This window comes from Ammospiza caudacuta, chromosome 2, assembly GCF_027887145.1.
Source record: "Ammospiza caudacuta isolate bAmmCau1 chromosome 2, bAmmCau1.pri, whole genome shotgun sequence".
NCBI classification, from domain to species: Eukaryota; Metazoa; Chordata; class Aves; order Passeriformes; family Passerellidae; genus Ammospiza; species Ammospiza caudacuta.
This window is the reverse complement of record NC_080594.1, coordinates 11,088,044-11,232,222: the sequence shown is the minus strand read 5'-3', so window position 1 is coordinate 11,232,222 and position 144,179 is coordinate 11,088,044. Positions and strand designations below refer to the sequence as shown.

At 41.0% G+C, this 144,179-nt stretch overlaps 1 protein-coding gene and 1 long non-coding RNA gene across 4 annotated transcripts; one reads left to right on the top strand and one right to left on the bottom strand.

Annotated features, from left to right (window-relative positions):
• Positions 1-53,308: 53,308 nt before the first annotated feature.
• NRIP1 (nuclear receptor interacting protein 1) lies at positions 53,309-121,754 on the top strand. Of its 3 annotated transcripts, XM_058825114.1 has the most exons (4): positions 53,525-53,686; positions 60,092-60,176; positions 103,578-103,625; positions 117,831-121,754. In XM_058825114.1, the coding sequence occupies exon 4, from the start codon at positions 118,191-118,193 to the stop codon at positions 121,677-121,679; it is 3,489 nt and encodes a 1,162-aa protein (XP_058681097.1). In that variant the 5' UTR covers positions 53,525-53,686; positions 60,092-60,176; positions 103,578-103,625; positions 117,831-118,190; the 3' UTR covers positions 121,680-121,754. The 3 variants fall into 3 exon arrangements, with proteins under 3 accessions (XP_058681096.1, XP_058681097.1, XP_058681098.1); XM_058825113.1 differs by lacking the exons at positions 53,525-53,686; positions 103,578-103,625 and adding an exon at positions 53,309-53,411; XM_058825115.1 differs by lacking the exon at positions 103,578-103,625.
• Positions 99,482-105,479, bottom strand: LOC131572143 (uncharacterized). Its single transcript, XR_009276000.1, has 2 exons — positions 105,326-105,479; positions 99,482-99,746 (listed from the first exon to the last, which is right to left on the bottom strand). It is a non-coding gene; the product is annotated as an uncharacterized LOC131572143 (long non-coding RNA).
• Positions 121,755-144,179: the final 22,425 nt, after the last annotated feature.

The following is a 144,179-nucleotide window of genomic DNA, read 5'->3' as shown; positions in this document are numbered from 1 at the left end:
AGGAGTGAGAGGGGGGTGTGCCCTCACCTTACACAGACAATTGCTTGTGGTGTCATCTGCAGTCAAAGCTGAGTTTTCATTTGGCTGCTGTTTGAGTGTTGTCTTAAGCTGCTCATGAATGTGGTGTCTCTGAGGTGTTTTTTTCATTACTTTTTATATATACTCTATTTTTTCGAGACTATACCAAAAGCACTCATAAAGCATCTCCAGTGCATATGTTCTTCCTTCTGTATCTGTCACCTCATGGCCTTTACTGTGTCTGCCACAATAGTCTTTCACTTTTTCACATGGTTTTCTAGCCCAAGTCTGTGGGATATGGTACTGCTGAAATCACCTTTCTTGATAATCCTGTGACATCTGTTTGTAAAACCCAGAACATATTCTCTGATGATTCAAGTATTAAATTCTTTGAGAAAAAAGTTGTCCTGTGTCTTCAAGAGCCTGTTTGACTCAGTTTATTGCTACATGCCAGATCTTTGCTTTCTTTTTTTCCCCAGTCAATAACTAAAGCCCTTATCTCCATCACTTTTTTTCCATCTCTGTTGCTTTTCACATTTGTACTGTATCTATTAAGCTACCACCACTACCTCACAATTGCAAGTCACAAGTAATTAATGCATTGAAAGATGTTCCAAGTGCCCTCCAGACCCCAGTCCAAAAAGGACTTCTATTGGAGAGTAGCACAGATTTCCCCAGTGGATTTAATGGCCCAGAGATTTTGGCAATTGCGAGCAGTGGTGCCACTACTGTCCTGGAAAAAACAATCCCCAGCAGAGCTGGATGCATGGCTGTGCTCTTCCCTACATTATTTGTCTAGCTTCTATATGTTTAAGCATTCAAAATTTCCTTGCCTGCTTGATCTGGGAGTAGGTTTTAAAATGGGAAAATCCTTGTCTGAGTCAGGTTTGATTAAAGGATCTGTGTCCATCTGGGAAATCACAGCAGCATCAGTGGAATGGGCCACAAAACAGAGCAAATCTTAAAGGAAGGCAAGAAGAGCCAGGTAGAGAATGCAAAAGGTGGTGGTGGCATCCATATCCTGGTGGTAAACTTAAATGATGGGGCCTCACTAAGTGAGGTCACCATCTCACACACTGTCCCCCCCTTGCCCAGGAACAAACACGTGGCTGAATTCTGATGCAATATTTGTCAGTCAGTGGGTGTTTCTTGTGTTTACTCCTACAAGTATGGAGGCTAAATCACTTGTGTCAGTATGATATGAGTAAAATGAAGGTCACTCTCAGAATACTTTAGCATGCCTTGGAGGTACTGCTGATAAGGAAAAAGGCAAAAGGACAAAAAAAAAAGAAAATTAACTTTTAATTTCCCACCAAAACTATGGCTGTCAGAAATAGGAAGATGTGTGAAATCTCTTGTAATATACAGTACAGGATTGTATATTTAACATCTTATCTGATTCAGCCTATCACAGAGACAGAACATGTAATTGTGTGTGTGTTTCTGTATAAGCATAAATATAAATGGAGCTGTACACACGGCTCAGAAAAATTTTGGTGACACACTTCCATATCTAGTTTCAGTTAAAAAACCTTTCTGTCCTAAATTAGGTGAATACATAAACAAATCAGATATATTAATTTTCTGTTGAGAATGCTTTGGTGATTGCTTACAAAGAAAAGTTATTTACATGCTGATATAAGGAATTACTTAGCATAATGAGTGGTAATTTTCTCAGCCTCAAAGGTATTGGGCCCCCTCACATGTTATGCCCAGCTCTGTTATATGGTTGTGCTTCTCTGTGGCATCCCCAGGTGCATGCTTGGGCTTTGTGTGATGGAGTTTATGGAGCTGGCACAGAGTCCCACAGCCTCCCCTACAGATACCTGGTGATCATGTGATGTGCTTGTAAGGTGTAGGGGGATAGAATGTAAGAAAATAAATATAGTGTAGAGAGTAACCTTACCCCTAAGGAGTTGCAGCTGGGCCAATTATCAAAGATGAGGAACAGGGCTGACTTTAACAGGCCACAGCTGTGAGCAATGAGAAGCAGAGTGCTGTAAAAGAGTGGGGTGGCTGGGTGAGGAGAGAACTGGGGTCAGTGGCTGCTTTGTGAAGGAGAAGGAGTCAGTGCTCTGAGGAGCTGCCCACAAGGAATACCAAGAAGGTATGGAACTTTTGTGATAAGGAGACAACAGTAGGGAACGGGCCTGCAATAAGATGATAACAGTAAGGGATAGCTTCCTTCTCACCTTTTCAGAGTATGTTGTCTTCATGTAATCACAGAATACGCTGAGCTGGAAGGGACCCATCAGGATTGTTGAGTCCAACTCTGGGCCCTGCACGGGCAATCCCCAGGAATCCCACCCTGTTCCTGAGAGCATTGTCTAAATGTTCTTAAACTTGTTCAGGCCTGGGGAGCCTGTTCCAGTGCCCAACCTGTGGAGGGATAGAATGTAAGAGAATAGTGAAGAAGACAATTTCACCCCTGAGGAGTTGCAGTTGTACTAATCACCAAAGATTAGGAACAGGCCTGCCCTTAATAGGCTGCAGCTGTATCCAATAAGAAGATGAGTGCTACAAAAGAGTGGCTTAGCTGGGTGAGGAGAGAGATGGAGTTTGTTGGTTGTGCTGTGAGGAGCGAATAGTGAGAAATCACCAAGAAGGTATGAGAGCTTTGTTTGTTCTCAGTTTTTTGATCTTAAATCATGAGCTGTTCAAAAATACTTTTCTTTTTCTGCTTAAATAGTTTTATGTCTGTTTACATTTTAATTGACGTGGTGTGTAGGCATCTGCAAGTACTTTTTGTGTGGAGGCCATTTTTAAAAATTCTATATTAGAGGTGCCTTAAAAATGCATTTTTATTGGGTTTTGAGGAAAGCATTTGCTGAGAATCTTGCCATTAAACAATTAAGGCTGCAAGGCTTTTGCCTGTAACTGGTCTAGGTTTGTCAGCAACAAATAGCATGACTGCTTGGCAATGCCATGAAGATCTTGCATTGAGCTACAACCAGGTCCCTGTGCATGTGACAGGAGCCAGAGCTTGCCCATGCTCCAAAATGCCATGGCCTGGCCTTCCCAAAGCTCATCATGTGCTCCCACACAGAGGTCTGGGCTGCCCACACCTCCACCTTTACAGAGTGGGAGCACTTTGAAGGAGAAAATACCTGCTTTGTCCTGAAATCCCATCTCTGATGCACCAGAGAGAAGGCAGCGCTTTATGTAAACAACAGCCTTGAGTTTACTTCTTTCAGAAGGGCCATACAGGCATGTAGGTTGGGATGGATATAGAGAGGTCTGTCAGCCAAGCTCCAGCTCAAAGCAGGGTCACCTGTGACACCCGACCATGCTACTCAAGCCCTTGTCCGGGCAGCTCTTGAAAGCCTCCAGCAACAGAGCCTACACAGCCTGCCTGCCCTCATGGACAACAAATTGCTCTTTACATCCATTCTGATATAAAGACTGGGTATATAAAGCTCTTGTTTCAGCTTTCAGCTGTAGTGTCCCATCGTGCCAGACACTGATGGGAGAGTACAGCTCCATCTCCTCCGTAACTCCCCTGTCCATACAGCTGGACACTGCCAGGCTGTGCTCCTCTGCCTCCTCTCAGTTCCTCCAGATATTCATAGGCTAAAAAAGACCTCTTTTGCTTTTCCTGCTGTAGTGCCTCTTCTGTGAGGGTTTCTCACAGCTTTGTGACCACGGATGTTGGAAGGAGAGGAGGTGGGAAGGGTGGCACTGACAGGACCTCTGAAATGGTAGTACAGAGAACTGGGTGTCCTGGCTTGGCAGCAGAAAGAGGCCTGGGCTGGCTCTCAAGCTTTAAGCCAGAAGTCATCACTCAAAGTAAACAGGAGCTGTGTGCATGCAGCAGAGGAACACAAGTGTGGGATGTTCAGCATCCTCTGCATCCTTGTGCTCCAGCAGCACAGGAAGGTGCTTCCAGCCTGTGTCTGGGAAAGGCAGAGTGAGTCTCAGCACTGCTTGTTCAAGCCTTCAACTCCACCAGAGCACTCTTGAGGCAGGACAGTAAGTGCTCAGTACAACCACTTTAGTTCCAGTATGAATACAAAATTTTCTCAATGAGTAATCATTGGCAAGTGCAGTTAATAGAAAATCACAAAAATCATATGGCCTGGCTTCAGCACAGGAGTACCTGGGTTTTTCAATTTTGGCAAATATTGCAGGTTCCCAGCACTTTTTGATTCAGTTTCACTTTGATTTCTGTCATCATATTTGTTCACTGAAGAAAAAGCTCTTTCCCTTCCCTCTCCATTCTCTTTGTTTCTCTATTGAGTACTGGATATGCTGTTACCCTCTCACCTAAGCCATTGCAATATCATTAACTGCTGGCAAACTGTGGAACACAACAAATCTGTGATTTTCAAGATGCTTTATTTATTCTTTTGGTTTTTCGAAGTGTGTAGGGGTTTTCAATGAGTTTATTGGGGGAGGAAGTTTCTACAGGAAGTTTCTTAAAAGGGTTCAGGAGAAATCTACTCACATTGGAAAAAAAACACATTAAAATGAATTAACCTTTAGTGTCTTCTGGCCTTCAACTCTAGAAGAGTTTGTTTTACACTTTTATCTTTCAGCTGTGGACAGATGAGACCAGACAGCCAATTAGCAATGGTGCATGTCTGTTGACTACACATCATAGGACAAAGCTACAGCTTGTTTAAAATTATATCATTCCACTGCCTGCCCTGAGTTTTCCTCTGCTCTGGACAGGGATCCTGCCTGGTTAGTGTGGGCATAATTACACCTAGGTCTCCCTTAGAAAAACAAGGCAACCTCAGGAACAGAAACCTCACTGTCTGCAGGCAACAATTGTGTAAGAATTTGGACTCTTTGCCAGAGCTGTTCTGAGATAACATTGGGGATCATGGTATGGCTGAATGTTATTTCTTTCACTTTGTGTGAGAGGCATTCCTGCTGAGCCTTCTCTATGTTCTCTGCAAGGCAACTATCTCAAAAGAGCAGCTTATAAATTTGGAAAGAAGGAAAATCTGTGAAGTAACTCCCACTGGATGTTTCAACTGTTCCTATTTATTTGCTTATTTATTAACTCTTTATGCAAAAAGGTGAGGACCGCAGAAGTATTTATTTAATTTTTGCCCATCCCCATTTCAGTGCCAGCATCAGTTAATTTTAGCTATAAATTTTCCCTGCAATCAGTGTTTTTAAACAAAACTATGGAATTAGAGAATAATATTAGCAGATGTTAAAAGGTTTCTGCTTTCCAGCAATTCTCTGTTGATCAGTAAGTCAAAATAACAAATGGGAATTGCTTGAGTGGAAGACTAACTACAATCATGCATTTAATTTACATCTTAATGCATTGTTGTTGTTTTACCTGTTCAAGTAAACTACATCTTAGGATGCACCTGTATAATGAATTTCCATGGGAATAGCCTTATATGAATTATTCCTTGCTATGTTTAGGGGGTCTTCCAGAGATCAGGTTAAGATTAAAACAAATCTTGTCTTGAACAGCAGGAGTGAAGTGACATTTTAACCAAGAATTAGTGGTTTAGGGGTCAGGCCTCTCCTTTTGTTGGTATATCTGTCACCCTCCTGCTTCTGCCTGTAACTGGGGAGGACCATACAAGTTTTGTGGTAGTCTTAGGAGTGGGCCAAATACTGCCTGCAGATCTTTATCCATCAATAAAACACATGCCAACCACAGCATATCACACCTAAAATCTCCTACCTGACTGGTCTCTGCTGAGTTTGTGAAGTTCTAGGAGAAAATAGGTGAATTTGTTTTAAATATATGAGTGGGGATGACCTTTTTGACTAACACAGGCTATGGGTGTAATTGACCTTGGCAGCATGAAAGGGTCATTTCTTGACATGGCTGAAGTGTTCTAGAACAATTTATCCAGCATGCTGGGTACAAACAGTCTTTTCTTCAGTGTTAGGCATGCATGTCTTATCTTTCTACCTATTCTTTTTTAAAAGAATCTTAGCTATTGTGAAGCAGGCAAGGAAAAATGTGTTCTCTATTTATATTGTTTGTTTCCCTCAGCCTCTACTATTCTATCTTGGACAATAACATTTCATGAATACCTTATTTTTGCACTTTTTTTTTTTTTGCTTGGATTTTAAAGGAACCTCTTTTTCTTCTCCAGCAGAACAGGGTCTCGGGGCATTTTTTGTGATGCTGGTATTGATGGACCCTTTCCAGTGGATTGAATGGATTTTAATCAACATCTAATATTGTCTTGTGAATGAAAGGAAAGAAAAAAAACAACTTGATTGTCTTAAAACAGCACTTCTTGAGATAAAGTGCAAACAAATGATAATATCTAGTAAGAACACTTCCTTCTGCTTTCCTTTTCAAGGAAAATTTCACCTTAATACTGGGAAGAGATTTTTTTGGTAGTCCAGAATGAAGAATCTAGCTCAGCTCTGCTTTCTCTCTATGTGGGAGTCTGAAGTTTGATTTGGGATTTGGGGAGTGTTGTGGTGAAGTTTCTTCCAATAGAAGGGACAAAAGGTCATGTCAGGTTTTGGTTTGAGATGAAAATCAGTGTTTTCTTCTCTGTGGATTACCAATGATAGCCTCTAGAACAGATTTAGCTGAATTAGCTGTGTCCCAGTGTAGACAGTGACAAATTCAAGTGTGTTTGAATGCAAGGTTTTCTTTTTCCAAAGGAAATGTTTTGAAGGCACTGCACATAAAAAATATCTCTGGGGAAGAAAAACATGGTTATGAATTTGAAGGGAGAGAATTAAATTCATGTCCTCTCCAAGCTATTCTCCATTGCCCTGGCAATTCTGTTGTCGGTTTGGCTTGGGTGTTTTCCCTTTCATTTTACTGTTTGACAGAGGATTTGGGGTAATTCAGAAGCATATTTTTATTTATTTTACTTCATGTAGCAACCATCAAACATTATAGTACAAGATCTTTTAGATCTCTATTGCTTCCTGTTTTCCTGAGAAATATTTTTGTCCTTGTCATTAATTTAAAATTTTGCATTATTCTGTGTTTCTCTCAGAGAAGTAGAAGATATAAATGTTGTAGACAACATTTTAACCATGACATTTTAGGCCCCAATCTAAGGATGTGTAGTCCTAATTTTAATAATCTGGTGGAAGACATCTAATTTCAGTGTAGAGCATGAATTTTAGAAGAAATATACCTGTACAGTCCTATTAGGATGTCCTTGTTTGAAAATCTGGAAAGTAAAGCATAATGCAATTGAAATCAGTGATGTTATGAATAATGTAGGCCATCCATTATCCTTTGTAAAAAGTTGCACGTGCTTCTCCAGCCTACCTGGATACATCCCTGCTGTGTGACCCCCATGGTAATGAGAACTGTGGAACGCCAAGGAGACCACAGAGGATTGTGTTTTCCTGGAGTGTTCAGCCAAAATCGCACCAGCCTGCCTCTGTGTGCTCACAGGGAGGAGCTTCTCCATGGGCTGTAGCTCTCCTCGCTGCAGGTGGAGGGGCACAGGGCTCGTGCCGGCCTCTGCCTCACTTCCCATGGCTGGGTGTTGGAACCCCACAGCCCCAAAGAGAAATCTGTGTGTTTCTGAGCACAGGGTTTGGCTCACATAGTTGCCACAAGGCTGCATCCCTTTATTGTTTCCCAATAAGAAAGCCTCTTTGGCTGAGGTCATTCTTGATTCTCTACTCTGAGCCCATCTCACTGGTTTCAGTGGGACCACAGGCAGTGTGTACATGTAAATCATCGTGGCACTCATTTCTGAAAATCAGTGTAAATAGAAAATAGATTTAAATGTGTATCTGGTTATTCAGCCTTCTCATTTAAGGGGAGAAGGGACAAAAGACTTTTCTCTTCATAACGGAGTGTTGCATACATCTTTTATGAAAAATCCTTTCCTTAGGATTTTTCCTCATGAGAAGCTGAGAGGCCTCAGGAACAAAATGTAAACAATGATTATCTGCTGCTGTGGAATGCAACAGGTGCATCTGTGATTGGCCCATCTTGGATGTTTGTAATTAATGGCCAATCAGTCAGCTGGCTCAGACAGAGTCCAAACCACAAACCTGTTGTCATTCCTTCTTATTCTATTCTTAGCTAGCCTTCTGATGAAATCCTTTCTTCTATTCTTTTAGCATAGTTTCAATGTAATATATATCATAAAATAATAAATCAGCCTTCTGAAACATGGAGTCAAATCCTTGTCTCTTCCCTCAGCCTGAGACCCCTGTGAACATGGTCACAACTGAGCTTGAAAATCCTGCAGTCAGGCATTGTTGCAAAACTGGTATTGGAAGCTGCAAAATTAATATTATAAATAATATTTTGCTGCAAAATAAACTTGATTATAAAAGTTTGTATGTCTTCTCAGTGACTAGTGGTAGACACTCAAGAAAAAATTTATTTTGGTGAGAACTACTGACTTTCTCACTGAATTTGTTCTAATTTTACTATGGCCTTGTATCTGGTCATGTAAGATCAGATCTTCAGGTTCTTTAGAGAAATTAATCTTTCCAGTAATCAAAGATCCAAGAGGGTAATGTGGGATTAGAGCAAATATGGCATGGCACTTCTTTCTGCAGGATGTTCTTCCCTGACTAGGATACCTTGTCACAATGTTCTCTGCAGCTTGGGATGGTGTCTGAACACTTCAGCCACTTACTAAGAGACATTTTTTTTTGTGTGTTAATATTTTCATTTCTTGGATAAGATTTTTTTTCTCTCCCTTAACAAAGTTTCTGTACCTTGCAAAGAGTCAGAGACTGGATTTTAGCAAAGAGCAGGCACATCAGGCTTCAGCAGGTCAGCCAACCTGAGGTGAGAGCCTCCTTGGAGGGAAAGAGAAAGATCTCAGGAGGGGAAACACAAACTGATCCAAGCTGCATTTGAGTGGCAGGCTACACAGGAGTTTGGAGTATACCAGTATATATAGTATATTGAGGATGCTGGGGTTAGGCTTCAGTGGGGACATAAATGTTCTTGTTTTCTAATTATTTAGGGAGAGGAGGAGAATAAGGATCTTCATGGTGCAAGTAAAACTGAGATAGCTGAAAACCATATGCCCCATGTTCCTCTGGACTGCATCCCTGCTTTTCTCAGCATCGCTTCACAGTTTGTCTTTTAATCCTCTTATTCAGGACTAGTAGAGAATAAGATAAAGGCAGGGAGTTACCAGTAAAGGAAAGAGGGGTGTTGATCTCAGTCTTGGTTACTGAAAGGCTTCTGCTGTTGTGGTGTAATCCTTTGCTGGAATGAGCCAAACTGTTACTTAATTGGGCAAAGCTCCTGTTGACTTGTGCTTGATTGCCAGCCCTGGGATCTGGCTGTGTGCAGCTGTGATGAGAGATGCCTCAGCATTTCAGCTCAGCCTGCCAGTGCTGATCCCCTGGCTGCTGCTTCCAGAACTCCCCAGCTAGTGCTGCTGTGCCCTGTTTGGGGGGCAAGTTTCTCTTTGAGCAGCTGCAAAATGCTGGTAGTGTGCATGCTGAAAGGCAAAGCCATCAGCTGGCAGGAGGGAATGAGGGTTGGGCAAATGGCCAAGCAGAAATCTTGCACCTTTTCTCCTTTCCAGCCCATCTGTAGTGCCCTTACAAAAAAAGAAGTTTTAGGGTTGGTTTCTCTTTCTCTTTTTTTGTTTTGGTTTTTTGTGATTGGGTTGCTTTTGTGATTGCCTTTGGGGATCTATGCAGTGCAAAGGCCAATGGTATTTGGCATTAGTTAAGACCTTCTATAGGTCTGTGTTGATGGTACCAGAAGATATGGACTGCCAGGGGCTTGGTTCTTTGTTTGTTTGAAGGGAGCCAGCAGACCTGTTTTCTGCATCTTGGGAAGTTAGAGACCACCCATGGTGCCTCTTTACAGGTCTGTGGTAAAATACTCTCTCGCCTAAGTAACAGCAGGATTAGAAAAGCCCTGGCCTGAGCACACACATGTGGGGCTGCCTAAAATTTTCTTCTTCAGACAGATTGTGAGGTTTCACCTGATGCTCGTTGTACATGGCTTTCTAATGGATGCACCCGGTTTGAAAATCTGCATGTCAGGCATGTGCAGCCATACCCCACTACTGCAGTGCTGCTACTGTGTGCTCCTACTGTGTGCAGGAGTCACTTCATGTAGGAAATAGCCAGGTCAGTACTGTCTTTGAAAACCAAGTATTTGGCTGTATTCGTCTCATGGGCACTGGCCATGGTTTTTTGCACATAAACTCAAAGATCACCACTCATCCCTTCAAAAAAATAAACAGTCAAACTGTAAAGACTGGAAAAATCAGATTGTGCACAGGGCTGTTATTAAACCACCTCAGATGCCCTATCAATCTCTGAATTAAGAACAAACAAACAGAAGGCCTGCAGGCTGCCTGGTGTTTAACAAAAGAGGGGCAATTAATGAATGGGGTGTGAAGCTGCATTGTGATTTTTATGAAAGATTTTGGGAAAGACATTAAACTAATGGAATCCATAACATTTGGCACAGGGTTTACTGGTTTTAATTTCACTTTACTGCTTTTAATTTCACATTCTTCATAAGTTCTTAACTGTCTCATGGACATCTAATAAATAGAAGAAACTTTTCGTGTAGCATTTTCACAGTATCTTCACTTTGTTTCATAAATACGAAATGGTTAAGCACGGAAATGTTAACTATATATAATTTTGTTTCCATTACAGAATTATTAATGATATGGCAGATGTAGTGTTTGCATATTCTACTTTGTCATTAAAACCTTGCTGTGCATCTCCTTTTAAGCTGAGCAGTAACGTGGCTTGAATGAAGACTTTAGGGTTTAGCAAATGAGGAATACACAGGCTTGGGATTCAGAGGAGCTGATGCTCTGTCAGCTCTTCTGTGTTGATGGTGATGTGCTCCTGTCATGTTCACTCTCTGTGCTTGAGAATTGCCTTTTGAGAAGCAACAGCATCATGCTGGCTGAAATTGCTCTGGGGTCAATATCTTTATCCTTCTTCGGGGAAGGAACGTGGATCCTGCCATCCTCTCTGTGGACCACAAAGTATTTCCATTCCTTTTGTTTTAAACTGTAATTCCTGTTGTTTGTTCGTGTTCTCTCCAGTCCAGAAAGTGGTAATGAATAGGGCATGAAATGAGCTGTATAAAAGACTGGACACTAATTCATGGGGCAGAAGTAGATATAAACAATTGGATTTCTAAGTGCACTTATCTGGTTGGTTTTCTAGGTAGAGGGGGGAATAACCACTAGGGAAATAATGCTGATTTGTTTTGCTATGAACAAAACCCTGATATTGTGGTCTAATTATCTGAATTTCTGAAGTCTGAAGAGTGATTTATGAGAAAAGTAAGGAATACTTCTCCCTTGTTTTGAATTGGTGTCCCCAAATATGCAGATGTTGTGCACACAGAGCCAAGAAAAACACATGTGGGAAGGAGAAACTGGAGAACATAAGAGCATACAATAAAATAGATTGTCCCATGCCCAGAAACCCACATTTCTCCCATATATGATGGATATATAGCTTACACCAATACATAAAGACAGTGTAAAGAGAAAGGGAGGGACAGGTGAATTACAGCAGTGCAGTCCCTGGTACTCTGTAGCTGTGCCTGGGGCTGCAGAGGGATTCTGTTTTACTGCATCCACTTCATGTTCCACTTCCCTGCTGCATTTTCAGGAGTGTTACTTTGTTATTGATGTTTTTGGTTAATTGTGGTTTTAATTGATGGAGGCCATACGTGGGGAAAGGAGCTCCTGGAGCATCTTGGTGTCATGGTCACGGCTCCTTGTCAGTGCCTTTCTGCAGTAAATTTGCCCCTACTCCTCTGACAGTGCAGCTCTAGCACTGAGCTGATTGATTACATGTAGGCTCACACCAGTCTTTCAGAAAGCAAATCAATTTACATTTCTCAGGAAGTGTGCTCTTTTATTTTTTTGCTTAACTTTTACCAGTAGCTGAAATTACTCTGAGCTTTAATGATATTAATCCTATTTTACATATTGTATCTAGTCTTTGATACACAGGACATCCCTAACAACTAATGGATTCAAGGGCTGTCCCTATGTAATTAATTCCTCTCTTTATGTTTTTTAGGCTGGTGGAATAATGGAAAAACATTTAATTAAGGGTATATTTGTGAACCTTCCCTGAGGCTGATTCATGCATAAAACTTAGAAATGACATGCTGCGCAGCTAGTAACTTTTCAACAGGATCCCTTCCTTTCAGCAGAGAGACCTCTTGTTTGGCAGTAGTAATTGTCTTTTTCAGATATTTGGCCAAATCAAATACTGGTGCAGATCAGCATTGTTTCATTGCCTGTAGCAGATTAATGCCCATTCCCACAGCCTAAGGCTGTAACTGACTGTACACATAAAGGCAACAAATTAATAGGAAAGTTACACTTGATTTTATGGCACTGGTTGGTTGTTTGGTTGGTGCTTTTCTAGAATTTAAACCACTTGACAAAATCTTAAAATGTGTCTGTGGCACTGGTTTTTTGTTCTGTGGAGGTTTTTTTATATGAAATTCTATTAAATCTTCTTGATATCTCTGTTGAGAGACTTATTACAGTGACATGCTGGAAGAGAGGTAGAAACAAAACTCTGTCATTTCCAAAACTTAAAATAAAATAATGGTTTTACCTGATTTACTCTGTTGATACACATAGTTTTGCTTAAAAAACAAGCCCAAAAAAACAAACCCAAACAAGAAAAACATACAAACAAATACCAACCCCCCAAAGCAGAGTACAGGGAAAATATTACAGCTCAGTGGGAGGCATAATACAGATTTGCTTCATGTAGTAATGCCTTTGATTTTTTTTCTCTTTCATGTGTGCTGCTATCATTTATAATGCTAGCATTTGTTTGCATGTCTCTAACTATGGTGTTTACTCCCAGGAATTGTTTTGTGATGGCTGATTGCCCCAAATAAAGGATGGTTAGATAACCTCGTGTTTAGCTAAAAGAGCTTGGGTTTTTTTTTTAACAGACAAAATACAATTATTGTTAGAAAACAAAAATCAAATAGTTTTTCACCCAGTAACCTGCAGAGAGAATAAAAAGAAATGTGACTTTCTGTGATAATTTGTAGCCCAATATTCACAATTTTGTTGAGAAATGTGATTCTTTTATTGAACTGCAAACTCAAATTTTAGAAGCATATACTTCTGCTTGTTTTTTCCTACTTACAATAGATTCGGAGACCCAGTAAAACACTCTTAACTTAGAGGCTAAACACCTAATAAAAGCCATGGTTTTCATTTTGCACACCAAAATCTTGACTCAGAATAAAAATTTGGGCAGGTTTAGAGAAACATTTTGGCAAATGACAAGTGACACCTGCCAGAGATGTGACTACTGTCACCATTTTGATGTATATTCCACAATCATTCCCTCTGATATCCTACACGTACAGCAAAGATTGTTCTAAGCCAAATCCCTGATAAGAACATACATAGAGGCAATTGGAGGCATAAAATCCAAGTAGAGATTTTGTTGTTGGACCCTTCTCTAATTTCATCAGGTATGTGTTTTCATTGCAGATTTGATAAATTACTGTGTCACCCCAGTTACTTATGTATTCCAAAGTTGGTATTTTATATAAAAAAGCAGTGTTGATACAGTGCAAAATGCATCTTTCTGTTTGCCTGAGATTCTGTAATTTTTGGGATCTCACAACTGTAGGAAAAAAGAGTAGTGCCATAATGAGCAGAAGTGATGAAACTGATTTCCTGTAGCTTTATGTTAAATGTCTGAATCGTCTTGTGTCCAATAAATTAACACAGAAAATTTCCCTCTGCAGGAAAGGGAGGAGCATTATCTTTTCCCTGCCCTACCATCCATACATGTACAGAACTTGATCAGACAGTATTTTTATAACTGCAAAATGAGGTTCTGTCAAATCCTCATTGAAACCGCCCTGGAAAACTGGAAGTTATTTTGCAAGGTAGACAAATGGATAGGAGCACCTGTGCAGGCAGTTGTATGAAGTGACTTGCTTGGGAAGGTGGACTGATAATAAAACCTGACTTGCTTAATTCCAGCTGCTCTGCCTATGCTGGAGCTGATAACCTGTGCCTCTGTTTGTCATGGAGGGAGGAAGGGAGAGCAGCCCCTTTATCACCACACTTGATTTGCTGCAGCTCAGAAGGGTTGTTCAGCTTCCAGGAGATCCCTGAATGGATTTCATTCTGCACTGGTATCAGCTGGAGGGTGATTGATTTGGTTGTGTTCTTTGTTTTCCCTATTGTGTAAGAGTTGTGGAGATTTAAAAAAAAAAAAAAGGTTTCTTTTACAGCATTAGCTGAAAGGGCAGGGGAGAAAAATAAAAATCAACAGCATGTCTCCTCTCAATTCTTTTCATCCACCCACCAGTAAAATCCAGGGAAGCTGATTTGCTGTGCTTCAATTTTGGCAATGTATTTTTTTTCCAATTTGTTAAGCTTTAATTGTTGTTTATATTTCTTTAGAAATGGGAAACATAGTATTACATTTTGAGACCTCAAAATATGCACACAGTGGAAAATTTTGTGAATTTAAAATTATTCCACAGCTTTAAGGGTGGTCAAAATGCTGCTTTTCAGGGTGGATGTGTTGTTCCTTTGGATCCATATTTTCTGATGTCTGCTAAGGTTCTATAGTTGATCTGGTCAGAGCCTGGTGCTGATAATGCCAAGGTGATGGGTTTCATCCCTGTGTGTTCATTCACTTAAGAGTTGGGTTTGATGATCCTTTTGGATCCCTTTCAGTCAGAATGTTCTGTAATCCTAATTATAAGTAAATGCATAAATATATATAAATATATAAATATTTGCCTGTTCCAGTGTTCAGGCTTGGCCAGCCCCTCTCTGAGGAGTATCTGTTGGGAAGTCTAGAGAGAAATGTGTATTAGGATGGTTTTCCCTTCCTCTCCTTTTCCCCCTTTGTTTTCATTCTTCTTCCTGTAAGGGAACATCTGAGGCTCATAGGACTGGGGATATTTGGATAAATGAGCAAGGCTGACATCACTAAATTTTATATTGACTATCTACATAAACTTAAACTTCCAGAATACTTAACAATCAGCTAAGCTAAACATTGCCCAGAGTAGGTGTTTGAAAGAGCTTTTTGTCCATCATTTATACACTCAAGCAAGGTTTTTTTAAGTGGAGTTGGCACTGCAAAAATCTGCTTAAATTAAAAACAAACAGCAAAACAACACCAGCCTCACAGTTAATAGTTTCATCCCCCACATGTACGTATCTGTACAATGTCTATTTCTTCTCCCTGAATATCACCCTGGCTGTGATACAAGTGATACTAGGAAGGTAAAGTTTCATGTCAAAACCTTGGTACTTGATGACATTGCCCAAGTGGGATCTTCTGAGATGAAAAGCATTTGTGTGTGAGGCCTGATCCATTTTCTCTGGCTGGTTATTCAGCAGTTAGACTTGGGGAAGGAGGAAGCTGTTGATGGACAAAAGAAGAGAGAGATTTCTCCTTGGTCTTTCCTCTGGGACCAGAGCTCTGTGTGTGTCCTGACAGGACTCCTAAAGCTGAAATTTTTTTGGCAATACATGGATGCTGATGAGGCTCTTCAGAGCCATCCTGGATACTCCCACTGCCACCACCCCTCCACTGCTGTGGAGGAGGGAGATGCCCACCCAGCTGAGTTTCTTAATCTCTCTGCCGATTAAGAAATTAATATCCTGCTGGTTTGGTCAGCTGAATTGTCCCCCTGCTTGAATGAATTTCTGCTATAAAACTAAAAGGCTGGCTATGAAATCTTTCAGGATCTAGCTTTTGTTTTTCCTGTTTAGAGCAACCTCTCAGGTAGCTCTTTCTCCTGGTGGTTCTGACTCATGGCACCTCTGGATCCTGCTCCTGTCTCTGCTCCACAGGGCTGGGGAACAGCCAACAAGAACCCTTCAGAGATAGACAGGGACTCTCTGAGAATTCTCATGATGAATAATCTGTGTCTGATGCCTCTGATGGCCTCAGGCAACTCTGGTTGCTTCTGGGTCTTAGAGCTGCTTAAAAATCTTTGCTGGAGCCTCTGGGCCCTGCGTTAGACAGCATTTCATCCCTTACAAAGCTGCCATTTATTCAGATCTGTAGAGCTATGAGAGACTGAGGCAGGCCTGTCCTGCTCTAGGCTAGGGGAATTGGTGCTGTCTGACCAGCAGACACCTTGCATGGATGCAGTTGAGACTTTTACTGGAGCAGCTTTTTGGAAATGGTCCATTGATAGTGGCAGCTGCTTCTGTCTTGTTGTTCCATTGAGTGAAAACTGCTGGTGTGGTAGGACAGCACTCCTGTGTCAGTGAGGAGCTCTTCTGGAGCTGTTTCAGACTCTGTAGATGGCTTGCTGGAAGGAGCTGGCCGAGGAGCAGCTGTCCCAAGCTGACTGTGACAGCTAGAGCAGTCCTGATGGATGCTTTGCGCAGCCTGGTCACCCCCATGGTCTGCCATGGGCAGGGCCAGGAGGACACCACCCCACCACTGGTGATTTGAGAGGTTTAAACAGCAGCAGTTAGCTCTGGAGAATGAGGTACCACCAAGGCTCTCATCTGGTTGGTTTTGTTTACTTCTAATGTTCAAGTACTAGAGATGAGAATCACTAGGAGCTACCCTAAGCATCTCCTGTAATAACTTCCTTACTGGATCTAAGCCTTGCAAATGTTTTCCACTACATTCCTGTCTTGTCTTCAGTCCTGTAAGAGCCTTATGCTTCACCCAGTTAAAACCTTTCTGGGTTTCATGTATGGTAAGAGTTTTTAACCAAAACCATGCTTTAGACTCACAGGCTATAGTATGTGTGTGTCAGCTTCAGCTACATGTGTGCCTTTCCCTTTAGGTTATCCTAGGCAGCAGGGGAAGGTTCCCTGAAATGGGATCTTGATGATAAAAATATTTAAAACAAAAAACCAAGAAAGAAATGCAGAAAATTTGCATGAAGAGTGCAGTACTCGAGCTGTCCTAGTTAATGACCTCTGTGAGAGGCTTATCAAGCAAACACTGAAGAGTCTTTGAACTTGCCCTTAACACAGGCATTGATATTGGGCTCATCAGTGCTGCAGAATTACAGTATACCCCAGGGAATTGTTTATCACTGCAATCCTCACAAACAGGATGACTGGCATGGTTAGAGGCAAACACCAGACATTTTGTCCTGGCAAGGGCTGGGCTTTCAAACACTTGAGATGATGAAAGCTGTATTCTGTCTTCCTTTATGGTTGTTATCCTGCCTGCTATCATTTTTAAGCATCTGGGAAACAGCTTTGCATTTAGATGGACTAACTCAAGATTTCTAAATAAAAGAAAATTACTTTCATGCATTTTATTCTGAATTTTTAAATTTTTTTTCTCTCAGAATTTGTGGTTGCACATGTGAAGTACATTCAAATTGATGTACCTTGTGTCTTGGTTTCTATTACCTTGGGGCCTCTTTGGCTCTAGGCTTTTGTGATTCCTTTACTGAAGTGATCATTTCAATAGACAAAGCACCGAACTTTGAATTGGGTTTGTTAGAATTTAGCAACATCATTGTGTTCTTCTCTGTAACTGTAGGAAAAATACTTGTAAACTGCTCTTATAAATTGCTTTTGTTTTCAAAAATTTCTGAAATTAATTCACTGATCACTGATCCTTCTACACCTGGAGTGCAGCAGTATTGACAAACAACTTTTTGAAGGCAAAACACTGTCACACTTGCTGTTCACACTTAGGTGCATGGAATGTTGTTGCTGTAAATGTTGTGGCTGGGCTGTTACAATATGGACCTGGAAGGACAAAGAGAAGCTCATTACAAGAGGTGACATCAGGAGGAGCAGTAGCCTCCTCTCTGAAAATGGAGAATTTTCTGATCTCCCTCCTCCTGTGTGATTAGTCATTGGCAGAGCAGCTGTTCACCACGTACTGGGCAGCCTTCCAGCAGTGTGACATTATTGACATGCCCCAGTCATCACCCATTTCTGCCTACACTTCTGGCTTACAAGCTTGAAGTGTTCCTTTCATCAGCTTTTGGGTCCACAGGAGGCTGGGGCCTGTGTGAAAGTGAGATGAGGGTACCTCTAGAACAAACAGGACTCCTCGTTTCACGCCTCCTTGCTGCAGTTCTCCTCTTTCACTGGGATTACACTCGAGTTAGCAAAGCCAACAAGGGGCTGTCACAGACATCTTTTATGGAAAATCCTTTCCATAGGATTTTTTCTCCTGAGAAGCTGAGAGGCCTCAGGAACAAAATGTAAACAATGATTATCTGCTGCTGTGGAATGCAACAGGTGCATCTGTGATTGGTCTCATGTGGTTGTTCCTAATTAATGGCCAATCCCAGTCAGCTGGCTCAGACTCTCTGGCCAAGACACAAGCCTTTGTTCTTCATTCTTTCTTTTTCTATTCTTTGCTAGCCTTCTGATGAAATCCTTTCTTCTATTCTTTTAGTATAGTTTTAATATAATATATATCATAAAATAATAAATCAAGCCTTCTGAAACATGGAGTCAGATCGTCGTCTCTTCCCTCATCCTCAGACCCCTGTGAACACCGTCACAGGGCTCCATCAACCTGGGGATCAAGTTGCCATGTAAAAGTTTGGATTCTTTTTAATTCAGCAATTCTGGGTTAAATAATCTTCAGCAACTAAAATAAAACTCTTGTCTTTTTTTCCAAGGAGGTGGGTTTCTAAGTGCTTGGATGCTGCTGAGCAAAGGAGGGATTCCACAGATAATCTTAACATTTTTGTATGGTGTCCTGAAATTTCATCTGTCTTCCCTTCCCCCTCCAAAGGGGACATAATTTCATCTTAGTGGAGAAGGGTTTTTGGAAGGGTTACAAAAATATCTCTTACACTCACTGAAATGTGACTGATTCACTTGGAAATAAAACCTATGCTAGGAAAGCATAAGAAACAGATGAGCTATGGCTGTCCCAGATTTTGGATATGATCTTTGGTCTCTTTGCACTTCAAAAGCATTATGTAATTTTCAGAATTAATCAATGAGTTACGCTTATATGGAGAAAACTAAGACAGAAAGGTTAGTTGCTTGAGAGCAAAACCAAAAAAAGAGGACTAATCCTTTACTTAGTCTCTTACAGAAGAGACATATTTGATAGTGTTGTGACTTTTCCTTCAGACACGAGTGGGGCTGGCTCCCTTTGAGCAGGGCTGGTCAGAGCCAGAATGACCCCCAGGGCCTCGAACCACTATCAAGGGAGGAGCAACTTCATGGCCTTGTGGGGAAAAACGGAGATAAGCATTGTACCCCAACTGCTGGTTGTTCTTTCATTGCTTCCTTGAAAAATAAGGATGAATAAACCAGCAGAAGAGTGGCATATTTAGGGTTTGGGTTAGCTTGTTTTTCAGCATCAGTAGCTGCTCCTGAGAGCTCCAGTATCAACTGGACAATCAGTGCTCAGAGAAAGGAGCTTTATGTTTCCTTCAATATTAAAGGACAAGAGCTACCTGCCTCGCTGGCAAATGTGATTAATTGTCACTTGTCTGGAGGAGAGGAGTTATGGCCTGCTGGCTTTTCAGACTGTCTTGTCTGCCTTGCCTCTCCTACAAGGCTGTGGAAAGGAGTGGAGGGGAGGATACTGGAGAATTTGTCAGCGTGATGCTGATGTACAGTGAAGTGCATGAGCATAAATATATTTCTCCTTTTTGAACTGATTTGCATCCACAAATAAGCAGATTACGATACAGCGTGGGGTAAATATCTTAATTTTTTTTCCACAGAGCAGTCATGAAAATCAGATCAGCTTCCAAAACTGCTCCTTTGCCAAATGCAACATTTCTATATATACATAAGTGTGGTCCAGCACTGACATCCTAATAGCAGTGGAATAAAATCATATTTTAATGCCCATGCTTATTCCTCGTTGCCTCAATAGCTGCTCAGACATGACTCTGCTGATAAGCATTCATAAGGTTTTGTTTAGAAAAATTATTTTCTATGTTGTCCCTGCAAGAGAGTCTGGGAAAAGAGGTTCTTGAAACAGTAGGGCTTCCATTTTGCTCAGTGTCAATTTTTTTTTTCTTTTTTATAATTTCATTTAAAACTCCTGTAAAATTATTGTGTTTAGAAAAAAAAAAAAAAAAAACAAGAAAAAACCTGAAAAATAAGATAGTGAGTTTTTGTTACTTATTTGAAAAATGGAAGGAAGATCCATTGAAATATTCTCATCTTTCTCATAATTTGAAATTCTTATTTTTGCTGCTTATTTAAGCGCAGAAAAGTCACAATTTTTCATAACTAGTAGGTATCTGGATTATGCCCCAAGAGGTCAAAAATATCGTCCTAGCTGTGTTATGGGTTTATGTCCAGATAAGGGTGATGATCATTCTCATGGTTTTATTTGGGGGCTTGTGGAAGACAGGACTGTAGTGAAGCATTGAAAAACCAGAGCTGGGCTTCCCATCGGGTCTTCCCCACTCCAAACTTTTCTCCTGCTCCTCATTTTTACATTATGATTGTTTTCCTTTTCTGTGTGTCCTTCTTAGCCTGCTCTCCTGACAGCCCAGCTGGTACTGTTCATAATTGGCAGGCCATTCAGGGCTCAGACAAAAATAGCTGTAAATTAAAACACGATTGACTGACCACTCTCTCCCCTGCCTTGCACCTTCTGTGGATACTTCTATGTGTGGAAAATGAGTGGGAAATTATCTCACTTTGTTCTAGTAAGATTTTTATGCATGCTTTGCAGGGATGTAAAGGAGCACAGACTGGTACTGTACCGACACAGAACCACTAATTTACATTAAGGCTTGTGTGCTACTTCTTCCTTTGGTTCATACTTTCCACTTTTCATGCATTTCATTAATTTTAATTATTTATAATATTAATAATAAATCAGTCTTCCTTCTACTATATCCCAGGGGAACCCTACGATGAAAGTTGAAAATTAGGTATATTATTACTGTATCTGCTAAGCATTAGGAGCCAGATTATTCTAGATAGTGATATCTGGAGAGTATGCTGATAATTTTAGATAGTCATTCACCTAGACAGTGAATTGGAATTGAAAGAGGGGTGGAGGGTGTCAAGCTATTACAAGCTCTGTAATAGCACCTAATAGCACCTCTGGAAACCTCAATAGTGATTTAATAATGAAAATAAGACTCTAAAAGCATTAAAAAAAAATAAAAATCCAAAGCTTACAATGGTCCGTACCTGTAACAAGACTGATTAATAAAACAGTTTTGAAATGCTAATTCTTAAGATGAAAGGCTAATAATTAGTCTGTGTAATTATTAACCAACTTTCAGGACTGACCTGACAGCTGTTTCCTGTGTTTTGGAAAGGATGATGGGCAGAGGGAGAAGGCTGCCACAGTGATCCACCCGTCCTCACTGACAGACACACACTGGGAGGTGCAAAGCCCACGACTGGTGCTGCAGCTCAGGTAGAAGGCAGGCAGGTAAGCAGGTTCATATAGAGACATGCTCAGGGTTGACTTCATCTAATTCACCTCCTCCACTGGAAAATGAAAACTTCTGAGAAGTTTTTGCCATGGTTTTGGTGTCTGTTTTGTTGTCTGTGTGGGGCTTAGAGCCTGTGCCTTGCTAAAGGGGCAATTCTTGTAGCAGGTTTACAAAGGAGTCCATGCCCAGTGTTCTGGTCTAGCACCTGTAAATGGGGTAACAGCTCTCCTGAGTCTACAGGTTGGTAGAACTTTTGCAGTAATGGCTTTCCTTAGAGCAGGCATCCCGTTTCTTTTAGATCCTTTTAGGTCCAGTTGGCCCAGGAGAAGAAATTTTTAGCAGGAGTTTTCTGTTCCTCCCCCATCCAGTCATTGTACAAACAAGAACTCAGCCTCTATAGGTAAATTACTGTGTTTGGTTCAAATGTCTTTGGATTTCTTCAAGTTCAAGATGTGCAGCCAGACTTGTTTTAATTCTCCTTCCCCTCTCCCATGAACTTTTGCTCAGAAAAGGCTTTCTGGGATGAGTTTTGACTAGCTTCTGACTTTGCATATCCTTTTTTTTCCTATGTGCTTTCTGGCCTATTTGTTATGTTCAGGGGGTAATTGCTATTCTGTACCACATGGAGACCTTGATCTGCCACTGAAGCAAATACAGTTCCTGTGTTGAAGGCAGAAGCTTCCTTTTGAAAGTTGTCACAAAGCTCCTGCTCTTGCAGAAGATAATAAATTTCAAAGCCATCAGGAAAGCTGTCAGAGGGATCAGGCTGAGTATCGCCCTAAGGCACATGGATATCTGTTTAATTTTTTTCCTTTTTTAATTAATTAATACAGACTAAAGCTTCTCAGGACTTGGAACATGAGGAGTACCTTCGAAGTGGATGTGTTGGCAGGGGCTGGAATGCAGGATCAAAGCTGCAGAATGGATTCTTTACTGCATGGCCCAGCCTCAGAGAACTGAGTCTCATCTAATAGTGCAGAAGTCAATGGTGATTTTTTGATTTTATTTTTTTTGTGTAATCTATTGGGAACACCTGTCAGAGCTCTGCTGTGACTGGTTTCATTGAGCAGTGCTTAATGCCTTGCTGACTGACTTACTCTAACATTGAACGCATACGTGCTATGTTTGGGTTATTTTGAACCAAAAGCCCATTTTAGCATGTAGCTAGCTTCACACACTTTCCTTGTTGCAGAAGAGGACAGAATTTGAAAGTGTGTGGATTTTAAAAGAAAAAGAGCGTTTTTATGTGTTGTAATTGTTTTCACATAAAGGAGTGCATGCAAGTGCAGAATATGAGTGTTGTGGAACTGAAACAAAGGGTGGAGGAGGAATTAGTGTTTTGCAGGGTGCTGTTGTGGAGCTGATGACTGACTTGCTTTGCAGCTTTTTTTCCTTTCACAGTTTCTGATCCTGGGGGAACTGACCTAGGCTCTTCATAGAGTAAACTAGAACAGAACCTGAAGAGCTGTCCCAGAGGAATGGGGAGAAGGATGTGTGAAAATGGATGGACAGAGGAATTGGAGGGAAATTACTCCTAGGAGTTCCTCATTGCCACTCTTCTGACTTTTATACCTATTTTAATGGGTTGCTCTTAGTCCTGGTGAGCCTGCTGTGTTGGTGCTTTTGCCTTTGCCTGCATGGTAGGATGCTTGCTGAAACAAGGATGAGAGATGGGAAAAATATGTTCATGTTGTTTGGTGGTGGGTGAATACCTGAAGTGATTCCAGGTGAACCACCTTCCAGACTGCTGCCACACCTGAACCAATTATCTTCACAGAGATATTTTTATTTACTAGGAGGAAGTCCCCAGAAGTTGTGCTGTCTGTGTAGGAAGAAGAGTTTAAATCATTAATGTAACCCCTTTCTCACATTCAGTTTCTGTTGGAGTTGTTGTTGTCTGTATTTTCCAGGTTGTATTGAGAGCAAACTGATAATTGTAGCTCTGGTAAGCTGTTGGTATGATCACTTTTTTTCTAGGTTAAATGATTTATGATGTTTTACCACAGTCTTATAAACAGGAAAAGCCAGCCTAAAGACTGAAGAGAGATACTAATTAGAGAATGATAGAAATACAAATTTAAAGCAGCCACAGTAAGGCAGAGAATTTAAACAAAAGCACGAGCGTCCCTTTTATTACAACCTAAGCCTTAATTACACATCCTAAGTCCTCCATTACATCCTAAGTTTAATTGCAGAAAACAGGGGATGGGAAAACTAAACCTTCACAGCCATATTTGGCAGGAGCTCCTGAATAAGATTTGCCATTAGAGGAGAAAGTAGGAAGTGAGCCCTCCTGAGGAGCACCTGAGAGACATCACGATGCTCCAACTTGGCCAAGAGGAGATGAGGAGAGCCTGGAGCTTCTGCCACCACGGAATGGGACAGAATTAAGTTGGTGAGTGCAGGCTGGATGCCCCCTGAAGTAGTTAAAGGAGAAGGTGATGGTCAAATATGACCTGGTCATCTATTTTATTGTTTTGTTATTTATAAAAAGTGTTTAGCTCTACATTGGTGGTGTGATTTGTCACAGGATGGCTTAACAGACTCCAAATTGTTTATCAGCCACCATGAATGGTGTTTTCTTGAGCAAATGTTCAAGGAGTTGTTATTTTGGGGGATTGGTAGCGTCAGTTGTTGATCTTGTAGAAGGAGCATATTTACTAAATTGTGAAAGTATACGGAATACAGCTTCCTCAACGTCTCAGTACTTAATGAAAGTTGAACCTCTCAGCAAGGTTTCTCTATTATGTGTGTGGACCCTCTCCTGCAGACTTGCTTTGTTTAATTTCTCCCCATCCTCCCCAGAGTGGTCCCTGAGGAGGGATATGCCCTGCTTCAGTGTCTGTACAGGGCTATGGGCAGCCCTGCAAGCTGGCTTCTCTTCCAGGGAATCCTGCACTTCATGTGTTTTCCTAGTTTAGTTTTCTTTGTTTCCAAACACACTGGATTGTCTAGCTGGTCTAAATTGAGTGTGTTCATTAAGTCTGAATAATGAAAGCATCTCTTTTTCCTCTTGGCTTAGTACAGACAATGCAAAAAAGCCATAACCTAGATAATCATGGAGGCTTAAACTCCCCCAATTCATTTGCTTAAAGTTGATTCCTCAAAGTTTCAAGAGTTAAAAAGGGGATTTTTTTATTTGGGTTCTTGTGTGCGTGTGTGGCTTCTGAGACAGAGTTGCCTTTAAATTAAAAATAGGTGGAATTTTTTTTCTAACAAAGAAAAATATACTTATTTATCCACCTTTGGTTTATATTTTTAATTCTTGCTTCAAATAATAGGAGTCCTATAGAATTTCTGAATAAAATAATTAAGTATTTTGCATTAGAGCATTTTCTAATTGCATTCTGTAACCTGAAGTTAAACACCCAGAAAGTTGATAGATGGACAGTCTGTATTAAGTGTCCAGAATATCTTAATATTTCAATGCTTAATGTTATCTACCTATATTATCTCTGTAGGCAGAAAATTTTCATCTGTTTTCCCTTTTCCACAGATGAAATGACACAGAGACAATTAATATATCTCTTCCCACTTGTTTTTAAAAGTGTCAGGGCCCAAGTTCATGCAAAAATAATATGGCAGTGTCAGGAGCTAAACTTCACATTTAGTCTTAGATCACATTCCTCTTCCCTCAGCTGCAGTGACTCCAAAGGGGATTTTGAAAGCTTCATGGCATGAGCAAAAGCTTCTTGTGGATGCTTTCCCTCTGCTATTCCAATGTAATTTTGGTCGGTGTTGTTTCATGGTCTCCTTTAGTAGCATGTGAAGCACGGAATTCCTCAGGGAGAGAGCAGTTAGTGAGAGACTCACAAAAACAGTGTGTGGGGAGAAGGAAGAAGATCTCTCCCTCCATTTTAAATCCTGTGGGTTGTTGTGAGTTCCATTCCCAGCTGATAGAGGCACTAGGTAATTCTCCATGCTACTTCATTCCCAATTCAGTTTGTGGTCTTTTTTTCCTAGCATCTGAGCAGGAAAACAGTTTGTCTCCATTGCTGCTGTTTATTCATGGACATTCAGCGGGTACAGTGGGATATTTTACCCATACTGAACTAGTTAGGACTTGGAGTTGTTGTAGATAAAGAAATTCATAAATTCCTCTGTGCTTATATTATACAGTTTTCGCATCTGTAGTGTAAAATACATCAGCAGCTGTGACACTGCAAAACCTGGGCTGTTTTCTTCTGCCTTTTTTCTGTTTAATGCATAGGTTTACCCTCAGTATGGGATTTCTTTGTCAAAAACACTGGGGTGAGGGGCCACACAACCCTCACCTTGTGCAAGAGCTTTAGAGCAAACTGCTGCTGTGTTCCCCTGGACTGGGGACAAAGCTGTCTGCCTGACACCTTTGAGAAACGAGAGTATGTCTCCACATCTCCACCTCCTTTGCATAATCTGTAATATCTGAATTAAGTTTCATGACATATTAACACTTTGAAGCTGAGTTAATATACTGTGTTGTATATAATACATTATGTATGACTTGGGCATCAATTGTGCTGGAGCATCAGCAGCCACAGACTTGAAAATGTCTCTTTCTGTGACCGAAATCCTAAATAATACTGAAACCAAGGTCTGTTGGCATGATTCTATTTTGTATTCCTTGTCCCATTACAGCATCTCTTGCTTGCAAAACCACTCATGTTCAAGCCATCTAGATTCCTCTTCTCTCCTCCATGTACTTGTCACAGAGTCCCCGTTCCACATCTTTGGTATTACACATATTCCCAAGGTGTGGCATGGTTAATTTTAATTTGTAACATCAGAAGTGCTAGGATTATGTTAGCTTTGCTGAGCCTGGCCACTGTGATGTGAAGAGGAACAATGATGAGCACTAACATTTATAATAACAATGTGCTGCAAAGAGTAAGAAACAGAAAGAAGACAAATCCCACTGTGTTTTTCTCTTCTTGGATATCATGCTCCCAAACTGAGCTAAGATAGAGTTTGTTTTTTGGAAGTTGGCTTGTGAGCTATTTGTCAGACTACCCTGGTCTGACATTGGATACAGTATATACATATATATATATATATAGGCAAACATGCAGTCACAGGTTTATTGCTCTTAATATAACTCATCTTAAGCCTGATTACTTTTGTTTCAAAATTAGACTCTCAGAAGATATTAATTATGGACATATCCCCAGACAACATGGCTGTCCACAGGGGATTCCTGCACTTAACTCTGATTAGTGTTAATAGGAGCTACCCATGTAAACTCCTAGAGGACCAAAAGAGAAATAATGTTCTGCTAGCTGTGTTTTTTTTTTTAGGGTATAGAACAAAGCTAAAATGTTCCAGGAGGGAATTTGTAGAGTGCCTGATAGTGCCAGTCTGAAACCTTTCTTCTCTTTACATAAATACTGTAAATATTCCTATATACAGGAGCATGTAGGGACAGAACAAGGGAAAACGGGTTCAAATTGAAAGAGCAGGTTTAGAATAGATTAGATATTAGGAAAAAAATCTTTACTGTGAAGGTGGTGAGGCCCTGGAACAGATTTCCCAGAGAAGGTCAGGATTCCCCATCCCTGGAAATGTCCAAGGCTAGGTTGGATGGGGCTCTGAGCAACCTGGGATAGCGGAAGGTGTCCCTGCCCATGGATGGGGGCTGGAATGAGATGATCTTTAAGGTCCCTTCCAACTTAGCTCATTCTGTGGTGAATTCTGGAACTGATAAAATCACATAACACTGCTATACAAAATATTGCATATTTTAAAGTTTATATATAATGTAATAGTCCTTTTTTGTTTGGTTGGGGTTTTGTTGTTGTTTTGGTTTTCTAACCTGAATTAGGGACATTAGGGAATGCCTTTTCTTTTTTTCTCTGGAAGCACTGGACTGAGGAATGCTCCTATTATATAAATAATGTCTGCGTGACCTGATGTTGTATGCCCTAATTATCCACTTGTCATAATTGTACCACCTTGAATTTCTTGGGAAAAGAATAATCTCATTGGAATTAGCAACAGGAACAATTTTCAGACGGAGGGGGTGGCTTGTGCTAGATGCTAGATAAAGTTAGAGATTACTGGGTTTGTGTTGTCTGAGACTTCTGGGCTCTAGTGGAAACTAAGCATATAATAATTAAAATAGCTTCTTAGTGATGGAGAATTTACTGCATCTTTTGAAAATTCATCTCAGTAGCTAATTATACTTAAAACATGCTTTTTATCTTCAGATTGAATTTGCAAATATTGGATTCTGTTGTGTGTCTGCCCACTAATTTAGAGTCTTATGAAATATCTTCTTCTTGTCTAGTCCCTTAAAGATTATAATCTTCTCTTTGAAGCAAAATACATTCAGTTCAGTGTCTCACTGGAAGGAGTGGAAGGAGTCTTCTTTTTTTTTTTTTTTCCTCTTTCCCGGAACAAAATCATTCTTGTCACTCTTCTCAGCTCTCTTTCCAAGCTTATATATTTTTATTTATTTATTTAAATTAAAGGTACTGTAGCTTCCCAGAGGCTTTCCTGCTTTGTTCCCAGGGACATGATGGTTTCCTGTGCACGTCTGCAGCTGTCCCTAGCTAAGCAAATGGCACAGACCTCCGTGCCTGCCCTCGTGGGGAGAGGTCCGACACCCCTGGGCTGATGGAAAGGGCAGGCAGGTGCCATCCAGGATCCAGCCTAAAGGGTTTTATTGTCTAACACCGTTCAGAGGCTGCACCCAGGAATAAAGCAGGATCTCTTCCAAAGATTGTGCCTATTCTTAGCAGCAGCTCAATCTTATGATCATGATGGTGGGCCCGTGTGACTGGAGGGCCGAGTTCCAGGGCGGAGGTGAGGAGGAATGCATAATGCCTGCCTCATCTTGGGGGGGCTCCTCCAGGAGGAGAGAGCCACAGCTTGCTGGGTATACAGAGGGAAATAATAAGGTGTAACGCAGTTGTAGCTGTGCCAGCTGCTCTGCAGGTCATAGCCAGGCAAAAGCATTCTTACCCAAAATGTAGTGACAGAATAAAAGTAATTGTGCCATCTTCTGTCAGTCCGCTCTCTGCAAAGTGTCCAAGTCAAATTCTGGGATTGGATGAATGATGATGCTGACAAAGAAGTGCCTTGAAGGTGTGTGTATGGGGGGTAAAAAATGCATCCAAATGAGAAAATGGAATGAGTCGCATTCCATGAGACTCTTATGGAATAGCAGGAGCTGACCATCCTCATCCAATCCCTTCTGAGTCCAGCTAGCCCAGCTCATGCAAGGGAGTGCTTTGATATCACTTCACATCCTTTATTCCTTACCCACCTGACTTGCTAGACTAGTTGGAAATTTCCTTTTCGTTTTTATCATACTGTTAATGAAAATGAAAGAAAACTGGGTCAGGTGTGTGTGAGGGTGTCTTCCCCCATCAAATGGAAGAGAAACAAAAAAGGAAGAGAAAAAAGCTCACCAGACAGGCATGGAAGGAAATTCATGTTGAAAAGATGGTAGTAATGAAAAAAGGAAAAGTGTGGATAATTTATTTCTAACAAGATGTAACAAATATTATACTTCCAACTATTTGTTTTATTCTAGTTGCAGATGAAGAATTGTTCAGTACACCTTTACTTTCTTAATCTTCTGCTGCTGCTCCATATTTTTATGACAACACAGATATAATGGAGCATTACCAGGATCTTTCAGTACTTTTCTGTCACTTGTTTTGTTACAGTAAATGCATACAGGCATCTTGAGCTTTTACTGTTGGTACAGAAATGATAAAAGCATCTTAGGTGGCCTCTTTCTTGAGGTTTCCATTTGATGTTTAGGTAGGCTTCTGTTCCTGATCAAAGATTTATTTTAGTGAAGGACAGGGCACAAATGTCTTCTCTTCACATTTGCTGGGCTGTGTGTGTTAGCATATTTTATGATGAAATACACAGAAGCCCAAGCACTGACACTGCTCCAAAGTAAAACTGGTAGCAAAAAGCTGTGCAACTATAAAACTCATGACACTGTCATAAAGTATGGCTTTTTAGTGTGGATGGGCTGACACTCTTCTACTATTTCATCTTTTTAGCTGATTTATTAAGTAAGGTTGAATGTCGCTGTGGGCTGAATTACTGTAGGAATAATCTCAGAAAGTGATCTCTGCAAAGACAGGCCTCAGAACATTGCCTGATTTCTGTATTTAGCTCTGGTTATTAGAACTGATCACTCAGAACAGAGCACACAGCAAATATCCACAGTATTCAGAAGGTGTATAAAGTCTGAAATTGATTTTTTTTTAAACTCTAACATTTCATGTAATCCTATCAAGGTGGGTGGTGAGTTTTATTTTCTGGGCACAGGAAAGTGGGGAAAAAACCCTCACACCACGCTCTGAAGCCTCATTAACGAAGAACTTTACTCAAGGAGGAGATGTTAATAAGTAATGAAACAAAGGCTCTTTTATGGAGATTAAATGTCTGTGTGTCGAAGTACAAAGTTCGTGTTGCAAAGTGCAGCTGTTGCCCTGCTCACAGCCCCAGAGCCCGGGCTCAAAGTCTGCCAGCTCTCCTGCCATGGAGCTGACCGGGGCAAGGTCCAGCCGAGGTGCAGAGGTCAGTGGCTGCAGCCTTGCTGGCCCCGTGGCCCTGCTGTCTGACACACTCAGGATAAGCAATTTAAGATTATAACTACAACCAGCAAAAACTTCCCCTTGCCTTCTCTGTCGTGTCAGATTTCATTAAAGAGGGAACTTTTTGGAAGGAGTCGCTGGAGTGTTTAAAAATAATGTGCTGCATAATGGGGTGACCTCACCAAACCCCTGCGAAGGAGCAGGGCTGGAAAATGATGCGTGTGAGAAGTGGTGCCCGTGTGCGCTCTCCTTCCTCCTGAGATGTATTTAAATGAGGGAAAATGAACAGCTAATTCTATATATCCAGAGAGATGAAACAGCTCTTTTAAAAAAGGAAACAAGAAAGAAAAAAAAGCCAGTCCCTGTGTTCCCTTTGTGCCATGGTTAACAGTGTTCCACACTGCGGGGGTGAAGAAAACTTAATGCGTCTGGATATCCTGCTTTCAAATCCTCCTTTTTCGCCTCCTTCAGAGGCTTTTTCGAAGCTAACCCCAACTTTCTTATTCATAAGGGCTGAAAACCCACCTGTGCAGCTTTTTTGATTAGCTGTGGTCATATCAAAGGCTGCTGTACCCAAGCACAGACCCTGAGTGAGAACGGAGACTGACAGCTGAGAGCAAAGGCTGGTACAAACACCCTTGGAGGAATTTATATTTCAGGCAGTGCTGTAGCTGTATTACAGATAGAGGAAAAGTTTCCTATCTGTTGCCACATCCTTTATCATGGAAAGGATGATAAACCATGGGTGGTAAACCAAGTCATCAGTGCTCAGTGCCCACAGCATGCCGCAGGTCTGAGCAGGCTGCTGTCATCTCACCTCACTGAAAGGAACATGCATGTTCAGAGAGCTTTCTCAGACATCAGAAGTCTGCCCCCGTTGTATCATGGCTGCTATATGTCTGGGTTCAATGAATTTAATTATAGAGAGCCACAATTAAAACCAGCATTCATGGAAGGACTGTAGTAGCCAAAAACGTGAGTTCTGGATCAAAAGGTTTGTGTGCTTAGAAATTATTTTTTCCTTCCTGCAAACATTCATGAGTCCACCAAACACCAGAGGAGCCTTCCTCTGGTGGATTAGTTCTGTGCTTTTCTTATTACTTCAGGTCTGACCTTCCCCCTCTAAGCAATATATTTAAGAAACTAACAAGGACCCTACAGTGAACACTCCAGACCACAGCTGTGAGGACTTGGAAGAGAGCACGAGGTGCTCAGTGCTTAAAAAGAAGTGGGGGGAAGAAAGGTCAGCCGAGGTCCACAGATCCAAAATAATGTGTTATAATGGCTGAGCTCTTCCTGGAAGAATGCTGAGAAATAGAAATAACAGGAACTGCACCTGTGATGTTCCATTCCTGTCCTGGACTGTGGAAACTCGGGAATATTAGGGAATTTTTTTCCTGCTACTCTTTGTTGTCTGCATGCAACCACTGCAGTGAGCAGACCAAGTCATTGAGCCGTTGTTGGAAGTGGTGACTGCGGGAGAGCACATCCAAAATCAGTTCATTTGGTCTGCACTGATGCAAATCCCTGACACAGCAGCAATGGTGAGTAATGTTTTATGTGGCTCCCACTGCTGAAGTTCCACCCGAGTCTCTGGCCTCTCTTTGCTAGGCTGATTATCCCTGGCCTTGGAATCTTTGTTTCCTGTGAAACTCTGACTGTCATTGCCCTCCCCAGCACTTCTGGCAACTGAAAATACACAGAAGGTGGGGAGAAGATGATAAAGTTAACAGCTATAAAATGTGTACATTGCTTGCTGCACTGATAAAAGTCCTTCAGGTGACAGAGCTCTCCCGGGTGGTGGCTACAGATCTGAGCCTTGGCTTGCCTCATCTGAAAAGGTGAACCCTGTCAGGCCATTACTACTGTACAGAGTGGGATTCCTTCATTCTTTTTTTCTTGGCATTGATCACATATTAATGATAAAATATGTTCAGGGGAAGGTAAAATGGGAGGAAGGAGGAGAGTGCCTATAGCCCCATGGTTGGTGAGGTTTCATGGGCCAGGGCAGCAGGCTGAAGTTCAGGTGCATAGTCCAAATCAAGCAAAACAGGAGCTGGGACTGGGTTTGCCAAGTAGCAACTGTGCTGGTTGTTGGCTCCACTGAAGTAGATGGGTGAGTGTTTGCATCTCCCTCTTGCCTTCCCCTCAAACCATTTTCATCATAGTCTTGTGTGCCTCTGTCACCTGGCTTCAGTTAGAAATACAAGAATAAACAGGAAAATTACTTGCAGGCCAATTCTTGTATTCAGTTTTCTGCTTCTTTACTTTTTCTCTCTTCCCCCCCCCCTTTTTTGTTTTATTTTAAAATTTTGCCTGGTTGTACCTTCTTTTGTTTAAAGCTGCCTGTTTTCTTTCTCAGCAGAGAGTTTGAAAATCATCCCACCTGTTGCCTGCCTGGATCAAGAACCAGATCCCAGAGAAGGACTGTGCCATTCTAGTTGGTTGCAGATCTACTAGGATCCTTACATTGAGAGAGATCTAACAGGTAAGTAAAAGTTGGAGTTTATTCAAGGTACTAAGACTCTTAAAAGAGGAAACTGTTATTGAAAAAAAAGTGACCAGAAAATGGGGTATGCATGCAAATATGACTTCCAGGATATTTTGTGATATGGGAATGAATATCTTTCCACTAAGAATCTGTGCCAGTGAAAAGTTTTATTCTTGGTTTACATGAACCCCAGTCCCTGTTTCAAACCCCTCCTAAGGTAATGCAATCAGAAAAGCCCTCACATCTGGCTTCCTCCTTCTCATGCAAATACAGGTGTCTTAAGAAAATGCAGGGGGATTTCCTTTGGCAGGAATCCTGAAAAATGCCAAACCAGAATAGTCCAAAAGCTATTTTGATTTGTTTCTCATTATTGCTTTGGTTTTGGACTCCTCTTCAGAACTTTCTTTTCCAAGTGCTTTCTTCATTTAGTCTTGACCACACTGGCTGGGTAGAGTAAGAGATTTTTCTGCAGCTACTGTTTTACTGCTTTATTCTCCTGGGGTAGTTAAGGCAAACTTTCCACCATCCATTACTTATTTCTAATGTAGGTTGTGTTATATCAGCAAGAAGGTGCTTGTAGAGATACTTAGAGTGCTCTCTAAACCAAATTGACATTGATCATTTGGTGTCATATTCAGTAAAACAGTTTGCACACTAGAACTTTGCCAATTTAAATAAAAAATCAAATTTGAAATAAAATACAAAATACTCTGGGTAAATGTTAAAATTATAAGAGAATTCTGAGTAGCTCACTACTTTATATGTTGGTAATAAGGAAACAAGTGCACATTAGGGAGTTACACACATTATAACAAAATTAGAAGGAAAGAGTGGACTAAAATGAAGTCATCTTTATAGGTCTACATAGATTTGCTGTGTAAGGACTTTCACAAACTTCTTCAAAAGAGTTGTTCAAAAAGTAATGTGTGTTTCCTCATATTCAGGTTTAAGTCTTTCCCTGGCAAGAAGCTCAGGTTTTTGCATTCAGTTGTAGAGCATGGCTGCGCTGTGTAAAATATTGATTGAAAATAAGCTTTTCTAAAAGAGGAAAAAAGAGTAAAATAACCAAATTTGCTTACACCATGTGAATTATGATAGATGTCATCTAACATATGAGAAAGGTTTGAGTATTTATTATGAAAGGACCTTGGTTTTTTTTGGTCCTCCTGTCTGACATGAGATTTTATATAAAAATCCAGATATGTGTTGCTTCTGTGTTAAGTGGAGGGTTCTGCATGATCTCCCTGTTGTGTGTCTGGCTGCTGGTTTGCCACAGTTATGGGTGGAGATCAGTGGTTTATTGTGAAGGTGCTGGTTTTAAATTCAGACTTGAGATTGTGGTAGAAGCTTTTGATTTGCTGAACTCTCAGTTCTTAAAAACAAATCTCAATAAAATATCACCTATGGTGGGAGTGATTTAAATATTTAATGATGTTTTGACTGGAAAATGAATGAATGTAGAAGGACTTCTAGAGTTAACATTGAATTAATTTCTCGTCAGTGTTACTTTTAGCTTATTCTTCCTTTCTCTAAGTGACTGTGACACTCTGGGAGTGATCTTTTGTTCCTGCTCTTGTTCCCCAAGGTGCTCCCTGCCTGACTATCAGCACGGATACGTAGTTTTCATCCGCGGAGAATTCTCTAACTTTCGAGTCATAACTGAAAATTTATGTGCTCGGTTCAACTCGATGAATCGCATGACAAATCCGCAGCAGGGCAGACGCCATCGGGGAGACAGAGAGGCTGCCTGTCTGTCTTGCCAAGTATCTCAGCAATCCTGGGACAGCAGCAGCTCCCTAATGCGACAATGAGCCGTGTTGACTTTTAGATATATGCGGGTGCAAAGTTCCTGCTGAAGATTTTGCTTCCCCAGCCGCGGCTTGACGCAGCCGGGTGCTGCCGTGTCTGCTGGGGAGGGAGGGGAGCACTGCAGGGCATTTCAGTGCCTTATCAGCCCTGCTGCTGGCTGCTGGGCTCCTCCAAAGAGGAGCAAGTGTGCTCCTCACAGACCTCAAAGTGTGTGTGCCTGCATGTGCCGCCCATTTTTGGTAATGCTGCTTTTGCTTGTTTACACTAATTGAACTTATACACATAGGCTGTTTGGATATATTTATTTTTATTTCAAAACTCTGTGCTTTTTTTTTTATGCTGGATATATAGCATCACCATGCATTCATTTTCTGTGCTGACAAAAGCAGACTCGTTTCCTTGTGAGGAGATGAATTGTTTACTTTTCAGACAAAACACGAACATACTCTTTGGAATTGTATAATAAACCAGTTCATGTTATTTGAGAGACTGGTAGGTACACCAACAACAGGTGCTCAAATTTATTGCTACAGCTAAAATGGCATTTGCTGAAATATACATTAAAAACTCAGAGAATGCAAGAAGGACTTGAAAATGCGTCCACTTTTTTATCCACATCCCATTTCAACAGCTCATTTTTAAGTAACAGTGAAATTGTTTGGGCTTATTTGGTTTCAGAAGAAGTGGAGACAAGAAAAAATAATTGGTTTTCTTCAGTTAGGTGTTAAGATGTACTTTTTTCTTTGTCAAGGAAAGAGCCTTAAATTAAAAGTAAGCCAGTTGATTTTCTATGAATTTCATCTGAGCCACAAGCTTTAGGTCAATTGATTTGATTTCTTTTTCAAAATACCAAATCAATTTATGTGAGGGACAGATCTTAAGTTTTTATTTCGGTCTCAAGTTTTCTATTTTTCTGAATGTCTTTTCTGAATGGGCCCCTGTAGTCTGGAATATTGGTGATGCAGGGCTTGCTTACTTTGATTAGGACCAGTAGTCAGTCACTGCTTGTGCACAAAGTGAAATGAAGCCATGCAAGAGAGGGAAAAAAACTTGGAACAACAGCTTATGAAATTGGCCACCCAGCTTCCTTTTAATATAATGGTGATGGCAAACAGACTCTTGAATCTTACAGTGCTTCACATCTCTGTGGAATTCAGGAGGTGCCTCTGGATGCAGTCATTACACCCAGCTTCTCTGAAGTGGTGTTGATGTTCTCACAAAACTGAGCAGATATCAAGCCCTGGAGCACTAACTGCTTGGAAAGGGATAGATGGGTTTAGTTGCATTCCTTCCCTTTGAATGTCATAAATGTAGATTTCACACAAGCAGGATAAAACAGTGTTGCAATTTAAGCAGCTTGTCTCTAATAGTTGGATTTTACTTTTCATAAATTTTTGTTTATGCCCCCCTTTTATTCCCTTTTTTGCCATTGACTTTTTCAGCAAGGAGTTAATGTAAAGATGGTTTTGATAAACAAATCCTGTATATCTTAAGCAGCAGGTCAGTGAATCTTCCTTTGAGCAGGAAATCCATTCCAATACTCAGGATTTTAGCCAGGGCCACAGGGCAAAACTCTTACATTGCACAAAATTAAAAAAAAAAAAAAAAAAAAAAAAAAAAAAAAAAAAAAAAAAAAAAGCCAAGGGACTTTTAATGATCCAGCAGAGATTATAGGACCTTGGCATATGAAAAACCCTGCTGTAGTAAATCAAAGCAGGCTGTCTTGAGTGTAGTAATATTTCTATGCTAATAAATTAGTGTCATAAGTGATTTGTCAATAAGATGTAGAATATGCTATGAGGGAAGTCAGACAATATTTTTCTTTCCCACAGAAAAATAGGGTGAGGTCATAGCAAAATTCTCAACATGATTTTTTTCTAAGAAATATGTGGGTGCTCTGACCCACTGCACAATATTTGCATATTTAAATTCTTAATGTGCCTAAGATATCCCTGAGCAAGGTAGGTGAAGATGGGCTGAGAGAATTGGGGTCTCTGGAGAAGAGAGGAATCTGGGGAGACCTTTTAGTGGCCTTTTAGCACTAAAAGGTGACTTATGAGGAAGATGGGGACAGACTTTTAGCAGGGCTTTTTGTGATTGGACAAGATGTAATGGTTTTAAACTGAAAGAGGGTAAATTGAAACTAGAGATAAAAGAGAAATTCTGTATGATGAGGGTGGTGAAACACTGCTACAGATTGCCCAGAGAGGTGGTAGATGCCCCATTCCTGGAAGCTGATCCAGGTCAGATTGGATGGAGCTCTGAGCAGCCTGGTCTAGCAGAAGATGTCCCTGCTCACTGCAGGGTATTGGGCCAGATAACCTCCAACCCAAACCATTCTACTTTTCATTTTATTAGATTTGTCACATCAGGCCCTGTTGCACACAGCCTTTCTCCAGTGCTTTCTCATGCATCCACAATTACAGATAGAAATCTAGTCTGACCACTTGGTACCCCTCTCTCCAATGATAGTACAAAAAACCCTTAGGAATATCACAGGATTATCAAAACTTGAAGGAACCATACTCTGTATCTTTGTTTTAATTCATTCCTGCTTTTAACTGATTTGGAAGTTGCATCTTAAGAAAAAAAATAGAAATATAATGGATGTAATTCCTCTGGAACTTGCTGGATTTGCTGCAGCAGAGCTGTAAGGTTTCTATGGATCTACCTAAACAAGTGTGATACTGAGAAAAGAATTTTTGTCTTTCTCAACATCCAGAGAGTTTTGGAGGGTAGAAGGCTGGTTTATGCGCCATGTTTTTCAGGTAAAATTTGCTAATTTGTGCTAAGATCTTCTTCTGGAGTAGTAAATCAGGGTCTCTGCAGTTTGGACCCATCAGCCACAGCTCAGGAGCAGGTCCAAGGTGGAGCCCTGGTGCATCCTCTCACACATCACAGTGTATATTTCAGAACCACCTCTGCACTGTGTCCTGTTGTTGCAGTTTCTCCTTGTGGGTTTCTGATTTCAGGTCGTGATTCCTGGGCAGATGCTTATTCCTATCTCTGGCTGCTGACCCTTGGTTTGACTTTCTGGTTCCTGGTTTTTGGCCATGAATGTTTGCCTCGTTTCCAGTTCTGGACACAGGCCCTAACCTTTGGGCTGGATCACCCCTGCTCCAATCTGTAATCCTAGACAGCCACCAGGTCATCTGTAGTAGAGAGTACTATACTTTACTCAATAACAAATGAAATCTAGCAGATAAATTTGGGGGTTTTGTTGCTTTTTTTAAAAATTTATGATAACTGCAGCTATTTACTTGTAAACTTCTACTAGTCTTTTGCTGGTCTTCTACTAGTATTTTGCTAGATTTTGAAATGTGAGCTTCTACTTTCCATGAGTTTTCGTGTTGTGCCTAATGGCCATCCTTTTTTAGGGCGAATATTGCCAGTGGAGGAGGTGAACAGAATTGTTAGCATGTATAAACATTTCAAATTGGTGGCCACAAGTTCAATAAATCACACTAGAAAAGCCAATAGTGTCAGAACTTCCATTTCATTTCTATGGGACATGTTATAAACATTATTGATGTAGTGAATGCATGTTCTGCTTTTTTTGGTGGGAGTTCATAATGTCACTTTAGCACACATGACATAAGAGTGTAAACACACTCAAAATGTGGTCACTCAGACCCATAAGAGTGTCCTGACTGAAACTTGATGAAAATATGAGTTACAAAGTTCACAAAGTATGAAGATAAATTTCCAGAAAGAGGAAGAATTGAAACTTATAATGTGTGTTAATGTTCGGGTGGAAGAAGGGTCAGGTTGCTTTGGCAGGAGAATAAATGGATAAGGAGTGCAAAGCTGAGTGGTAAAATGAACTGAAGTTGATACTTAACCAGTTACAAGTCATATGGTATAGACAATAATGTGAATCTGAGTGAAGAGAAAACTGCTTTTATATATGCTAGACATGTTACATTGTTTATACACAAGATGGTGTAGCATAAGAATTTACAGATAGATAGATCTGGAAAAATTTTATTTTATTTTGCCCATCAAAAATTCAGGGATAAAACATTCCATGCTGATGCAATGGTTTTGCTTTGTAATGTTTTGATGGAATTAGGTAGCTAAAATCAAAGTAATGAGTAATCTATCTGTTCTGTTTCTATGTAAAAATGTGTGACAGTTGCCAATCTAGGAAAAATGGGCTATTTTGCTCCAGCTTAAAAGTAAGCTATAATATATTGTGCTGTTCATGGCTGTTTCATAGAAATATGATCCTTCATTAATTTTAGAGCTTAAATCAAGACAAATCAATATGGAAACACTTGGATTAACTTTTTTATTAAATTATAAAAACTGCCCTGCTAAACCCATCTCCTTCAGCCCTTTGACAAGAGGAACTGTCCTTTACTAAAGCAGTTTTCCTGTAGATGGAACTTTTACCCTGAAGCAGGCTAGCTCAAATAAGGGATAGCAAGATGTTCATGGGATTTAGCTAACAGTGAATTGAGATGTTTTTGCTTAGTAGAAGTGGATGGTGGAAGCAGCAAGTTTAGTGCATTGCTTTGGTGTGTTTCTTCCAAATTGGCCCCGTGCATTAATATGATTTTATATCCTTTTGTTAAAGTATGAGTTGAGAAAATGAAAGAAAACAAGTACCTCCTAAATTTGTTTTTCAGTTAAAATCTGTTATTATAAAAAGCTATAGCAGAGCAGCAGGGCATAGTTTTTATCTAAACTAACTAAGCTTTTCACTTGGTTTAAGGCTCTTTAATGGAACTGCTTGTGAATCCCTATGATATTCACCATGGATAATGATATTTTTTTTTCCTTCCAAATGAATTAAAAATGGAAAGTACTTCCAGTACTTCTTGGTAAGTACCAAGAAGTCACATCCCTTGGTACCACAGAAGTCCTTTCTTTATTAAAGGCAGGTAGTTTCCATTATTCATATTTGGTACCATTCAATTTAAAGTCCCGCCATTACTTTAAAAGTAAGATATTAATGAGAGATGTTACTGGAGTGCTGTCTTTTAATTTGATATTGTTCGATCCTGCTGTTTTAAAATTTCTAAGAATAAAGCTTCCATTACATATTAGATAAGATTTTTATAGGCAAGAGCATCTAATTCTTGTCTGGTTTCCCCTGATAGGCAATTGCCTTTCTTAAATCTTCACCATTTACTTCTAGGGTAATCCTTTTGCTTTGCTTGAAATAATTTCTCTGATTCCTTGATATCCATGTGTTGCAATTAGTTATATATAGATATTTTTCATACCACCCCCATCCACTTAGCTGGTGAGTAGACAAGTAATACATACTTAGCACTTTTAATTTTACCTCATAAATCAATCATTGTAGCTCCAAAATCAGTTACATTTTTTCTTAAACCATCATTCAATACAAAGAGTCCATTATGTGTGTCTGTGAATAGTACATTCATTGTGTGGTTTAAATTCGTAAACAATGTTACACAATTAACTGCATAAAATTGTTCACTTTGAAAATTCTGCAGCTACAATTTCTATAATAGTAGCTAAAAGACAACAGCACGAAGCCAGGCATTGTCACTTTGAGTTGCCACTGGTAAAGCAGAGGCCTCTTAAATGTGCAACTATGACAGAGAGAAAGTGTATTCCTTGTAACAAATTCATTCCTCGAAGTTCTTTCTCAAAAGTTTTTGCCTTGTTTTATGCTGCTGTGCACTAATGGTGCATGATTACTTCAGGCAATGGCTTTACTAATATAAAGAAATATTACTCAAGGATATTTTTAAACTGGATTTTTCAAAAAAGTATCTTTTTCATTGTGTTTTATTCTCTATCGGGTTGTTAAAAAAATATTTTGCTCTTTTACCTTTGGCAAACACTTTTTTCTTGGGATGGCATGAATAGCAGGACCTACAAGAAAAGGGAACACAATCCAAAACCGTAAGAAAGCATATTTATATGTTGATAATTGTTTGTTGCAAGTTTGAAGACTAAACTAAGATACAGATTCCATAGGCTAGACAGCAGTGAATGTATTTCTGTTGTATTACAGCATTTAGATAAGGTAGAGAAAGAGTTGAAATAGGCCTTTCACATCTGGGAAACTCAGGTGGGAAATGTGGTGAAGGAATCTGCCCAGCATTACAGAATTCAGCAGGAGAATCAGAATAAATACAAGACTGTATTTATTCTGTAATCTGTTTTTATGCTCTTATCTATTTAATCTTCCCCTCACACCAATTTTTACAAGTATGTCTCCACAGAGAGCTCCGGCGTAAGGGACGTTTCTGCAGATGAACCCTGAGGTTTTATAGTAACTCTGTACAATTATTACAGGGAGGTACCCGGTCTTAAAATGGTGCAAATCTCCATTGGGAGTGACTCATTCCAGCGCGGGGAAGAGGCTTTGCCTTCTCTTCTTGCCGCCCTGCCACGGCTCCCGGTCGGCAGCAGCCGCTCCTTACATAATGTCACATATGTCACATATGTGCCGCCAGATTGCCCGGTCTGCTGGGGGCAGGGGAGGCTCTGCTGCTCTCTCAGGGAGGAAAATCCTGCAGATCCTGCTTGGGATTTTCCTGTGGGGTCCCGTTTGGGAATTTCCCATCAGGCTGCTGGGGATGAGAGCCTGGGGACCAGGCTCTGCGGCTCCGTGCTGCCAAGCACGGGGATGGGGATGCTGGCAGCATCGCCTGCCTCTCTCCCCACACCTAGCTCCTGGGCACTGCTGGAGCTGCTCTCCTTCTCCACAGAGCTGTTCACCTCCCCCAGGTTGCCCCATGTCTCTCCTGTCCATTTTTCCCTGTCATTCCTCCCCGACTATTGGGATATCTGCACGCAAGGGCTGCATCGTCAAAATCAGTGTCTCACAGCCATTCTTACCCTCTGCTGCATAAAAACAAACCGGGGGGAAGTTATCCCATGGCCTAGAGCTGTGGTATAGAAATACACTCAAGTGAAAGCCCAGGGATGGAATGAAAGGATTTGGTACCCTACTGCTCAAATTAAAACACAGCCAGCAGCTCTTTGGCATGGGGTAGCAGTTACTGCAGGTACCAGTCACTGCACATGTTGTTTGTTTAAATTGAAGACTCCACCACTGCTGAATTGCACCGTGTGTGGAACTCCAAATCTGCTGCAGTTCCAGATTTATAAAACAGCATTATAGGGAATATAGCCCTATTAATTTTACAGTCTAATTTCTGATTAGATTTTACAGCACCTCTGATGAACTGCATAGATTTTACCCATTAAAAATGATGACAATCCAGTTCTGTCATTTTAAGTAGAATTAAAGCCAGTATTGCCAAGTATCATAATATCTTATGAAAAAAAAAAATGAACCAACACACACACACATATATAAAAATTAAAATAACCCAGCACCATGTTATTTCTTTATGGGAAAAGGGCCCTTGCCAAGAGAGGGGGACTGTTACCTGTTAGTGCAGTCCAGAGCCTGTGGGTCTGACAGCTGACATCCACAAAAATTCCCCATTCAGGCTGAGCAGGTTAAGTAATGTTTCCTAGCACAGCTGTCTAATGTGTCTGTTGGTAATTAAAAGAGTCTGCTAGAGCTGGTTAAGGAAAAGCATAAAGTGAAGCCTTTTCTATCAGAAAATAGTTTTGTAAAGAATTAAAATCTGTACAATGCATGTGCCGTGTATTAGAGGAAACTAATTGTTTTTTTAAAGAGGAAAAAGAAATCCAACACTGAAACAGTCTGTTCTTGGCTTATTTTAGACGCAAACTTAAACAAACAGCCCTAAAACCAAAAATTGAAGTGTTGCAACATGAAAATGAAACTTCCCTTTTCTATAAAGCCAGTTTGAAATTTGGGGAAGGGACTTTTTCTGATTTGACACATTGCCAGATTCTGAAACCAGACATAAAATGACATTCTCACTTGGGACCTGGCTCTCCATTTGCATTTGTAGATGCAAGGTATGTTTTTTAGCCCTGATTTGCTACACTAATCCTGTTGACTTCGCTTGAAAAGAATGGCACGTTTCCCACTAACTTTATTAGTGGCAGGATTGGGCCTTGATGCAATACCTCATGTCACAGCAGCAAAACTTGTTGCCAATAGTCTGTCTCAAGGGAGGAGATTTCCAGTAATTGCTCCCTGAGAACTATTCTAAAAATGCAGCTTTTTTTTCTGTCCAGCCATCGGGATAATGATATACTCCATCCCTGAAGAGAGGGGCATTGATGGCACCAGAGGTCCCTGCTGGCTTGCTCACTAAACAGAACTGGCAACTGACTCTGAAGATAAAAGTTCTTGACGTTTTTCCAAGCTGGTGGAATGGAGCTGAGTGACACTTAGAGATAAATAGAGGAGGGAATAGTATGATCTTGAATGACAGAGGAGCTTTCATGAAGGGTTTTCATGGGGGAAACGTGGGATGTGCTGTTCCAGGCTTGAGTCTAGGGGATTTGTTGACAATTGGATAATGTGCATGTTTGCTACCACTTGTATGAAATGTAGAGGGAAACAAGGGGAAAAGCTCCAAATGAATCTTTTATTCCCATTTAAACAGTTAAACCCAAATAGAGTATATATCTCTTCCTTCCCGATAATTGACTCTAGAAATTGCCAATCTCTTTGGAAATCTCTTAGAAGAACATTCTCTCTCCCGACAAGGAAAAGTACTTCATGCAAAACATTTGTCACTTGTCTGTTATCATAATTCATGATCTTATCCTTCATTCTCTTGCTTGTTTAAGCACACAGAAATAGTACTTTTAACCTGAGACTTCAAAGGTAAAAATACTGTGAAGAGGTCTCCATTCTTTTTCTTCTCATCTCTGATCTCAGCCTTTGAACATCAAAGTGGCTCAAAGTTTGGGGTAAGTTCTTAAGGATCCAGTTAATAGAAAGAAATCAATTGATTTCCCATGTTCACATTCACAATAGACCAGAATAAATATTAATATTCAGGAATAGTTTAATTTAATAATTTACAGCAATTAAAACAAGTTGCTGCTTAATCTTTTGCTCGGTACAATGAAGCTCGCTCATTCCATTGTATCGATATGAAAAATCTTCGACTTCTGTCAGTCAGAAGTTGCCAGAAAAAAAATCATAACATAGAAACTACAAAACAATTAAAAATGTAAAATAAATTCCCCAAACAAAGAATGCTGCCATTTTAATTACAGTATCACGCTGTCATGTAAAAGGTTAACACTTAAAAAATGAGTCTTGTATCCTCAATCTATTACCCCTAAGCAATTCTCATTTTCACATTAATTTTTGTAGTCTGCCATCTAAATTAAATGCTTTTCAGCTCTGTCAGTTTATACATATTCTCATTACAGCAGACACTGGAGCCAAAATATTTTAATCTTCAATGCAATCTGTGTAGGCCCATATTCTTAGCTACAACTTTAGGGGTTCTACAACTGCTCTTTTCCTTTTAAATGGTGGCAGAAATGTTTTGTGCATAAATTCTTGCTCTTGTAAGGACTTTCTATAAGCAAGTAAGTTATGCAGTGTGTTGTGAAATCACCTCTGTTGTCAGTGCTAGAGAGTTATAAATCCTCTTACTCCCCACCACTGTGGGTTGTTCTGTGTTCTTGAAGTTCTGTGTTCTTAGGAAAGGTCCTAATGACAATATTCTGATAAGTTTAACTTCTGGTCATTTGAAGGCCAAGTCCTGGCAACAAAACTCTTAAAATTTTCTTTTTCACAGGAAAGATCAAAATAAAATTAAACAGCTTAGACATTAAACACTTATTAAGTATTTCATGGCAACTGTCAGACATTTTATTTTTTTTTTTAGTCTGAAGTCAGTGATAAAGCTTCTGTTACCTTAACCTGGTAGAATCAGCCCCCTGAACAAATATCTCTTATAATAAGCCAAAGTTCATGAAAACACTTGGTAGTATAAGAGCAGTAATAGCTTAAATAGATTTTGTGGTATATTAGTGACCACTGTGAGAGAACAGCAGGTATGAAACCTGCATTAGTCTGTACAATACTTGCTCTGGAAACAGCCCTTGCTACACAAGATGAAATTTGATAATCGGCCTCCTCGGCGGATCAACAAGCTGGGCATTAAAATAATCTAGCCCAGGGAACATAAAAGCATGAGTGAGCAATAAGCAAAGCACATTTAGTTCAACTAATAATAAAAAGCCTTAATCTTTTGACAGCAACACTGAAAGAAGAGCTTGCAGTCATAAAACATACAAGGTTTTTAGCCAATGAACCTACATTGAATTTTCAAGCTGGGTTAGAAGTTCAAGTGGGTGTGGGTTGATGGCAAGAGCCAGCCATGAACAGCTCAGGGTTTTTCTCTGATTTTAACTGAAGAAAATTGATGCTTGTGGAGGCTTTTATGCTTACCAGCTCGTCAATATGGTAATAGCATCATCTGAAATTGCTGGTTTGGTTGACAATATCTGTGTCTTGTCAGCATAGAAATGAAATCCAGAATGATGCCAATGACCAGCACTGCTCACAGGCAGCTTCAGATTGCTGAGTAAAAACAGGGCCAGAGTGGAACCCTACAGAGCACAAAAAAAAAATAAATGCTCTGGGAGAAGGACACAAATTACCCTTGAAAATATAATGTAGGTAAATGTTGGATAAATATGATTTAAGCCAATTTAGAACTGTGCCAAATAGGAAGATGAAGCTCCTCAGGCATTCAAGAAGAACATTAAGATCTAGCAGAATGAGAGTAGCTGGTGTATGAGAGCCTGCCTTTAGGAGACGCTTACATCTCTGCTGTCCTGCTGAAAATTTTAAGTAGTGGAAGCCTCACCCAAAATATAGAATCTGTTTCCATACTCACTGAAGTCAAAAGCAAATCCTTTATGTCTTTTGGTGATGCTGTTTTCTGTTTTAACACAGAAATTTGCGGAGGGATTTTATGTTTCATGATGTGTATCAACTTATAACAAACACAATTATTGCATGGTGTGGCACTTCTTGTTTTCTTCTAGATTTGAGCAACCGAATAATGCTATTGCTACTCTTTTTTCATTTAAGCTCAGAAGGGACAATAAAAAGACAATTAACCTAATTATAGGATGACAGGTTCTGCAAATCATCATTTTTTCATAAATTTTTGAGAATTTAGGAAAAATTCAGTAGGTTACTTTTTATTTTCTGGTACAGATTTTCTTTCTACCAGAAGCATTCTAGCAGGATCAGAAATATCAGTGAAAATGTTCAGTGATATTTCAGCTCTCAGAGAAGAGATAGGGGAAAGAAGGAATGAAAATTCAGAAGAGAACAGTGTGCAACCAGAGAAAAAGTATTCTTCTTTGGAGTGTCTGGGCCATACAATTTATCCCAATTTTTTAATTTTTTTTAAAAAGGGGGGGTTTTTGGATATCAAGGTGGGAACTTGAAAAAAAGCTGATGAGTCACAGAAAACAGAATTACATGTCTTCATGTCATGATTTACACTGTGTTTTGCTCATAAATCCAGGTACAGCTTATTACTGGAATTGCAGTATATCTCTGATACTGGGAAAGAATTTCAGTAGAGAACAGTGAGAGTCATAACAGAGTAAAGTGTTGATATCTTTTCTCTTTCTTTATAGAAAGGACATGAACAAAATCTATTTACCATTGAAGTAATAACTCTGGAAAGAACATGAAAATATTTCGTTCAGAAATCCAAGAATTTATCTGATTTGTTGTGTCATTTATTAACTTTTTTTAAGCATCCATATGAGCATCATTAATCAGACAGCATGAGTGGAAAATTACAAATAACTGGTATATAAAGTGGCTTGAAAGAGGTGAAAAAATATTTATGAACTTAACCTGGCCAATTTAACTGCTCGATAGTTATTTAGTTAAATAATTGGGACTAGTGATCACATTTTCAAGAGTTTAAATCTGCTTTAGACAAGCCACACAGACAATTCTTTTTTTTTATCAAACACGTTTTTTTCCATTTTTTCAAGCAACTGTTTTTGTATGTTTCTGCTAGTGGACAATGGGCCAGGCCATTGAAATATTTAAGAGTTATTAGGGATGTGAAACATAACATATTTTAGGGGCTTCCTGTAGGAAGCAATGTGAGTCCTTATCCCTATATTAAGAAAGTTTACAGCAGTATGATGTGCTAAGAGTTTCAGTATGGTTTACATTAAAGAAGGGATTTTAGGGGATGGAATAATTTTGAATGGAGTTTTTCAGAAAAACATTGATCCATTTGTATGTTGTATAAGATGACAGTATTCTGCCAATTTAAAATAACAAAGCAAAGTAAAAACTGAGCACAGGTTAGACAAAACTCAGAAAGTTATACTTAAAGTTTTTTATTTTTCCAAACCAAATAATCATGAAACAAAATTTTCAAATTATTAACAAAATGTAATTATTTTCTCTAGTCAGGCTTTCATTTTTAAGTGGTTGTTTTGGCCACTGTAATGCAGCAAAATGGATGTTGTTCAAATTAAGAATGTAACCCAGATATTCTCTGTGCTAAGTCATCAAAACCCAGAATGAATTTTCTTCTCCACAGAAAATACTTCCACCTTTTTATTTTTAATCATATATCAAACAAGAAAAAAGAGATGCAATTATTCCAAAATTAGAATTACATATATAGAAACAGGGCATAGTATCTGCAGTTTATATATGGCAGTATCCTCACATTCCCACTCCTTTTAAAGCCAGGGCAGTCTTGGCCAGGCAGATCTCTAAAATACATGCAAAAAGTGGCAGGGGAAGTTCCCCAGCTCTGCAAAGGGATGTAACTTATGTGAACAGAGCTGTTGCTTTGTGGTTTATGGTGACTTGAGTCACTCCTATGCCTCTGACAGTTATGTCAGATGTAAACTGCTGATGTAATGATCAACAGCATCAAAGCTGGATTTGTTATATTCCTAACATTTAGTGGAGCTAATATCTCCTAATAAAACCCAGATATTTGTATGCTAATAAAAATATGCAAAGATATATAGTTGGATCAGTTATAAAAGCACAGCTAATATGATTCTGATAAACTCTTCATGTAAAATACAATCAAGCAGAAACTTATCTAACGTTGCATGGCCCGGTGGTTTGAGTTCTTTAAGTTTTTTGATGCACAATTTAAATGGATTTTCTCATTAGGCATCTGTATGTAAACAGAAAAACTAATTAATCACTTGTGACTAAATTTGTGATGTTAGGTAGGTAAGCAACAATTTTTTTTGAGAAAAATTTCATCCTCAAAACTGGAACCATGTTTTCAAAACAGTCTCCTTTAGGTCCCTAGACAAAAAAGTCAGATTTTCTTCAAAATTTCTTAGTTGTACATAAACTACTATGTGGAGAGGGAAATAGATTTAATAAAAATACATGAGATGCACAGTTTAGCTTAACACAGCAGTTTCCTGTACTTGAGTCAGAGCGCCTAGTATCATTTGTACTGAAGAATATTATTGCAATTTTGATACGTAATTAAAGTGTTCATTTATCTTAAAATGTTTGTCCAGCACCTGTGTTATTTTGAAGGGCAAACACAGGACACTTGAGCTTTGCTTTTTTAGGTGCTTCTTAATGGTCCCCTCCAGAACTTTACTCATTTGCAGTGTGGTATTGGCTGCCAGACCGTGTGTGTATAATCCGTACGCACTGTTCATTTCATTTTAGAACATGCTGTTTCAACAACATGCCTTGTGTCACCATGAGATCCAGACAAAGGGTTACCCAGAGCTCATGTTAGCCAGCCAGAAAAATGGGGCTGTGAAACAAAATTGTTACTGAGAGTGACTTCTGAAAGCAGAGTGTGAGAGAGGGCATGATTCCTCAGTCCTCTCTCAATCTGTTACTGCTGACACGGGGAACTCCTTTGTCAGACAAAAGAGGCAAATACAAATTCTGGAGGGGAAATGAACGTTCTGAACTGTTCCAGATACATGCCCATAACATTCTCAAATGCTATCTTTGCATGGGCATCAACACACAATGGAATGCTCTGCTGGTGCTTTCTCATGCCAGTTTAGGAACAGGGACTCCAGCCTGGTTACTTTCTGGATGTGCTTTCACACTACCAGGAACATGACTCATCAGAACACTGTCCTCAGAAATACAATCTTCATGTTTGTGCAGGTGGGATGAAATTGAAGGAAATTGAAGAGTACAGGATGCTCTCTTCTGGATAAAAAATCCTGGTATTTTATTCTGGTAAAACAATTAATGTCAGGTAGTCATGTCAATTTAGCACCAGCCCTTTTGACTCTTCTATAAAAGGTGTAAAGCAGTGTTTATTTCCTGCCACTAAATGCAAGACCTGAAGTGTTAGTCTGTCGTAGACATCTTTTATGAAAAATCCTTTCCTTAGGATTTTTCCTCCTGAGAAGCTGAGAGGCCTCAGGAACAAAATGTAAACATTGATTATCTGCTGCTGTGGAATGCAACAGGGGGATCTGTGATTGGCCCATGTTGAATGTTTGTAATTAATGGCCAATCACAGCTGGCTTGAACAGAGAGTCTGAGACAGAGCCTTTGTTATCATTCTTTGCTGTTCCATTTTTAGCTAGCCTTCTGATGAAATCCTTTCTTCTATTCTTTTAGTATAGTTTTAATATAATATATATCATAAAATAATAAATCAAGCCTTCTGAAACATGGAGTTAGATCCTCATCTCTTCCCTCATCCTCAGACCCCTGTGAGTCACATTAGTCCTTGTTTAGGGTCAAAAACAGCACACCCCTACCCCAAAAACCCACATGGTGAAGTAAACCTCACCTTAGCTCGTGCCTCAGAACAGATACAGCGTGCTGGGGGCATGGCCAAAACCCACCAGATGCTGCAAGCATATGATTCCTCCATGAAAGTTTATATGGTACAGCTGTCTTTAAATGTTTCTGTAATTGAAAAGACTCTAGCATCTGGTCCTTTGCTTATTACTCTTAGAATAAATAGTCACAGTCTGAAGTCTACTTTTAAATAACGCAGGGAAAAAAAAATTAATTTGTGCTGCTAAGGGTACATTCCTCTCAGATGACCTGCTTGGAAGTGCTTGTAAAAATGGAAGTAGACTCTGTAATAAAAAAAAAAAAAAAAAGAAAAAAGGAAGTGGAAAACAGCTCCAATAGGGAATTATAGATGTAAGCATACAAATACTTTTATAATTTTAAATGCAGGTAGAAGAAAAAGCAGTGGTGTGTAGTTTTTATAACTTTCAGCTGTAGAGTGTATTACTCTTCCTTTTACACTTTATTGTGTAATTCAACTCCACCACCAATAGTTGCAGACTTGCTGCTGGCATGAAAACAGGAGATGCCCCTGCAGGAACCCTTCCCTGGACCAGTTCTTCCTCTGATAACACTTGAAAGGTGCCCACTGATTTCAGGTATTCTCAGACAGTACTCCTGAAGAACAGCACACTTTGCACCTTGCTACTTCACATTTATGGATGAACCCCATTACATGATGATCCTTAATTAAAGCAAGCCTCCTCTGAAAACCTTTATTGAATAAACCGGATTCATAATGATTCCTTTTTTCTTTTTATTTTCTATTTTTTGGTGTATGTGTGTGTGTGCCTCCCTAAATTCTAACAACTAGGTGATTTAATCCTCTGTGAAGGCACCTTTGAAATGGTGGCTAATCTGACATATTATGTGAATTGAACTAGGCTGAGTCAATGACAGAATTTCATTATTTGTCTATGTAAGGCTGACAAACTATTTTAGAGGAAGATTTAGTCTGGAAATGCATTTCTGTAAAGCCAGCTAGCTTCTCGACCACATCCTAAGCCTCTCATATCATGATTGGATGCCATAAAGCAAGGCCTTAATTATTGTGATTGAAAAAGGTAGTTTCAGAGTGGTTAGCTTTTTGAGAGGCTGAGATAACCTTAAATAAAAATCAAAATAAAAGCAACTGTGGTTCTCCCAAGCTCTTCAAAGCACCTTATGCGATTTAAAAATAAGCTAGCATTAGCTTAAAAAGGCTCGGGAATAATAAAATAATATTTGAATTTATTTTTTGATAATAATATGTGTCTTTTAACTATATGATACAGACCAATGTGTTCTGCTTCAGCAAGTTAAAGTTTGCTACTGAAGATGCATCTTTGCTTGTAATGCAGTATTGTAATAATATTAAATGCAGTATTGTAATCATCAAAATTATCAAAGAGAAGTTGTAGGTGCATCAACTATTTATTGAACCATTTTTAAAATGATCACACAGACTAATGTTGTTCTTCAAGAATGTCAGAATCATAGTTATATTTTGGTTTTGATAGAAGTTTTCCTAGGTCAAAAATATACCTGTCTTGTAAAGGTAGGGGTGCATTATGATATACTTTTATAAATGTAAAAATGAAATGATTTGCTGATATCACCAAAGTATGACACCAATAGCTCTCCAGTAAGTGCTTGCAGTTCTGAGAGTGAGTTCTAATGTAAGCTCTATAAATACTTGGAAGCTTTTCCCTTCCAAGACTGATGCAAAGGTAGTTTATGCTTCCCTGTCACAATTGGCCTTCCATTTAACAGCATCTTATAGTGATGAATTCCCTTAGAAAAAACAAAAAAATCAAACAAAGTGTCCTGTTTTGTGATCCTATAGGAAAGTGAAGGTAGAGACACCACCCACAGATGGTAGGTGGGTACAGCCAGGGATGCTCACATTTTATGTTTGTGTTTAGGTTTGGTTGAAGAAAGGACCCACAAATATGCATCAGTACTTTCATACTTCTTGAGAGGTGGATTTTACTGTGTGGTGGATTTTTTCCTTTACTTGCACAGCATATTTATTTGGTAGATTGTTTGAATTCTCATACTTAAGTAAACGTGGACTAGTGGCATCATTCATTGTGATACAACTATTAAGTAGTGGAAATAACCTACTAAATCTTTATGTTTTATTATTTAATACAGTCTCAGTTGATTGTATCTTCCTGAAACTTGTGTCCTCAAGCAACTATGTGTTACCTGACAACAATAATTTTAAGAAATACTCCACACACACACTTTTTTCTGTTGCTTGTCCAAGATTCCTCATTTTGTAGGTCTCTCATCTACGCAATACATTCCCTAAGGTTAATAATGAAAGACGTCTCTACTACAGACACTCTTGATTGAAATAGCAGATAAATTGCTGCAGTAATGAGAAAATTTCCTTTTCCCTAGATAACTCAGCTGCTTAGCATTGAAAAAAATTTGAGATGAAGATTCTTTGTGAAATAAAAAAAAATTAAGGATAATTTCTTTACGATCAAAATTTGCTAATGAGCCTATAATGAAAATGAAGAGCAAACCCATTCTTTTAATGGAAGTAGAATCAGGCTATATTATGAGACATGTTCTCAAAAAGAGGCTTGTATAAACACTGTGACATGCAATGGCTTTAGAAAACGCTGCTGCATGTCTGGAAGAAAGTGGTTAAAAACACATGATGAAGTTAACCTAAATCTTTCATTGGCTTAAAAAAATAGGTCAAGTAATACATTACTAGCTCCACTCTAAGCCTGTACACAATCCGTACATTCCAAAGTGAAAGAGGTTTTGCTTAACATTCCTACATCTACTTTCATTCATGTTATCTCTCAGTTAAAATGTTTAGCTTTTCATAAATGTAACTCCCTTTTGCTTTCTTTAAAGTGGACATTCCTTTAATATTAATCTCTTACTAAAAAGACGCTTGAGCAGATCATTTATTTTACCTGAGCTTTAAAACTAAAAGGTTGGCATGTGTTAATGCAGCAATTACCAGGCAGTTTATATGTGACTTGCAAACAAATTTGTTTCTCTTCCGTCAGTCTTTGACTCGCAGAAGTGAAGTATCATGGAGCGCTCTGCAGAGGTTTGGCAGACAGTGTGCGACACGTCGAGACGTTTGTTAAACACGGGCACACAGGAGGTGCGATGAAGGTCACATGCACTTTGTGGCTTCGTTTATACAGCCAAGTTCAGCCTGTGTCTCTGCGTACTCTCTTTGGTGGCAGCAAAGCTTAAAGAACAACTTGACATTCAGTGCAATTTCTGACAGCAGAGGTTTGGGGACGTCGCCTACCAAAACGTAGGGCTGACTCTTCTTGGGAAGCACTGCCCAGCTCCGTGTTGTTTTATATTTTATTTTTCCCCTCCCAAACTGTATTTATTTGCCACGTGGGCAGAGAGCATGGCTTTGACCAGTCTGCCCCGATGCTGAAAGCGCTTTCCCCGCCTGTCCTCCTTCCCCCGCGGCACAGGGAGCGCCAGGCGCCCTGGCACGGCGGGCAGGGATGCTCCCTACTCCCGGTGCCCTGGGAGGCTGGGGCAGGGATAAGGAGCCGTGCCAGGAGCCGGCAGGGATGCTCCCCGCTCCCGGTGCCCTGGGAGGCTGGGGCAGGGATAAGGAGCCGTGCCAGGAGCCGGCATGGATGCTCCCCGCTCCCGGTGCCCTGGGGGGCTGGGGCAGGGATAAGGAGCCGTGTCGGGAGCCGGCAGGGATGCTCCCCGCTCCCGGTGCCCTGGGAGGCTGGGCAGGGGATGAGGAGCCGTGCCGGGAGCCGGCAGGGATGCTCCCCGCTCCCGGTGCCCTGGGAGGCTGGGGCAGGGATAAGGAGCCGTGTCGGGAGCCGGCAGGGATGCTCCCCGCTGCCGGTGCCCTGGGAGGCTGGGCAGGGGATGAGGAGCCGTGCCGGGAGCCGGCAGGGCCGCGGCCGGGGCAGCGCCGCCCGGGAGCAGCCGCAGGTGCCGGGCCGCTGCCCTCCCGTGCCGGGAGCATCCCGGCTTTTCCTTCAAAACAGCGGTACTAACAATAACAATAACAATAATAATAATAGCACTGGAGTTTCTAGCGCGTGTTATTCGGAGGAAATGCCGAAAACATACGCTCTAAACCGAAAAGTACCAGTAACACTAGCAGCGCCCATCCCCCCATTATTCCAAAGTAGCCAAAGGGGGAAAGAAAAAGGAAAAAAAAGCAACAACAAAAAAAAGCGCGTTATTTTTAAGCCACTGCCGCTTTCATTAAGATACGGGTCCTCCGGTGCTGTCGCTCGTAAGTTTGTTTCCCGGGGGCTCCGCGACTTCAGTGAGATTAATTGGAGAGGGCAGGAGGGGATGGGATGCGCGTACGTGCGGCGCGGCCGCCCTGCCCTGCCCTGCCCTGCCCTGGCCGGGCGGGGCGGGGCGGGGCGGGGGGCGCATCCCTGCTTCCCGCATCCCGCGCTGCCTCCTGCCGGGAGGGCACCAAAGGGTTAAGAAACTTGGCTGGAGAGATGAATGGCGCGGCGCGGGGAGGGGCCGGGCTGCGCCGCGGCGGGCGAGGTGGAAGGCGGAGAGGGAGGATCGCGGCTGCGGGTTAGGCTTTGAAAGTCAGCCTCGCAGGCATTGCAGCAGAGCCCCGAGCCGCGGAGAGCAGCGCAGCGGAGCTCGGCTCGCCCTGTATGTGCGCGGGGATGCGCGGGGCGGGGGGGACGCGCGGGCTCGGCTGTGGCGGGAGGGAGGCGGCGCGTCCTGCCCTGTCCAGCCCTGTCCTGTCCTCCAGCCGCGGGCACCGTCCGTCCGTCCGTCCGTCCGTCCGTCCGCCTCGGCTCCGCCAGCCGCCGCTCCCCCGGAGCTCAGCGCCGGGACCGGCCGCGGCAGCGGGGCGGCGTGCGGCCGGAGCGGCTGCGGGGGGCTCGGGCAGCCCGCCCGGGAGGAGCCGCGGCGGCTGCGGGGTGAGTGCGGCGCTGTTCCGCCGGGGAAATGGCCGAGCGGGGCGGGCCGGGCCGGGGCCGCGCTGCCGGGCGGCGGCACCGGGGAACAATGCCGGGGTGAGCCCGGCGGCCGCCCCGCGGCACCTCCGGCGCGGGCGGAAAGTTTGCCCGGCCGCGGTGGGTTCGGGGGAGCCGCCGGCACGGAAAAGTTACTACTCCGTCCCCCCGGGACCCGCCGGTGTTTCGCCGAGCGCACGGCCGGGCCCCCCTTTGGGTGGGCCGGTGCCGGCGGTCCCCGGGGCCGGGCGCTCCCCGGTGCGCAGCGGCTGCGGCGGCGCGGCCTCGCTGCCGGGGCTGCGGGCAAGGCCACGCCGCCCCCGCCGCCTCCTGCCGGCCCTGGCGCTGCCCGCCCGCCGCCACCTGCGGGCCCGCAGCCAGCCCGGGGCTGCCGCCGCCGGCCCCGCTCGGCCGCGGCTCGGGCTCGGCTCCCTGCGCCCCCCAAAGATGCCTTCTCATCGCTCCGGGCTCCTTAGGGACGTCGCTGTTTCCCTTCTAGACTAAAGGTTACTTTTCCAGACGTGGTGTGTTTTTTTTTTTTTTTTTTTTGGTGTGTCCCCGAAGCCCTCTAAAGGTGAATTTTAAAATTTTTTCTTCCTCCCACTTCCACCCTTAGTTTTTCCCTACAGAACGTGTTGTTTGAGGCTCTTCTTTCGAAGTGTCAGTGGGTGATTAAGTTGGAAGGTAGTGAAACATAAGGAAACGTACTAGAGGCAAAACGGGGGCAGCGTTGTAGCGAGCAGACAGCCTTGTGTCTATGCTGCCCCTTTCTTCTTCGGTCTTGTGTATCCTGCTGATTTACTGGGCTTTTAATTTAAAGAAGGATTCAGATAAAATGCTTGACACATGTTGAAGGTGTTGGAAAAAAAAACCAGTGGGATTCCTGGCTTTGGGATTATGTTGTTGTTAAGCAGGCTGAAGTGGAAGTTGTCCTCTTTTGCCTCATCTCTCTGGAATCTGGAGACTGTATTATTCCTCGTTTTATTTTGAGGGGACCTGCTGCAGTGTCAGACAGCTCACAGGCTGATTAGAATTTAACTGAGTCATGGCACTATAAATGTTCAGAGATACCGTAAAGCTTTATTTAACAAAGAGTGCGAATCCAATCTGCGAGGAGCTGTGGGGAGGAAGCAGTCACTTGTGGAAGGGGGGATGTGTATTCCTGAGCGAGCAGGGAACATTTTCTTTAATACACAAATGCGATTTGCTGCTTCCAGGGCTGACTGAACACATGAGAGAGTGACACATTAAGATGCCAGATGACAAAAGCTCTCTGAGCTGAGGGTATCTTGTGGTTGGGATCAGATTTAATGGCATCTGAGTAATTCTGCTCTATGGGCATGAGTAGCTAACATCTTGGAAGGCAGCAGTTTTCATCAAGAACAGTGCTCAGGCAGCTTTGGGGTTTTTGCTGCTGTGTTCCTAAACTTGTGGTGGAGAAGTTTGACTTGTTGTTCTGTCAGTGGTTCTGAGATAGAGCTGACATGGACTCTAGAGCAAGACAGTGAGTTAGTCATGAGTGAAATGTGTATGTAAGGGTGTTTGTGTTCTGAGTGTGCCGTGGAGGAGGCAGGGAGTAGTGACTGCTTGTTTTGGGCAGGGGTGAAATCTGACCTGCGCTAGACTGGCCTGTGCTTCTGGGTTATCTAATGAGCAGGAGCTATCAATGGCTTTCAGGTTTTTTAGGCCATGCATGCACAGAATACAGCATGCAGTCAAATGCCAAACCATGCTGGACTGAGGTTTTTGGGGTTTTTTCCCTTTTAGTCTTTTGGCAGAAAATTGCAGATGAAAACATGCTCTTCTTTTCTGCTTCCCATGCTTGTTTCTTTTTCTGAAGTGAAAGATGTGGTAACCAAAATTTATTATAGTCATAAAAACTATGTTGATAAAGAAGTAAAAGTAAATAATGTTTTTATATTGTAAACTTAAAAGGGTGATCTAATCACTGGCTGTATCACCTGCAGTGTTTTGGGTAAATTTGTCCTGTAAAAGGCATCAAGAAAAACTTCAAGTGATTCAGTTAATTCAAACATGACTTAACTTTATGATACTCATATTTGCTTGTGGTTTTGCTTATTGCAGGATTTGCTTAAAAGAATTGACGAAGTCTTGCTTGCTTAAAGCTTATTTTGTCTCTTCAGAACAAACTTTATTTTTCAGGCTTTGAGCATTGGCAAGAAGTTTCTATAGTGCCAGCTTTATTATCACTAGCAGTGAGAGCTCTGTTAACTTTACCAGGGACAGTTCAGGCCATGGCTACAATAAAAGATAAACCCTGTTCTGCACCGTGCCAAGCACATGTATAAACTTGCCCAAGGCAAAGCCAGGGAGTTGCATTTCCCCCAGTCAGCTGTCCTGCTCCGGGGCTGTGCTTGACACCTCCTTGCAGAGCTGTCAGAGGAGACATGAAGACCATAAGATCTTTGGATTATTATCTTAGAAGATAATAATCTCTTCAGAGCTTGCCTGTACCTCAAACCCCAAAAGTCTTGTTGGTTGTGGGGTCTTTTCCCTCTGTGTGAATGTGCAGGAAGTGGAGGGGATCCAGAAGAGAGCCTGGGGAAAGTGTGGGGATCCTAGCTGGGTGCCTGGTTTGGGGGCACAACCCCTTTTCCATGGGGGGCTTTGGTGGCCACCCCTCCCTTGCATGGTGCTTGCATCATCTCCCACCTGCTGAGTGATGGGCTGGGTGATGAGCAGGGGGCAGGGTTAATAGGATAGCTATCCTATGGATTAAAAAGCTTAAATATCCTTTTGGGACAGGAAGTGCGAAGTTTGAAGTATAAATCATTGCTGCTCAGGAGGGCAGGCAATGACAAACAAGCAGAAAGGTAGGTAGGGAGTGAAGCCTGAGCAAGAGGAGAAGGTGTGAAAGAATATGCATAAAAGTACAAAAAAGATAGCATAAATTTCACAGTCTGTCTAAACAGCCTTGAACTAAAGACGAAAAGGTTAATAGTAACAGCATTTGTGGTTTGCTCTTTCTTCCTGCCAACAGGCCAAAACGATAAGAGCAGTAACTCTGAGCTGTGCTGGCCTGCCTGCAGCAAACGGGGGAGAACTGGGGGGGAAGTGTTTAACAGGGTTGTGGCATTGCTTTTCCACATTTTGGTGTTAGAGATTCACTAGTTGCATTGGAAAAGACTGAATTAGAGAGCAGCATACAAGGGTTGGCGCCCAGTACTTCTGGGTGAACATCTGGGATCATGTGAAAACTCATGTGCTTCCCAGTGGGAAGATATTCCTTGGGAAAAGTGGGCAGAGAGACTTTTTTTAAAGAGGAATGCCTGCTCTTTAGGGTTTCTGGATTATTTATTTTAAATACTTGGAAATGCTCACAGACCTATTTAGCACTTGAAAGAATTAATTTGGTAATTTATTTGGCTGTCTGTTGCAGGTCACTTGGCTTGATTGTTGAAGAAGGAGAATAGAAACTAAAACTCATGTAAATAAATATTCATGTGTAGAAAGGGGAAGAAGCAGTTGCTAGACATCTTAGCTTGGGTCAAACCCCTCCTGGCATAGTCTTCTCATACTTAAATTTTTATTGGAGCTCATTGCTCTTGTTTAATTGCCTGTCTTGAGTGAAATTTTGTTTTCATACCACTTATTTCCAAATTGCCTTCAGCAGAGGAAAACCAATGTTGCTTGTAGACAAAATCAGATTAAAAGCAGAAGCTACAGATCTTCTGTTTTAGTCACTGGTTTCTAAGACTGAGTTTAATGTAGGAGAGAAATTGGGTGTTGGGAAAGACTTCTGAGGGGATGATCTTCCTCCTCTCAAGAAAGGAAGTTGTGAGGGAGTCCTCGCAGAGAGATCAGGTGCTAGATGTAAAATGTGTTGGATGAAGCTATTATTTGAAAACAAATAAGGGAGTATTTAATTTGCCCCAGAAAATAGTCCATGAAGTTCTGTGTTGAAATGTATCCAAGCAAATAAATCTTGCTTATGGATCTTACATCTTGCTCACAGAGGAACCATATTTTTGTTCTCATTGGTCCTAGAGTTGGTATTGTTGTTATGATTTTTTTTTTCCATAGCAAACTTTTAAGATTCATATCTACCTGCTTTCTGCTTCTTCTCTGTGCCCCATCACTGTGCAAAGAGAGAGGGAAGGTGAACTGCAAAGGCTTTTCAGTGATGTTAAAAGCAGGGCTTGCCTCAGATGTAGAAAGAAATGATGGTTCTTGCCCCAGGAGATGGCCTTGGCGGTGGTGTTTGTGTTATCACGTACCCTGCTTTTGGTAGTCCATGAAACAACACAGATCAACATTCCAAAAACTATAAGGTGTGTAAACTGAGTGGTTCAGATGCAAGGAGTTTGGGAATAAAATATTACTCTAGAAAAGTTTTTCTTTTCTCTTCAGTTTTTAAAACCTACTGAAGAAATACGGATTTTTTTCCCAGAAGTAACAAATTCTGTTATTGTCTTTTCTCTGAACTCTCATAAACCTTTTGTAGTCACTTGGAATAATACAAAAAAGCCTGTTGAATGCTGACCTAAAGGAAATCCCATCTATACATGGAACCTTGATGGCAATACTGTATGGAGTGTGGTTTTGTGTTTGTTCTGTGTTTTTCCCTACCACATAGCAATCTCTCTTCTCCTGGAACTAAGAATGACTAAGTTCAAAGCATTTTGTCTACATCTATAGTATAGAGCAGTAATACTGGATTTTTCTTTTAACTGTTTTAAACTATTTTTCTCAAATTCAGATGGCTTGTTTTTTTAATAGCGCTGCTTTCTTCTGCTTTTTGGGACCTCTTGTCCTGTTTTTCATTGCCTATAAAAGATTCCAGATCCAGCTTGTTTACCCTTTCAGTAAAGTGGAGTTGAGAAGGCTTTGAACTGTTTGTTTATTTGCATCTTTGTCACTGTACCTGTCATTTCTCTGTTAATTTCTACTGTGATGGTAGATCTTTGTTCCTCCCCTTACTAAATACAAATTTTGAGGACTGCACCCCTTCTGGGGTGCAACTTACCTTTTCATTTTGTTATCTATGTGGAAGAATTATTTAAAATAGTGTCTGCATGTAGTATTCCAGGGTATTTACTTATTTTTCAGCTTAATTGGTTCTATTGTTGGGCATCTTTTGTTGGGTTTTGGTGCTGGCAGTAACCCAGCATGCTGCTGTCATTTCATGTCCCTGCAAGCTTTGAATAGGTGTTTGTTTGGATGATGACCCATTGATCAACACCTGTATCTCTTTTTCTAGTTAGCAAGCACATTGCAGTGGCCAGAGTTGGATGTTTTCTCTAATCTGGCTTGGACCCAGGTGGTTTTGTGGAGGGGGAAATGCTCAGATGTGCCCCAGCACACACACTTCCCACTCTTCCCCTCTATCCTACCCACCTGGACCCACCTGCAGGGTCCTCCATGCTAGAGAAATTCTGTGTTTAAAAAGCTTTTGTAAGCATTTTTTTTGGGAACAGAGGCTAAAGGTGTTGAAATAAGGAGAGGAACTCTCCTATTGCCAAGCAGAAGGAGGGAGGGGAAAGTTCAGCTTAGTGGTGGGGAAAGTATCTTCTTTTAAATTTTTTAAAGTGTATTTTATTGTATCTAAAGTTGACTCAATGCATAATAAGCTTGCTGCTTTGGTGATATCCAAAAAAAGACCTTTAATAGTGAGGCTTGTCACAACAACAAGGCTGAAATAGTAGAAATAGGAATGTTCTGGGCTAGCTCTAAGTTTACAACCTTTAACAAAATTTCACTTAAGAATAATGGACAAGTGCTGAGAAGAGCTTTTAAGGTTGGGATTGTAATGAATAACATTCTCTAACTAAACCAAAATAGTGTTATATACTATTCTTAAATCTCTCAAAAGCAAATATTACAATTTCTGCTCATTTATTTTCTTTTTGAACAAATTTTGTTGCATTTATCTCACCTGTTATACTATACTCTAGTCTTTTCCTTATGTATATGTAAATTAAAAGAGGCTCTTTAAAAACTGATTTTCATGTTCATAGGTGCAAGTTTGAAGTGTTAAGCAGTAACCACTACATAGGAAGGAGGGCTTTCATGTCACAGCTGTTTTTTGAATGAAAGGAAGGAAAAGAGGATTCTGGCTTAGAGTTGAATGTGGATTTTGTTCTTGCAGAATAATGTCCCTTAGTACAAGTCTAGACACCATGAGTTGTTTCTACTAGTTTTACTCATGGTTCTGTCTGGAAGGTTTTGATTTCTGAGATTTGGAACTACGTTTTTCTTCTGATGTGAAAATGTTATTTGCTGTTTGTACTAAACAAAATACAGCTTTGCTCTCTGTTACACCAACAGTAAGAAAGTAGATCAAGGCATATTAGGTAGGAAAGAATGATTTGCAGAATTTCATAGGGCAATTTCTGCTGTTCTTTTCAGATCAAGCATGAAATTTTTGAGGAAGACAATTACTGCATCCTTGGACTCCTGAAGGAAGAGCTTTCCTAATGGAACCACATTCAAGGTAAATAATTTGTTTGGGTTGTTTACCTTGTCTCTTTGGTTTGGAGTTTGTTCTTTGTCTTGCCGAAGCTGTCAGACAGCTGTGTGCCTTGTATAAGCCTTTTAGGATTATAATATGTTTTGAAGTGATAAATGTTCAAGTTAATCCCTCTCTTTTACTGTAAGACTTGGGTTTCTTTTTAATATGTGTGCTGATTAAAGAAAAATAAGTATTTTTTGTAACATCTGAACTTTTTGTGTGTAATTTGCTGTTAAGTTCTGGAGATTTAGCCCACCTGTTTGGGAAGTAGCTAGATAGTGAAGAACTTGATTTACATATAATTTCAGAGTGAAAGAGAAGATTAAATAACACTTTCTGTGTTACCATCTCTCTTATTTTTTAAATAAAACAGATCCAAATTGAGCTTGTGTGGCAAGGGACCGTCACAGTAAAATCATTATTAGATATTACATTACAATGGCTTGTAGACATTTAGCATCGCTGTCATTTGGTTCAGATCTGCTCCCTTGGTTCCCATTTCCTAAATCCTATTTCTCTTTGATACCAGGGAATAATTCCCTGAGTATTGTCCAGTGATTGCTTATGTATATGCACTTTGGTTTGTGAGTCATTTTATTCACTTGAGTAGCCCCACTGTCCTCGGTGGGCCTGCATGCGTGCCTAAGAACTTGAGAATGCTGATGAGCATAAAGAATACAATTTGGGCATGTAATGGTTGACAAGCAGTTGTTGTTTTGTTTCTTGTCTCTCTTAGGACTCATTTGCATTGCCTCCAGTGGCAACTTTTGTGAGCATTAGTAGGGAAGGTCTAGAAGCTGGAGGCAGTCATACGAAATCCCAGCCTGCAGAGCTTTCTCATATCCGTTGTAATGACACAGATTGCAGATGCAGGGATGTGTTTTTCTCTTATTTTAAGTAATTCTATGTGTTGCCTGACTTTACTCAAATACAACATTGGTCTGTGTAGTGCTGTTTGAGCATCTCCAACACAATAGAATATAGCCAAGTGAAATAACTAGAAAAATATATGCACTTTTTAAATTGTAGGGATCTGGATTTAACCAGAATGAGTGCTTTGGAAATAACCAGAAATTGAGATTAGAAATCTTTTTTCCCCCCACAATGTTTTTTCTATTTGACTTTTCAAAAAAAAGAAGTTGAATGTTGCTGTAGTGCAACATTCAAATTCTTATAGTTGTCTGAGCAATTGTATTTACAGAAAAGTTAATGGTATTACTTGCTGGTCTTAGAATCAGTAAGACAGGCACTTTGGAATTAAAACATAATTAATTAATTAGCAATTTAAAACTGGAGAATTGTTGTGATCAGCAGCAGATGGTCTCTTATACAGCTTTAGTAGAACTTAGTGGACAGTGGCTTTTGTGGGAACAAGCCCTTTGAAATCTTTCACATCTTCAGAGTAATTGAGAGCTTTGGTTCAAGATTGTTTCCTGTTTGTAAAAGGAATTCCATTTAGTCAGAGTTCCAGAAGCATGAACTCTAAAGAAGGATGTTCAACTTGTCAGTAAGGTGGTCAAGTTAAAGATTTGAGAACATATTTGTCAGTGTACACGTGGCTGGTAATCTCCACAGAGTTTGTATTCTGTTTTCTGTTTCTAACCTATATTATAAAGCAATTATGGGCAGTCATTGTTGTTTTTTTTTTGGAGTGGGGAATAGGTTTGTTTACTAGTTATGAGCATTAATTGTGGAATACTCTGTTGGTGTACCAAGCTTGCTTGCATGCATAAATAGCTTTGTTGTGGAGTCCAGTAGTGTCTTGATCAGAGGTTTGTTATTGTCACTGGGATTAGAGTTCTTGTTTAAGTCAGAGCTCTGGACCCTTAGGGTAGACTTTCTCCAAAAGAGTGCTGCTTTAAAAACATATCTGCGGGCCTTGTTGGTGCTGTGTAACCTTTGTGAATTAAGAGATAGTGGAGCAGAAGGCAGCCATGCTTTAGTTGAGCTTGCATAAGAGGAAAAGTGTGGAGCTAGAATGAATAAATTATGTCTTTGTTTAAGTCTGTGCAAGTCTGAGAAACTTCAAAGGATGCAACTCACCTGGAGATGCATATGAGAATTACATACTAATAGTGTGAGTATCTTGTCAAAGGAACAAGATGGTGACTCAGTGTGAGGAGGGTTGGCAGAGGCAGCCTTTAATTGAGGAGAAATTGGTCACTGTAAACCAATTATGTCTTATTTTTAATGATGGGTTTCAGAGAATAGCAAATGAGTGCAGTATGATCTTGGCTGATAGCATGTGCTTTTCTTGTTGGAATAAAACCCAAAAGCCTGAGGATATGAAGTTGCTTGCAGAAGTTTCACTTTTTTTTTTTCTCTCACCCTCCTCTGAAGAGGAAAAATATCTGTCATGTTCCACTATGCCAGTGGAAGAAACTCCACTTTTTTTGTTGTGAAACTGATCAGTGTTTGAACATATTTTGTCTTTGGGGACCAACACAGGGGTTGGTAACTTGCAAGGTAGAGAAGCATCCCTCACTCTTTCTGCAGCTCGGCATTTAATATTAAAAGCAAACTTTTAGGTTTAACATATTTGAACTTGTACTAGATAGGGTTAATAGGCTAGAACAAAAGGTCAAAGCATAAGGCATTAGGCTTAATTAAGGGAGAGCAAGAGTGGCGGGAGTATGTGACAGTTAAATGGGTTTCCCACAGACTAATGTCTGTTACAGTGCAACCATGCCTCAACTTAAGTGGGTTATTTTGTGCAAAGGGCAGCCTCGATTAGCAGTTTGACATGCCAGACGTTTCTGGCCAATCCCATCTGTTTTGGAGGTTAAAAAGCATACCTTTATGAGCTGATAGATTGATTTGTGTGCCCGTCTGGTAAAGATTAGGAGTCCAAGGCCGATGCTGTAAATGCCAGTTATAGAATATTGTACTTTCTTCGCCGCTCTTTGTTTGAACTATGGTGCAATGGGGCCAGCAGCTCCACAAGTGACCGCACACACGGCAGGGTGAGAGCTGGGAACCAGAAACACTCGGGGAGGAACATTTCCTCCTTGTTCCTCCTTGCTCAGGGCTGATTTGAATGGGAGGCTTTGGGTGTTCCGCAGTGCTTTCCTTGGAAGGGGAATCTGGTTTAGCACATTCCCACGTCGGGCTCGCACCTTTTCCTTGCTGCTGCCCAGAGCTCACCTGTCTCAGCACGAGCACTCCTGCAGTTCCAAGCACAGCTGGCTGCAGGACAGTTTTGGTACATGAAAGGTTCCAGCATTTGTCTGAACTCATTATGCTGCCTGTATCCTTCCTGCTCTGCTGTTGAACTGGGACGATACATGCGTATTCTGTTGTTTTTCCTTTGTAGCTCTTGCTTTCAGGATAGTTTTTCTGATTGTGTCATGAGGTTGCCTTAGAAGCCTAAAATAAAATAGGTAGCACAATAAGTCTTGACTGTGTTTCTCGTCATCTTTATGACTTTGTAAAGTCAAAGCTACATTACTATTAATATAAGACTATTAATAAATCGTTGATGCAATAAAACTGTTTTTGATAATGTTCAAGGTTCATACACAGTTGAAGGTGATTATCCTATTTTAAAATCAAGTAGAGGTCAGACTGTATTGTAAGATAACTGACTGTGGCCCAAATGGTATGTGATGGCTTCAAGTCAAATGACAGTCCTCCTCACTTTAAATATATACATGGCTTAGAAATAAATTGTTAACTTATATTGCATTTTATATAAGATGGTGACTAACTTCAGTTGCATTTTGTGAAAAGCAGGGAGATATACGCATTGACCTGAAAGTCATGCTTAAAGCTCTAATTTTTAAGGCACTGTTTAAGGATTCCCTGTTCTGTCTCTTTTCCATTCAAGCAGTGACACTTGTAGCTAAATATAACTGAGACGTATTAGAGACAAATTAGCATTTGGCACCCTGCATTTAGCATTTCTATGTTAATTTTTAAAAGTAGTCACCTGTCTAAAGTTTCTTGGTTTTCTCCTTGCAAATGTGATTATCTTTCCCTTCTTCATTTAAAGGAAAATGAAATTGGATGATAGTAATGATATGCTATTCATACTGAAAAGATTCCATATATCTGAGTTACATTTTTTCTGTGGCAGCTGTGACCTGTTCCTAAAGAGATTTCCTAATTTGCTAGTAACTTGTCTTCACTTTAGGAAGCTCTGTAAGAGCCATCCTAGTTTTTCTTTTTTTCTTGTGAATGTCTCTTCTTTTTACTTCTGTTTGAAATGCCTAGAAATATTTACAGTGTCCTTTAGGATGAGCAAGGCAACATCATTATCTTGCAGTTTATTTAGTATCATGGAGCTGAAATGGGCATATGCAGCATCATGTTCTCTATGGAATAATATCTATTTAAATGATTTGGATCTAATACATATTTACATGAAAAAACGTCTTGCCCTTCTCTGTGGGGAGAGAAGGTGAACAAGCATAAATTTTATAATACTCATTGCTTCTCTTGCACTAAATCACACTTAAATTGCACAAGGTTGCTGGCTTGAGAGTTGTATAAAAAGTGCTTTGCTAGTAAAGTAGAATGCAGGGAGATTTATCTAATTTAATACTAAGAAAGTGTTGTCAGCTGCAGTGTATCAATATTGGACTGCCTAAATCCAAAAGCTGTACTTTAGATTTTTGTATATGTATATTTGTAATAATTTAATGGTTATAATACACAAAATGTAGTCCTGAAATGATCCATCAGTGCAGTGTGCATGTGTGCTCCATTCTGGCTAATTTGATTGCTATTGATCATATCTGAGCCATTATCTAATATCTTAGGAATGGATGGACTGTGTCTGTACTTTTCTGCTGTTTCAGGGCATGTCATACTTTATGAAGTTTCTTGCAACAGTCATTGTTAAAAAAGTTTTTTGTAATTGCTGTTTGAGCATTATTGGCATTTCCCACTCTTAAGTGTAGCATGGATGAAGCAATGAAGGTGTTCATGTAGCATTCTAAAAGTTGCAAACTTGTCAGCTTCCCGAGTATAAAAGCACTGTACCAAATATTCAGTAGTTCTCAGTGATATGGATGTATTTTTTAAAAGTGTATTTTATCTCGTGCCTTTCATTTAGAATATTATAAAACACATTTGCATAAGGTGTTAATACAGCTGGATTGGCCATTAGGCATTAGAAACAATTCTGAAGTCTCCATTGCTTTCAACTTTGCATAGTCCTCAAAAAAAAAGAAGGAATGGACTCTATATTTGGTGTTTTAGAGGATTTGCTTTTTTGATCTAATTGATGAAAAGTGAGTACTTGATTGATATCCCTGACCCTTTGCAAAGTGGGTTAGAAGGATGCTGCACAATCCTTGTGAACTGGCCGACTATGGATTTCTCCTTATTTTAGATTTCCATACTCTTTGACCTTGTAGTTGTTGACTTTGGTCTGGAACAATTTCAAAGTCATGTAAATGAATGTAATTAAGGTATTGCTTATCATCCCAGAGAGTTCACAATGATGCTTATTGGCTAGAAAGGTTTGTTTACTTAATATGGAAGGTTAATAGAAGGTTAAATTTTACTGTGTAAAATGGCTTCATAATGTTTTTTTTTAGCAGCTGAAGAAAATAGTGTTTGAAAAGGCAAATAATAGTTTTATTTGACCTCCATGTGTTTCCTGGAGCTTGCATTATTGGGAAGATTTATCTTCATTGCATAGTCTTATTACAGTTTTCCTTTCTCCTTGTTTTACAAAGGGAACCTCTCAGAACTATTTGGAGGCCTTTGTGTACAAAGGAGCTACATTAAGGAAGGAAGTGCAAAAATGTTTGACAATAATTGCTATAAGTAGTCCATCCACTTCCACCCTGTCTTTTGTTCCCCCTCCCTGTTTTTGCCAGAATGAGATTCAGGCTTTGTTCTTTGGTGCTCCTTTTGTCTTTATTCCCACTGCTGCAGAAATACAGTGAGAAAGCAGCATGAAACAGCAGGGAAGAACATCAAGATACTGGTTTCTGCCTTCATTTCTCAGGCAATAGGAAGAGCTGGGCCTAGGCCTCTATTTTCTTGCCAATAGCCTTCAACTTTGTTTGACTGTAGTTGTTTTGCTTATCATTTATGGAAAATATTGCTTGCCTGAGTGGGTTGTTGTTTTTTATTTTTTTTTTCTCCCTCCACTCAGGAGTTTTTGTAGTTGGCAAAGAGACGAGTACGTGACAAGTGTCATACTAAACAGAAGAAAAAGACCTCAAAAAACTTTTTCCCACACCTTTTTCGTCTCATGGTGTTTTCCTAGGATTGCAGCTTCCTGATGGAGAAGCAGACATCCCTGCTGGCTTGGGGGGTCCAAGCAAGGGTGTTCTGCCAGTCCTACAGTGGACAAACCTATGTGAAATGTGGGCACAACTGTCTGCTCAGATTTCTGGATCCATTTGGGCAACAAGGACTACTGGCTGTGTTTACCTTATTTTGCAGAGCACTTGGTTTTTGTCATTTCTCTCATCTAACAAGAGAAGCATATGGGCTCCTCACTGTTGAGGTAGCTAACTTTCTTCTGGTTACTTGAATTTTATATGCTAAAGTAATTATGCAAATGAGAATATCCTTCAAATGCTCATTAATTCAATAGGTAGTCTTATTTGATTATTTCTAGATTGTGGAGATACTCAAACTCAAAAGCACCCCTTGCCCTCCTAGTTTTTGCAAAAGCTGAAGGTTTCAGGTTCTATTCTCTTCTTCCAAAGTGTGAAGATAGGACAGTAGCTTGTTTTCTCTTGAATTCATATTAACAACCATAAATTGAAACGATCTAAAGGTGCTTTCAGAAGGTGGGTAGCAAAATCTCTTTGGGTGAGATTTGAGAAAGATAAGCTGAAGTTCAAAACCAGAATATAATGATCCAAAAGGATTGGGGGTGTTGGGGAGGTGGAACACCACAGATAAGTGTGAAATCCTTCAGTTTTGAAATCAGGAGTGGTGCTGTTGAGTGCTCCAAGTCCGTCTCCTATGATCTTGAAATTTCACCAAATTTCAAGATCATGTGTTAAAGTCCTAGAACTCCCAGAATAATGGTTCTCTAGAGGTGCATGGCTATGGGGAAGAAAGACAAAACCAGCAGAAAAATCCCTATAATTGTTACTTTGGATTCTGTTTATGAAAAATAAGAGAAGAATCTATGCATCTTTGCCATTCACTTTAACTTAGCTAACATACTAAAAGCAAAACTGCTCCAATCTGGTAAACAGGGGCCATGTAAGAATGCAGAAATTCTTGAAAAAAAATTTCCTCTTGCCTCTGGAACTCCAGAGGATTGTTTCAGCAATCCGCCCTGGTCCTCTGACTTACCGATGTTTAGATCTCTGCTGACTTAAATTTTATCCTGCTGCAAAATAAATGCAAAAAGACCATTTAATAAACTGTGCTGATAGTATTTTGTAACCTCTTTGCACTCCCTCACATAGGTTTAACTGTTGAGATGAGAAGATAACAAGGTTGTGCAGAATCACATTTGCTGTTTACTGAACTCTGGCTTGTCTGTAGATTACAATATCAAACATGAAAGTTTGAGCGTGTCTGGTGGATACAGCTCTTGAGCACAGCTGTCTGGAGTGCTTGCTCACAAACCTTTTTTTTTAAAAGCTTGTTTGTCATATGCCCAAGGCTATCTGAGCATGCATATGACCCAACTGGTTTTTGATCTGAAATGCATAAAAGGTCACTTTGCTGAACTTTATCTTCTGGACCTCAAGTTTTACCATTAGTGATACTCTACTGTGAATTTCCTACATGGAAAAAAGGATCTGTTCAGTGTGCCCTTCAGGCTTTCCAGGCAATTTCACTTTTGCCTTACCCTGCTCTGCTTTTGTTTTCAGAGTATTCTAACACTTGACAGAGGAAGTGAACAGTATTTGGACACTATTTTTGGGGTAATGCTGAGTATTTTGGGTTGCAGTGCTGTATTCCTCTAGCTCTGATGTCTTGTCCAGGCAAATGTCAGCTGTATTCTGTCTCTGCAAAACTGAACCTGAGCATTAAGGCAGGTCTTAAAATACCCTCTTTCTGCTGATGATCACACCACTTCTGTGTCTTCTACCTTATGACTTTGTTGTTACTTTTTCAGAAAAAATTGTGCATGCTTCACAAGATACCAGGAGCACAAAAACAATCAAATTTCCTCTGTTCTGGCCTTCTGGGGATATCATAGGCCACTGCTGCTCTGCTTCTTAAGTAGATTTGGAGCCTCTCATACCAGTTACTCTTCTGGATAATGGACTGTATGAATTTAACATATAAGCATGCTCACCTCCTTTTCCTGTCCTCTGTAAAGGTCACTGTACAGGAGGGAAAGTTGAGTCATGGGCTATAAACACTTGGAGGTCTGCTATCTGATCTAATTTTTGTTAGCTTATTGCTTGGTGCTGTGGCAGGTGGACTTTGTCAGGTTTATCCGTGGTGGTGCTGCTGACCCTGGTGACCTGCTCCATGCCTGAGCAGAAGGTCCCTTCCCTGCAGGGGGATGGCACAAATCAGGCTGTGTCATCTCCTCACTCACTTCTGGACCTTGCTGAGCAGAGAGAGTTGCTTGGAGGTGCAGCTGTCCCATGGGTAGTTTTTCTTAATTTTTTTTTTTTTTTTAATCTAAAAACTTCCCCATATCCCATGGACATCGTCTTCAGGATTCAGAAAACTTTGGCAGGTTGTCCTGCATTGTAGAAATAGCAGTGGTTGTTGAAATAATTCAGGACAGTAATTTAAGATACTGCAATATTTCTGAATATTGCAGATGTCATGTAGATAGGACAAAGACTATGTGAAAGAAGATGTAAAAAAAAGGTATAGTAGAGCTGGTGATACTGGGAACAGCAAATACTTCTAAGAGTGAGTGAGAGGGAAGTAATGGATGGGAACCAGTTTTACAGTTCCTGAACCCCTTCCATCTGTCTGGGATGAAGCACCTACTGTGATCAGCTTTTTAGGTGTTTTCAATTTAGGGTTTGTGTTTTGTTGGTTGGTTTTCAATCCCAATTTAGATTCTGAAGTTAAGATATCAATCAAATGACCTCAGACATTCTTGTTTGTAAGAATTAGGGCAAAAAGCCACTTTCTGGCATAATTGAACTTGTAGTGATGCAATTTACTTGTAGAAATTTTAGGGGGAAGAATGTATTGATAGAAGTTTGGGAAGGGAATTGTGTTTATTTTGCATGCTTTTGAATCTTTCTGGTAAGTGAGAGCCTTATTCTTTCTGGGTAAAATAGGTCTTGCTTGTATGGATCAAATGTGAAATTTTTTAAGTATCATTTGTGGAAAAATTGTTTGGAAGCTACTTATGATTTTGAGAGTTCAAATAATGCAATGCTCTTCAGTTGTAGTACATAGAAATGAGATGGAGAAACAAACACATGCTTACCTTTCAGCCTGCATAAACAGCCTTGCTAATTAAGATAAGGGCAAATACCCTTCCTAGTTTCCTTTTTGATTTAATCATTAGACTACATTAAAAATGTGTAAACATAATTCGTAAACTCACTTTCCTGAGTTCTGACTCCCTGTACATGTGCTTGTGTGTTTCTATATTTGTTATTTACAACTGAGTCTCTTAAGATAGGTAGAAATAGCTGGTAATTACCAAAGTGAGATCACAGAAGAGAAGAAGAAGGTGTAATATCTGTGCTTTTATTAGCTCTCCTTGGCTACTTCGTGTGTGCTCTTCAGTCTTTGCAGATTGCTCATGTGTAATGTGGAGAACACGTTTTTGTTTGGAAATGCAGAAGTTTATTTGAGGAGTTCAGAGGCCATGCTATGGCTGGGAGACTTGTCTGGATTTGACCTGCGCTGGGTATTTTGATATGCTGTGGTCTGTGGACACAGCTTCCTCTCAGTTTACAAGTGCTGTTTACCACTCCTTGGGACTACACACGTGAATAACAGAAGTCTGAACTAATGTCAGATTAAATTTTAGTCCACAGAAATTGCTCATTGAGCATCTTATGAAAAGTTTCTGGTTAAATCCCTCCTCCCCTACCTTTTAATCACCATTACATTGGTTTGGTTTTTTTTTCCCCAGCTGTTTTTAAGTGGAATGGGAAGAGCTGGCTTAGTCTAAAGCAACTTATTACTCCTGAAATAGTTCACACTGACATCAGTGGTTGTCTGAAATCTGTTTCCTTTCATAAGATTTGTGATGTATACAGACTTTGCAGGTACAAGACCCTTCTAAATAAAAGCATATAAACAGGCTTGGGTTAAAATTGTCACACTTGTGAGCTAACATAGCTAAAGCTGTAGAATTATTTTTGGTTAAAAGACCTGCCAGAAGGTATAGTTATGTATTTATCCTGTGAAGTCTGGTGGGTTTATTTTCTTAGAGAGATACTGTCAAGCCTAAGTCTGGGCTGGTTACTTTATGGAGGAAGGCAGGTATGCTTGTTTATACTCTTTTCCTTGAAAGTTGGGGAACAGCTGTTTTTTCCCTTCTTTTTAAGCCTTGCAGCATTTAATGAGATGGCTTTAAGTCATCATCTACTGTGACAGAAAGTGCAGTAATAGCATGCCTGCTGTAGGAAGTTATGACTCTTGCCCTGTAAGTGCTGTGCCCTGTTCCTTTCTGCAGGCTCCCTATCCTTGTGTATTTTTTTCTGCTTTTAGTGGGAAAGGGTGGGATGCAAACCTGTTGCAGGCTGACTTCCATGTCCTTGCAGCCTTCAGTGGTGGAACAGACTCAACAGGGATATCTGGGCAGAGAGAGGGTGAGAAGTGTCCAGACTCAAGTTTAAAAATTAATCTAGGAAGGACATTCTAAAAATAGGTTGGAGCATGTGAACATATAGCTGTGAGAGAGGGAACGTGAAATATTTTGGTCCTAAAAGAGGCTTTTTAAAGGGATAGCTGTTTGCATCTCTTTCAACATGCCAAATTTCATGTTTCTGGTGCTTAAAAATATGTATTTTGTTTTTAAGGGAAGCCTTTCCTGGTTTGCTTTCAGTGCTTCCTGCTCTCATAAGTTTTGACACTGAGTGTGAGAGAACATCAGGCTTAAATGGGGCACACCTAAATTTAGGGGAAATAGCCCCACTGCCTGCACAAAGTGAACTCTATTTTAGAGGTAAAGGTTGAGCTTGTGACCATTTCACACTGTTTCTAATATGCTAGCTAGCATTTGTTTTAATTGTTCCATTTAATAGCCACATTGCAGTAAATGTGCCTTTTTTCCAAGGGGGAGTCACTCCCTTAAACCCATACCAGGTACTGATTTCAGGGGGAGCTTACATGAAAATTGGTGAAAATGTAGGGTCTTATTGTGGCTTGTGTATTATTCTTTCCTTTTGCTGGGAGGACCTAGGGAACAAGTGATTCCACCCCCAGTTCTAGCTGTGGTTTTTATTTCCTATGCTAATGAGTGTTTTGTAACACAGGAGCACAGAAATGGTGGCTGGAAATAGCACTCAGTTGTGTTTTGGAGCAGAAAGCCACATGCACCCACTAAAACAGGGTAAGAACAGGAGTGTTAAAATTTGACAGGCTAAAATGTGTGGGGTATTAAGTTGGCCAGAGCATCCAGAAGGGAAGTCTGTGACAAGAGAGCCATCCCAGGGTCCCACAGGCTTATGCCAGCATTACTTCAGTTTAGCACTGACAAACACCTGGTTTTAGTTGAATGGAGACAATAGAATACTTAACATTACTTAATATAAATTAACATTATAACTTAATAACTTAGTATTCTATTTAACAATAGAATATTTAACAATATTTAACAATAAAACTGGAAAAGGACACTTGCATAAGACTAGCAGGAAGGGCAACATCTTTGTGGTAGTGCATTGCATGAGATTAGTTTGTGGAGGAAACAGGACAAAACCAAGGTCAGGTATGACAACAGGTAACCCTCTCACCAGACAGGAAAAAAATACTTTTTCTATATTTAGGAAAAAATAGAGCAAATAGCCTTTATTTTGGTTTTTATGTTTATGTCTCTTCTTGCCAGACTTGGAGATTATAAGGTGTTTTAGTCTGAGAGATTAAAGTACCTCTCTTACTTTAGCTTATCATGTGGAGGCAGAAGCTCTGCTACCTGTGTGAGTGAATGGTGCAGCCAGAATTCAGTCCTACCAGTGGCACTGGTCTAGCCCCCAATAAAGAATTTTCATTTTAAATCACTGTCAAATAATAAGAGATTTTGCTGGCATTGCACATGTGAGGGAAAGCTCCGGCATATTCACTTAATTAGATATTGAAATACAAGGGAATAGCAAGAGTGACTCCTTACAGATCAAGACAAAGTTCTCAGATTGATACTAAGCTCAGTTTCAGTCCTGCCACTTCACTGGTACAGGCAGGGCTGTGGTATTGCCCTCATGGGAGCAGTTTTAGAGACATGCAGTTATTTGTCATATTAAAAGCATAAATGTTGGTGCCATCTTCATTTCCTGAGCCCACTGCAGGATGAGAAAATAGTGGTGCTACTGATCAGAGTTGGAGAGCTGGGGAATGTCTGAGGAAAGCTTTGCATGAGAACACAAGTGGAAGTGGAGAGACTGAAAATGATGATTATTTTACACATTTTATTGCTGTCTCTCTCCTCAGTAGGCTCACCTGAGCCTCCTTGCAGGTAATCAAGAACAGCAGCAAGAGTTGGGTTAAGTAAAAGTTAATAAATTAAATGAGTAACATATGTTAGGTGGTTCTCTGAACCAAAAGGTGACTATTGCTTCTCAGGGACTGTGTCAGTGTTTGAAGCTTTCTGAGCCCTCTTGATTTTGTCTTCATTTTCCAGTTTTATTTATTTTTAGCACTTCTCCAAAGTAAAGAAAACACAAATAGAGAATGTTTCTGAATCAGGTTTATGAGATACTGTGCTCCAGTTTTGCTGAAGGAAATTTTATTAAAATACAAGCCCTGACTCATCAGTTTTACATTGTTTCTTTGTAAAACAGAACTCTGCCATGGTTAATACATTACTATTCTAGCTTAGTATTGGATGAAAAGGCAGATATTGCTACAGTAACTTCTGAATGCATCTCATAATCAAAACTAATTCAAACAAACAAAACCAACTCACAAAACGAAAAAAGAATTTACAAAGACCACTCATTTCCACCTTTAATCTGTGCAGCTGATTAGCTGTCTGCATTAGGAATTTCTGTAGGCAACCCCTGGTGTTCAAGAGCTTTGCTGTGAAGACTGCAGGGGACCTATCACAAAGTATTGATGTCCTTCTGTGAGTGAAGGAGTAGAAAAAGCACAATTGGATATTTCCAAATCAGAAAAACATTTTGAAAAGTCTTAATAGTTTATGAACATTTTGGTGACTAAAAATATGTGTATAAAGTCACGGAATGTCTTGATTTGGAAGGGATCCATAGAGTTTGCTGAGTGTGAGTCCCTGCTCATCACAGGACTACCTAAACCACATGATGGGAGTGTCATCCAGAGGCTCCTTGAACTCTGGCAGCCTTGGTGCTGTGACCCCTTCCTTCCCTGGGGAGCCTGTTCCAGTGATTGTCCTCTCAGTGAACAGCCTCTTCCTAGTGTCCAAATGGGCATGGATGGGAAAGATCTCTCCGGTCCATAATGGCTGGGAGGGTCACCAGACTTTCTCCCAGTAACACAAGCAGACTGTGGTGCTTCCTCTTGGCATACATGGAGAAATGCTATGCATTTCTTCCTACAAGTACTTTGAGTTAATTTTAATTGTCATGATATTTGAACATTTTATGCCCTACCTGCATCTTTTCCGTAAAGTAGAAAAACCACCCCAGCTTCTTAAGTAAATATGTTTTAGTTGTATGTTTTGCATTTGGGTTGTGTTGTTGTTGTTGATTTGATTTTGATTATTTATTTTAAATGGCACTGGCTAAGTTTTTAGAAAATTATCCTTGACATAGCTTTGTACTTGGCCCCAGACTGTTATTTGTAAAATTTTGGACAAAGTGCTAGTTATTTTTACTGGCTAAAGAGCTTGTATGTGGGGAAAGAAAGCCTTTTTATGTTTTCATTGGACTAAATAAGCTGTCAGTGGTCCATGGTACTGCACCTGCTGTAACTGTTGAATAGTTCCATTGACTGATAAGTTCCTTTTCTCAAATATTGTTCCTGCTTTGAGGAGTTATTTTGACACCTGTATTTTTAAACTTTTGAATAAAATAATACAAATACTGTTGAACTTTCTATAGACTTTAGGTTTTCCAGCTGTGTTTGGGTCTATATGAGGTTATCAGGTCATGTGCTAAATATTAGCTCAGAGTCTGCTGCCTGAGTATTGTATTACAGTACTGTAAAGAAGTTTTATAACAATACAAATGGGCACTTAACCCATATTGCCTTTGCAGAGAACTTCAAAAACTACAGTCAGACTCTAATCACATACAGTTATCTATAATAAAATTATTATTTCTGGCACTTGGACATCTAAAAAGCATTAACATTCAGCAGTTCTTAAATGCAAAAGAAAATATTGATTACAGTTTGGAAACCTGCTATGAGTTATGGAGCACAGCTATATATTTTCATCTTTTGCTCTTTAAAAATTAATTTGTTCCTTTTATGCCCATTGTATAAAAGACTGTGTGTTCAAAGTGTGTGGGTAAGTAAGATGAGCCCATAGTTGTTTTCTCTTTCAGCTGTATGAATTGTGAGGGCTCATGGAGTTCCTTCTTGTCATGAACTCATTATGTACCTGAAAATGGTCTTCATCTGCTGCAAGACATTTTCAGAAATAATTGGAAGAATATGTGGAGGGACATATTTGTTTTCTGTTTCAGCTATGTTAATTGTAAGGGTTCATGTAGTTGTTTCTTCTTGTCATGAATTCATTATGTACCTGAAAATGGTCTTCATCTACTGTAAGACATTTTCAGAAACAATTGGAAGAATATGTGGAAGGACATACCCTTCACATGGTAGCAGTTATTCCAGGATCTGACCTCCTTGGCATTGGATTTTCTGGGTAACTGAGAGTCACCTGGTCCTGTGCTCTGGTCAAGCAAAAGGTGACTTGCTTTTCCAGGTAATCTTTCCTTTCCAGCTGGACATGGCACATGCTTTACCTTCAGAGTGTGTAGAGACAAAAGAAGCAGCCAACAGAGATAAAGCAGTAAAGGCAGGTGCTGCAATAGTTTACCAGCCTCTGGAGCATTTCACCTGTCTTTTTATCTGAGTGTTTTGTAACTTGCTGCTTTTATGAGGTAGGCACAGCCAGCAGGCCCCCATGAGGACACAGAGGAATGCTCTCAGAGGTGGCTGTCCCAGGGGCTGTCTGTGACTCTGTGAGGCCATGAATTGCTGTTCCTTGGTCAGTGCTCCCCTGCTCGGGCCAGGGAGGAGCAGCAAGAACACGCTGGGGCAGTTCTTCAACAGCTGCCTGCCTTCCTTTTGGCTTCTGGGTACAATTCAAGGTTTTGGCCTCGGTTACCTTATGCCTAATGTGACTTGAGCTCCGGCTTCTCCTTTTTTTTTTTTTTTTTTTTTTTTTTTGATCCAACATAGCAATTAATGTCAACTGGGATACTTGACCTAGATCATGCTGGTTTTTAATGTCAAGCAGCCATTGGCAGGAAGTTCTTCGAGAAGCACTGCTGCCTGTGGAATGTGCTCCCAACCTGGGCTGCTGGGGTCGGCTCGCTGGGCGGGCTCCGTGCCAGGCCTATCTTGTTTCTTTGCCTATGGAGATGAGGAATGGCCCAGTGCTTCTCCTATCTCCTTTGCCCCTGAAGGAAAGCAGGTTAATGTGGGTTTATAATCACTGCACCAAGGTTTTTCCACTTGGAGCCATGTGGGAAGATAAGTGAAATATATGTAAAAGGAAAAATAGCATACATGCCTTAGTATGGAAGGTTTTTTTCCCTGAGAGAATTTAATTGAATGTTTTGCTTGAAATGAAAGCAAAAGACGTTTCCTCACACAGACTAGTTTAAAAGTATGGCAAGTTAAATTTAGATAAGTGGTATTTTCTTTCAGCTTTGTGAAAGACTCTACAGCCAGGCGTGGAAAGTTTCCTTCCTGCTGGGAGAGATTTGTCAAACCACTAAAGCCATCACCGAGTGCTCTAAGCTTAAAGCAGCATCTCCAGGTTTCACAGCTGAGCAGGCTGTAATAGGGCCCACTTTGCCCCAGGGGAAGGTGTTTGGTGAGTTTTTCTTAGCTGTGCCATTTGTTGATCAGTTGTTGACGCAAAATGTTCAGCATCAAAAGCAGTTTTGAGGAGGAGGGATTTTGTCTGGAGTGCTACATGGCAGCTGCATGCCAAAGCTGGAGCTTTGGAAGAGCTGTTGGAATATAAATACAGTCACAACTTTGGCCTGGAAAAGCTCTGTTCTACAACTGCTGGGAGATGTCTGAGGGTTTGTTGGCAAATGCCCAACAGCCAACAGAGATGACTCTGGTTATGGAAGGATACGAGGAAGGAAGAGGGGAGATAAATTTCATCTCAAGCAACTAAGACTTGTTAGTTCAGTGTGGAACCAATTTCTAGCAGTACATCAATATCACCTCTCTTTTTGCTGAGGTGAGACACTGCCTGGTCTTGCAGGATGAGGGAGTTCAGCTTGCCATATCTGCTTTGCACAGGATAGAAAAAAAATTACCTACCTCCCTTTCCTGAACACATTTTAACCCTTTTCCTGTCAGTCTGGATTCTGGAGAGCTTTGGGAATATGGTTTAGGAGGAGAAAGAAGAGGAATTGGATGTTAGAAGTAAGTAAAAAACAGTTACTTGTTTCTGGGAAAGGTGAGGAAATAAAACAGAAATAGAATTAGGGAACTTGAGAATATTCATTGCTTTACTTCTTGTCTGTCTGGTAAAAATGAGGACTCTTACTTCTGCTTGTAGATAATAGGAGTGATAAACCTGAGGAGGTGGCTTGTTTTGAAGTCAAATGAAGATTCACAGGTTTCAGCAGATACTGGGTAGTATTTTTAAGTGTAGGACAAAAGGAAAAAGGTTTAGGAAGTTGAAAACTTAAGGAAATAAGGTAGAAGAAAATATATAGGTCACACCTAAAGAAGAGATCTTTTGGTAAGTCTTTTTTGAAGACTGGCAACAAAAAGAGTGTCTGTGCTGATGAGAAGAATTGCTATCCAGAGTCAGGCAATTCTTGTGACATCTGAGAGGAAAAGTACTGAAGGAATAAGTGCAAGCTGACAAATAATGTTGAAATAAACACACTAATAGGAGTCATGTAACTGAAAGCAGTTATGTGGAGGACTGGTGTTACCTGCGATCAGGCACCCCCTTTATTGAGTGGGAAATGCTGGGAACTTACACAAACAGTGCTTTGTTACTCATTTTTGAACTGGGTGGATTAAGCTGATGTTAGACAGTGTGGGCTTTGTCTCACCTGTGTTATTAAGGTCTAACTCTTGGAGGGAAAACCCTGAATGTACCCAGCAAAGAGAAACAGGAGTCCTGGAGAACTCCTGTCAGGTGGGGACCAGGAGCTGGCACTTGTAGGATGTGATTCATTTTACCTCCTTTTGACATGTCCTGTAGGAGGAGTTCAGTCCAAGAGCTGAGTTCTTCCCATGGGCTGTACAGGGAGGCCAACATGACCTGTTCAGATACAGACACCTACCCTGTAAACATCTTCATTTGGTCAAGTGAATCCTGGCTTGGCATCCACATCTAAGGATGGGGAGAGAAGGTTGCTCTGTTATTATGGCTTGTGGTTAGGTGTCAGATGCTCTCCATCCTACCTGAGTAAAGACTCAACACCTCTCCACAATGGAAGCTGGCATTTCAGGGCCTCCAGAGGTCTGCCCAGGTAGGGCCAGCAGTTCATGGTGAGGCATTGCAAGGGCATGGCCCTTGTGCCACCTCTGCAGGGGCAGCAGGAGCCAGCCCGTGGTGACTCCTTGCTCCTGTGGTGTTGGTGCCCATGGACACCAGGGTGGATCCCAGCTCTGGAGGCACAGTCCTGGTGAGATGGGCGTGAACCTGGGCAGTTCCTCCAGCTCTGGAGCAGGGGGAACTTCCAAGAGCTGGGAGCAGTGGCTGATGAGGTGTCTCCGTGGCAGTGAGTGATTTGCAGGTGAGCGTGTGCGGGGGTGACAGGTGAGCTCCACGGGGACACTGCCACTGAGAGCGGGGTCTGTGCTGGTGACAGCCCTGGTGCTGCCTGTAAATCACCCCAGGCATGCCTGGTGGGCCATGGGCAGCTCATGATTTATTGAACCTGGCTCCTGGGTGGAATCAGTGTTGTCCTGTGTTGTTCAAAAGAGTCACATAAAGCAGGAGAATTCAGGTTTTGTTGTTACTAAGTCAGTAGTTTTGGACTATAAGTAGTATGTTACCATTGTGTTGTTTCTATTATATCCATACAAATGTGTTTTTATTGCTTCATGGTTTTGTGATTTTTCTTTATGCTGCAGAACTCCCAAATAAATATATGCATGTATCTGTATTTAATTTGAAAACTCTGAGTTTTTTTCTTCTTGAATTTCTAATGGTTTATTTGGAATACTAGCATTTTATATGGTGGCTCCAGTATTCTTTCCTTGGGTATGCAGTATACTTTATGTCTCTGGAAGAGATTTAATTTTATTTTTTAAATTTTTTTTTAAGAACAAAATAGAAAAGCTTTGCTATTCCATCACTGTAAAATGTGTTCAAGTTAAATTTTTGTGGAAGGTTTTGATAGAGAAGTTAATAAAACCTCTATTTTAATTTGATTTTAAGTTGAATTAAAATTTAAGACACGGGACTCATCCTTTTCTAAGAAAAGGAGGAGTGTCACATTTAGTGTTATGACTATTATGAAATATTTTATTCAAGTATATTTTAAAAAGTAGCCTAGTTGAGAATGTCTTCATTTTTATTGCAGAAAAATGTAAACATATCATTCTCATTATTACACCTATTTTCATAAAGTGCTCATTGTCTCTGTGCAGGCTCATTTTATAATGTATGCATCTGGTAATGAAAATAATAATTAAATTCTTCCACAATGAAACAGTGATTTGGGGGAGGGCGGGGGGTGGAGAAAGCTCAGGCAATAGTAGCAGCTGAATTCATACCCAGCAAAGCTATAGCTAATTGACTGCTGGGGCTGATTCTTCACCTTTAATGTATTTTAAAGCCTAAAGTTATATTTTTAAAGAGATGGTTCTCACTTTTCCCCCCCTAATTGGCACTTCATATTTGGAAATACCACTTTCTTTTTTCCCCCTCCTTTTGTTCTTCCAGTATTTTTTCCCCAGTTTTGTGCTCCCCAGCTCCCCACAAGTCTTCCCCCTGTCCTCATGTGTGTTCTGACCTTCAGCCATGGAGGAATTGCTCTTGTGCTGGGGCTGTGAGTGACCCAGGCACTGACTCTGAAGGGCTTGAAGAAGATGCTGCTGGGGAGGTTGGAGAGGTTTGAGAGAAGGTGTCTCTGTAGATCTAAAAAGTGCCCTGGGTGATGAGGCAGGCTGTATAACCAAACCCTAGCAAAGTCTCTCAGTTCTGGGAAGGACAAGGATGTCATCTGGAGCTGAATAGCACAACCAAGCTGGTGTGGATTAAGATACAGATGTTTGGGTGAGTGCATGCATGCTGATGGAAATGTAGGAAATAATGTAACGTGGTTGACCAAAAGTATCTGGCTTAAATCTGATACACTTTCTTTTGTTCTTAATCTCTTTGTTTTTCATTGTGTTATTGCTTATTTTGTTTGTTTGGGATGATGTGCTCTCTTAATGTTTTTTGTCTGGGTTGTTTTTTTTGGTTTTTTTTTTTTCTGGATCCTTGCCTTTTTTCCTTTTAAATCTGGGTTGGGTACTTTTTGATGTGTTTCTTGTTTCCTTTTAATTTTTTTTTTGTCTTTATTTATGCCTTATCCCTAAGCAGTGTTTACTTTGCTGTAGTATATCTTCCGTGTCTCTTTCATGGCATATTCAAAGAGATTTACTCTTCAGTCAGGTCTTGAAAATGATAGAAGCAACATCAAATGTTTTGAGAGTTTAGGACAAACTTCTGACAGTGCCCAGGCTCAGCATAGCCCTGGATGTCTGCGCTCATGTTGTCTTGCAGGCACAGATTAGTGCTGAAATAGTTGCACAGCCTTGGACTGTGTAATGATTCCTCTTGTGTAACACAGGGAGGGAAAATGAGGTGGGAAGGACGTCAGCCATGGCTGGTATGTGGGATTCAGCTTGGGGGAGCTGTACTACCAGGGCTCATCCTTTCCAGAATGCCTTTCACTCAGATCTGAGCTCTGGGGTGGCCTGAATCCATGTAAAACATGATTTTTGGGAATGCCAGTCTGATCCATGTATGAGTGCTGCGCATTTGGTATGGTGTCAGTGTTTCCTACTTGAGATTAATCACTGTTACATCTTAATGAAATGGATGTACAACCTACTTTATTTAAAAAGGCAAATGGTGTACAATATTAAAGACCTAGAAGGTGTACTAAAATGATGGAATGTAATAATAAGATTTACCTTATGTGAACAAAAAGCAAAGTGACTGTATTTGAAGCTGCTGCTCCATCATTAACTTAGAAACTAATTTTGGTTTTCCTTGAACTCGTATAAGTGTTCTGTTTCAGCCACCACCTGCAGTAATTCATTCTGCCACCTTTAGCATTTGGTACTTCTGCAGAACTGATCTATTTAATGTGTTTTCAGTCAGTGCTTTGACAATTTGTTATTTCAGAATGTCTTCTTTTTTGATGAGGAATCAGTCTGGTTTTTTACCCTCTTCATTACAAACAGTTGTGGTCACTATCACCTTTTTTGTGTTTTGTTGACGTTTCATCCTTCTCCTAAAGGAGAACCAGTAATTTTTCCTGTTTGCCCTCAACAGCTGTACCCATCCACTTTTTTTTTTAAATTTAGTGTGGATTATTTAAAATATACTCCCCCTCTTACTTTTTCCTAGAGTAAGTTTTTTTCCATAAACTTGTGGAAGAAAAAAGTAGTAAAAATTTGGTGATGAAAAGCCAAGTTTGGCATGACAGAGTTCCTTTGGGGGTTTTGCAACTATGTATGCCTATTGCAAAAGTTTTGTTATGTGAGACAAAACTTGATGGAAAACTGCATAACTCTGCAGTTTGGTTTCTGCTGTTCTCTTTGGCTGTTGTGAGAGAAAGGAGTAGCCCAGGTGCTCAGCTGCACTAGTGGCTGCTCTGGGAAGGGGACCAGCAGATCCCAGGGCTCACCACTTACCTGCCAGCCTCCGTGGGAAGCAGCTTCACCATCTGGCATTGCTTCCCTCTCAAGGGAACAGCTGCCAAGAACACTTGCTTTCTTACATGAATCCTGTTTTCAGGGTAGAAGACTGTCTACTCAGTGTTTTTGTTTACATCCACTAAAGTAGAGTTAAGATGTGTTACATCTGACTCAAAGGGTAAAATCTTTTACAGGGACATTACTGAGTTTTAATAATTGGTTGTTCAACCTCTAAATTTTTTTAAAAGCGATTGTGAGGATGTTTTGTGCTATACATTTTTTGGCAACAAACTAGGCATGGAGTGAGCAGGAACGGAGAATGTTCTTTATCATGATGAAAAACTAGCAAATCCTGTTTTTATGTGGGTTGGTAAATTTTTATGAATAATTGGTCAGGTTAATTGAAGTGTGCCTTTCAACTCTGGTGGTTTTACTTATTTTCTTCTTCTTCCATACCACTAATTCTCAGGTTTCTAGGACAAGTCTTGTTTGTGCAAGACATTTCATACAATTTATCTTCAAAATAAACTGTATTGGCCAAGGGTTTCACTACTTTAAAATAATGCATTCTAGTCCAGTAACTTTGTTCCAATGAGCGCATACCAATGGGCTTGCATTGCTGTTGAAATGATGGTGTTTCTCAGTTGCATTCCTTGATCTCACTGTGTACCTGAGGGATGGGAAGAGATTCATATTTCTGAGGATGGTTGGTTGGTGTCTCTGAGGTCTACATTTTCTTCTGTCAGTCATGGTCATTGATCTGCCTTTGAATTTGTGGACTCAAATTTGCAAGTTTTATGTTTGTCTCATCACCCATCTGTCATTCCTGCTGCCCATGACTGACTAGTGTTGAGGCTAGTAGGTTGATTCATGTGATTGACCTGCTCTTTCTGTATTTTTAGTGTTTAAACTTTCTGCTGACAAATGGAAAAACTGTGACTAGAGGCTTACCTGATCATTGTTTAAGAATTCTAGCCCTTATAATCCAGAAGAGTTTTTTCATATGGCAGAAATGACTTGGTGCTCCTACTTGTATGTGGTGACAAAGAAACATCTGCTTGAAGAGCTTGCAGTGACCCAGTTTAAATGGTCTGAACAGCACTAAAACCAGTTCTACAGTATCAGGATTTTTTTTTCTTTGTCATTTTGAAAGAATCAAAGATAAATGTCTTGCACGTTCAGGAGATGAGCTGTAATAAAGCATATATGGATGATATGGCAGCAGGCCAAGAGCATTAGTATGCATGCCCTGATGGAGTTGTGGCAGCTAGCAGTCACTCTCAACTTAGAGCTAAATGTTACTCGGGGAGCATGGAGAGCCTTCCTCCGTGAGCTGGGCCTGGTTTGGAAGAAACTCACCCCAGTTCAAGACATTTCTTGCCTGGATTGGTGTAAAACCTGTTGGTTTGGAGTGCTGGTGTCCAGCTTTCCCGGGGAGCTGCGTTGGTGGCAGAGGGTCAGGACTGCAGGTGATGCTGTGATAACAGGGGTAGGGTGTGTGCTGTAACAGAAACATGTGGGCAACACACATTTGTGCTGACACAGGGCTGGCAGCGCTACCAGACATGGAACAAAATTCGTATTTATTAGCAGGCATGTGGAGTTACACGAGCACCATCACCACACGTGGTCATTTCCACCCTGTTGTTTGATAGAGCAGGGGCTGCAGGCCCTTATGAAACATAGCAGTGGGAAATCAGATGTGAGGGTAATTCCCCAAGCCCTTGCCTGCTTCCTTCCTATATCTAATTAGCCTTTGGGGAGGACAGTAAGAAGTGGGCAGCTGGCCAGATGAGTTGTTGCAGTGGATTGGATCTGGCCAGCAGGCTGCAGCTTGGGCATTCCGGTTTGGATCAAAAAAAAAGGTTTATATGAATTTATATGACTCCAGCTTGCCTTCAAAGACATGCATTAGATCTTGATGGATGTTATGTTGAAAAACCAGGCTCTTCCTGTGTTCTTAAGTAGCAGGCTTTTGAAAGATCTTAGTAGTTTCTTTTCCACAATTATCTATTTATTCCCTTTGCTTAGGGCAGGAGTAATCTTTACTGCTTCTCTGCGTTATTACATGCTTCTTGCAAGTGTTCAGGCTTTTACTTTATTATCCTTTGGAGGCTCTTTCACAGAGAAATGAACCTTGATGTCAGGTGATAGTGAGCATGAATATTCCACAGCCAAAATGTTCCTGCTGTGAACTTCATACATAAGAGAATTAAGGGAAGGACATTTTCCATGAGGTTCTTCCCATATACATTTCTTTTCTGTTCTTTGGATGCCGATTGTCAGTGTGACAGATGAGGGGAGAAGGGTGGCTCATGAGCATGGGAGATCCTTTGGGTGATGTATAGAGCCATGTGTGTAGGTGAACTGTATGTACAGTTGTTTTTGTTGGTCATCTTATGCTTTTGGAGACTACTCTAATGTTTGTTTTGTGTTTGTGAGCAAATGAACTGGGTCCTTTTATTTTTCTGTGGGCAGTAATTTTTTGTTGATGCTTTGTTTGATGTTTGTTAGTACCAACACATAAACATAGCAAGGAGGAAAGGCTGAGAGTTTTGTCAATTCTCTCCCTACTATGGCTGATCCATTAACCACACAAAGTTAAGACAGCCTCTAGGAGGATATTTGATATTTATCTATACAACTATGTTATAAATTATGTGAGTTGTATTTAGAGTAGTAACATTCCATCTTCATCTTTTTCAAATTAGCACTCAGTTTGCCTTCTCCCAATGCTGCATTTTGCTTATCTGTGGTTTCTCAACAGTTGTTCACTTGTACATCAGGAAAGATGAAACAGTGGAATAATGGTGTTTTTAATAATTATTTACATTATGTACATAGCTAATATTAAGCCATTTTGCTTAATTTGCTAATACAAAGCCATTTTTGTGATGTTCATGAAAGTTTGGAAAGTTGACAAATTAATTTAAAGTTGCTTTTTGTTTTTGTTTGAGGTAAATAGTTGTTCTCCCAGTATTTTAATTTGGCAAATCTGTGTTTTTATGTAGATTCATGTCTCTTGAAGAATGCTTTTTATGTCTGTGTTTGGCACAGACATACTGTTAGTCATCCGTAAATGAAAATAATTGAAAAGTGACAGGGGTTTTTTAAATGTTTTGAAATCTTTGGGTGCATTTAAAAAAGTTGTGAAAGCTTCATATTTCTGATTCTTTAAATCAGCCAGCCTGGGGGGGGGGTGGTAACAACTGTACTATTGGCAAAATACTAAGAATTAGACAAACTTGAATGAACCGTTGCACACCTTGAGAAACTGGACTTAATTTTTGTGGTATGCACTAAATAGAAACCTAATGTGCCTTCTGAAAAAGCAGAACAATTTTAGTGTGCTCTCTGTTTTCCTAACCCAGTAGTTTAGCAAGACCTGCTGTAGTTGGAAAAATTGCTGAGAGTATGGAGCTGTAGTGTATTTGTTTTATAGAGGCATTGTGTTTGGGCCGAGGGGTTGTGTTTGCTACAAGACAGATCAGGGGCTTTGTTTCTAAAAGGATCCCTTTGAGAAAGTTTCTAGGCAATTATCCTGAACTGCTCTCCTCCCTTTCTTGTGCTTTCTATTGTAATGTATTTTAAAACTATTGGTTCTTAAGTAAATGAAGAAGTGGTCCTTACTTAAGCTTATGGCTTGACTAGGAACAGGATAAATCTCACTTTCCTCTGCTTAAGTTTCTATTAAGTTTAATATGAGATTTGATAGCACTTTTGTGTTCTATGTTAAGAAGTAGTCAAGAGATCTGAATCTTACAAAGGGATGAAAGATTCACAACCATTTGGATTTCTAAGGCTTAAGAAAGAGAACCTAATAGGTTGCAAATTTAGATGTGTGCAGTAGAGTGGGAATCTCTGGCTTGAGTATAATACAAAACACCTGTAATTCTAAATTGAGACTGGTGTGAAGTGAAATAACAAAATATCAAGAGAACAGTTGTGGTGGGTGGGTTTCTGACACCCTGGAGAGCCGGGCAGTGTGAGCCACTGCCCGACCTAGGAATTAATGGAGCCTCTTTTGGAGAGGGAAGTGCTGTTGGCAGCTGAGCACATAAATGCACTTACCCAGGAATCGCTGCTGACTGCTGGTGGCTGCAGCTATTTTGCTGGACACATGGAAACAGTATTACAGCTTGGTCATTGCTGGAACCCCACAAGTGTAATTCACTCTTCTGTTGGGCTTCTCTGGTTGTCAGCTTCTCTTCTCGGCGGCCTGGAGTACCAGCATGAAGCGTGCATGCCTAACCTAGATGCACACACGTGGAAGGACAGTGTATACAAAACATGCCTGCCTGCCAGACACTTGCATCTTTTCAAATTTTATGGCTAGCTGTATTTTCTGTAATCAGTATGCTGCTTTTTGCTTTGTACTGAGATTTGCACAGACAAAACAAGGAGTATTTAAACAAGAGTGTTTGAAGGTGAACTTTGGCAATGTAGTGTTTCAGTGATGATGCAGAGACTGATATATATGTTAAAAACATAAAAACCCCAAAACATACTGTTGTCTTAATTTCATAGGCTTGTGATGTTTCTTTATCAGTCAGGTGCTGATAAAATACTAATAACATTTAATACAGCACAATCAGAAGTGTAAATAAAATAAGTGCTTCCTTACATTACCCCCTTCAATCCCACATCCTTAATTATAAGCAGGAGGAAGTGATACAGAAGCTTAAGAAGGTTAGTTGGGGTGATGAAAGAAGATGACTGAGGAATAAGAAATTATGTTTAACTTTATAAAACATAATATAAACAAACTTCTGGATTTTTAAAAAAAATATTGCAAATTATTGTTGAATGTAGGTAGCTCCCCACCCTTGCCCCCCTTTTAAGTGCAAATTTAGAAAATGTTGTGTCTGGCAGAACAGGAGAAGGAGCTCAAGGACCTGACTGTGTACTGGATGCCTTCAAAGGCTAAGAGTGGGAGGTGTAGCTTAGACGTTGAGATTGCAGGAGTTGAAACTGATTTTATATCATGTTTATACCTTCCAGATATGGGTGGGTGCAGAGATGGAGACAAAATTAGAGCCTATGGTATTAAAGGTAGCCAAGTAGAATTATTAACAGGCAACTGATTAAGGCAACTTTAACAGGCAGCTGATTAAGGCAACTTTAAAGGGTGTTTTTTCCACTATTTAAAGATGTTTCCAGGCATCACTTTGCTCTGAAATCCACTTTTAAAAAAATTCTGTGCTCTGCAGACAGCCAAAAAGCTGTGCTTGTGAATGTTAAAAATGACCTTGAGCAGAAGAACTCAAAGGTTGTTGGTGGCTTTGTACTGAATAAAATAAACTGGCACAGCAATGAGAAAAACCTGCATTAAAGTTCAGGGTCCTGATTCAGCAAAATACAGTCTTAAACATTGATACAGTCCTTATTCTTCTGCAAATGCTCATGTAATTCACAATCAGGACACAAGTTAAAAATTAGAATAAAATGTATTTGTGAGTGTATATAGTATGAAGTGTTGATAATGTCCCTAAGTGAGTATCTGAGATGATTGAAGCAGGAAATGAACCCCCTAAAAGTGAATGGTGCTATCTGGGTGGGTCATCAGCCTTAGTTTATTGAGATCCACTTTTTGAAAGGGTGTGCCAGGTTTGGGAGTTACTGGTTTTGACAGAACATCTGGAGAAGGTTGCTGCAGTGAGAATTTGAGACCCAGTGGGAGACCTAAATTAAACACTGGGCTTTACTAGCAAGTTGTGGAAGATGCCTGGCTGTTTGTTGAGATCTCAGCAGAAAAAGCTTATTTCATTTGTACCATAGGATCATGGAATGGCCTGGGCTGGAAGGGACCCCAAAGATCATCTCATTCCAGGCCCTTGCCATGAACCAGGGACACCTTCCACTAGACCAGGTTGCCCAGAGGCCCATCCAAGCTGGCTTTGAATAATCTAGGGATGTGGTATCCAGAACTTCTCAGGGAAATCTGTTCCAGTGCCTCACCATCCTCAACAGTAAAGAAATTATTCCTAATATTTTGTGTAAACGTATTTTCTGTCAGTTTGAAGCCATTCCCCCTTGTCCTGTCACTCCAGACCTTTGTAAACAGTCTCTCTCCATCTTTCCTGTGGGCTCCCTTCAGGTATTGTAAAGGCTGCAATTAGATTACCCCAAAGCCTTCTCTGTTCCAGGCAGAACAACCCCATTTCTCTCAGCCTTTCCTCCCAGCAGAGCTGCTCCATCCCTCTGGTGCCCTCGGTGCCTCCTCTGGGCTGGCTGCAGCAGGTCCCTGTCCTTGCTGTGCTGGGAGCCCAGAGCTGGATGCAGCTCTCTATTTCCTGAGAGTGTTGTCCAAAATCTTCTTGAGCTTTGTCAGGTTTGATGCTGTGACCATTTCCCTGGGGAGCCTGTTCCAGTGCCCAGCCACCCTCTGGGTGAAAAACCTTTTCCTGATATCCAACCTAAACTGCCCCTGACACAGTCACAATTTCAGGCCATTCCCTCAGGTCCTGTCACTGATCACCAGAGGGACAAGATCAGTGTCTGCCTCTCCACTTCCCTTTGTGAGGATGTTGAGGACCTAAATGATGTCTCCCCTCAGTCTCTTCTTCTCCAGGCTGAACAGACCAAGTGTCCTCAACCAATTCCCATATGGCATCCCCTCAAGGCCCTTTGCCATCCTTGTGGCCCTCCTGTAGATGCTCTCCATATGGAGAATACAGAAAGGATGACAATATTTGATCACTTTAATATACATTATTCAGTACTTCTTGGCCTTACCTGTTACTGTCAGGTACTAATTACAATATTAATTTATTTTATACTAGCATAAGCATACTAGTATAGTGTATATATACTAGTATAGTATGCAATAACTGACTTATGCTAGTATAAGAAGGCCAGCTATATCTTACTTAAAAATTATACACTACTGATAAAGCTTCTTACAAAGTAGATATACCTAATGTTTTACAGTAGTATTAATTTTCATTTTTCTGGTAGACCAAGGGCTTCTTTGGGTGCTGGTTGGAAGTTAGGCCAGAAATGCTGGGAGATGTGGTCAGTCACAAAATGATTTTTCAACCGTTTCTGCAAATCCTTGTGGGATGTATGGTTCCAAGAGAATGGTTTTGTCAGTAGCATCCTTAGCAGAAATTTTTTATTTAATAGTGGTGTTCAAATGGAAAGAGAATATATTATATTAACTTCTGCCACCTTTATCCCTTCTTTTTTTCTACTGCACTGAGGTACACTATGTACAAAATAAGTCTGAGGTTTAAAGAATATGAATGTTGTGTACTCAGAATCAACAGCTAGAAAATGGCAGAATTAAGATTGAGTGGGCAAGCTGTATTTGGGTGGTCTGTAAAATGCTCGTCCTGTCCTGTATAGACAGAGCTTGTGTGTTCTCCTGTGAGTATCCCTGTGGTAGGAGCAGGCAGGGAGCAGTTTTATCCTCTGCAGCTTGCCATGCATGAGAAATTGTTTGAAATAGCCACAAAGCCCACTTTGATGGAAATGGTAGAAATGAGTGACTGTCCAGCTCCACAGATGTGACACTGTCACGATGGCTGTGGTTTGGGTGGGTGGGTGTGCTGTGTAACTGCACTCACTGCTCTTGTCTGAATCTCCTAGGCACAGCCTGATTTGGAAGTTTGTACTGAACTGTTGTGGCCCTGGAAGAAAGCTGCTAATTTGTATTTTTGGCTTTTGGCTTCTAGTTTTGGCAGGGCCACACAACGTGTCCCATACTTGGCAGCAGCGACTGTGTGGCTTGAAAGCTTTTGTTGCATCTTTGAGTCACCCTGCTCAGCTGGAACACTGCAATAGGAGCTCTTTGTTTTTGTTTTGGGGATTTTCACAACACTTGGTGCTTGGAAAAAAGATAATATATTTTTGTCCTGTTACACCTTGGAGAAGCTTAAGAAATCAGGGATTTTGCATGGCCATACCATGAAAATTCTTTTTGGTGTTTTCAGCTAGGCTAACATGTAATATGGGAGCTACTTCAATCTCTCTTCCTGGTAATTGGGGTGAACTGGGAAGTGTTCTAGGAAGCACAGCACAGAATGCAGTACTGCAGTAATTGTCTTGTAGACTAAGTGGCTAAACTTTATTTTCTTTAAAAAACACCAAAACAAAACACCACAGTTGGCTGCTTGTATGGCATCCCATCATGGAAAGACTGCAAAAAGAACACCTTAGTGCAGGAAGATCATGTGTGGGTCTGGTCAGTCTCCATTTCCACGGTCTGTGATGGGTTGGAGAAGGCACATGTGGTGTGTGCCGCCCCCAGGCTCCTGCTTCCCTGGGGCTGCAGAACAGAGATGAGAGGGTCTCTGAGTAGTCATGGGGTTTTTTCTGACAACCAGGTGCTGTGGGAACACCATGGCGTTCTGTCCAGGTGTAACAGGCCTGTGGAAAAGCATCTGTATGGTGCAAGTTCTTCCTCTGCTGATGCAGAAGGCACCGTCACTGATGCTACTGAAACCTAATGCTTAAAATGGTTAAAACCTTCTAAGGAGGGAGGGTGTTTTGTGAGGAGAGCTGTGGTTCTTGGGAGTGAGGCAGTGAATCTATTTCAGTGGTGGGTGAAGGGTGGTGTTATAGCAGTTGTGACATAACTGGCAAAGCTGTGTCCTTCTTCAGTAAACTTAGATGCGTTTTGTTACCGTGTAACAGACTGTAGTGCCTGGAAAATGACTGTACAAAACCAGACTAAACGGAGCCTTCTGTGCTCAAGCAGAGAAGAATCACAACACCCTCTGCTGGTGCGAGTGACTCCTTCCTTTTCTCCTCAAGGACTTGCCTGGTGGATATCCTAGAAACAGTAAAAGATAGTTCTGAAGTGTGATGCTAGCTCACACTGAGGTTATTTTAACTCATTTGTATTTATTTTGTTTTCCCTTGTAGAAACTGACAGTGTAATCTGACCATTAACATACACCACTCAAACAGATGGGGGAACGTGGTGATGCCTTTCTCTCTTCATTCAATTTGGGGATCCATGTTGCTTTCTAACTAAGCATTCTCCTACTTGGCAGAATTTTACTGGAGGTGGAGTTGGCGATTCTGTGTGCAAATACACTTCTGAAGGAAGCCCCCATCCCTTCACTGTGCCCATAGCTGTGTTTGAATAAAGCTGCTAAATCCACTGGGTAAACTTGTGGTTTCATGGAGTAACCATGTGTTCTTAGAGGTTATCTCTGCCTCTGTGTCACCCTGTGGGATGATGAGCAGTCCCAGGCAGGCTGGGCAGTTGCTTTATTTGTTTTTGTTCCCCCTGTGTGTACAGTCATGCTCTCCAGCCCTTGGTAGGCCCATGGCATGGTAATGCCCTCTGCTCCGCTTCCTGCTTGGCTCGGGATGACTGGGAAGGAAATCACAGGTTAGCACGAGAAGTGGTCACTTTTTAATTCCTGCTCATAAAACCTGTCTGATGCCTGCCACAGCATGTTCCTGACCCTCCTCCTCCTCCTTACCTGGCTTTAGCATGCACAACATGCCATGATGGGTGCTACCACCCATCATTTTCCCGGGATGTTTGTGGAGGGAGCGGAGGCACCGAGCTCCCTTATCCGTCGGGCTGTGTCTGTCTGTCCCCGCAGAGCCGGGAAATGGCATTGCCAGCGGCGGGGGAGGGCTGGCGGTGAGGGGGAGCCCTCTGGGGGCTGGGGGGGAGCAGGAGCCCCGCTCCCAGTAAATGGTGCCTTATATAATTTGGTTATGAAAGAATTGCTGCGGGTTGAGCCTCCCTCGGTGCCTCGCAGAGCGTCCCTCCCTCTGCCGCCTGCGCGGGAAGGGTTAAGAGGAGACAACATCCTGTCAAAGACCTTGTTTTTAATTTTGCCTCTCACACTGGCACAGATCCGGCTAAGAGCAGCCCAGATTAGTTCGGGAAAACCTTTGAAGAGATTTAAGATGTCCTTCAGCCAGTTTGAAGGTTTTTGTCTTGCAAATCCAGTACAAGGGCGCCTGCAGGCATCTCGACCCTTGCTGTGCTGCTGATGCAGCTCAAGGTCACACTAACCCGCCCTGTGACATTCAACAACACACACACACACACAGAAATTATGCGGTGAAACTGCTTCAGCATTCAGCCAACCAACAACTTCCTCAGTTCCTCACTAAAGGAAGAAGTATATATTTTTTTTCTCTTTTTGTCTTTTTTTTTTTTTGCTTCGTAGATTTTTTTGCTGCAGGAAATAATCCAGGATTTCTGGTGTGTGTGATGACAAGGTCATTTCTTAATTAGAACACATGTAAAGAACAAAGCTAAATGGCTTCAAAACAGCTTTGTAGTTGATGGAGAGGATTTAAATTATTTAAAGAGATAGTCACCCTAGTATGATGGAAACTGAATTCTAAACACATTAACTCTTTCAGTACTCTATGGTTTCCATATGCTACTCAAAAGGAAATGTCAAACTTGATGAGCATTATTGCAACTGCTGTTAAATGAGCATTTTTTACATTATTTATAGTTAGTGTTTTATTATCCTGTCTCTTATCAGAGTTATGACAGCAAGATTTTTTTTTCTTAATAAACAGTGGAATACTCACTGGCTAGAGATCAAGAGATAGCTATAGGAAATTGCTTGTTGGAGATCAGTGGCTTAATTTCTGCTCTGTCTCATATTTTGATGAATGTATTAGCATTAATATATGTATGCATGTGTGAGTACATGTATAGTACATGTATGAAATATAGTGCAAGTATATAGGTATTATTCAGAGCTGCCTCTGGGAGGAATCTGGACTCCTGTCCTCAGTGCTCAGCATGGTTGCAAGGCATAAGAACATATTAAAAGTGGATTTTGGGATTAGGGAATGAGAAATGAAAAGACAGAATTGACAAGAAATAGCAATTTCACTTAGTTTGAACAGACTGTGAGCTGGCTGGGAAGAGGAGATGCATCTGAATTTTGTTCTTTGAATTTGCTTGTCACTTTGAGTCAAAGCGCCTAAATACAAAGGTGTTGGTACCACTGTCTCAACCATGGTTTTGTGTGGCTGTATGTTAATGATTCATACTTTTAATCCTATCCTCCTATTTTTCTTTCCCTTATTATGTTTTCTAAGCTTCTTATTCTGTAAATGCCAGGGGCTGGGAAGGTGACCACCCTTCTGTAGTTGCCTTGGGCATGCAGAGCCCCAAGTATCCACGGGTAGCACTCTCCTGTTAAAAGGATTGACCTGATGCGCCAGAGGAGAAGCTGGATTTACTGTAGGACCTGCCTTTTGGTGCCAGCACACAGTACCTTTCCAGCTTGTATGCTTAATAAAACAGTGAGGGAAAAAAAACACTTGTGAGTTGTTCACTAAGGGTAAAGAGGCAAAAAAGAAATAAAATCATAGAGTAGAAACTTTGCTTTCAGAGTTTGGCCTCTGTATATGCTCAGAGATGTCACTGCATGATTTGTCTGAGAACTGAAATGTGCAGAAATTAGTCTTCTCCTGTCATCAAAAGTCTAGCAGTTAATTCAGATTTAAGTGTTTCAAGAGTAACTGACATAAAATTTACTGGGGGATTTGTTTTTTTCTGGTTGTTTTCATTCCTGTTTTGTTGTGTTTTTTCTTTTTGTTTTTTTTTTCCGGGTTAAACCTTGTTCAGGTGGAACTTGCAGTGCAATAAATGTCAGACAGAGTGAGCTTACTAGAAAAAGATGGTGCTGGCTCTGAGGACCTCCTGAGAAAGGAGGAAACTGCATTTGCTAGGATAAAGAGGGAAGATAGGGTGCTACAACTTCTTTTTTCCTTTCCCTGCACCATCTGGCTCAGGCGAGGCTCGTGAGAAGAAAAGAACAGAGGCAAACAGGCTCCACACACGGATAAGACAAAACTGATGTGCTCTGTGAAATCTGTATATTCCTGCCCTTGCCTGGGGTGTGCTGTGCCCTTAATATTATGGGAGACCTAAGCTCACCTGCTAGTAATTTCTAATTTACTGTCCTAATTCATCGATTTGTTATCACTAATTGTACTTCATTTACTTCTGTGTAGTTTCCAGTACCTAAAGGGTTGAAAGGTTGCTGTAATTGGCACCCGCAGCTGCTCCTTCTTTTGACAGGGGATAATTTTGCAGCCTATGCTTTGTGTGACAGCTGCCTAATTGGGCATTCTCCCCTTGTAGCGAGCCTGCCTCCTCCAGCCTCCCTGCTGACAAATGGTGCTGGATTATAGATGAGGACACGCTGACCCGTTCGACCTTGCTGAGGCAGCGGGGAGGGGCCTCCTGCTACTTGAGGGAAGCTTTGGGTCATTTAAAGGACAAGGTCATGAGCCAGGTGGGGAAATGACATGATATCACATGACAATAGCCCGATGACACGGTCACCGTGTCAAGGACAAACTCATCAGTATTGATTTACGCCGCTTTTTTTTTTTTTTTTTTTTTTTTTTTCTCCAGTGTCTCTGCAAAGCCACTGATATTTCAAAAATATTTTGCTAATTTGTCCTAGGTAAAGTGCCAGGCATTATTTTTGGGGAGCATTTGTGCAGTGTCTTCTTAATTCAGATCGTGTGCAAAAGCAGTGTTGTTAAAACCCTGCCGACGATAATTTGTAAGGTTCATCTTGATGTTTTTGGTAAAATGTACATCTGGCAATACTGGGAGGAAAATGCCAGCAAGGATGCATGACAGAGCAGAACTTAAGGGAGAAAAAAAATCCCCTGCTTTGAAATTTCAGTGTTTCACTTTTTACTCCTTGAAAGGCACATGTATGAACCTCTGTGGAAACACATGCATGCACATATGTACAGCTGACTGGAAAGTAGGAAAAGTCTTTATTTAAAGAGAACCAAAGAGAAAAGTTAAATATAAATTGGATGTTTAAAGGAAAAGTCTTATTTATATCAGCTCAAGGGCTATACAGTTAAGATAATGCCCTTCCTATTTTAAGAACTAGAACAGTATCCAACTATGCCAGGCAATAAAAACCTGCTAAGTGGTTTTTCGAAAATGTTGTGAATACAAGTGACAATGTTTTGAGAGCATCTTCATGTTGCATTTCTATGCTAATAAACTTCAAGGTAAATGAACAGCTTGTTTGACATTCGCTATGTTAGACAATAATAAAATGCTTTCTTCTGGAGTAATTAGACTTGATAGATTGATTATGTTAAGAGGTAAAGATAAATATAATCAGAAAGAGAACTCTCTCGAAGGGAGTTGGTGCCTGTTTTTTGAACTTTGCCGCTGTGGTTGTGGTTTAGCCAGTGCCTGGTGGTGTGTGTCACACCTGTGTGTGCACTCACACACACACAGAGGGACACATGCACAAACACTCGGCGTGGAGTTTGTGAGAAGCTGGGAGAGGAGAGGAGCGTTCACCTCTGAGCCCCGTTCCCTTCCCCGAGAGATCTGATTTGTTGTGGGAAACTGTTGTGTCTGAGCCTCGTCAGTTCACCAGGATGTAATTTTACTCCCCCGAGGTAAAAAGCCGTCAGTGGCAAAGTGTGATAAATTAGTTCACTCAAGTAGACGCGCGTGCGTGCGTGTGTGTGCGTGTTTAATTCTGACCTTGCTGTGCATGTGTTGAGCTGCTCTCCGTGCCCGAGTCAAGCCCGGTGGAGGTTTAATCCTGTGCCCTTGTACACGTATACTTACTTGATTAGTAGTTGTGGTTATCTCAGCAGAAGACATTCTGCCCTCCTCCTTGTGTTGGTCGGGACCCAGGCATTGGGGAGTCAAGTCGAAGGAGAAAGAAAAGAGATTTTTGCATTAGTATTCTATGAAAGCCTTACTGTCTGCAGAACAAATTGATTGCTACAGTGTACCTGTGCTTGGCACCACTGCTGTGAAAGAAAGGTATGGTTGTAATCTGTTTTATTGTATTACATATTGTGACACTCCAGGAATGTTTAACATTCGCCTCTTCTGTGGCACATGCTAGAAGTCTGAGGAAAAGAAAATATGTGAATGAATGAAAAGTGTGCGGGGCTGTCGTATCGGCAGCTTTGTTTACTACAGCGAACTAAGTAGCCCCTGCTAATGAGACAAATTTATGTGCCAATGGCAACGTAAGGAGATGATTAACTGAATTCTCTGTCTTCTGTTCAGTTCCTCACATCAGTGTCAGTAGTTGCTACGTACCTACACAGATAAAATTCTAATTAATGTTTTAAGGGGGTTTGGGTTTAGCTTTTTGCAAGATGATTAATGTGAAGTATACTTGAACATGGGTGTGTTTGCCGCTTTAAATGAAAATGTGTTGTTTTTTTCTAGTTATTAATCTGCTGTGATGGTCCTACATGTGGGAAGGGGGGGTATGTGAGGGGGTTAGGGGAGGTACAAAAACCTGCAAATCTTAGATGTGCTGCTATGATAAACAGCACAAGAACAAAGCTGAGGAAAAGTCTGAGAGGATTTGAGTCTTCATATCTCACACACAGACACACACACCACCCCCCCTTTAGTAATGTGTAAATATGCACCCCTATTTTAATGTGAAATCTAGGGCTCTTTGTTTCCTTAACCCAGCTGTAGACTTCACGTAGTTGATTCTCTGGTTTTACAGATGCTCAGCTGATGTCAGTTGTGTGGGAAGTAGGAAGCACTCCATTAATAAAATTCAGGCTGTTTCACAGAGGGCTGTGCTTAGTGGCTCCTTCTTGGCATCACTGAAATTTTATTGCTGATTATTTGGATGTTTGCTTGTGGTCACTCCAAAACATCTGAAGTATCTGCTCTTGTCATGCAGACATTCCTGACTAATTAAGTTTAGGACAGGTGGCAGACTCCTCCTGGGCATTTAAATCTGCGTGTAAACCTAATCTAATAACTTGATGAGAAAATGAAAATCTATCTTTCCTGGTGTGTTGTCACCACACACAAGCCACAGTGGTATTTGTGAAATCCTCTCTCTACTCTTTGTCCTGGCAGGTGCCAAGTGAATGAGTTGCTTTAAGGAAATGAGGGACTTGGAAAATGCTCCATGTCCTGAGCAGCAGTCATGCACTGTAGTAGTTACTGCTGTCATACAGCCTTGCTGATTTAAGATTAACACTTTATGGATGTGGGGTGTATTTATATGAGTGTACCCTTGAGCTTCCATCTTACACCTTGCAGAGAGTGTCAATACAGCCTTATACATGCAGACTGTTGATCTTTGAGATCTCTTGACAGCTGAGAAAATTTCTGAAGAACCCCAATTTGGGAAGGTCTGTGATGTGACTGTTTGGACTCCAAATATGATGACTTTAGTTGCAACTAATCAGTCAAAACTTGCTTATTCAAACCAAATATTTTGTGAATAACCTCTTCTTTCCCTGAATTGCTTTTTTTTAACATAAACACATGTTGTAAGGAAAAGTTGGTAAGAACAGTTGCACAATTTACACAGCAGATGGGAAGATCCAGGGACTTGATCATATTTATCCATATTTAAGAGAATTTCAGTAATGCTATAGAAATGGTTAATTCTTATCTCATATTCTGTATTCATTTTTTGTAGATTTTAACCAGTTGGTGACAGGAGGTTGAGTTGTGAAAAAGGTGTTAGATAAATACTGGGCAGTACTGCATTTCAATGCAATTAACTTTTGTTCATAAATAATTCAACCTATGACTTTAAATAAATGATCAGAGGAAAATAAAATGACGTGATTAAATCCAAGTCCTTGAAAACATTTTGCCAGTCAAGATTGCTGTGACTGCTTTGGGACTTATAATTCCTCTGTTGAGAAGAGCCAGTTCTTAGAGTTGTGGGGATTTTGTTTCATTTTGTTTATTGTCAATTCTCAGCTTACCATTAGAGATATGAGTTAGACTCTTCAGATCATAGTTAAAAGAGAGACTGATGATGTGTTTTTTATAATTTTGTCTTGATTTTCTTAGAAACGTGGAATATATCAGCTTGAGTAGCCTTTGGTTTTCCTAGGTTTTTGGTGGGATTTTGTTTGTTTGTGGTTTTTTTTATGGAAAGTAGAAGGATTTTTTTTGCTGAATTGAAACTTTTGCTTCCAGCCTTACTGATTGAGCATGACTGATGACATTAGAGTGTTAATGAGAATTTTGGAATACTATTTGGCCTGGAGTAGACTCCTCTATAGTGGATGGGGCAATGGAGAAGACACCAAATGAGGAAGAAAACCCAAAACCAAATACAACCCCAACCAAATAAATCACATTTTAAAACCAATTCTTGCTTATAATGGAAGTACACAGTTGATTCCAGCATTGGTTGCCTGTATTAAACAGCTTTTCCTTGGGAAATACTGAATCTAAGTTTTAAGTAAGAGTTGGTGCTTGAGTGTTACTATCAGTTTAGGCAGATTTTAGAGGTGAATTCCAGATTAGATCTGTTTTTGAAGGGTGGCTGTGCACTGCTTGAGATTATGAAATGCTTGTTCCCCATCTCCACCCCTTTTCTTTCTGTTACCATGGTCTACCATAATAAAGAAGAGAGGAAGTGGAGGTGTTACATAACTTCAAGTAAATAGATTTTGGGTGCAGATACTGAAGGCAGCTTTAACTCCACCAGTGCTGTCACGACCAGAATCCTGCTAATGCTAAAGGCAGTTGTGTAATTAATGGCCTTGTGTGCTGAACTGAGACTGCTGCGAAACCTCTGGAGGGAATTGTTGTGTCTATTGTGTTGGTTAACTTTCCCAGAAAATACAGTCTGTTGCTGGTAGTTTGTTGGGGTGATGGGGGAGGATTTTGTAAGGTGTGATGAAATATTCCCTGGCATATTTTTCCTGACCACTGGACAAAGCATCTGCAGCAACAGAGCCTGGTTGAAATGGAGCTGTTAATAAAAACGAGATGAGTTTTACTTGAGGAATCAAGTGTGGTGAGATAAGAAAATAGAAGGCTGCACTTTAAACTTCCAGTGTGTTTTTAAGATATTTAAAAATCATATAAAGAATTTGGAACTGATTTTGATATAGCGCCTTACCTACTGAAACAGTGGTAAATGATCTAGAATAGATAAAAATTATTTGTCGTTTTTTGTGTAATCTGTTCTTCTGGAGCCATTTATAAAACCTTGTTAAAAGTTCCAAAAACCTTATTCTTTTCTTCTTTGGATCTTTGTTTCTGCAACCTCAGCCATAGGTGGCACTGACTATTAGCAATTAGAAGGTTTGGGGATGCCTCCCCTCCTCTCAGACTTAGATGTTTGAGCCGCTGTCAACTGCTTGATCCATTTTCTCTCACTCTGGCAAAGAGAACAGTGTGGCAGGTATCTGAGAGTTCTACAAATGAATAGTTATAGGAGCCAAATTACTGACTGACTTTGGTCAATTTGGAAACTTCCAGCTTGTGAAGCTAGAATTTGAGTTTGCACAAACTCATCAGGAAAAACGCTAATATTGATTAGTGAGGGCGAGCACACTCGTTTTTGCAGGCTTAGTTCTTGTTATTCAGGAGACTTGAAGAGGAGGCTCAGTCAGGCTTGGAGTAATTCAGCATTCCAGAGACTGGGCACCATTGAGCAGTTCAGCACATGCAAAATAATCTGTCTGTCTGGATTCACTTGCTGCTGCAGCATCAGTCCCTTCACTCTGCTGGCACAGGCTGCTGCAGTTCTGCCTCTTCACTGGGGGAACCAGGGATGAATGCACACCCTGGGTTCTGGCCCATCTGAGCTGTGAGTGTATTGCAGCTGAGTTACACTGGTAAAAGACAGGTTTTAACAGCTTTCTAAAGCAAGGAATTAAAAATGGACCTGTTTGGGCAGGAAGTGCTTAGATATATCTACAGACAGACTTGGCTATGAGAGACCCTTGCTTCAGGCTAGAAGGGACTTTATTGTACTTGGTTAGGAAAGGCACTGAAAGTGGTCAGTGGATCAGAAGAGCTGCTGTGCAGTGGCTTTTGCAGCTCCGGTCCATGTGATAGTTCTTGCCCAGTTTATTAGGACTGCTTCCTCATGTTAGATCCCTGAGAAATAGGGAAAGCTGGTGGAATTATATTTTTGATCATGATGCCATCATTTGTGTTTGATTCAGTATTGATACTTTAGTTCAGTTCTGACGTGATGTTTTGTTGGAGAGAACATTGTTTCAGCACATAGTGGAACACCCATACTGCAGCATTTGACTGACAGGTATCTCCACCTGAGGGTGATGGGAATGCCAGTAATTTGTCCTATTTTGGAAGAGAAAGGCATTTACTGTAGTGTGCAATTCCTACTCCTTTAGTAGTAAGCACTGTTGTTTCCTCAAGTTTAAGGTACCCAATTATTGTTTGGTTTCAAGAAAAACCCCCAAAAACCAAAACACCCACAAACTGTGGAGAGAATATCTTATAATTCAGCTGAAATTCAGAAAATCTTTCTTTATTTGTTGTGGATATGGAGTTAATGTGCTACTGAGCAAGCTGCTTAATCTTCTTCCATTCTTGCTGTTCCTCTTGCATAGAGTAGCAATATTCCAAAGTACTGCTGTGATATGTTCATGCATGTTCCTAAAATGTTCTGGTTTGTTCCAAGATGGAATCTCTTTTCTTGCAATTCTGACAGTTCCCAGTAGCCTCCAACATGGTTTAGACCCACACCGTGCATGTAATGAGAGGTCCTGGTGAACAACAGAGGAGTGAAATTACTGTGATCAGTCTGTAAATAGCAGCAGCCATCCAACATCAGATATTTAGATGTCAGATTGAAACAGGTCTTTGGTAGCTGAAATGCCTCTTACTTGTTAGTTTGCTTGTGAGTGGGGTTTTTTAATGACCTCAGTTTATGTATGAGCAATATGTAATTTAATTCTGTAGTTCATGCAAATCCAAAATAGTTTGGGATTTTAATTCCAGATTCATGTAGTGGATGGATAAGTCCATGGAAGTCCTTTCTGTACTTAGGATGTTGCTTTTACTCTGCAGCTTGGTGGTGGAGTAAATGATTTTTTTATTGGTATTATTATTAAGTGTTTAAATTGTGATTGTATATTTCATCAAAAAAGCCCCTGATGCTTGGTCAACTTCAAACATTTTCTTCTTCTCAGCTTTTCTACCTGTGACTGTCATTTTACCAGAGAATATAATTTCATGGAAGGGTAGTTCAGATGCATGTTTTTTGTAATTGGCAAGTGTGGACACTTGCACATAGTTACAGCTGACTGAGTACAGTCAGCAGTGGAAGAAGTATCTTACCAACAGTTTCCCACTCCTACAAAAATTTCTTCTGTTCTCCAAGATTGATGAGGTTGTGATGTCAAAGGTTTTTGTAGTCATGATGGAGTGCAAGCCAGTTTGAAATTAAAACTGGCTGGATGAACTTTACTGTGCAAAAATTAAGCTCATAATCAAATTTGCCAATTATACAAAAACAAATGGTAAACAAGGGAAGTTTTAGTATCTGAAGTGGCAAAGATTGCATACAAATCCCTATCATGTAATCTGGCTTTTCTGGATGTGCATTAGAAAGACTTCAAAAATACTGTTATCTTTCTTTTTGTTATTATCTGTGAGGAGCATGGATCATGCTTGCTCTTGAAAAATATGCACTTGCTTCAAGTAAAGAAACTGAAGTTAAATACAAGAATTTGTGGGAAACACTAGAAAGCTTTTTTTCAGATATATTAGCAAAAAGGAGCTGCTTGTTACTCCATGTTCTTGAATCATTCATGTTTTACTGAGCAGCTGGCAAAACTAAGTTGCATTCATTGCATGCTTTATCTCTTACATGTGGAAGTGAATTGCAAGAATGGTTTAAAGTCTGTTAATTTTTTGCTTTGCAATCTTACCCCCCATGCCCCCATATAAGTGGAGCTTTTTGGTCTGGAGTGGTGATGGATACACAGTTATTTACTGTTTTTTCTCCTTTTTACCCCCCCACCTGTTTTTCAGCAACAGATTAGAGTCAAGATGTTTTAGAGCTTCCAGTCTTTCCTCTTGTTTCTTCGGTCAAAATCACTGTTAAAATAGTGTAAACCCCTGAAAATTTTGGACTTTCCATTCATATGCATTGTGATAAAGCTTACTGCAGTTCAGTGGAAATGCTTCCTACTGCATGGTAGAGAAATAGAGCTGGTGTTGTAGGCTCCCTAGAATTTCACCTCTGGTTTTATATTTTAGCGAGACAAATTGATTATAATGTTTTACAGTGTGCAGTGTCCTACCTTAACATGTTTGTGCTTGTCATTTTTTATAGTTTAGAACTCCATGCTGGTCAGGCAGGTTGAACAGTTTCACAATCTTTCCTGGCATTGATGCTTTCTTCCTCTTTGTACCTACTTTTCCCCTACATCTTTCCTTTCTGTTTCATTATCTCTGCATCTCCTCTCAGTTTGTAAGCACTTTGGGGTGGTAGTCTGAATTTACAGGAATATAAAACATTTTACAATAGTAATTATGCCAAATGTCAAGCACAGACAGACCTGCTCTCATAAACCTGGCAGCATATAAAGCAGGCAAGTGGATTTTGCATCCTGGTAGGTTATTCTTGGTCAGTCAAACTATTCACCTTCCAAAGTGCTATGAGCAAGCTCTGGTGTATACATGATTTAATAGAGAGATAATGAGGTGACTTTGGAAGCAAGGGTTATGTTTTATTTGCAGTAAAACAGAATTCAGACGTAGACCCAGTAAATCAAACCACTCTGGTTTGAGGTGGAGAAATTATGTTCAAAAAAATGGAAACTTGCAGTATTAAGTCTGCTGTTTGGGCTGGGGAGGTTATTTGATGAAGGCAGCTGGGACACAGAAAGCTTCCTTGCTTTCACTGGAGGAGGTCTGGGTTTATGCTTAGGCGCTCCCTCAGCCTTCACCTTGCTCCTCAAAAGTTTCCTCATCCATGTCATTGTTGTCATGATTAAAAGTAAGTAAGTTTTGGTCTCTCTAAAAAGAGGTATCGCCTTTCTTTCCCAGGAGCAGTATTTTTTCATTCTCTGCTCTTTCTTGCCTCTGTGCCCTCTGAAGTGAGAGCAGATTGCATCAGGGTAGGGATATTGTCATTGTACCAGCTGGAGAAGTGAAAGAGCTCTCACTAGACTTTTTAAAAGTAGCAGCTCAAGGGAAGGGGAGCCCTTTGATGCTGTATTTTAGCCCTTCTACATTATATTTTAGGCCTTTTGTACCCTTTTCTTCCTATCATTAATCTTTGTGTTCTGTTGATCTTTTAGGGTATATCATTCTTTGCTTCCCTTCCAATCATATGTAGTAAAAGAAAGGTATTGGGTGAAAACTGTTATTGCAGCAGCACGTATTGTTGTACTGCAAAACAAATAAATGCATTTTTTCTTCTGTAAGAGGAAGAGAAAACACTTATTTTGGAGGCCAGTGTTGCTCTAGGGCTTCATTTAATTGCTGTCCAGCTGAACTTGTCAGCATCTCACAGGTGCAGATGTATTTATTTTAAACTTCATATAGACTATGATGAGGAAAAGGGAACAAACAAGTCTGTGAGGAAGGGCAAGCAACATATATCATTTGTGTTTTGGCTTGTGGTCTTGCAGGAGGTATTTTGGTGGATTTGGATTAATTTTTGCTCTGGTAATTTACTGCTGAAAGAGAGGAAGAAAGAGCCTCCAGAGTGTAGATGATCTTCGCCTGGGGAGCAGTGCAGAATTGTAATGGAATTTCCTGTGTGAGAGGTGCCTGGGCATTACAGTAGAAATGAGTGTTTGTGGAAACAAAAGGGTAAGGAAAAGGAACACAATAAGTGGTTACGTTATGTGGACAGAAATGAAAGTTATTAGTGTTCGTAGAATTCAGATGAGAAATTCTAAACTTAATCTAGAGCAAGAGAAAAACAATTGAAAAAGTTAAAATAAAGGGTTAGGTGAACAGAGTGTCTTCAGGGGAAAGATTACAATACCAGCTGTGTTTTGTGTAGTGTGGAATGGCCTTTGGATGTTGTTAATGCTACACAAGTGTGGATTGTGGAAGTGGGGAGCTGAGGGAAGATTAAGTGAGGGTAATGATGAGAGCAGGAGAAAATAAGTAAGATTCTAGAGAAGTTGAATGCAGTACCATGGGTGTGTTGTGTGTTCCTGATTTCATTTTGGTTGTTTGGGGCTCTTTTTTGTCATGGTGGGTAAATGGATAGTGGGAATAAATGGATAGTGTTAGAATAAAGATAATCCCCTGATGACAGCTTATTTTACAAAGTGGGTAGTATTAACCAGGCAAGGGGGGCTGTCCCCTCTCTCCTGGCAGGTTACCTTTACCAGCTTGCTCAGCTCAGTTTAATTTGTTAAGTTCTGATACTCTCACCAATCAACCACAAGTATAACCAGCTTTTGGGGAAAACTTTGTTCATCTGTTTATACCCTGTTAAGACGTAAGACAGGCTCCCTTTTGTGAGCTGATACTGAATTAACAAAATTACTTTCCTGTTATTGTAGAAATATAATGATTTTCCACCATAAGTTTCTACGTTCTGATTATAATGTATTTATTTTTGGCAGGGAGGAGTGAAAACCAGATTCACAAAATCCTGCATTGACATTTGAAAGGTATGAGTTTTGTCCCTGAACTTGAAAAGTTTATTAACCTGTATTTTTTCTCACCCTGGACATGGAGTGGTAACTTTATCTCATTCACACTTGCTTTGGTCCTTATCCCTCTCAGGAATTCCCAGTCAGATGGCTCATTTCACATCCCTGTATAGTCCTGATCTCATTCTCCTGACATTGCTAACTAGGGTGCCAAGGTAACAATCTGCTGAGTTTCCTGAGAGGCTGAAGACATGCTCACCTGCTCACCAGAACTTCGGCTTTTTCTCAACAAAAGGATTGTAAATTGTATGCTTTTAATAGCATTAAGTCCCTTTGACAAAGTTTATGGGGTTGTGGGTTTTTATGGGGCTTTTTCTCCTCTGGTATTCCTTTGTTGCCCTCTTTGGCTTGTACCTCCCTTTCCAATATGATTCGCTTCAGCATTTATTTGGAATTTGGGAGTTGTTTGTGGTTCTGTGAGACTCTGCAGGTACTCACAAGTCTTAACTGCTGCTGAATGAAATCACAGTCATGTGTTCGTTTGAGTTCTTTTGGTCTCACTCACTGATGAAATTGAGCAACAGAATTTGAATAAAACTATCCTTCTTAAGCAAGATTATGTATAGACTGAAAAAGAAAAGAAACAAAAAATGTGCTTTAGTAATAATGCAGGCAGTCAGTGAAACTTGCCTTCCGGTTATTGACAGGCCTTACTATATATTGATTTAGAAAACACTGGCATTATTAATGTTACATTGAGCTGGGAAATAACTCTTCCAGTTACATCAAGGAAAGATGGCTTTATATAACACAGAGAACATGGGTTGTGACCTGTCAGCCATGTCCAAATCTCTGTTCTGGCAGGGTAAACTGGAAATAATGGATAACTGATCAGCTGAATCCATAGAGTTGGGTTATAGATAATAACTATCAGATAATGCCTTTATACTACATCATACATGGCTTCAGCTGCTTTGGTGCAGTTTCACCTGTTTATTTCCTAGATTCTTGACTTTTAGGTCTTTTGTTATGACGTCCCTCGCTCTCACTGCATTCCTTCAGTACTCATCAAGTGAATAAATTAAAACTGTAATTTTGAGCTATTTCCCCCAAGGCTGAGACAAGATTTGCAGAGAGAAATTCACCACCTACCTCCCACTGCCTTTCATTGTTACAAATTTTATTTGATGATGAATCGATACCAGACTTCCAGCATGTGGGAAACCAAATCACCTGCAATGGTTGCTGTGTGTTGAACAGCTTGAAGGAATAGTAACTCTGGGGTAACCGGTGTTGCACATCTTGGAAATCCTAATGCTGTGTCCTGAATGATAAAAGGACACTGAAATTTCAAATGTTAACTAGTTTGCTTTTAGTAGTCATGATGCTTAAACTGGTGGGTTTTAGCATGGTAGATACCCCTCTGTCCTATGCATATGTCTGTAGCTTTTAATATGTTTTTATTCATTTAGATGCCTCTCTCATGCACAGATCTGCATGTGTGCATAACTTTGCCATTATTTTATTGTCCCATTAAAATTCATAGGTGTACTTACATCAGGGAAAATACGTAAAAAGGAAGTACAAAGGTCAAGAACCTATTACTACACTGTTCATCAATAGGGTGTTTTAAGATTTTTAGAAACTTATTTGACATTTCACACATGTAACTATAACTACGGACAATAATTTTTCAAAAAAATAAGTAAAAATCGTACCTTTACAGAATTGGGGCTTGATAGCCATCCAGTCCTTTAACATAATCCATTGTTGTGGACTCTTGTTGACTGCTGAATTGATCAGAAGTACTTTTTGCTAGCTGTTATGTTTATTGTTGTTGCTGTATTGGCTGGTTGTTTGCTCCTGTTTGTCATTACCCCCTTTTAAAAGACAGCACCTTTGAAGTGCTTTCCATTTGGATCACTGTGTGGAAAGATGCCTGTTCCAGCTCTCCAAAGAGGAATGGATAAGAACTGGATTGCAGATATTTTCTACATGGTGTCACAGCCAAAAGCACCACTGGCTGCTAACAGCAGCCTGCACATCCCTGCTGCTCAATAAATGGGGGATTTGATCCAAAGTTCAGAACAAGCAGAAACCTCTTGCCTCTGCAGGTTTTGTGTGTAAAGAGTGTGAGCTTGTGTTTAAAAGGAAAAAACCCAAACCCACAATGGCTGCTGACTTGTTTTATCAAGGGTTTGGTTGTGAAGATTAAAGAGGGTTTTTATAGGATAAGCTTGAGAGAAGACTTGCCATGACACTGAATGAACAGTTACTCACTGTAATGAAGCTCAGTTAAAGCAAAGGCTTTTTCATGTGTTTGTAAACTTAAAAAAAAAGCTATGTGACTGCAAATAAACTTGCTGTAGGGTTTCACATTTTGGGCAGTTGCACTGCTAATAATGATGTGTTTCCTAGAAATGTTTTTAGTTGTGAAATATCCTCTATACACATTTTCATGTGTGCTTGGTTGTCAGAGTGAGCTGCTGATTTGTGGATGTGGAAGGATCTTCTGCTGGGTTGTTGTAATCATTGTCTGATTTACTTTCTTTTATTTTTCCCTTTCTAACTCTTCAATGCAGTGAGAAGCTTTATCAGCTTTTCACAAACTAGGAAGGATAGAAATTCTGCTTGGAAAAAGAAAACAACCAGCTTCCCCTTTTCTCCCATTTTGCTGAAAGCGCTTGCAAAAGGGGGACTAAGGAAGAGTAGAATTGTACTGCCCTGAGGTCTACAACTTAAATCAATTTGATCTTAAACCAGTGACTGTTTTAGGGTCTGATGAATCACTCTCAGAGTTAGAAGCACCTATACCACAGTGCTGAGAAGCTGGCATCCCAGGCTCCAGGAGTGATTTGTATCTGGCCCTAGTAGCTCAGGCAGTGCTATACCTTAAAAGGGTGACAACCTAATTCTTGTGAAGGATATTTTCAAAAAGGAGACAAGTTTTTAAACCTTTTTTTTTCCATCTTTTTTTCATTTGAGGCCTTTTCATTAGTAGCTGAGACAACCCAGTCATACAGGCAGAGAGCTGCAAATGTACTAGCTCTGCAAAAATGGAGGAAAATCAGTAAACAAAAGTTCAATAGCTGAAACAAGGTGCAGGAGGGTATGTGATGGCGTGAAGGTTTTACTGGCAATGTCCAAGATGCCCACATACTAGTGAACTACGTCACTGCAAATGGGTTCCAGTAAAAGCTTTAATATTAACACAGGCAATCCTAGTTATAGACATATCTCTCTGTCTAAATATAAATTGCTCCCACTCGTGTCTGGACTAACATCAGAGCAGTGCTGGTGTTGAGAGTGGGGGTTAAGAATGAAGAGTACAAGCCACACTATTCTTTAAATTGCTGCCTATCACAATGAGCATGTAAACTTTGTGGCAGCAGTGCATTTTGAATGCCATGGTGTCACCCAAGGCACCTCTTGCTCGTGCTCAGGCATCAGGAGGGTGCGTGTGGCAGATGTGACCTGCAAGCTGAATATCTCCTGCATGTGTTTAAAGCTGGAGAATGTATCAGTGCGTGGATGGATGGATGGATAGATCAGTAAATGACTTTCATTGCTGACTATTTTCAGCAGCTGAGTTTTAATGAGTCTTTCAACTGTTGCTCCTGTGTTTAATTCTGCTCACTTACTCAGCCTTCAGCATTAGAGAGGCTTTCTAGGAGGTAAATGTTGTCCTGATTACAGAAGAGGTTAGTTTGATTGTGTTCTGCACAGACCTTGAGGGTTTTTTTTTGTTAATTGAGAAATATATGCTGTGCACACAGATAATTAGGATAAATAATCAAGTCTTGTGCTTGGAAGTGCACACCCAAATATACAATTGTTATATATGATAAATGTCTTGAACTGCTGCAGGTTAAAACCTGAGGTCCTGATTTTTTAGCACTGGTCTTGCTATGTGTTTGAGTGGGTTTTACAATTAAATTTGTAATGTAATGTGTATTAGCAATGGTTGAATATAGGGAAAAGGATGGCAAAAAGTATCTTTCACTTCCTTTTCATTTAACATAAGAGCTTTTCCTTAGTTTATTTGCTGTGCTGCCTAATAGCTCTTATCAAAATAAATAAGGACAGAGCAGCTGCTCTTAAATGTAGGGAATGCTTAAAACATGCAATGTAGCAATGTGAAGAAAACGAAGTGTAGTGGTATTTCTGGTAAGTCTACTAAAAAAAAAGATGCATCCAGGAGCTTTGATCAAATGCCAGCTCTTACATCAGTCCTCTTTGTAATCTTTCGTGCTGATCTGTGACCTTGACCTTGTGTTTGTGTTTGTATGTCAAATCTATTTTAGGGATGGACAAACTAAGTTCACTTTAATAGGATTTAAACTCCAGCTTCACAGGGTACCTTAGTAAAATATAAAAATTAAAATATTTGGGTCAGTAAAATTTTCAGTCATCTTTTAAAATTTCAGTGGGTTTGAAGACATTGACTTTGTTGTTCTTGGGAAATGATTCTTACAAAGACATCTTTAGCTTACCAATAAACTCTTCTAAATTCAGCATGGACCTTTTGCCTGGAGATGGGTTTTTTCTTCAAGCATCTCACCAGTGGCTGTGCTTTTGTTTGGCATTGAGTGAGGTTCAGCACTGAAAGTAGTTCCTGCTCTTTGTCCTGCCTCATGCCACTTGTAATCCCACGTTCCCATGGGGAGAACTGCAAAACCAGACCCTTGGCAGGATCTTTGGGGTTTCTCTGGGCTGTGATGAGCTCCTCAGCCTGGCTTGCCTTGCAGGAACTTTGTGCCACGTGCACTCAGCAGATTCTTGAGCACAGCCCTTATTTTGAACACGAGCAAACAGGGCAGCAGAGGTGGTTGGTGTAACGCTGGCACTTTGGGCATACGGGTTCATAGAGCCTTAGTGAGGTTGTTGGTTTCATGGGCATTGTGACATAGGGTCCCAAATTAGCTAATACTTGTGTGCAAGTATGGAGTAATAGATTTATTTTTAACAGGACTTTTATTTCTAGGGTAATGTTATTTTATGTAGAAAATCGCATATTTTCTTCTAAAATCGGTCACACATCTGTTACTTTGTTTATATTTTTTATTTGGCATAAGCATGTGTTTTAACTCTTGACAGTAATGGAACAAGCAATAATAATAAGTAGCTTTATTTTTTTTTGCTATTGCAGTTGATTTCTCCATGAAGAACTCATTAAAAACAGATATAAAATGTTTCCTTTCCACAAATTTGTGGTGGCATATTATTTTCTTGAAATGCATGGCACCATTATCAACATAAACTTTGGGAAATTATTTCAAACTGTATGTCCTTTGAACGATAGTTAAACACTTCTCCTTACCAGCTATCCATTGTTTTTGCAATGCCTTTGTGGCAGTAAATGTTATTTTCACTGGTTTTGAGTTAAGTTGGTATTTTAATTGTTTTCATTTGACTCATGGCTAGAGGTGAGGTCCTGTTCTTTATATGTGAGGGTCAGATGATCGTCTGTATACACTTATATGTTCAAGTCCTTTTAACATTTTATTTAGGGATTTATGCTATGAATGTTTTTAGATTAACTCTGGCATCCTGATAAGGACTCTTTGTCCTTTTGTCTTTACAGGATGTTGTGAACCTCTTCTCCCAAACCTTCTCCCAAGGTTTCACTAAAGCTGGTTCTTATATTTTCTCTTGAATTTTGCTTGGCTTTATTGCTGTTTTGGAGAGAAAAAAAAAATTGAACTGAGGTAGTAGAGACCATCTTGCTAATGCAGATTTTTCCTTTCACACTTAAATGTAGATATATGAACCTTTTCTATGTCCACAACAACCATTGTAAACATCATCCACAACAAGCTGAAACCTCCCATTAAAACAGAAGCTGTAGTGTCCCCTCCACTCACTTTAAAAACAAACAAACCCAAACCACAAATCATCTGGGTCTCTAACATGGTTTTATGGGGGTTTTACATGTAGTTGAATGCTGTGTGACTGTGATCCTGTATTTCACCTTGCCTGGAATTCCTGTGTATTTTTGTTCAGCTAGCTGAAACCTATTCTGTTGAGAACTCTACAAAGTGGCTTTCATTCATAGCCATGAAATACTTGGTCCCAAGTGAAACACAGCTATTACTGTCAATAAAATACTGTGCATTACTTTTTAGTCCTTTGTTGCACTCTGACATCTGAAACCCATTCTTGGTTAAAATAACATAAAGTGACTTAACATACGCCAAACCACCTAACATAGTTGTTCCAAGAAATACACCATTTTAGTGCACTGCTATCAGTAAATGCCTGTATCTTTAGATCCCTCCAACAAGCAGGAGGTCAGAGTTGGGTGGAAATGCATTATCTGCATGCATTGATCATAACTCAAAAGCATTACCCAGGAGAGGACATTGATTTCTTCAGTGTATATTAATCACACTTCATTCCTGGGGAGTTGATGTAGAGTTAAATGCATAATCAGTGATTTGGTTTTGTAGGTGTCAGAGGGAATGGAAACTGTTTGAGTTTCTTTTTAATTGCTTATTTATAGGCAAGTGGTTTACCAAACACTGGAAGGGGCATATATATTGTTGTATATGTTGTATCTTGTCCTCCTCTGTTCTGAAAACAAGTCTTTGTGTAGCTTTTTGTATGTTTTTTGCTCTTGGTCTCTTGAATTAGAAGACTCAATCAGCCAGTAGCCTTTCTGCTCACTATTTCTGAGCTTGGATCAACACCCTTTCCCACATTAGTTGAGATTCAGTGATACGTGCTATTTCTGGATCCCTGTCCTTAATGGATGTGTGATGGGGGTGTAACTTCTCTGCATTATCTTTTAGTTTCTGCCCTTTTTGTTTTCAGCAGTAGAAGGCCATTGAGCACTGACTCATGGGACAGGTTTAGGTGTCAAATATTTGATTCCTTCACAGGTGATGTCCCTAAGTTGAATGTCTGTTCTTCCTCATTCCTTACGATTAGCCAAGACTTGGCAGAGAGTGTGTTTCTGAGTTCATGCCTAGAGTGTTAGCAGGCCATAATCAACAAGTGAACTCCAAGATGTCCTTTACAGTGCCATTAGAGAACAAAATATAAATATTCCTCCAGTAGCACTTGTATGAAGAAATATACATATGTGAGTCTGGGTAAGGAATTGACTGAAATGTTTGTGAAACACCAGATGAACAGCAAATTATATGAACAGCGTGGGGTATTCTGTATCTAGGAGTGATCATTTCTGTGATGCTCTGTTCTTGTACTTGTTAGAATAAGAAATACTTAAGGTAGGCTGAGCTATTGTTGGAAGAGTGTCACAGCATGAAAAATGGCCACATGTGTTTCGTCTCTGAACTTTGCAGCAGGAGGTTTTGACGAGCAGGCCACATTTGGATTAAGCTGTGTATGGTGCTTAAGTGTACCTGTAAACCTTGGAGAGGTGAACCTAAGGCTTTCCCAAACTCAACTTTAATGGCAATTGTCTGCCCCCCATTTCCTCCTTCCCATGTACTTCATCTCTTTTGGGGGTTTCGTTAGGTTTGGGATTGTCTTGGATGAGGGATTTTTTTATTAGGTAGAGTTTTGCTTGGTTGGTTTGGCTTTTTGTTAGTTTTTTTTATTTTCATTTTCAGTTTCTTTCCCACTCCTTACTGGTAGCTTTATGAAGTAAGATATAAAACCAATGTAACTTCGGGAGAAATGTCTGCCTGTGGCCTTCTCCAAGCTGTGCACCACGATCTAGAAGATGGGTTGAGAGCCAGCATAGGATGATTCTCAGTATAACCAACAGTGCTCAGAATTTGTGTTTTCCACGGAGCAAAGCTTTTTCACAGAGTTTGAAGTGTTCCTCCTTGCTTGCCTCTCCTGGCAGGGTGCACAGCCTCGCCTTGCTGCCTCCCCAGGCAGCTCCCTCTGCGTGGGAATGGAAATCTCCCTGACATTTCCACACCTCCTTCCAGCACACGCTGGAAATGTCGTGTTCCCCCTTGATATGCATTACATACTATCCCAGAGCTCCTCGTTGTTGTCATGGGGTGGTGTTCCATGGTCGGATTGAGTCACAGATTCCCGCCCTGGAGCATCCCATGTGAAATCTGAGGAGTGGAGGGACACTTGAGATGAGGTGGCTGAATCCCCCTTTCCACACCCCAAATGGAATGTGTAGGAACAGCCTCCCTTTCCTTATGTGCCTCTGGCTCTGCTATTAACAAGAGTAATCAGCATTTACGTTTTAGTGGTTTCTTAAAAGCTCGAGTAAATTTAAATGGTCTCTACCACGAGAACTGTTGGGATATTTTCTTCCCAACTCAGTTGTTGGTTTTCTAACATTTCAGTCCAGTGGACTGTCAGGTCTTGTTCTCAGAGGAAAAACTGTGTCTTGTGCCTGCTGTGCTCTTGGTTCTGTGTTTCTGTCAATTTTGTGTGACTTAAAGATTCAGTTACTGAGGATTTGTGGGTAAACTGCAATTCAGTTACTTAGAATTTTCGTAAAACGGTAGATATTGCATCCTTTCGAACCGTTTCATCATCTGTTACGGGATTGGTTTGCTCTAGTATTTTTCAAAATGCCATAACTGAAACTGCTAAAATAATCAGAAGGTTTGATCAGGCTGGTTTGGGTCTGATTCCTTCTACACACCCCATCCTGCTGCTGCCCCATCCCCATAGTGAAGAAAACACCTTTTCTGCTGTCTAAACCCTAAAGTCAGGTCGGGGCTGGGTTTGGCAGCACTCAGCTTAACAAAACACAGGGGAAAGGCTTTTCCATCCCTGTGCTCGTGCAGAATTTGGCCGTGATGCCGTGGCCGCTGCTAATCCTGCATTATCCAAGGGGTGTTTCACAGAGGGAGCGGCGCTGCCGTGCGCTCCGTGCCAGCCTGCAGGGAACAGCCCCAGCCAGGGATGGGGAATGCCAGCCCTGGTGGGGTCACAGGCTCGGGAGCCTCTTCAGAATTCCTGGCAGCAGCAGGAGCTCCTGCCAGCAACTCGATTCCTCATGTGCCCTCTCCTGCCTGAGCTGTCTGAAAGGGATAGGCTGTCCTTCCCATGTTTAAAATGTCTTTTGGAGTCAGTCAGCAGGCCTAGGAGCAGTGAATAATGTGCCAGGCTCCTGGGAAGAAGCTTATTTTTGCTTTCTCAAACCGATACCCTGCAGTTGTAGGAGAGGAGCCTGATTCATTTCATTTAAATGAATTAGTTGTAAAAAAAAAAAAGCTTCTGGATTCCCAAGTTCTTTAGAGTGCAGCTGTGGGAGAATTCACCCACTTACTGCTGAGTTTTGCTCCCCCATCTGATCAATTCTGCCTTTCTTTCTGTCTTTCTTTTTTTTCTCTTTTTGTCTTTTTCCAAATTACATTTGCAAAGGGAACCTGCAAAATGTCTTGGCTGCCTGAATCAAAACTGTGAAGAGGTCTCAGCTGCTCCATTCATCTGAACAGATTTCTGACACAAATAAAGCGTGGATTTTGGAAAGCAAAGCACTTAAACACTTGATTCTCTTAAAGCACGTGCTCAAGTGCCATTGAAGTACCTGCTCTTGTGCATTTGGTGCTGGGGTTGTTGATCAGGGCTGTTTCCCTGCTCAGAACCTTTGCAAAAAGAGCCAACTGAAGGCTGAAATGCTTTTTACCAGCACTCTGAAAGCATCCTTCCTGCTAAAATCAAAGGTGTGCAAATTGAGCTTAATAACAAAATAATTCTGGGACAGCAAGTCTCATTACCCCCACTCATTCTTAGTTCACTGTAAGATTCTGCTGCAATTCCCAGTGCATCCAGGATTTTTTTTTTTTTGAGATCCTAATTTCATTGCGCTTTTCAACATTTCACCACAGGCAGCCATAAGGATGAGGAATCACTTAAAATCCTGTGTTTTAGGTACTTAGTGCTGGTACTGGAGCTGCTGAGTAACATACAGCCTTTAATGTATTTATCCTCAATTGTCTTTCTGAAGTTCCCATCTATTATTACTCCATCTGGGAAAACAGGGTACAGAGAAGTAAAACCAGAAGTCAGACAGCCTGTCTGCAGCTCAGTGAGTAATTGGACCCCTGGATCCCAAGCTGCCACTGTAATCACTGTACTGCATTCCTCAAATCTGTAATAATTAAAATGACAGTCTGGGCCATTGGCTGATGTGGTGGGCTGGAGCCTTTGCACTTGGAAATATGAGAATAGGAAGTCAGTGAGGCTGGTAAGAGGCTTTTCCTGGCTCTTCCAGTAGTAGCTAAGCATTACAACACCAAATTTATTAAATAACTGAAGATTTTTATTTCTCAGACCAGTCTGATTTTAGCTTTACAAATGCATGTTTTGATTCATCCCAGCTTAAAAATGGAACATAAAATTGCTACAGGAGTTTAAACGTCATGAAAGAACTCTGAAATTGTACTTAATAAAAATGTTTTATCTGTGTGAACATATAGTAATCTCCACCTCTATTAATCATTCTAACAATGTGCATGAGTTTGGGTAATGTCTTCTAATAAATGTTCATGTGGGCAATCTGCTGGCCATTGCCAGTTTCCCAAATGAATACCTTAATGGCTTCTGTAAGATTTTTTCCTACGATCTTGAATTGAAACTGCAGAAGACGACACCTTGATAATACCAAGTTTTTTGAATTACCTAATAGATTATGTAACCCTCGTATTCCAATAATGTTAGTCTAGTGTTGTTCATTTACTGTGGCTCTCTGTTCCATTTAGCAAAAGGATTTAACTGCAAATGCTAGTTTGAGATATTGGGAAAATGTCTCATGAATGTGATTTTGCTAGTTAAATTGTGAACTGTCCAGAATTTCTTAAATAGCAGGAAATATCTATTGGGTGAACTAAAAGTCTGCTGTTTGTTTAGAGTATCAGGTTTGCGGTTGAGGTTTTCATTCCTTCAAAGAACTCGTTAAAAATCAAAAACAAATATTCAGGAGCAAAAAGCAATTGGTTCTATTGTGCTTTAACATATTAGAAGCTGTGTTCTCAGATTTCATTATCTTTTGCAGCAGTAATATGTGGTAAGCAAAGGATCTTGAAGTTTGTTTTTATTATTCCTTTAAAGTAATAACGACATATATCAATAATATCCTTTGTGGTGGATAAATATATTTGTAGTTTGAAAATAAACAAAGAAAAACTTCAACAACTGCAAAAGTGGAATTAATTTTCTGGACATATGCAGTTCAGTGAACATTTTAATATTTCCTTATTTTCCCTATACTGCCTGCAGCTTCTCCTTAGGCACACTTTAAAAGGCTGAAGAACTGATTTCTCATGGTGTGCTTCACTTGGGGAGTATCTCACCAGGTTACAGCATTTGTGCTCTGGATTCTGCTGCTGCCTTGGATTTGTCTGGGTAAATATGAGGCTTAATGAGCTGGGTTGGTGCTCCTGGAGGTTCTGCACAACAATCTGGTTTATTTCTCATGGTGCAGAAGTCTGGGAGGAAATAGTAGAAGTGACAAAAATGAGTGCATTTAGAGTAGTTGTGGTCAGAAAAGCACATGAACTTAGCAATTTATTTTGTCATAGTAATTAAATATAATATTTAGGTCTAGAGAGTTGTAGATCTTAGCAGTTGTTTCAGCCCTTGCTGGGAAATAAGAAATTTGTTGCTGGGTGACTTCTCCTTTCTCTCTCTTCTGCCTTTTCTTTTAACTTACTTTTCTTTTTCCTTAGCGCTGCTCTGGTAATTTCTTAAATATTTAATTTAAAGAAAAAATATTAACATTTCAGTGGGTCCTGGGAAGTCCTTTTGTACAGTTTGTGTGTATTTAGAAGGTAGCTGAATGACTGCCTTAGTGTCCTGCTGAGCATTAATTTCCAAAGCTGCTTGGGATTTGTCATGACTACACCTCAGATGGACATTGTCATGTGAGATTTTAGCACTGTAATATCTGTTACAGCACTAAATCAAAAGAGGCTTTTTAAAAGGATTTCTGATGTCCTGTTCTAATGTGTCAAGTGCTTTCCAGATTTCATTATCTTTAAAGAAGCTTCTTTGCAGCAACCTGATTTCATTAAATTTATCAGTATTTCCCTAGCTCTGGGTAATTGAAATAAAATAAAAAATGAAAAAGGTGACAGAACACTTCTAAGAATAGTTGTTATATATAAACTGTACTGGCTACAAGTGTCATCTCCTGAAGGAGGCTTTTGGAGTACCTGAGGGATTTGCATAAATGCATTGTCTCTTTTGAATTACCTAAAGGTGTAGTGAGTAAAGTTGTACTGAATATTGGCTTAGTGATGCTTTTGTTTGGGACTGTATCTTAAAGGTGTCCTGTAAGCCTTGCTTTTACCAGATTGTCAGAAATCCAGACAGAATTTCAATTTTATTGTCTTCAATGCAATACTTTTGGAAGCTGGAAAAATATATTCTCTAGATAAAATGTATTCCCAGCTATTTGAGGAAATTAGTCTATTTGTATTGCTGTTACCGTTGCTGAATATTTAATAGTTTGATTGGAAATCTTGGTTATTTTGGGGGGTTTTTTTTAGGGATTTGTTATTCGTGATTTTTATTCTGTTTTTGAGTTGAAACTGTGTAAAAGCCCACTCAGAGGTACAGAGGTTTTTGAAGGAACAGTAAGATAATCAGTCATTTTCAGTTAGCTGAATCCACATTTAAGTTGTTTCATGTTTGAAGGAGCACTGTGTCTTCCACAGGTAATTCTGAAAATGCTGGTCATGTATTTCTGAGGGAAGTACTGACACCTCAATAATAGCTAACAGCTTTGCATTTGATATTTAAATGCATAGATACACACGTTTATAATGCATTACTGGTTAGATTTTTTGTTTGGGTTTGGTTTTGGCTTCTTTTTTTAAGATAGCTCCATTTTAGAGTTTTTTCTAGATGACTTAAAACCAAGGAAGGGAATATTTGCCCAGGGAGATTAAGGACAGTTAATATTACAGCTATTTAGTAGTTCTTATTCTTTACATTTTTAAGATCTGATTATTTTCTGACTTCTAGTTGCCTGTAGGTTTTGAATTAAAAACTTGCTTCTGGGAAATCAATCATAAAATATTCATTCACTTTGAGGAGGCAAGGATTTCAGCTGTGTACATCCCTTTTAAACTTGTAAATACAAATTTTCAATGGAGTTTAGCCCATGAAAGCAAATTACAGAGTTCAGTATGCAGAAGGACACTTACCTTTGTTCATGTTGAATATTTATTTAGCCAGTTTAGTACTGAGTGAGTGAAGGAGGATGCGTGTGTGGTGTAATGGTCTCATTATTGAGGTGTGGTGACTGAAATGTTCCCGCTGCCACTGAGCAGCCCTGTAAGTGAAACTGCAGAGATGCATCCAGCACAAGTGGCATTGCTGTGCATTGTAAAACAGCTTTTTATTCCACACTGCCCCATCCAAGGAGGTATTTACTAGAGATATTACATGCTCTGGAAGAATAACAGGACTTCAGGGAAGAACTGGTTTGGTTTTGTTTTGCCATCCTGTGTTTCATGTACAGAAATAATGCAAAGGTGAAAATCCTCCAGGGCAGGGAGGATTTTGATGCCAGGATTTATGTTGCATCAGGGGCATAAGCAACCTCTTCCTCACTCTTATCACATGATTGTCCTAATAATTTGTGGTGTTTGGATGTTGTAAGAACAACAGATGTCACCCTTGTTGTGTTCCCATACTGGATTTTGCGCTGGTGCATTGGGCAGTGCTAACAACTTTGTTTCTACTTTCAGCAATACCATCCACCTGCCAAACAGAAATGTACTCATATATATGGTGCTGTCTGTTCTGTTATTTCAGAACATATGCAACCTGAAATTAAACACTGACTTTAGGCCTGCCTTTTTATTAGTTCAGTTTAAGAGTGCTAGGATGCATGTCCTGTGTATTTAGATTTGCAGAAGAAAAGTTCATGCAACTGTGAAGTAAAATTAAATAGATTTTTTTTTAAAACTGTGTTTAGAGTGATTTCAGATTTTCCTGTCAGATTTACTATTCCTTATTTTTAACTGCAGAATAGTGAAGTTCAGTGAAAGCTTGTAGTAGCTGTGCTTACGATAAGTAAGCTTAATTTTTGCGTAAAACTTCATCTCAGAATTGTTTTCATAATGTTCTTTGAATTGGATACCATGTATTTTGTCCTTTATTTGATTTTTAGTTTCTTCTGGAATATGTGTTGTTTATGTATCCTGAATCTCTGCCTAAGACAATGCATGGGGGGTTGGGTTTGGATTTTTTTTTAAGGAAAAAATGTTTTATGCAATCATATCTTAATCCTAAATGTTTTCTTTCTGTTTTGTGTTTCTGACTTAGGAATTTTATGTGCTTGGTGGAGATGGAAAAGGAAGAAAAGCAAGCTGGCCTCCAGAAGCAAGAAGGCAGCAAATACTTGATGGAACTGTTTTTCTGTGAAACCGTGTTTTGAGTGTTCTCCTAGACATCGACCATAAATATCCTAGATCTCAGCTGAGGATTGCTATGGTTGGAAACCTGGCTCATCAAACAGTGTACACTGGGAGAAGCCTGCTTAGGATAATACATTTTCTGTTGTTTCTGAAGGTCTCTAAGAAAACACTGTAGACATCTACCTGTTATTAACTCTGCATCTTGATTGAGCAAAACTAGCCTTTGAAGTGAACAGAAACAGAGCCTTTTTGGAAACTTTTATTGAACATGACTCATGGAGAAGAGCTTGGCTCTGAGATGCACCAGGATTCTGTTGTTCTAACTTACCTAGAGGGATTACTAATGCATCAAGCAGCAGGAGGCTCAGGTACTGCAGTTGACAAAAAGTCCACTGGGCATAGTGGGGAGGATCAAAACTTTAAGATTTCAGGAAATATATTTCCCAGCTGTCAGAGTAATGGTCCAGTTCTCAACACGAGTACGTATCGGGGATCTGGCATGCTGCACCTCAAAAAAGCAAGACTGTTGCAGTCTTCAGAAGACTGGAATGCAGCAAAGAGAAGGCGGCTGTCTGATTCCATCGTGGATTTAGATGGAAAAAAGGAAGCTTTGTTGGCTGGCATGGTTGAAAATGTGCCTAAAGGCAAACAGGATAGCACATTACTTGCCTCTTTGCTTCAGTCATTCAGCTCTAGGCTGCAGAGTGTTGCTCTGTCACAGCAGATTAGACAGAGTCTTAAGGAGCAGGGCTATTCTCTTAGCCATGATTCTTTACAAGTGGAGAAAGATTTAAGGTGCTATGGTGTTGCATCCAGCCACCTGAAGACCCTGCTGAAGAAGAGCAAAGCAAAAGATCAGAAGCTGGACAACAGCCTGCCTGACATCACCAAGAACCTGCCCAAAGAGAGGTTTATAGAATCTCCTCATGCGGTGCAGAGCAGCCCCAAGGTGGTGAACGAGCCCCTGTCGTGTGCTGCGAGGTTACAAGCTGTTGCAAGCATGGTGGAGAAACGATCCAGCCCTGCTGCCTCGCCCAAGCCCAGCGTGGCGTGCAGCCAGCTGGCCCTGCTGCTCTCCAGCGAAGCCCACTTGCAGCAGTACTCCAGGGAACACGCTCTAAAAGCACAAAATGCCAACCAGATTGCAAGCGAGAGGCTTGCAGCCATGGCCAGGCTGCAGGAGAGCGCTCAGAAGGACATGGGCCAGTTTGGTTTGGCCAAAGGAATGACAAGCCATCTCAATGGTCAGGCAGGATCGTCCCCCAAAGCAGTCCCTAGCAAAGGCAGCATGGCACCGTTTCAGAGTTCGGTGGGAATCATGCACTCGCCTCCCAAAACTGTGGGATACAAAAGTACTGTGGAAAGGAGTAACCTGAAAACCTCTCCCAGCAACAGCTTGCTCTTACATCTGCTGAAAAGCCAGAATACCACCAAGCACGTGAAAGGGCGTGAGCAGAGTGAGAGAGCCAGCATTTTTGAAGACAGCAGCACACCAACAACTGTTGATGAGTACTCAGACAACAATCCCAGTTTTACAGAAGACAGTAGTGATGATGAAAGCTCCCATTCTAACTGTCTTCCTATAGACCTATCCTTTAAACAGAGGACAGATAAGCCAGATGCAGGTCCACCTGCATCGCTGGATAACCTCACTCAGTCCTTGCTTCGTAACTGGGATCCAAAAATTTCCTGTCCAGAGAGCAAGGAAGAGAAAGACACTCCGAAAGCTTCTAAGCTGAATCCCCACCAGAAAGTAACACTACTGCAGCTGTTACTTGGGCATAAGAGTGAAGAACAGGTAGACAAGAGTAACGATCCTCAGGGACCACACAGTACAGCTGATGTGGCAAAATTCACTGTACAGACTGGGAAAAGGACTCCTGTTGCTGACAGTCCCAGTGCCAACCGCATGACTCCGTTAAGCACTCCACCCTTGCTGGCTTCCACAAAAGCAGACTCTCCTATAAACCTCTCTCACCAGTCAATGGCTGTCAAGCGCAGCTCACCACCCTATGCCTGCAGCATCCAGCCAGACAGACTGATGAATTCTGCAGCTAAGCACTTGATAGACCTGTCCAAAAGCAAGGAAATTCAAGGAGCTAAGCTGAGCAGGACTGATAGTCCCCAGAACTCGTCGGCGTTCAGCGCCAGCAAGCTGCTGCAGAACCTGGCTCAGTGCGGCATGCAGAGTTCCATGTCGAGTGAGGAACAGAGAGCTGGCAAACAGCTGCTGGCAGGGAACATGGATAAACCTGTGGGCTTGATTGATAGATTGAACAGCCCTCTGCTTACGAATAAATTGAGTATGCATGAAGAAAATAACAAAATATTCAGTTGTCAGCCCGCACCCGCTGAACAAGGACTTCCAGGTTCGGAAATAGAAAATCTCCTTGAAAGGCGCACTGTCCTTCAGCTGCTTCTGGGAACTCCCAATAAAGGTAAAAGTGAAAAGAAAGAGAGGATGCTTTTAAGAGATGAAAGTTCTCAAGAACAGACAGACAAGGCTTTGAATGAGCAAATATTGACGGTGAAAATAAAAACTGAACCATCTGACGAATCAAATGTTCCTTATAATTTAAATGCACAACAAGTAAGAGAATGCAAGGGTAACAAATTCCAAGGGTTTGCTCATTCACTGCAGAGAAACACAGCTGCTTCTCCAGCATCCGAGGAGGTGAAATCTGAGCCTCTTTCACCTCAAGATTTCTCTTTTTCCAAAAATGGCCTGCTAAGTAGGTTGCTGAGACAGAATCAAGACCATTACCCTGCAGATGAGCCTGACAGGAGTCACCGAAACAACGAGCTGACACACCTTGAATCCAAGAGTCTTTGCACAGTACCGAAGAAGAGGAAGCTTCATGCTGAGCCTTTGGAAAGCCCATTAAAAAAGATGAAAAGTAATGTGTCTGATGCTGGAAACAATCACACTTCTCCTACCGAGGCACTGTACGGGCCTTTGCTTAACCAGCAAGAACTGAAATTCAGCAGAAGTGATGCTGAATTTAAATACGGTGTAAGTCATGGTTCAAATAGTGAAACTGAGAATAGGAGTTGGTCTAGAGATAGTAAAGGCTTTAATGTGTTGAAACAGCTGCTTCTCTCAGAAAACTGTGAGAGAGATCTGTCACAACATAGGAATAACATACTAACAGAGGGCAAGAAAAAAGGAAGCAAAACCAGTGCAACAGTCAATAAACCTGAATTCACCATTTCTTCAGTAAGATCACTGGTGGGAAGCCCCGTGCAGCAGAACAATTGTGTAGATCACAGAACATTTCAGTACCCCGTAGCAGTCAAAAGTCCGGCCAGCTCCCCCTTCCCCGAACACCTGGGGAGCGCGGTGTCCAGGCTGGAGCCCGACCAGCTGAGCATGTGCTCCGTGCCCAGTGAGAAGGGCCCCATCAGATGGGTGATCACGGGCATGGACAAGAATGATTACGAGAAAGACTCCCCGAGACTGACCAAAACCAACCCGATATTGTACTACATGTTACAGAAAGGTGGCAGCTCTGTCAGCAGCCAAGAAGCACACGACAAAGAAATTTGGAATGAGCCTTCATTTACCGAGAGCTCGACTCGCGTTACAATCAAAGAGGAGTTGACATCTGAGCCGGAGCTCAAAACTCCTTTTAGTAACTTAAGAAGCCCTTACAACAGCCATATGGGGAGTAACGGCTCTCATCAGCACGGTGGTGTGAATGGAGAAGTGCATGGACTTCTGGAAAAAGTGCGAACAATCAAAAAAGAGCCAGAATAAACTGCAGCCTCCTCAGTGAGTTTACAATCAGCGGTTTTGAATCTTTGTTTAAAAAAAAAAAAAAAAAAAGAAAAATGAGTATGAACTTCACTACTGTATAAATTGAGCATGATTTAAAAAAAAAAAAAAGCATGGTCTAATTGAAATGTTTTCATTTGATAAACTTTTTATTTTTCTGGTGATGTTATTTAAAATACATGTAGATAAAATTTGCTTTACAGTAGATTGTCACAAGGAAACTAGAAGGGTTGTAATTTGTACAAGACGTTTCTGTATGTATCAGATTAAGTTATGAGTACTCTTTGATCAGAGTCTTATTTGGATCTGCAAGCTTTTGGTATAACATAAAGTGTAAGCGTACAGCCTAGGTGGTGGTAATGCTGCGTTTCCTCCCTCCCTGTAAAATAATCCTTATTTTTTTGAAGCCTGAGCATAGAGACAGTGTACTTTTTTCTTTTTTTTTTTGAATGTTTTAATACGTTTTGTGAAATTTTAAGAATAACTTTTAAGAAGTGGAGCAGTCCGTCCAAGGTATTAGCTCGTCATATTGGAAAACCTGCGTCAGTGTTAATAATTGAAGTGCACTGAAATGTATTTTTTAGTGCTTCCAAAATTTGTATTGTTATTTTTAAATCTTGTTTGTGGTCCTGCCAGAATAGTGGTGTAAAATCTATTTTTCTTCCTTGCCCTGCTCTCAACAAATGCCTTCCTCAGAATTCTTAGCCATAGTTATGAGTTACTAGTTAGAATTAAGGGTTTTTTCTAGGTTTTTATAAAAAAAGGCAGATTTTCATGGGCCGTGCAAGTAGTGCATGAGTCCTTTTGTCGGCACATTCCTGTCACTTTCCTGCCTAAAAGGGGAAAGCCAAAATGCCTCTTGGAGCAGTGTGATTGAGAAGGCTTAGTACATGTATTCAGTGAGGAAAATGCTGGAAAGCTTGTGAAGGGGATGAACAGAATTGTGTGTTCAGCACCATCCTGCTTCCCTGTGGAAGAATACCAACTGCACTAGAGCAGCACATCAGACTTCCACTCAAAGATGGAATAGGATTTTAATGAAAAATGTGTTGGCCTCTTCCTACAACCAGGGAAAAGAATCTATAATCTGCCAATATTTATTACTCTCTGAGCAGCTGATACATGGTTTAATGCACTACCCTTTCACTGCAGAAAATCTGGCTTTAGAATAATTTCCCAGGTAGCACTGAGGATGAAACTGTGGTTTTGTCATGTTCTGTAATGGATAGTGGGATATATCTGAGAAATCCTTCCCTGCCCTTTTCCTCAATCCCCACCTGTGCTGTGATTTGTAACATCTGGCAGTATCAGCCTGAGATGGGAGGAACTGAAAATTGCAGTCAGAGCTGAGACATCTTAGAAGAATTGCTGGCTGGGGAAAGAGTCGTGTGGCTCTGCTTTCCCGTTAGCACTGTCAGTGTTAACTCCATTTGCAGCCCTTATTTCTCTGGGGCCAGGAAGAGGACAAAATCCAGCTCCTCTGAATTATGTGAATTATTGGCAAGCAGAAGTTTTGCTGAACTTTTTACTCCCCTAAAAAAAAAAGCAAGTTCTCTTCTGTGGCTTCCTGATTTCACAGATAATCCTCTCTGCCATCAGCAAGCGAGCAGCTAAGCAATTGGCTTGCACAAATAATGAGAGCTGCTCTCTGGTTTAATTGTGTCTGTTTTCACCCTTGCAGGCCAGTGACATGACAAAACTGCTGTTTCTGTGCATCCCATGCCTGCATAGCAGACATGAGTGATGGGGCATTTTGCTCTTTTCCATCTGGTTTGGTTTCTGAGATGCTTTTCCCAGACTCCTGGCTTGCTGAGACAGAGCAGGCTGTTGTCCCCCTCTTGTCCCTGTCCCCAGCCCAAGATCAGTTCCTCCTCTTTCCAGTGCAGTTCCTACTGAAAGGCACTTCTTCTGTCTGACAGCTGGAAAATGCACCACTATTCTGTTTTGCCCCCCTCTGGGGGATACCTTCTTTTAGGGAACACAAATATTTGGCAGTATCCGGTATAAAACATTCCCCCTGGTTTTTATGAGAAAAAACAGAGCAATTTAAAGATATATTTTTATGTTACTTCGGTGAAGCATAATATATTAATGGGCTGTACAAAGAAGATTTATATTTTAAAACCTTCACACAAATCTAATATCATTTTAAATGTCATTGTCTGAAGTATAATATAAAAATAAAATTTTGTTTGTCTTTAATATTGCATTTATAAGTAGCCCAATGACAATTCAGATGTCTCATAGAATAATCATTAATGAGATAAAGTATATTTTGGATTGACAGTGGAACTGAATTCTTTTTATATGAGTCAACCCAGCAGAAATATTAAAAAGATGGTATTTGTTCCATCCATTAAATGTCTTTTAAAGTCTTAATTGATTATTTTTCTTGAAACAATGTGTATATAGGTAGGAAATATATACAATATAGAATAATAGATGGTCCCCAGACTAAATACAGGGCTATAATTTGCTTGAAGAGCTCCACAGAAAAATGCAGCGTGAGAGGATGTGGAATTACCTGGTGGCAAAAACTTGTGCAAAGCTGAGATGAAGAGTGGGGAAGAGATTCTGACCCTAACAAAAAATAATACTGGAATCGAGCAATGTGCTGACCTTTGTATTTATTCTAGGGTAGTCTATTGTTATAATATATACTTTTGAACATTTAATTTTGAAAGTTTTGTAAAACAGTTAAGTTAAAATGTTAACAGTTTGACCAGTTAAGGATTTAGCTTTCTTTTGAGTTGATGTTAACAAAAGGGTATTGCCATCCTCACAGACGTCAGTAAACCCTGATATACAAGAATTTAAGTTTGGGACATGGTGTTCATGGAAGAATCTTATCTCCTGTAGGCATTGCCCTCTCAAACAGCAGGTAACAAGAATGGGGCCCTTGGGAGAGGGCAGGACATGCCAAGGGAATGCTCAGTCAGCTGCTAAGAGGGCAACAGCCTCCTCCTGTGTGGAATTCTGCAGTATCCCTGGTGTTTCCCCTCCCTAGGGAAGAGAGGTCTTCTTTGGATCTGCCCCATCCACACTTACAGCATTGACACCTTAGGACCAAAGGCTCTTTAACTGTTTTTTGTCTTGCATAGCATGGGTGAGTAAAAAGGAGTTGCTATTTCTTTCCTTGGGGAGTTTTCCATCAGAGAAGAGGGGTGTGGGAGCTGGGTTTGTTGGTAGGGCTGGCCACGTTTTCCCAAGCAGCTCTAAGATCCCTGATTTCCAGCAGTCCCTGACGATGAATTGCAAACCAAGGTCATCTCCTGAGTAGCCCTCGGTACTCTCAGCAACTCCTGTTCCCTTTAGGCCTTTAGAGTACAGATTTGGAGCAAAATGGGGTCTTGGCAGATGCTGGCATCAGCAGCCGTGCAGGCAGAGCAGTGCAGGATCAGGGGGTGCTGGTGTGGGATCTCCCCATCCAAGGAGCAGGGAGGGAAGGGAGGGCACATCCCAGTTAGAGCCAGCACAGACTGGGGACAGCTGCCTCCAGCTCAGGCCAGGAGGAAGTGAGTTAGGGAATTGTCTCTATACCACACTGAGAGTGCAACTGCAGCCCCTTGGAGCTTTAACCTGAATTAACTCTGCCCCCCTTAGCTGGGGGGGGCTGGGGCTGCAGCTGGAGTTGTGAGACCCCGGTGCCTTGCTGGAGGGGCGTCAGCAGCGCCTGCATTTGGGGACGGACTCGGAGCTGCCACGCAGATTGGCCTTTTCTTTCCAGAGGGAAGTGTCTGGCACTCAGATATCCAGGTTCTAGTGTCTCCTCTGCCCAAGCTTGAGGAAAAGGTGGTGGGTAGGGCTTGACCACAGAATCAGAAGTGGAGAGCTGGAGGGCTTCTCTGCTGATACCACAGAGCTGGGCAGCTCAGTTGGAGAAGTTTATATGAGATCAAAAGGGAATTCAGCCATAACTTTTACTTTTCGTAGCCATTTACTCTTAGTGAAGTTTTTAAATTTTTAATTTACAAATGTTTTTAAAAGAAAGAAACGAGTGGTTTAAATTTTCCCTGTTCAGTGTTGGTGAAAGTATTACAGCTCTCATTGACGTCAGTGACATGATATTACCAGTTTGTTCTCTGCCACATCTTACAGAGGAGTAAACTGGTAAGTATATATTATATATATATTTATATATAATGTAAATATGTTGACTTGTTACGCCTATAATATGTTGAAATTGGTTTTTAAAAGGTGATGTAAATAGTGGTTTCCTTAACGAAAAATACATATTTTGTATTGTTCTAATGCAAAGGAAAAAAAAACCTTTTAATCTTTTTTGTTATGTATATTCCATGTATAAGTGTAAATATGATCACATAGGTTTAAAAACTTTTGCATGTATGTATACAGTTGCAAGTCTGGAAGAATGTATAGAAAAAATTCTTTTATTTAAAGTTGTGATTAACTGCTGCATGAAAAGTGCATGGGGGACCCTGTGCATCTGTGCGTTGGCAAAAAAAAAAAAGTCTTAACAAGTCAGGTCAGTTCAAAACACAACAGTATTCCACTTCTGGACATGACTTCTGCTGTGGTATTTTAGCTTTGTGAAAGAATGTGCTTCAATTCAAAAGGGTCTGGAAAAAAAAATGCAAACCTACTTTTAAAACATGAAGTGCTCATACAACTATAATAAGTCATGTAAGTTCAGGACTCCATTTTGCATAACTGAAATATTGTACCTGGACTATTCCATCCCTGTAAAACAAAGGAGTATTGATTTTCATTGCCATACATAAGAATTTGGGATTTTACCACAACCAGTTTTATTGTGATGTGTCTTCAGTAATTTAACTGGTCTCTTTTTTTTATTAGAAATTAATTTCCTCATGTGATGTCACAAAACTGTACATACTGCAGTGTGAAGTTTTTTTAAATCTTTCAGTGTTTACTTCCTGCAGAAGATTTGAATAAATGAGAAAAATGCATTGTCTTGATGGTTTTTAAATCTGCTTTATTTCATGTGTACTTGCATTATTGGAGTGTTAGTGGGCTCTTTGCATCAGTGCTGTTGATGCAGATTTCTGACAACAAAAAACTTAGGCACACACAGCCTTCAGCAAGGCTACTGACTGGAAGCTGAGTGTTGTGGAGCTGGAAATGAAGCAATCTAAATGAGATTAGCAGCTTTACTTCACAAAGCTCTGTATTATGTTTTATTTAAATACCCTTCTGCTTATTAACTTGAAATCAGTGACCATAAACTGGAAACCTCTAAGTGGGAATTCTCATGTGAAAATAATTTTGAATGTTAAAGCATTGTTCAGGTCCCTTGTGCAAGGTGGAAAGATGTGTTTTCCCACTAAAATCTACTTTGGTTCATACCACAAAGAGGACTTCTCAGTTTCTTCATGTTTGCTTAAGAACATAAGTGGAATAATAAGTGAACACAGTGTGCCCATGAAGCCCACACAAAGCTTTAGCAGTGCACTTCATCGTATTTTGGGGTTAAGTCAGCTTATGGCATAGTGCAAATGATGGATTGCAGCATTTGTGCAAGTGCTGTTTCTCCAGAAAATTTTTGCTCCAGGGTGTCCAAACAGTGTCTGGATCTGCACAGTTGCAAGCAAGCACATAGGACAGGTCATGACTGTCTTGGGTAACAGTAACACCTATTTTCATGAATCATCCTCAGCTTCCTGGTCCCAGCAATAAATTGTGTGCCTGAGGTTCTTTGGGAGCATTCTGGAAAGCAGAAAATACATGAAGATAGTTTTAAAACAGTAATTCCAAGTCCATAGATCTCAGCTGGGGCTTCCTGAACTGTGTATAACTGAGCATTTTAATTGTCCAGTATCCAAAATGGAGCAGCATGGGGATGCTGTCTCACTTTGGGTACATCACCTTGCAGTATGGATGTAGTGCCACCAGTGTTGCCCAGCTGTGCTTCAGAGGGAAAGGACCTGACCCAGCTCTGCCCGGACTCTTCTCTCTGTAAGTAGCCTTGATGTGAGGGATCAAGGGCTGAGCCCAAAGGAAAAGCAATATCACCTGGAAAAGCAATATTGTTAAGGAGCCAGTCTCACATTCTAACGGCAGTGCAGCTTGGAAATAATTTCTTGAAATACATGGTTTAATCAGTGCTATGTTTCTTTCAGTTTTGAGTCTGCCCACCAGGCAAAGCCAACACACTGCCTCTGTTTCTTCAGTGGTGATGCCCCAGGACAGTTCCATGGAGCACCTGAGTGTCTCTGACTTTTCTGTTATTACTTGGTGGGGGTTCCAGGCACTTGTAAACTCACTGCATTTACTCAGTTGTGCTGTAAGACCAAGTAAAGCTTGCACAGCACCTACCAGAACAAGCAGGGCTGTGGAGCTGAGTGTGCTGGACAGCCTGTGGGGTGATGAGGATGTGGAATGCGTGTGATATCCCAAGAACCATTCCCCTCTGAGGGAATGTGAACAGCATTTGCTTGGTGATTCAGGATGAACTCACTCAGAAGTGCTTCACACTGCCAGTGAACTCTTCACAGACCTGTGGTACCATGGAATAGTCTTAGTCCCCAGCTTGTTCCTCACAGAATGAAAATTGCATGTGGTGATGATGGGTCTTTTTCAGAAAACAGCTGCTGGATGAGGGAATTTTCATTTCTGCTTCAGAGATTTCCAAACTGGAGGGGGGTAGGGGACAGCAGTAGTGTTCATGGCACTTTGTCACTGACATCTTTTATGAAAAATCCTTTCCTTAGGATTTTTCCTCCTGAGAAGCTGAGAGGCCGCAGGAACAAAATGTAAACCATGATTGTCTGCTGCTGTGGAATGCAACAGGTGCATCTGTGATTGGTCTCATGTGGTTGTTTCTAATTAATAGCCAATCACAGTGAGCTGGCTTGGACACAGAGCCTGAGCCACAAACCTTTATCATTCTATTCTATTCTATTCTATTCTATTCTATTCTATTCTATTCTATTCTATTCTATTCTATTCTATTCTATTCTATTCTTAGCTAGTCTTGTGATGAAATCCTTTTCTTCTTTTAGTATAGTTTTAATATAATATATATCATAAAATAATAAATCAAGCCTTCTGAAGCATGGAGTCCGATCCTCATCTCTTCCCTCACCCTAAGACCCTGTGAACACCGTCACAAGGACAGCTGTGGATTCTGATAGATCATTTGCAGGGATGTGCACTGTAGAAGCCTTTGTAAGAATAGAGAAACTTACTGCAGTAGTACAGATATGTCTTTAAATAAGAAAAGTAAAGCAAATTATTCTTCACTGACTGTAAAGTTGCCAAGAAAAAATGGGGGTTTGAAACTAAAGAATACAATGACAATGTTTTGCTGTATGGCACAGCTTGGCACATCAGGCCTCTGGAATACACCCTTGGGAATGTCTGTAGGGACTTGATATGAGCCTGGAGCAGAGGTTAGGATGTGCAGGCAGTAATTGCTGATAATATTTTTATTTCCTTTTGATTGCCAGAGTGACTCAAAGGGAGCATGGCACAAACTTGAGGCATAAAAATCCTCTCTGCTGGTTGCTATCAATGCTGCTAATGAAGGAGCATATGCTGATCCGAGCTCACAGCAGCCCTCTTTGATTTGGCTTTCTAAGGAATGCTTGCTCTTAATGAATAAAGAGATTTGTCACTGTTTCCAGATTACTTTTCTGGTTAAATTACTCAGAACTTAGCTGAGTACAGAACAAACATAATTGACTTGTGAATATGCCAGTTAGATAAACCTGATGCCTGCTTCCACAATTAAAGTCAGTCTGTGCCTTCAGTGCATTGTGATGTGTTAGGGAGAGATGGAGAGACAGCTGTCCTCATCCTCAGGACAGATGATCTGGATTCTCTTCAGGCTAGTTTGGGAGGGTGGTGAACATTTCTCACTAAACAGGAGGTGGTAAAGTGGGCTACTCGTTATTTTAGTGGGGCCTCTCTGACCCCAGTCTTCACTGAAGCTGCTGCTGACTTTGAGAGTCAGACCCTTTTGTGTGCTCCAAGTCCTTCAAAAACTTCAGTTCCAAAGGTTACTTCTGCAGATGAGTGTGGGTGGGCACTGAGATGGATACATGGAGTCTGTGTTTACCTCTCTACATTTGCCTGTCTGCACCTCTGGAACTCCAGCAAAGTGTCGCAGAATTTCAAGTTCTGCCTGACTAGGTTCCATGCCCAAATCTCAGGTATTGAGAGAGAATAAGTGATGAAATTCAAGGATGATTTGGAGCTGTATGCCCTGGTGCTCAGTCTCTTGTATGCTGTGACTTGGGAAATGCTTTGCAAAAATTTCTGTGGAAGAGGGAAGTTCCTCTACTAACTGATAAAATTGCACATTTCTTTTTTTCCCTGAATTCACATTTTACTTGGAAAGAATCCTTTGATCTGGTGCTGAGTTTTTTATCAAGAAGCCTCATTGACTCACATGCTTCACAAATGGCTCAGTGATTCACCTTTGGACAGCCAAGGGAGCTGTGTCCCTTCAAGGGATGTGTGCTGTCCCCACAGGAGTGCATCTGTGTCCTGTCCTCTGTGTGTGCAGTGACTTGGGGCTCTTGGCTTTTGTGCCCAGTTACTTAAAGTGGAGAGGGAAGAAAGAAACTGAAGGGGAATCTTAAGATGGCAAGCTACAAGATGTTATTCCCAAGTGCCTTTTACTTTCTAATCCCTCTTAATTTTCTGCTATTTAACATGGCCATAGTGAAAAAATCCTCATTGGCACTTGCAGCAAGAATTTGATAGATCCAGGAAACAAAAATCTTGTGTAGCTCTTCATGTCATAGGTTGTAGAATGGCTTGGTTTGGGAAGGAGCTTTAAGATAATTTCATTCCAACTCCTTGCCATGGAGTTGGAATGAAATTACCAACTCTACTCAACTCATACCTTCCACTAGACCAGGTTGTTCAGGGCACCATCCAGCCTGGCCTTGGACACTTGGACATTCCAAATTTTACACTTGATTATGAACAAGTACCAGGAGCTGGTTGGTCAGCATGTAAATATGTTTAAAATCAGAAAAGAAATGGTTTAGGTAATCCTTGCATACAGCAATGTCTGTTTCTTGTGTAAGAAACTGTTAACTCTCATGCTATTTTCCCCCTTCCTCTTACCTATTATTTTGAATCCTTTCATCTCATCTTTAAACTACACAGGAGCCCAGTCATCACCCATGAAGGGCAGAGGAGACAAAAGTAGTGTGTATTTTTAGACAACTCCTTTGAAATAAGTGTTTGCCTAAGGTACTGTGTGTTATGCATTTTCTGCATTGAATGCTGTGTCTTGGTCTCTCCTCTGAAAGTATTCACCCAAGGCATTGCATAGTGCCTGCACACTGAGCAGAGAGGTGATGGCAGCTAACAGCAGCTACCCCCAGCACCCCCTTTATTTTAGAATGCTGCTTACTGTGGCAGAGAGAAGCCAAGTGTATGACACAAAGCTTTTTTTTCCCCCAAAAAAAATCCCCTTTTGAAAATGGCACAGAATGAAAACTGCAGGTTCAAGGTCAGAAAAGGAAAATTTATTTATTTTCATTTATTTATTTATTTTTTTTAAGTGTCCTGCTCAGCATGGTCTAGCTTGGCAGCCTGTTGCCTGCTCCACCACCTGTTTCCCAGAGGGAAGGCCCTATGGTGGTGGTGCAGGTAGTGGTTGTTTCCCAGGGGGGCCAAATTTTGCCATTTTCATGAGATCTGATTGAAAGAACTGGTCCCAACACAGACAAAACTGTGGCAGCTCCTGATAGAAGGAAAAGCACTGAAATCCCCTGCTGAAAACATTCCCAGCCCAAAGAATCATCCTGTGGTTTTGCATGGCATAGATTTGCAGTTGTTAATTTAGAAGTGGAAGGAATAATTGTCTAGAAACTGTCAGTAGCTATCCTATTGAATGCATCTCACTCTTTAAAACTTAAAAGGTCTGGAGATAAGAAAGAAAAAAAACAAATTTTATTTATTCAGTATTTTCAACAGATTTTTTCATTGTCTTCCAACATCTGCCTAGCACTTCAAAGCTTAGCTCTCTTTAGTCAGAAAGGTACTATTCCAGTTTTCCTGCCATCTTTATCTCTTTTTCTTTTAACCATTTTTGTTGGGCTTCTAGTAGAAAAATATGGCTTGCTATCACTTGTTTGATATCAAATTATGCCTGTAACACTGCACAGTGCTGCTGCAAAATGTCTCCTGACAGTCCCAGGAAGCTCCTGCATGGAACAGAAGCCTCCTCTGACCCAGGCTAAGTGCTGTGCCTTGCTCCTGGGGTGCCTGGAGCAGTAAATGGTAATGTTGGTCATGTGTGATTCTGTAGAAATCCCTGCCTCGTTCAGTTTTTCTGTCTCCCAGTTGGGATCAAGGGGATATGGAGATTTTTGGCAGCACATTATGGGCTGCAGGAGCAGCAGCTGGTTTCCAGTCATCTCCTGTGTTCCTGTTAGCCTGCACTAATGGTGCAGCTGTGCCAGTGTCACCCTTTGAGCCTGTGCCCAGCTGGCCTGAAGCAAACAAGGTTCCACAGGAGCCGGGACGGTGCTGTCCCCTTTGATGTGGAACGTGGCTGCCTGTGGCAGGGAATGCTGTGCCTTGCAGGGAAAGCAGAGAGTTCAGAGAAGCAGAGGAGAGCAGAGGAGATCAAGTTCTTGACAAGTGTGGAAACATCTGTAGGGCAGGGCAAAGTTTCTTGGTTTTTGCAGTTTCACTCCGGATGCTCAGGGTTCACTCTTCTGCTCAATCCAGGTGTTATTCTGGAGGGGAAGAGGCAGATGGATGAGAGCAGCATTTGTGGGGCAAAATTCTGTGCTTCATCACCCTCAAGTTTAAATCTGAAGGTGGTGAAGCACAGAAACCTCTGTTCAGAAATGCCTTAAGGCCAGGGCACAGCAGCAGTACTATGCTGGTCAAAGGAGTGCTCAGAGAGATGCTCTTTTTGATCTGATATTCAAATTCCTGAGACCTGACAGGGATTAAAAGAGGTGCTGCTATAAAAGGGGCAGTGTAAGGGAGCCCTGCTGGCCACAGGGGCTGCTGCTGCTGCTCAGTGGGGCTGGAGCAAGCACAGTGGGCAGCGGGGCAGATGCTCCATCCCCAGGCTGCAGGAAGGATGGCTGGGCTGAGTTCACTGAGATGCAGAAAAGCACCTCCAGAGCAGTGCTGTGGTACCAGGATGCCTTGCTTCTGAGCAAACAAGGTCAGGTCATGAAGCCAAAATGGTAAGACTCCTGTGACAGCAGGAATTCTGTTTACTGTATTTTCTTTTTCCACAGCAGAAGTTCCAGCTGCTATCTCATCTCTGCTTACCTGGGCTCTGCAGCAATTGCTGCCGTTTTCCTGCCATGAGCGAGGGTGGCTCTTTCCACAGCATTTATGTGAAACAGATCTGTGTTGCTTTCAGGGGTTGTCTGTAACCTGTTGTGACTGGTTGTATCTCCTACCACAATCCTCACAGAATAGGGATGGTCTGCAAATAATTACTGAGGAACCCCAGATTGCATTGCAGGTGACTCTGGAGTTTGGTGAAATTTCAGGTGGGGCTTATGGTCATACTATATGTCAGGATTTCTCTGCTAAATAGGTGAAAAAAGAGTTTTTGTTTTAGAGAGACTTCAGTGCTAGTGGAATATCAGCTGCACATGTATGTGACATAGACAAGAGAATGTAATTTGCAGTATTTCAAGTTTGGGTGTGTTAAAATGCATAGAATGTGGGTTGGCCTTTTGAGTTTAAAGCACCTGAATGTGAGGATTCCTATCAGATGGCAACACCCCTGGCAGTGATGGGACTGCTATGATGTGGTCAGAAACATCTGGGCGAGCGACAGACCACAGAGCAGACAGTGAACTCCACTACTCTGATGCAGCTTCCTGCCTGCATTGGTTATTTAAATCACACTCCCTAACCCTGCCCCTGCTTGGGCTATCTCACCTGAGACCTTTGAGTAGAACTGGGTTAAAATGTACTTGCAAGAGAAACATTTTGGAAATGTAACTCGCAGTGCGTTAAATGAGCAAACTTAAAAGCCAGTGTGAGAGAAGAAAATGAAAGAAAGGTTTCTGAAGCCAGTGAGTAACCAAAGCAGAAACAGGACACTGGCTGTAATTTGTACCTGAGACCTGTGAAAGCTGACCCCAGGCTTGCAATTGCAGAGCAGGTCTAACCCCTAATAGGCTTGGACAGGTAAATAAGACCTTGCAGCAGTGAAAGTGCCTGATTGTGACTGGGCTTGTGGGAGCCAGTGTTTTTCTCAGCCAGGCTCCACTTCACTGTGTGCCCCTCAAGATAAAGCTCTTTCACTTAGGCTTAGTTCCAGTAGTCAAGATTTCTGTGTATTTTTAGCATGTTGTTTGTTTATCATCTGCCATATATTTCTTATAGCAACAGCAGGGCAAGTTAAACATTGGGTCTCATGTCTAAAATAGCTTTTCTTGGAGAACACAGTGCTTTTATACTCTCTGGTTAGGCTTTTTTTTTTTTTTTTTTGGGAACTTTTATAAAAAAATAAGTGTAGAATAAAATAAATAAAAGAATAAAAAAGTGGAAAATCTTTGAAGCTGACACTGCAGCTAAATCAAACTGTTTAGATTTATGTGCCAAGTCAGAAATTTTGGTGCAGAGGGTTACTTTAGCATTTCTTTCTGTGGAGAGAAATGTCAATGAGCATGAATGTGTAAGCACACACACACACAGAAGATGGTACAATGACTCATGCAGACAAAAGAAAAATTAAGAAAGCTGACAATGCAAGGGCTGGTATTTAAAGCAGGAGGGGTGTGTAGTGAGCATTCTTGTAGAGTAGCCATTATTTATTAAGTAGAGGCAGAGTGAGTTGAGCTATACAAAAATATAATGAGACATGCTTCAAGGAATTTGCAGCCTATTACAAACTCAGAAAAAACCACTGCAGGCACATAAAGTACATTAAGTGCTGGTACAAGTTAGCAGTAGTGAAGGAATCTGGCTGAGGTCATTGTTGAAAAGCATTGTGAAAGGAATGAGTCTGGAGGAGGAGCAGGAGAGGGGAAAGTCATCTGAGGTGAAATTCTTTGCAAGACTTAAGTGGACCTGACACCAGCTCCTCTGAATTTTATCCTTGATGCCGGGGGAAGATGACTTCCCACTTGGAGAGGGAGTTGGGGGAAACAGGAGAAAAGTGAGGCAGGTTGGACTGGAAGGAAAGGTTTTATGGTGGGGATTGAGGGAGCTTTTGAAAATCAAGAGGGAAAGATAAGAAGGAAAGGGGAAATCATTTGGATGTATGGAACTACAAAATGGCAACTGAGCTTGATTTGGAGCTAGTCAAGGAACATTGGTTACAGATGGTACTGAGATGGTTTTTGGGAGCTGATTCAATCCAGAGCATTCAATACCATAGGAAATGCAGAAAAATTGTAAATAAAAAAAGAGTAGAGGAGGGCAAAGCTTCATTTAATTAATTCAGCTTCATTTAATTAATTCCTTGCCTGGACACTGCCTATCCTTATTTCAGGTGTGTGTTGTTTCTTAATTTAAAACAAAAATTATTATCTATGGCCCATGTCATGGAGGTGATCAGAAAACAGAAGGGGACCTATTGCTCTGGGGTTGTCCAGTGATACCTTAAAAAAATAAATCTATGAACCCAATAAGTATGAAGGAAGAAAAGGGAAGATCAGAGGTGGGATGAAAAAAAATTTGCTTATTAAATTGCCTAGAGGAAAAAAAAAGTGTCATCTGGATTTGGAAAATGAGCAGTAGTGAGGTAAAAGCAGGAAAAGCCATGTGGAGGGAGCTGATTCTGAGTGGCCAGGTGCCTCCCTTGGTTTATACTGAGTTGGTTTTAACTAACAGAGAAGTATATGCTGCTGTGGGGGTGGTCCCCACACAGAACCCAAGGCTAGGCTTTGCTTGGTTAAAGGTTAGTGCTGACAGTACCATCTTATCACAGCAAGCTGAAAAAGAATGCAATGGCACTTCCTAGCAGTGAATTTTTGGGAATCTTGCTGGTTTCTGGTTACAAGGGACAAGAAAATAACAAATTGTGGCTGGTTTAGCATGGCTCTTGGGCAGGTTTCAAACCAGCCACAGTTTTCAACATAGTCTGATGATGAGGAAGACCTTACCTGAAGGGGGATACAGTGTGGGTAAATGAAGGTGGTACAGAATGCAATCTTACCCCCCAAAGAGTTGCAGCTGAACCAATTACTAAAGATTAGGAGCAGGCCTGATGTTAACAGGCCACACCTGTAGCCAATAAGCAGAGTGTTATAAAAGAGTGGAGTGGTGGAATCAGTCAGCTGCTGTGAGGACAAGGAGCAGTCAGTGCCAGAGGAGCTGCCTGCAAGAAACATCAAGGAGGTAGGAAACTCTAGCAATATGGAACCCTTGCACTATAATGATAATAGAATTCCTGATATATAAGACAACACTTACCCACTCTATAAATTATAAAAGAGCCTCCTTGTACCTTCTCATTTACCATATTATTATTGTCTTCTCACTGGGGCTGCACACTCACAGAGGAGCCAAGTTTTGGGTAGCAGATGATCCTGGCTGCTCTCTAAGCAAACTAGGGAGAGAAGGAGCAGACAATCTTTCTTCCCAGATCATAAATTTCAGGGAGGAATTCTTTATCCTTTTCAAAACTTACGCAAGAACATCTCCTGCCCCTGGACCTGTTAAGCTGTGGGTGCCCAGCCCTACCTTTGGCACTGGGCAAACAGAGCAGCCCTGTTGCTTTTGGGTGTGACCTTTGGCTCTCCTGTGGTGTAACATAATAAATGTGGAAACTCCTCACCTCTCCAGCCTGACCCTGCTCACCTTCTGTGTGGGGGACACCCAGGCTTGGACTGAAGAACAGGGCATTTAGTTACAAATCTAGGTAAACTACATACCCTTTTCCACATATCTGAATGTGCACTTGGGAGCAGGGAGGGAAGAGTTTGCCATTGTCTTCAGTTTCTGCATTCCCCAGCTTCTCAGTTCAGAGCAAGGCTTCTGGAATTTATAGCCTCCTACATTTATTTCATATCAGTACAGATGCTTCTAAGCCAGTGAATTCAACCATCCTGACAACATATTTGCTTTTTCCAGCTGTCTCTTCCAGGGATGCTCAGAGACCCTGTGGCCCTACTTGAAAAAATATATGTTATTGAGAAAGAATCTCTAAAGATTATTTGTGTATCATGAGCAAATACTTGTTGAAAGAAATATTTTTTGAAATATTTGCTTGTATGCCAGCTCACCTTTCACCTGTTTAGTATGGTAAATACTGTGAATATACCTTCTGTATGTCTCCTCAGGAAAATCTGGTTTGGAACATTCCACACAGATCTGGAAAGAGAAACCTGCAGTTTGGGGAAAAAAGATGTATCTGTGGACTGCTGCCTCTGCCAGTTTTCAGGAGTTTATTACTCTTAGGGGAAAGCTTAATAGTCTGCTAATTGAGAGGACAGAAGATCTTTTACACTTGGCTGCACACTATTATTAGGAGCACAGCAATAAAGGGAACAAACCTTAGCCCACATATTCAAGGGAAAATTTGCAAAATAAGTTTAACAAGATAGTGATGAATTATCCATGCTACAATGCGCAGCAGAGCACAAAAGTGATAATAGCAATAAAAGCATTGATTACTGCCAGGGATTCTGCTAATTTTTATTTTTTCTATTGGCAAGTTCTTGTTTCTGGTGCTTTTGACTTCATCCACAGGTTGTAGAATTGCAACTCCGTAATGTCATGGCAAGGTGGAGTCCAGCCTAGCTTGGAAAAAATTTCTAATTTTTCCAGAATCTCACCATTTTTTCAGCTTTGGATCCAGACAACTAGATCAGAGTGAACCCTGAGTTCCTGGGAGGTACAGAACAGTTTGTTCTGAGGTTTTGCTTGCTTTGTATGCAGGAGAAGCTGCTGCTTTTCAGATGGTGCTGTGATTCACACGTAGTAGCAGTGGTGCCATGACAACTTCAAACTCAGCCGTGCCTGTGAATTTCATCTCCAGTGCCAGCCCCATCTTTTATAATTCCCATGGTGCCTTTCTTGGTGGTTTGTTTGGGCTTTTTTAATAATGGTACAGTGTCACTCTGAACTGTTCCTAGGATTTTTAATGTAAGTTGTTATTGTCCCAGCTTAAACAAAGAAAAGAACACAACATTAAATTTGTGAACACTTCTGGGGCTTATGTTTTTATATCAAAGTAAATTATGGCTCTGGAAACAAGAAATTATTTGATAAACTGTGTTGTGATTGAGCCTTATCTGCTTAAAAGAAGTCCAGCATGTGGCCAGGCTGCTGGTATGGAGCCCATGAAATTTTTCTCTCAGGCATTCTGTGATTAGCTCCTGGTTCTTGCATGTGGCTCTGCCAGGGCAGGGCCTGAACCTGTGTCTCTGTTCCAGGGAAACCAGAGATCTCTTGCAAAAACAACTGTGGGCTTTTGAATCTAAATCCAGTGTATTCCCAATGAATCTGCATCATTTACCACTTGAGAGAATGTATTTTTTCAAGCCAAGTTAGGAGCACCTGCACTGGGGTACATAGAGAGCATGCAGACTTTGAAAAGGAGGAGTAATATATCTTTTCATGCTTTGTTTTAATCAGACCATCATCTGTTTTTGTGGACAAACAATTAGTTCCAGGACAGCAGACAATGATCCAGTGGCAGGCACAGCACCATGGTCTGTCTCTAGAGCCTGTAGCTGCCCAGCCCCATGCCTCATGTAGGGAATGTTTCCTCCTTTTGGGAAACCAGGTGCCTGCAGGAGCAGTGGGCAACCGTTCCTCGTATGGATGTTTACAAACCATTGTGGTTTGCTGAAGAAGCTTCTGTTTATGCTCCTATTAAAAAAAAAAAAAAAAAAAAGTAAAAAAAGGGGATTTCTGTGCCACAAGGGTTTGCACCTGGCAGGGTAAACAGCTGCATTGTAGGGAGCAAGGATTTTACCAGGAGGGGGATTTTAAGTAAACTCATTAACTCCTACTGCCAGCACCCAGGTGTAGCTTGAAGCAGAGGAGCAGGCTCTGTTGCTGGACCACTTTTGTGTTGATCATCAGGTTGTGGGTCAGGATGAGTCCTTGCTGGTGCTAAATTTCCAGTGTTTTCTTCTGTGAGGTTATTTGTTTAGAAATACTTATAACCAGGGCTGTTGGAGTGTGCGTCAGGGCGCTGGCACCACGACAGACTGTCACTGTCCCTTGCCTCCCTGATGGCAGAGCTGGTGCTGCTCCAGAGCCTCTTCTGCTCCATGAATGTGGTGATGGGACAGGACTGGCCATGAGGCCCTGCCATGCCCTGCTGTGGTGCTCCTGTGCCCTGATGCAAGTAGGGAAAATAATGTCTGCTGTGCACTCAGATGAGACAATTCTCCTTGTTCAGGAGGAGCACAGGCAGGGCATTTGCTGGTGGCATCTGAGAGCCATGTATATTCCAAACAGCTGGAAAATATATGGAATTTGCATGCAGGATGTGCACTATCCACTGACATAGCTCTGTAAATCCAAAAATGGAGGGGGTGGGGGGAACAACCCCAAGCTGAAGAAGAGGAACTTTCCAAACATTTCAAATGTGTTTTTTAAAAGCAGATCTACTGCGTCTCCTGATGAGTTCTGACTACCCTGAAGTCTCCTCACACAAATTGTGTGAGCTCTGCCAAGAGCTGAGGTTATTTTGGGCCTGCCTGGATCATGTCAAAGCCTTTTGCACCCTCTTGCCCTGGTGCCACTGATGTGCTGCTCTGGCTGGGGCGTGCACTGCCCTGACCTGGTCAGGTATGAGGCACTCACTAAAACCGAACAGGGGCTGGGTGTGGGCAGCCCCTGTTTGTCCTGGGAGCACAGAAGGGCTGTGCCATGTCACAGGAGAGGGCTCTGGGAGCCAGGACTCTCAGGGGCACTTGGGCTTTGCTCAGGAAGGAGGAGATGGCGCGTGAGGAGAGCGCTTCTGCTGATGGCAGCTCTCCTCCGCCAGTGACTCAATGAAATCTGGCAGCCAGCTGGATCCCCACCAACACAGTGTCTTGGGGTGCTGCTGGGACAAAGTAAAAATACTGTGAGCTGGTGGGGCATCTACACTGTGCCACATCTACGAGCTACTCAGAGTCAAGGTAGTCTGAGGAAATGTGAACCTGCTGGAGCTGTCGTGGAGAAATTTGGAGTAAGATGCTGGCACCATACAGGAGGCAGTGCATGAACTGATGCTGGCTTCCAGCTAAGGGTTCCACAGGCCTTTCAGCAAGGTATGCCATGTGTGGATGTTGGGTTTTGTGTTGCTGAAATGGCTCCCAAGGTGTTAAAAAGTCTTTTTTCCCGGCCCCGTGCTTGAAGAAGAAATCAGGATTCCTCAGTTCTGGTTCTCAAGGTTGTTTATCTGTTGTTATCTATAACATTCTTTCTCTGACCTGCTGAGATCTGCCCAGCAGGTCAGTTTGTGGCACACTGACTGTCCTTGGGGCAGTGTTACCTTTTTATACTAAAACCTACGTGTACTTTATTTACAATAATTTTCCAATACCTATCACCTATGTTAGACAGTCCATCTCTACCCTAAACCAATCCAAAAGTGCCACCATCGAAGAAGAAGGACAAGACATGCCTAAGTTCCTCCATCTTGCCTCTTGAACCCCCATTCTAAAAACCCCAAATTCTACTTTTTCACCCAGTGATAAATTCACTATCATTCTATTCAAACCTTTGTGGCTTGTAACTCCTTGCACAAAGTTGGTAATTGTTTCCATGGGCTAAAATCAAAGGCACAGGTGTCTTGGACTCTGTGCCAAGGTCCCTGAGCCCCCTGCCAGGATCTCAAGTCCTCCAGGGTGGTCAGAGCAATGTCCTGGGTTTTGAGATGTGGAGAAATGTCAGTACAGCCATCAGTGTCAGCCTCTGGGGGGAATCTCAGCCGCTCCACAAACCAAGCACGTGACAGGGACCAAAACGCACCCAGCGAGGGCAGAGGAGCTTTCTGAACCTCTGAAAGTGCTGCTCTTTCTTTCACACTGGTGAAACCTCAGTCTGCACCACTGTGCCTGCAGAGAAGCACAAACATTCCTTGCAAGGAAAACTCCTGGTAACAGTTGGCATGTGCCGCAGAGCAGGGATGCCGACAGACTGTCACAGACATCTTTTATGGAAAATCCTTTCCTTAGGATTTTTCCTCCTGAGAAGCTGAGAGGCCTCAGGAACAAAATGTAAACATTGATTATCTGCTGCTGTGGAATGCAACAGGTGCATCTGGGATTGGCCCATCTTGGATGTTTGTAATTAATGGCCAATCACAGTCAGCTGGCTCAGACAGAGAGCCCGAGCCACAAACCTTTATCATTCTTTCTTATTCTATTCTTAGCTAGCCTACTGATGAAACCTTTTCTTCTATTTTTTTAGTATAGTTTTAATGTAATATACATCATAAAATAAGCCTTCTGAAACATGGAGTCAGATCCTCATCTCTTCCCTCACCCAAGAACCCCTGTGAACACTGTCACAACAGACAGCTCCTGGGAAGGGATGGGAGCAGCAGCATCTGCTCACCAGGAATTAGGAGTTGGGGCTGTGCTTTCCAACAAATGACACAGTTTAGGAGCTGCCTCTGTGAATAGGGAGCCTTCAAAGATGCTCATCTCTCTCCTGCAGTTTGACAACACAATCGTGTGACTCCTGGTGGCTGATCTTTCCTCAAACACTTGGTTTTTCCATCCCTGCAAATGGACTGGGTGCTCTGAGAGCCTGCCAGCTGTTTGGTTTTAAGGCAACAAGCACGTTGCAAGAATTATTTTTTTTTTGCATGTGCTCGTTTCAATATGTTCAGATGTGAAAGTACTTAACTGCATAATGCCCCAGATGTCTGAAGGCCTCTTGGGGATGAGAGCATGCACTGGTGATGTTGTAGCCTGGAACAGTGTTTTTTGTGTGCATTAGGAATGACTACAATTAGCAATGGAAATTTAGGGCAGGAAACCACCTACCCAGAGAAGAGATCGACTGCAGACAGAGCTGTGCACAATAATTCTGAAAACTGAGCAATGTTTGACATCCAGATAAACTGCAGATAAGTCTGAAACTCAGCCACTCAAAAACCAAGTTAAAGTAGGTCAGGGAGTTTAGACCCAGCACTGCAGTTTGAACAACTCACAGAAAGTATCTGCATATTTTTCAAAACAGAGGCACTGCCTAAAGCCATTGCTTTGTAGCAGATCCAGAAGTCGACTGAACGCCCAAAAGCCTAATCCAGGACCTTCCAATGCTGCAATAACATTGAAAATGAGACTAAATCATCATCCTTTTTTAAGAAGTGTTCAGTCAGGGGAAAAATTTTAAAAGGGTTAAGCTTCAGCTGACACATGCCCTACTTCTCATGTGAGCTTACTAGGAGAGCAGCAGCAGGAATACATCTCTGTGACAGCAAGCCAAGCATGGAGCTTGGTTTTGGCCATGCTGTTATGGCCCATCTTGGGGGTTTTGTGGGGCCACAAGGCTTCTCCCAGCCCAGTCCTGCCCACCAGCAGAGCTACCTCAAACCTGCCCTTTGACAGGGCTGGTTCCCTGTTGGAGTGTGGAGAAGAGAAGGCAGCGAGTGTTGAGCATCCCCATGGCAGTGTAGCTTAGCTCCAGGGTGAAAATGGCTCTCTCAGCAGGGCGCCCAGGACAATCCCATCAGAAACAACTGTGTTGTCACCTTTAGGAAAATGTGCAGCAGGATTCCTGCTTCCTCACCCAGGTCCAATGTTAGTAATTAAAATAGTTAATGTTAATTTGTTACTGGGGAAGAGCAGCAGCATCAGCCAGTTACTGGGGCTGGCACGTGACTTCTCACTTTTTGTGTTGGTATTTTCTCTCTCTTGAAAACAGAGAAGCTTCTGGTTCTGGCATGCCATTGCTCTGCAGGTTTTCAACACAAAAAATGAGAGTTCATTTAAAAAAATAAACAAAAAATACAAATTAATAAAAAAGACAGAAAAATCACCTAAGCCACAACAAAGTGACGCCGAGTAACTGGCTAGAATCCTTAATGTCTCTTGATAGCACAGGAAAGCTTGTACAGACTTTCACAGTGAATGACTCAGGTTGGTATTTTAATTTATTTGAGAAGAAATCACCCTAAAAATATAAGTGAGGACTGATGCAGTTTTCTAGGTTAGGTCTGCCTTATTTAGTGAGCCTCATTACATGTTCAATGACATAAAACCAGGTGGCAGTTGACACACTAAACCAGTCTAAACAGGTCACAGTCTGCTCCAATGTCAATCATTTGCCTGGGGTCAGGAAGTAAAAGTAGGCCATGACTTCATTTCTGAAAGCATCAGATTGGGTTTTGTTCCTTGTTAGTTTTGCTCAGCCCCTGTGCTGAGGTGCAGTGGCCGCGTCCATCCTGGGGAAGCGGCTGTACCTGAGGCTGCGTGTTCCCAGGAATCAGGGTTTGCAGTGCCCACCCTGCCTTTGCTGGCTGCTGAGGGGGTGGCTCTCTGTTATCCCTCTTTTCCTGAGCAAAAATCATTGCGAATTTCACAGGGCAGCGCTCTCAAACAGCTCGTTCTGTGTGTGCCAGAGGTACACAGTGCATGAAACATCACTGGGATGGAGGTCTTGGCTTATAGACTGGCACCAGGATCTCCCCTTTGGTTCACATCAGCTGATTGGTACCTCTGGTGTCCCTCTTTTCAGTTAGCACAGTAATTACAATAGCACACCTTTTTCTAAAATATTGTTTCTGAAAATACATTGTGTACAGCAGCAAGGAGAAGCTGGTGCTGTGGAAAACAACAGCTTTTGTAAAACTGCATTTTCTGTGGAAAAAAGGCACAGACTTATTCCAATGGGCAGTAGTTCATAGTGCAATCTTACCAGGTCATTCCTTGCTTTCCTATCTCCAAGTAGTAGCTCCATAGGAAAAAAAAAAAAAAATATTCTTTGAAGTAGGTAAAACCGAAATAGAACATTTTACATTCTTCTCACCCCCAATTCAGCTGTAAGGCCAGGAATTAGAGGGCAGGGTCTGCAGTGCCATGCTGAAGTGCAGAGAGAGCAGGGGCAGGTCAGCAGAGATCCAGCCCCAGAGCTCTGCCCCAGTCTGAGTTTCCCTTAGTGTGCAGCACCACTCACTCTGAAATATTTCATCATGGCAGTGCTGCTTTTGCCAGGTGTTTGGAGGCTTCAGTAATAAAAACATGGGCAACTGCTGAATCAAGTGAAAATTCATCACAATCCTTTTAGATAAGATGCTGTAGGATCCTTGACACAAGTCTTTCAGTGATAAATTTCTATTGTGTGTTAAATAAAATTACTTAGAATCATATTCCTATTTTTAATTTCAGGCAGCTGTGTGGATCATCAACATTCCTAAAGGATGTGAGGTAAATTCAATTACTGAGAAATGTTTCACCTGATATAGAAAATTGAGTGGTGTGCATTACATTATTAGATGTTTGTTTATTGATTTCTGAGGGGCTATCCTATTATAGTTTTTTAATCCTTCTAAAGACTGCCTCAGGTTTTTGAGAAGCACTTTGGGTCTGCACATCTATGCTAGAGGAATGATTTACTTGGTCTTAGTACAAGAAAAAAAAAATCAGCATTTTA

What these genes read in the sequence shown, in the direction of transcription:
- NRIP1 (XM_058825113.1), top strand. Translation starts at nt 118,191, where the DNA reads ATGACTCATGGAGAAGAGCTTGGCTCTGAGATGCACCAGGATTCTGTT.